The sequence below is a fragment of the Larus michahellis genome, chromosome 13 (genome assembly GCF_964199755.1).
Source record: "Larus michahellis chromosome 13, bLarMic1.1, whole genome shotgun sequence".
In the NCBI taxonomy this organism is placed as follows: domain Eukaryota; kingdom Metazoa; phylum Chordata; class Aves; order Charadriiformes; family Laridae; genus Larus; species Larus michahellis.
The window spans coordinates 14,945,730-15,067,479 of NC_133908.1; the positions used below are offsets into that span (position 1 = coordinate 14,945,730).

Below are 121,750 nucleotides of genomic sequence, written 5' to 3' on the forward strand. Positions count from 1 at the left end.
CCCACGACCAGCCTTCGCACTCGCTGATGTTGCCTAAGACCAAAGTGCCGGGGAAGCAATCCTCCTCTCCCCGATCACAGCGGGCACGGAGACTCAAGAGACAGCTAATGCCTGCAAACACCCTGACTTACTCCAAGGGGCTATTTCCTTGGCTGCACTTTTCCAGGATGTTTCTGGGTCACTTGCTACCGTATGAGGCATTACCTGGACTCGTGTGAGCTGTGTCACCCCTAATCAGTCTCACACTGTGGCAATAAATAGAGTCCAAGTGGAGACGGAATTTTTTTCCACCCCGAAGTCTGCGAGAGAAAGGGCTGCGGGAGCCGGAGATAGAGCATCACCTGCCCCTGGCTCCCACGCAGCTCCCAGCAACACGTGAAACTCCAGGCTGCAAGTTCACAACGCATATTAATCACGTAACAAAGAAGTCACTTGGGATGTTAGAAAATAAAAGCAAAGATGGAAAAAATAAACTGGAAGCGGGGTGCAGGTGAAAAAATCCCAAGGAAGGTGTAACAGGGACGTGTAATCGGGCTCTATCACACTGCCTCAACATCCAGTAGTGCCAGCCATCAAAACACCTTCATCTTTTCCTTTTAATTTGTTTTTTTATCCTGCAGCTGTACAGAGATGCAGGGGCTGGCTGGGATGTGAGCCCGCAGCCCCAGGCAGTGTAGCCCCAGCTCAAGTCGGCTCTGCTGGCCCCACAGTTTGCCATCAGGGCGTTTGGCACGCTCCGGCTCTGAACAGAGAGACCCGGGCTACCAGCGGGCTCCGGAGGTTTCCTCCGGCTCGCTCCTAGAGTTGCTGCTGGCACCGCTGCGTGGGCAGCCAGCTGCAGGTCTGGCTCCCCCAGATGTCATTGCTCCGGCACGGCTCTAAGAGGACTTCTTCATCCTCACGCCAAGATGTGCAGCATGTGCTCTCCTCTAGCACCTTTGCAATGAGCCACACTTGCCCCCCGTGCAGGCAGGTACCGCTGCGGGAGCAGGAGCAGAACCTGGCTCATTGCACGCCCAGGGGCCCATGAAATCCGGCTCTCCCGGCAAACCCTGTGAACCGTGCTCCTCTTCCCAGAGCTGCAGGAAACACATACTCTTTTCCTCCAAGTTCCCATGAAATCACAAAAATGTCGGGGGCCTGGAGGGGAGGAAGAACTGCCTTTCCAGGCCATTCACTGCCTCCCATGGAGGAGGTTTTTAAACAACTGTCCTGCCCATGTGTAATTTGCGGCACGGCAGCCATGGGACGGGTCCTTCCCGGGCTCTGTGGGGCCACCAGCGCTCACCCCATGGGGTGGCTGCGTTGGGGACCCCACGGTAAGTGCCAGGCACCTGTTTCTAATGGGAGGACCCCACGAAAGTCAGATGAACTCCCCCGCGCACACGAGACGAGCGCAGCTCGGGCAGGAGCAGGCACCCAGCGCACGCTTGCTGGGGTTTCTCCACGGCTTTCGCTGGCCAAAGCTCCATGACAAAAACTTCAAATCTGGAATTTTAACTCACAACAAACCCATGAAATCTCAGCTGCATTTCCATGAAAACACCCAGCCCCTTTTCTAGGGGCTCACGCTGCGGGATGCCGGTGCTTTGGTGCCAGCACCTCTGGTGGAGTCACAGAGTTGTGGCAACTGGTGCCAATGGGGAAACTGGTCTTACTGGGCAGTGAGGTCCCAGGGAGGGAGGTACAAGTGGCACAGCCCTTCCCCCTACTCAGGAGCCTTCCCAAGGGCCTTTTCTGGCCATATCACATGCATTCACACACGCATGTTGGTCCCTTTGTCCATAGAAGAATTATTTCTCATTCACACCAGCACAGAGGGGAACCATGAGGTGGGAAGCGCTCTCCATCCGCACAGCCCCTGTGGCAAACCCACTGCAGGAGACGGGCAGAGACCCTGCACCAGGGTGATGCCGCCCTGCAGATCATCCTCTTGCACTGAGAAGGAAGGATTTTGGCATGAAATCACAGAGTGCGAGACTGCACCGCAGATGGCCATGTAAATTAGGGAACAGAACCTCCAATAATTAATTTTCTTCCTCTAAAATCACTCTTCAGAAAAAGCAAAGTTTTAGTAACAAAAGAAAATATTAACCTATTTATTATATCTCAGGCCCCTTAGAAGTGCACGTGATGCGCATCTGGAGAACACCCAGAGAGTGGCAGTACCCGGTGGGATAGCAGGAGAGATCAAGGTCTCCAAGGTGATAAAATATGGGTTTGGTGGACTGACAATTCAGTGGATGAAGAACTGGCTTGATGGCTGCACCCAAAGAGCGGCTGTCAATGGGTCCCTGTCCAAGTGGAGGCCAGTGACAAGTGGAGTCCCTCAAGGATCAGTACTGGGACCAGTCTTATTTAACACCTTCGTCAGCGACATGGACAGTGGCATAGAGTGCACCCTCAGCAAGTTTGCCGACAACACCGAGCTGTGTGGGGCGGCTGACACGCTGGAGGGAACAGACGCCATCCAGAGGGACCTCGACAGGCTGGAGAGGTGGGCCCATGCCAACCTCATGAAGTTCAACAAGACCAAGTGCAAGGTCCTCCATCTGGGTCGGGGCAATCCCAAGCACCGATATAGGCTGGGCAGTGACTGGCTTGAGAGCAGCCCTGAAGAAAAGGACTTGGGGGTGCTGGTGGACGAGAGGCTCAACATGAGCCATCAGTGTGCACTTGCAGCCCAGAAAGCCAATCGTATCCTGGGCTGCATCAGGAGAAGCATGGCCAGCAGGTCGAGGGAGGTGATTCTCCCCCTCTACTCCACTCTGGTGAGGCCCCACCTGCATCCAATTCTGGAGCCCCTACTACAAGAAAGATATGGGCGTGCTGGAACGTGTCCAAAGGGCCACGAGGCTGATCAGAGGGCTGGAGCACCTCTCCTATGAGGACAGACTGAGGGAGTTGGGGTTGTTCAGTCTGGAGAAAAGAAGGCTCCGAGGAGACCTTGTACTGGCCTACCAGTATCTTAAGGGGGCCTACAAGAAAGCTGGTGAGAGACTTTTTAGGATGTCGGGTAATGGTAGGACTAGAGGGAATGGATTAAAACTAGAGATGGGTCGATTCAGACTGGACGTTAGGAAGAAGTTCTTCACCATGAGGGTGGTGAGACACCGGAACAGGTTGCCCAGAGAGGTGGTGGAAGCCCCATCCCTGGAAGTTTTTAAGGCCAGGCTGGATGGGGCTCTGAGCAGCCTCATCTAGTGGGGGGTGTCCCTGCCCATGGCAGGGGGGTTGGAACTAGATGATCCTTGAGGTCCCTTCCAACCCTGACAATTCTATGATTCTATGATTCTAAGGTGAGCTAACCAACAGCTTTTGAAAAGTTCCTGCTTTATTCAGGCTCTGAAGTGACAAAAGCCACCCTGCTTGCCGTTCCCAGCCTCGGGAAGCAGCAGAGCCATCACCCATCTCCAGAGAGCCGCAGCCCCCCTCACTGCTCCCCTCGCTGCCTGCCCGGCTCGCACCAGTCCCCCCGTGGGACACAGATGCATGGGATGCAGATCCATGGGCCCGATGGCCAGCACCAAATGGCCGTGCAAGCCTCGAGCTGCCAGCATAGGCACACAGTCTCATGGAGAGAGGTTTTTCCCATGCAAACGCCGGAAAAAAGAGCGGGTCTGTCCTTCAGGGTGGGCAGGACATGGCCCTGGGTGTGGAGCGCTCATTGGGCAGCAGCAGGAGAGCCCAGGCGTGCTCATCTCACCCATTTCAGAGTCGTTCCACTTTTTTATTTGTTATTTTCCCTAAGACAGCCACTGGGGCTTTAGCATGTCATCTCCAGCGGCGTCCTGGGAAGCGTTGGAGAGCGTGGCCCTGGGAGGAGGCAGCTCTGATCTAACCGGGAGTGACACGGCGGCTCGGGGTGCTCCTCTGCACCCACCCCCTTCTTCCGCGCTTCTGGATGTTTTATTCCTAATGCTGCAACGAGAAGGAAAGTTACAGCCTAACCCCGGCTCCCGTGGGCAGCGGCAGCCTGCAGGAGGAGGGTCTTTTGTTGCCGGAGCCCCCGGGACACGCAGCAGAAGAGCGGTAACCCCAAAGATAATTTCCTTATTCTGATCGGGGATCAATTGACCACTTGCTCCCGTTTGTTCCCCCCTGGGACTAGCGGCCTCCAGCTCTGAATGCAAAGCAGTCACTCCTTATTTCCAAATGCAAATGAGGTCTGTGAAAGGCCTTGCTTTGAAACCAGTATTATTCCCCAGGGTCCCGACCCTCCCCGCCATCCCTCACCCCAGCCTCTATCTCCGACTCTGCGCTCCGCCTTCCCAGAGTAACAAAGGTTACGGGAAATAAAAGCAGAGCGATTACCATCTGGGAATCATCAAGCGGGAGCCCAGAGGGGAAGGCGCAGGATGCGGGGAGCGGGCTGACCCCACAGCCCATCACCCCTGTGTGCCTCAGCCCAGCCGAACCCCAGGGGCTCGCAAGGGTGCAGGGACCCGGCCCTGGTGGCACCCGCGGGGGCACGGCACGGGAGACACTGAGCCGAGTAGCCTGCGCAGCACGGGCAAGACACCCTGCGTTGCATGTAGCAGGGCTGGAGGGAAGCGCATCCACTGCTTGCCTCCTTGCACCCCAATGCGGCGAACCTGCATGCCTGGAGCCGGGCACAGGGAGCCCGGGATGGCAGCGTACAGCCATGGCTACGGCAGGGCCAGAAAGTGCCCAGCAGCTCCATCTCGCCCCATCCGCATCGCACGACCCACTGCCAGCGTGGCTGCAGAGCTGGCAACTGACGGGCTGGCTTCCTCGGGTCACACTCCGCCGCCGGCCCCATCGCTGGGGGTCCCCTGGGCACGGTGGGGACGGGGCATGATGGGGACAGGGCTGGGGATGGTGGGGATGGGGGTGGGAATGGGGACGTCAACAGGGATGAGGGTGGGGATGGGGACAGTAGTGGGATGGGGATGGATGGGGATGGGGATGGGGATGGGGATGGGGATGGGGATGTCCCGCAGCTCCACCCTTCCCATGTCCCCTCGCAGACGGCTGTACCCCTGAATGGGGCAGCTGCTCCTCCCGCTCATCCATCAATTCCTGCTCTGTCCACTTCGGAGCCTGGAAATAAAACCTCCCTGTAAATCTCCACCGCAGCCGCTCTGTTTTGGTGGCGGAGGGCTGCGCATTCCTGAGTTTCAAGCCACAGCCACGTCTTCAAGAGCGGAGCCACAAGAGCTTTCTGATGGTTAATTGCTGGCACACTCTCACTGAAAACATGAAACACCCCCTGACAAGCCGTGTGATTTATTACTGCCCACTGCAAAACGGAACAAAATCAATTGGCTATTACCTCACTTAGCGAAGGCTTGTCACCGCCTGGGAGCAGGGTGTTAAAAATAAAAGCCAGGCACGGCCCCGGCAGCAAAACCCGGCGCTGGGGCCACTCCACCTGCTCCGCGGCAGATAACACCGGGGGTGCACCGCAGACAGGCTCCGCTTTTCCTCATCATTGCCGCGCTGGTGCAACACCAGCTCATTCCCGCTTTGCAGTTATTAATTATACAGATGTCACTGCGAGCGCCGCGTACAGTAAATTTCACAAGAGATGCAGCGCAATGACAGAATATTTGTTTATGACAGAACCGTATCATGTAATTAATCAAATTTATGTGACCCAGGCAGAGAGGACCCTCCGTGCTTGGGAAGCCACCCGGCGGTGGCCCTGGCACCAGTGGCTGGGAGCGGGGCCAGCCCGGCAGGGGCAGGTTGCTTTCACTGGCAGGTAGAAGATGGGCAGCGTGAGCGCCAGGGAAAGGGACCGTCCGCCTGCGTGTCTGCGCAAGGCGGCCGTGGTTTTCCTTGGCTGTCAGCGCGTCTCGGAGAAGACAACCTCGGTGTGTCCAGCGAAGGCTGCTGAACACCCACGCTGTGGCACTGCTGATGCAGCCCGCCTCCGCCTGGCATTTCCAACAAAAACCGGCGGCTTCCAAACACGCAGGGAAAACCCACACGTTGCCCTAGAAAACCTACCAGACGCAAAGCCACTCTAACAGAAATCCGCCTTTATTTCCCCACTGCCAGGTCTTTTCCTTAGCAGGAAAAGGGATTGAGTCAGAAATCCACCGCCGCAGAAGCAGCCGAGGTCGGGGAGCTCGGGGGACACTGGAGGGAGAGGTCACAAGCCGGAGCTGGCACCACCGGGGACGCTGCCGCCCGCTGCCGCCCGCTTGGCCATTGCAACCGGTGCTGGTGGCACCGGGCAGCCCCGGTGACGTCTTAATTACCGATGAGAGGCAGAGCCCCGGGAGGGGTGGCAGGGGCCCTGCTCCTGCAGACGTTTTTACAGTCATTTAGTGCAGGGTGGGTGTCAGGGGCCGCGTCCTGGGGTGTGTGGGCACAGACCATGGGGCGCTGGTGGCAGCGCAGGAGCTGGCCCTTAGCGGCTGAGGCACATTCGCAGGATATTTCACAAACTGAATGGTCCCTCTCTTTGCATTTCATCGCCTTTGTTTCATTCCCAAATCACTTACAGGCTCTTCCAGTCATAGCGGGGAGATGCTCCTCCCATGAAGCTCCGAACTGTGCAAAGCATAAAGAGGCTGCATTATTTATAGACTCCGGATAGATATTTCACACGCGGTCCGTCCCATTCCCAGCATTCCCTCCATTCACAGATCATTAAGTAGCACTTGCTGACATATAAGGCAATGCGAGTGGAGTGGTTAACTTTGAATATTGCCATCCAGCCCAGTGTTAAATGATATTCAGGAAGTAATTGTCCAAAGAGAGGGGACAGCTTTTGCCCTGCCAAATAAAGCTCAGCTCAGAGCACCCAGGAAAGCGCCCAGCCATAGGGTTGTCACCGGGGTGCCGGGCTGCGCGGCCTGAGTGCTGGCCCTCACTGCCTGGTCACCGCCGTGGTGCCTGGCGGGGACACAAAGGCCACCCAGGGTCCATTAGCATCGTTGTTGAGCCCCAAAGGGCTTTCCTCCCCACAGAGCTTGCCGCTGCGAATTCACCCTCCTTGGGGAACAAAAATCCTCCAAGACCTTCGGAGCAGCACAGCGCAGAGCAGCCTGTCCCAAAAACGGCAGCCTTAAGGACAAAAGCAGCCCCCGACTGGTTTAGTGTGGAGCCTGGCAGGGACAAGAAGGGGTCTCTGATGTGAGCTGTGTCCGGGGGTGTGCGTCATGGAGTGGCCTTTGATGGCCACTGAGGGTTTTGTGCCCTTGTGACTGCCCCAGCCCCAGCCTGGGTGCCCGGAGCAGCCAGTGGCTCCACTGCCGGCCCCAGACCCTGCTCCAGGCAGGCGGACACTCTCCCTGCCCAGAGCTCCCGGCCACCACGTTCCTGCCTGCAATAGAGGGAAAACCAGCGGGTGCGTCTGCCTCCGCCTCTGCGGGCAGTTCGGAGTAGCCGAGCAGAGACAATGGCAGGACGTGACTGTGGGGACATCTGTGTCTGATCCAGGAAATGTTTTGGCGTCAAAATAGAAGCAGTGGGTTGTTAAAAAGGAAAAAAAAAAAAAAAAAAAAAAAGGAAAAAAAAAAATGACGTGTGAGCGCGAAAAGATCTGGGACGCATTCACAGCCTGCAGCAGAAGACAAGGCTGAGATTTAGGTTCCCAGGTAGCCTGACACCCTGTTCCACTGACTGTGTCCCTGCCGGGAACCCGTCGCTGCGTGGGTGGCTCATGCCACCTCTCCAAGGGCTCGTCCCTTCGCCCGGGGGCTGCCCGGCAGGTGGAGGTAGAGCGGTGGCTCCTGCCACCCCGGTACGCAGCGTCGCAGTCTGGTGCGGCTCGGCAGGCACGCCAGGTTTGTGTCTCCCCTTCAGTCCCTGCCGCTGAAGCCTTGCCAGGGAGCGACACGGGGAGGGGTTGGTGTCTGCGGCAGAGCGTGGTGGGTGCCACCACCAGTGCAGCCCGGCCACATGGGCCTCCTGGGGCTGAGCAGCTTCACAGGGTGTTTCCTTTACCTTAAGCTTGGGGACCAAACACCACCCCACAGCCCCGTACCCCGCTCTCAGGCTCAGGTTTCCTCTGCTGAGGCCAATGCTGCTGGTGGGAGCAATGGTCCAGGTTGCACACACCAGCCGGTGAGCATGGGGAGTGAGGTGTTTTGCTGCTGCACGTGAGGTTTGCAGCAGCTTCGGCTCCGAGGAGAGCTGCAGCTTGTCCGGGTCCCAGCTCCGAGCCACCCCGCGTTGCAGCACTTCCATTTCAGTCCATAGCACGGTGCGCTGCAGCAAGGGGAGCCGCGGGGCCAGTGGAAAATGGGGCTCTGAGCTCATGCATCTTATTTTAGCTCCCCATCCTCTCTGGAAGCTATCTCAGGCATGTTTTGGGAATACAGCAGGTATTTTTATGAGTAGGATTTGCAAGGGTATTTTCATCTTAGACTTGGAGACAGCTGGGCCTGCTGCCAGGTTTAGGAAGCACAGAGGCAGAGGCAAGAAACATAAAACTAGCAAGAGGTAGGCTTCCTACTGGGGCTTATATTTAGCTGAGAGGAGCAGGAGCACTTGAAAATGTCCTGCTGGTGCTCCCTGTGCCAGACGGTCCCTCAGCCAGTTCATGGAGGCCAACCTTGACCCAAGCCAGGAAAAGCAAGGGGAACGTGTCCCGGCCAATGGCACTTGTCCGGCACAGCCCACCTGGCACCGCCGAGACCCCGGCTGCCCTTCGGATCAACTGACAGCGGTGCAGTGGGTGCGGTAGCCAGCCGGCCACTGCCTGCGGCTGGGAGAGAGCTGGGAAGCGCTGAGCTGCGCTCGCTGCACGCTGCCGTAGGTGAGGAAAGATGGGACGGGGGCACAGTCGGCAGGATCGGTGGGCTCACCTCCATGTCAGTGTTTCAGACACCATCCTGCCAAGCTGGCCAGCTCTGGCACCAAAGTGGCACCGTGCCGTTCGCCACGCATGGGCTGTCACTCTGAGCGAACCCTGCGGCTCATCCGCCCTGGGCAGGGGATGCTCATCGCGGCACCGGGCAGGGGCTGAGGGCGCAGTGAACTCCGCACTGACAGCCGGTGGTGGGAACCCTTCCAAGGGGTGTTTAGGTGAACCCCACGCTGCACACCAGCCTGGCTCTCCCCCCGGCACCACGGCCGAGCCACCAGCCCGGGCACAGCGCTGGCCCGGGAATGCTGCTGCGTGCTGGGGGGGAGCAGAGCGGGGGGTCTGAGCTATGGAGGGGCAGGTTCGGCTCTGCACCGCCCCCACCTCAGCAGAGTGTGGCCCCCAGGGCTGAACTAGCACATGATGTGCAGGGTCCCCATGGCCAGCGCGGTGTCCCCTGGGCACCGTGGGGTGGCAGGGCTGCCAGCCCGGTGGGGGACGACAGCTGATGGCCGAGCTGGAGGGTCCAGGGGCCGCACAGCCGGGGAAAAGCACGACCTTGCAGTGACACAGGGAGTGCCGTGCTGTGCCGTGCTGGGCCGTGGCCGCGGAACATGAGCCCAGCAGCTGCGCGGCGCTTGGCCAGGGGCCGAGGGGCACGGGCAGCCGGCGGCCAGCGCGCAGAGCTGCTGTGAGCCGCCCCGCGAAGACCCTCCCCAAGCAAGCATGGCCAGCTCGCTCCGAAAACAAAATGCCTTCCTGGGGAAAAAAAGAAAAAAAAAGAAGAAAAAAAAAAAAAAGAAAGAGACAGCTTCAACCAAGAAATAGCCACAGGCAGGTTTTGTTTTTAAAGCATTTTTATTTTGTTCGTTTTGAATTGAATTTTTATGTGATTTGTTTCACTGAAAATGGACACATTTTGAAATACCATGTGTTCCCTCCTCTCTGCCCAGGGGGAGGCTGGCTGCTGACCCGGAGCAGGGAGCTGGAGGGCTGCGCCGGCTGGGGGGGATGTGCCACAAGCTCTTCATTTTCCATAGTGGCGTTGTACCTTTCCCAAAGTGAAGACAGTCCTCAGAAAGGGGGAAACCTCAAGCGAAATACCCACCCCTCTCCTGTACCTGGTATCGATTTTATTGTACCCGGCAAAGAAGAGCGACAATAGCTGGGGGAGGCAGAGGAAGAAATACAAGATTTCCTTCCACCTTTTTTTTTTTTTTTTTTCCCCAAAAAACCCCTAAGTGTAATGTCATGCCCACATCCAACGCCACCCATCGCCCCCCGTGGGGGTCTTAGGGTAGCACTCACTGCTCCACCGTCCCGTGGCTGGATGGCACCGAGGGGATTTGGCCCATCCAACACAAGCACGCGGTGCTCCACCATCTTGGCGGCCACCCCCTGCACGTGAAATGGTGGCGGGCACAGCTGCACCCATCAGTGGCTGCCACCGCGCGCAGATCTACTGATTACATCTCAGTTGTCATGCCACTCAGTGAGAAGCGAAGCTAAATTAGAGCAACTAATTGCACCTCTCTTTGAAACAATCAGGATGACAAATCAGTGGTAATCTCTTCAGTTCTAGAGGGAAGCTATTGCGGCTCGCTTACAAGGATTAATCAGCTTTTCATCAGTGTTATTATACCAACGCTGCCTCAGGAGGAGCCCTGAGGCCACACTGGCTGGGCTCACACCACGGGGACACCAAGGCTTGCAGCCGCTGGTGGAGAAGGCAAGCACTGCCAGGTTGCTCCCTACCAGCCCTTCTCCACACCAGCAAGCTGCCATCTCACAGGCTGTCGCATCCTTTGCTCAGCGCGGTGGAGGTTCTGGGACATCTGGATGCCACACTGCACTGGAGAGGAGGACCAGGGCTGGGCTGCAGGAGCTCACACAGCTCTGTGCTCAGCGCAGGTGGCCCAGTTGAGATGGCCAACCCGGAGGGGACACCAGGCCAAGGAACGGCAAGTGGAGTATCACAAGAGGGGCACCAAGGCCACCCTGCTGCCGCTGGACCCACACTGACCAACTCTGTCAGCTCGGCCAAGGGCCTCGGAGGTGTGCACTGCCAGGACCTGGCTAGCAGAGGACTGGGATCAAGACAGCACCCTGGAGCTGGGGATGAGCTGGGCACAGCAGAGGGACAACGGGACGGCTGTGGCAAGAAGGAAACCAGCCCAGCCACAGGGTTTCTGTTACGGCAGGTGACCGCTTTGTTTCCCACAGTCATTGAAACTCTTTGTTAGATTTATGTGACCAAACGGGAAGCCTAGAGGCTCAAGTCTTGAGTGGACCCCTATCAGAATGACTCTCTAATACACAAAACCGTCTTATGTACTGCAGTGTCATGTTAGAGATCAGAGAGGGAGAAATAACTATACAGTATCTCACCCTTCTACATAACAAGTTGCAGGAGACGTGCTGGTACACTCTCCCCAGGGCATGGTGAAGGTTTACTTCCATGTGTCCCAGGGCTAGCACCACCAGCAGCACTGCTCTGGGTCCATCATTTGGGGCGGCTCCAGGGAAATCCCACACACCCTGTTGAGCTGGAGCTGTCAGCAAGCAGCGCTGGTGCCTTTCAACTCTTCACCACCTTCAGTCAACGGAAAAGCACTCAGCAGCTTCCCTCCTTGGCTGATGCTCAACGTCCAGAGGACACAGGCTGCTAGGGATGGAGGATCTAGGCTGGGTTCTCCACTGCTCCACGGCATGACTGTGCCCAAACACGCCACTTTCTGCTCAACAAAAGTTAAAAGAGCAGCTCTACAATCTCCCATGGGAATGGATTCATTAACTCCTGCACCTCCACTGCACTTTGTGGCAATCCCAGAGCACTTTGCATCCCATAGATGTTAAGGTGGCGGAGAGCTTTTACTGAAAATGCCCGAGACCTTGTGCTGCATCAAGTGGTGGTGCCCCTTGCCCAAGGCCCAGGAGGGAAGGACTCCTGAGGGAAGATAAGCAATTCACGCTACAACTCCGTGGACAAAACTAACGCACTTGCTTTTTGTGGACTCATTTTCTTGCTATAAGAGGCCTTCCTCTGGTTCACAAGGGTCCCTCTGCCTAGCCAAGCAGGAACTAGACACGTGAACATGGGATGCCTGAGGAGAAGAGGGGAAGGCCACGGTGCTGGCGCGAAAGCCCCTGGAGACAAATTCTTCCTCTTTCATCCACTCAGATCAACAGCCCTCGGAGCCCTGGCCGAGAGGGCTGAACCCTGCACATGGCTCTGCTGTGCCCTGGAAAAACTCCGCAGAGGGCACGTTGCATTTCAGTCCCCTGTTTCAGTTTACACAAGCACAGGTCACTCTGTTCCCTCCCCAGCACAGCCCCGCTCGCTCTGGCAAAGGGGTTGATGCAGGGCTGGGGAAAAGCCTCTGCCTGGCCCTTCTCGGGGAGTTGCACAGGGATGGATTTGCAGCACCTTCCTGCTGGACCTTGCCCGAGCAGGTATCTGTCTCTCAGACCCCAGCCCACTACTACCCTGGAAGCTGAGCAGGAGGGGGATGGAGCCCAGGGAGACCTTTGCTGCTGCTGTCCCAGCTGCACCCCCTCTGTGGCTGAGGAGAGGGTCCTTCCTGCAGGAAGGACTGGTGAGCATCTCCAGACGGAGCAGAGTCCTACGCTTCGCACCCTCACTCCAGAAAACACCTTTGGGAGGTAGTCTGTGAAACCAGCTGGCTGGTGGCGCTCAAGCTAAATGCCCTCCCAAAGTGGTACCAACCCCAGCATACTCCCACAAACCTATATACACCCCACCTCGCTCTCTCCACCAGCGTCACCATGGTGCACCTGCCTGTGGGCAAAGGCTGTTTGAAACTCGTGTCCGTCCTGCCTCCCGCTGGGAGCCTACCACATCTACCAGGCATGGGGCACGGTGCTCACTTAGGTGCAGGTCAGCGCCGCTGCCAGGGAGCCCGCCCAGTGCAGCAGCTCCGAGTGGGAAGATGCCCAGCCATGTAGTGGAAGGTGGTCCTTGGAGTCCAGGAGACAGTCGGTAACAAGGCCGGCATGGTGCTGCATGGAGGCACTGTCCGAGCGGGCATCTGTGTGGCTCAGGGACGAATCACCACCTGCAAGGGATGGAGAGCAGACGGGATTAGCACAACTTGGCCATGGTTAGAGAAGCCCAGCTCCCAGCAGCTCCATCTGGCTTCAGACCCCGTCCCTGCTTGGTCAGGAAAGGTCGACGTTACATGGTCCTGGATGGGGGCCAGCTGTAGCATCTTCTGTGGGAAAAATATCAGACTGCCGCCATTGCCAGGGGCCCGTGCTGGGATCCCAAGGTGTGCGTGCCAACGCACCAGCGCCCACAGCAGTGTAGTACAGCTCTCCTGTCGCAGTCTTGTGCACAACAGCTCTGTGCCAGCTCTGCTACGCTACAGCACTTGGATTGCACCATAAAAATGCAACGATACACTTGAGTTACATAAAGATCTAACTCTTGGAAGAGAAAGGGCTCTTGACGTTTCCCCATGGCAGGCTTTTCAGGGTACATTACGAATGCTAAAACCATGGATGGAAAGTGCACGGGAAGGCGAACAAGCCAGGCGTCAGGGCCCCCCAGAACAGTGAAACCAGAACTGCTGGGAAACCGACAGGGAAATGGAAATCTGCAGTACACACGTGCAACAAAAAGAACTCTCAAACATGTTTATATACTGTAAATGTACACTATATAGCATACATAATTATAATTTCACTTTCCCACTGACACGTGTGTGGGCACACACCAAGTATAACATGTACATAAAATGCTACAGAGAGATATATTTAAGTCATCTTCATGTGCACATACAGAAACCATCCAGGCAACAAATTTCTCCCAGTGAATTCAAAGCGCTGAACCAGGAGCTATCCTTAAAAACAGCAGAGCCCTCTTTAACTCATTGTCGCTCACACGAGGACAAGTACATCCAAATCCTTATTTTTTTTTTCCCTCTGAATACCAAACTCTCTCCTACCCGAGTTATTAGCATTTGCCTTTCTGCTGCTGGGGCCTTGATGCACACGGTTTACTCTGTGGCACATGAACCTGCCCACAAAAGACAGCGTGACAAAGAAGCCAGGTTACAAAGCTGTATCTGCTCTGCTCCAGATGGATTCTCTGCAGATCCCCGCTCGCAGCTTTACTCAGGCCAAGTCAATTAGAAACGTCTGAAAGTCAAAGCATCGTTCCCGCATGTGATCTCTGGAAGTTTCCCAGCGTATTCTGTAATCAGGGCGCGCAAACACAACCCTTCCCTCGTGCACGGCGGTTGTTGCCCATAACAAAGACGTTTCGGATCAAAGGAAAGGGTTAACCCCCATGCAGTCATCGCATTGAGTCTTGGAGGTCTGAGTGCTGCCAACTCCTGAAAAATGGCCACCAGGCAAGCTGCTGAGAATAATCAGAATAAGATTGGAAGGTGTCCACATCAATCAATCACTTGTTGACAGATGACTGGAAGCCCCCACTGTGACCGTGGACAGCTGACCAACCCTCGGCTTAAGCTGAAGTCTAACATTAGCCTGTTTGTTTCGTGTGGGTGGCTTCTGCGTTATGACCTTAATAGTCAATCAATCTTGCAATGAGTAGTCTGTCTGGCAGAAACATTAATTATCCATACTATTCACGCATTGAAAAGCTTTATCTTCAAAAACTCAGCATCACTTAGGGAGGAATAACAGAACCCCGAGCAAGAAAATAAGCCCAGCCCCAGGTTCCTAAGGGGGGTAACGGGACGGCAGGGACGAGCTCCTGGGGCCACTGCGGCCCTGACGGCAGCCCAGGATCGGGGGCACTCGGGGCAGGGCTTGGCTTTGCTTTTAATCCTGGTACCTATTCAGGCAGCGTAGAGGCTGCTGCTCTTGCACCAGCAACTGCTGGAATCGGTGCCAAGAGGAAGACGAGGAGGAGAGATATAAAAGGACAACAAACACACATCAATTAAACCTTGCAAGCTGTTAGTCACACTAGTTAATAAGTTCTTTCTATCTGTAAAGTGCTCTTAGTGACAAATCCTTTAACTGGCACTCAGAGCGTTATTATGGCTTTCAAGATGCCTCTGTCTTTCATGTGCAGCTTCTTGTACACATGTGAGTGCTCCCCGTTGCGCAGTCTGTTTACACTAGTTGTGAGAAGACATCATCAAAGCAAACTGAAAGCAACACTAAATGCTTGAGAAAAACAGAATTGATTCACTGCTGCCTGCTCTGAAATGGCCTTTCCGTTTGTTCAGAGGCAGCGGTCGCAGCAGACCGCAGCGGGGAGGGGATGGGGAGCCAGGCTGGCACAGCCAGTGTTTGGCCTCTCCGGGTCATTGCCACTGAAAGCACCCGGCTCCGCCGGCACCGGGCAGAGACCGCAGCCCCTTCCCGCCGGCTGCGACACAGCGGTCACGTCTCCAGCAACAAGGAGCAGAGAGACACCGATCTCCTTCTGCAGCCAGGGGTCCAGAGTGTCTGCGTTCTGCATCCGGGCGGTGGGAGCAGGAGCGATGCCCTGGGCCATCTCCCCAGGGAGCACTCCAGGGGTGCTGGGCACGACAGAATCCCACCTTCCTGCTGCCACCCTCTTCCACAGTGGCTCTCATTCCTGTTCATCGGCCTCCTGTCCTCCCCCATCATCGTGCACAGACGCATTCATCCTGGCCATCTCTGTGCCACAAAGGGACATGGAAGATGGTGCAGGCTTTGTTTCAAAGAGCCAAAACCAGACAGAGCTTCGAGCAAGGTGAAGGAAGGAGGAGGAGGAGGAGAGGCACCATGCTTTGGAGGGATGCTCCTGCCTCACTCATCACCCTGCAGCGGCCGGAGCAGCCAGACAGCCCTGTGCTCCAGCACAACTTCGGGGCAAAGGTCTCGGGAGCAGCACAGGATAGAGTCACCGAGCCAGCAGAGGACAGCACGCCTGCGCAAGGCTGCGGTAAAGGCTCTGCAAGGATGTCCCTTTCCCAAACTTCAAACCCCTCCCACTTCGGAGAGGACCCGTCTCTGCTGCCTCCCTGGCACAGGGCTGGTCTGGGCACAACACCGTGCTGTAACCTCCTGTAACCCAGCAGGAGTCCAAGCACTACAAAAACAACACCAAAGGCTAAAGATCTACCCGTTTGCCCAGATAGAGGGATATGGAGACCCTACTGCATGCATGCTCTTGCACTCAACAGCAAAGATGGCCCAGGTTCCACACCTTGGACTGGGTGCATTGTACACGGTGAACATCAGCCCCCCAGGGCAGGATGCAGAAGCCCCTTCAATACCATCTGGTCCTTGTTCAGGAGAGAAGCAACAAGAAGCTGGGGCCACCAACACCCTACGTAGCACAAAACCCAACCAACGTCCCTGGAGAGCAATATGGGATGTGCAACACCGGGTAGCTGCACTGGCACGGGGGAGGCTGGAGATCCAACCCCGACTGCCGTGCCCGGCGCCAGCGGACGCACAGGCAGAGCACAGGTCCATGGGGCGCCCTTACGGAAACCATCTTCTCTTTAGTCAAAGTCAAAGCAATTAGGCCCCTGTAATGTTAGATTAAAAAAGAGACAGCTAATCGGAGACCGTCCATAATCTTTCACACTCGGGCTGCCAAAGCAGGCCACAATTCAGCAGGCCTTGTCTGGACTGATTATATTTCCTGAAAAATGAACAGTAACTCTTGTGTAGAAGCAAGTTATGTTTCTGCAAACTCTCTTCCACCCAAATTAAAGTATTAATCACCTTAATAAACATTAACGTGGAATGGTCATTCATTAAATTCAGGAAAATACACGCCCTCAAAGCAATCATTTCACAATTTCAGTACCCAGCGCACTCACAGCTCGACACTTGTCCCCGAGCCGGTGGGTGCCCGATGCCCACCCCACACCCCTATGCCAAGAGCGACATGGCCAAGCCTGGGCAGGGACCCAGCAGCACTGCCTTCGCCACCATCATGTCAGTGCCATGGCATAACCTTCTAGGTATGCAAAGAGCACCATATGATCTGCCGGTATGGTCAAGGAAGCAAAAAAGCCACGGCTACAAAAGTAACAGCCCAGCCCGTGTGCGGCGGTGGAGATACCAGCCAGCTGCTCACTGGCTCTGCCGTGCCCCCGCTGCAGCCACCTCTTGTCCCAGACACCATGTGCAAAGAGGGGCCTAGAAAGTCAGTGTCCACCCCCGCCTTCAGACAGCACAGCTCGTGGTGTACAGCAAGGCGGCAAGAGAAAAGGATTAGATTGGATATCAGGAAAACTTTTGACACTGAAAGGGTTATCGAGCATTGGAACAGGCTGCCCAGGGAAGTGGCTGAGGCACCATCCCTGGAGGGATTTAAAAGACAGGTATGCACAGTGCTTAGGGACATGGGTTAGTGATGGGTTTTGGCAGAGTTAGGTTGATGGTTGGTTTGGACTCGATGATCTGAAAGGCCCTTCCAACCTGGGTGATTCTATGATTTTTAGTGCCGTAAGGCCCCCGCACCTCCAAAAGCCAGGGTTGCCAATGAGTCTCCACCAAACGCCCTCCACAGCTGTGTCACTGCTTTGCCATATCACCAACTACCCACTGACTTGGGGCAAACCCCCGGCATGCCCTGTGGTGCAAGGCATGCGCGCGCGGCACCCATCTCTGCTCCATATCGAGCAGCTGCTCCCAGAGCAGAGTCCCCACCAACATGAACGTGCAGCAAGAGCGGGGCTTGCTCCAGAAACCTCTGCCCGAGGACGAGCGATCTGCAGCACAGACCCGGGGCAGGACTCTGCCACGGCAACAAATGGAGCCCAGAGTCTCCCAAAGCACGGAGTGCTGCCAGAGGCTGGACTCTCATCTCGCCTCCGTTTGCTGAGCTGCACAACTCAGTGCCTTGCTCGACATGGCATCTACCCGCGCGGCTCCTGCGGTAGCGTGCCCCGGGATGGAGCGGGGCGGCAGCAGCGGCGTTTGGGAGGCCTCCGGGCTATCAGTTGCACAGGATAGCGTTAGATCCCCTGCCCCAGAAGGACCTCGGTGCAACCTGGCCTCCTCCGGCTGGCTCAGGGCTTCACGGCCGGTGTCAAGTGGCAACTTTCTGGATTCTGACCTTGTCGGAATTTGCTCCTGGGGGGGATACGCCAGTCCATAAAGTTCCCATTAGCGTAAAAGCAGATGTAAGCACTTTGTTGGCAGAGTTCAGCAGCAGGGAAGCCTGCAGTTGATCAGTTCTGCCTCGCTGGTCACTGCAGTCAACAGGAATTACTACAGAGGATTTCTGTGCCCCCTCTCCCAAAGCCCCCCCCTCTCCCGAAGCCCACCCCTCTCCAAAAAAGATTTAAAGAAACCAGCCAAGCTCAGGCACCGCTCCAATATAACGCAATAAATCGGCGCGATGCATGCCGAGGGGAGCAGGCCCCACCCAGGAAGAGCCAGCGGGAGAGCAGTGTGAATTTGTTTATTGTATGAGACACATCTAGCCATGGGGACTGGACGCCGCTCAACGCCAGCAGTGAGGGGCTCTGGGGCCTTCGTGCCGAGCGACTTGATGCAGGACCGAGGTGCGGGTGGGTGGCAGCTGGGACTGGCCTTTGCCAGTGTTCCCCCACCGGGACAGCAGACGCCTGGCACTCCCAGATCTTCCATAGACAGGGAGCGTCACCTTCCCCTTCCCACGGGCATGGAGGATGCGAGGGGATGGCCAGCTCCCTGCCAGGATGCCGGCCACCCCGTGGGGTCTGTGGGGCACAGAGCACAGCGGGAGGGAGAGGAAAAGGCAGCAGCAGGGTATGGTAGAGATGGCGCACTGCTGCTGTTGGCCGTCTGGGGCCCCGGTGCTTCCCACCGGAGGCGGAGCAGGATTGCCGGTACCCCGCGGCGCCGGGGCTCGCCACGCTCCCTCCTCAGCCCTTCTCCATTACGCCGCACTGAGAACCGGCACCACTGACCTGGTTTCAGTGAGTTTGCCTTCATGATTAACACTCTGTGGGCCCCTGCTCACTCTGTTATTCTCACCAAATTAAAGAGCAGTCCCGGATCCTCGTTAGATTTGCTCACATTTGAGCAGTGTCATGTGGTCAGTAGCCCATGGCAATACACTAAATTAAAGGCCTAATGCAGAATCCACCTACAAGCCTGACAACTAATGAATCGAGGGCTTCAGGCCCCAGAGGACCCGCGCGGGGATGAAGCCACTTCACACCGAGCCAGAGCAGAAGTACAGTCCCTGGGCTGTCATTCAGAAATAAAGAGTTGTTTAATTTTATTCACCGCAGGACACAGAAACAACAGCATCTCTGTAACTAACAGCTGGTTTGCCGGAGAGCCAGGCAGCGACGACCCCTCTCGGCACCGATCCCCGGAGCACGGCAGCTCCCGCCCGCGCACCGGAGGTGCCGACAAATAAACCCCTGCATGGTTTCAATTAACTATGTTTGAGTCCCCGGCATGGAAAAGCAGATTCTCTCGCCTACGGTCAAAATTGATACCTCCGCCCATCCCTCCAAACCAACACGGCCTGCTCCAGAGCACACAACTGGGCTCCACACAGTCCTTGCTCCATGACGGCACCCGCTGCTCCCCAAACGAAGGGTGCAAGGGAGCACAACTGCCCACAGCGCAGCACCCAGCCCTCGTCACTGCCCGCCAGCATCAGTCCACACCGATCTGGGCTACGTGTGAGAAAAACAGACCGCTGCTCCCACTTCAGGCTTTTAGACCCCTCTCCCCATCCTCCGGCAGCGGGCGGGCAGGCACTGGATGTAAACAGTGGGGCCAATGCAGCGGCCATCAATTTTGCTCTGAAGCATTTCAGGTTGGAGCTGGAGTCTGGAAAGGTTCAGCCTGTTGCATCAGACAGCTCAGCCCTGCAAAGGTCAGGGCTGTTTTGGTAAGGAAATGTTTGCCGAGACCTCCCCCTCCCCCAGATCCCTGCTCCCGCCTTCACACCCAGGCTCTGCTCCAGGCCCACAGCAATGGAGAACCTACAGCAGGACATTGCCCTTCGCAGGAACACCCGCGTGTCCCAAAGTCACCAACGCCGCAGCAGCAGCGCAGCACTCCCAAGGCACGGTGCGCAGAGGGGATCGTGACATTAGGGTTCGCAGTATTTTTTCAGTCTCTCTCACACCAAAGAGAGCAAGTTGTCCCTCTCCCAGTGAGCAGCCAAGCAAGCCCAGCGCAAAACCAGTGGTGAAGGACAAACTCCTGTTCCGAGCTGACCCTCAGCCACGGCTCCTGTGCTGGACCCGCTCCTCTGGATGGGGGACACCATGAGCAGTCACTGCGGGAAGCGGCTGCTTCCTAATTGCAGAGCAGTCTCTGATGGCCAAAGACACAGACATGGTTTTACAACAGCTCTTACTGAAGGTTCCTCACTGAAAAATGCAGCTATTTATATGACACTTATAAATGTGTGCACACAATGGACTCAGGAAAGCTTTGTGCCCGAATATTGTCAACACTCTGACAACATTTTTATTACACTAGCAAATAATTTGTTTTGTTGCTGCTTAATTGGGAATCGATACAGTGCCTATGTTTAATTACATTCCTTATTTCAGAATGGTTGGGATCAGTCAGCCTTTTTTTTCTCTCCCTACAGAGATTAGGGACTTCGTATCTCAGATTCAGAGAGCACAGAGACTGCCTATAGGAGAGAACAGCCGCCTTAACGAAATGGACGTCGTTAGCAGGATCATTATTAACTATAAACAACCCACATGAAGAAAGGTCAGAGGCACACTTACTCTTTCCCATCTGTAAACAACCAATTATTCAGCTCATCAAACAAAATAATGCACAAGTATTTACATACGCGTGGTGTTTGTGCACGCACGTGTGTGTGATCAGGTGCATCTGGCGTCGCCCGAGGAAGCCCCGTGTTGGGATATGATCTGGGCAGCGTAACCCAGCGCGGGAGTGGCAGGCGAGCCCCCTCCTCGGTGGCAGAGCCCCTGTCACCCAGGGGAGACGGCGTGCGCCCCGTGGGGCGGCTGGGCCAGGCACCGTGCCGGGGTGGTGCTTGCTGGCAGGCAGCAGCACCGCCGCTCTGCTGGGGCATAGGCACGCGTTGGAGCAGCATGCGGGTGGCAGGGATATAAATAACAATATCCTGCGCTGTCTCAGAGACAGCTGTGTGGTAACTCTTGCAATTACTTGCTTGTAAATGGCAACCTTTACATGTGCTTGACTCGTGACATCTTTACGTGCTCCATCTCCGGAGAGCTCCCGGTGCGGCTCGGCGGAGCTGCCTCCCACCACAGTGCTGCTGCTCCTGCTGCCCTACCACGGCCACCCCGGCCAGGGCGCGCAGCACTTGGGGGGTCCCACCTCCCTGCTCTGCAGTGGGGCCATGGCTCGGCGCCCACCCCTCGTCCCCCTTCTCCAGCCAGAAGCCCAGGCCGGCCCCGGGAGCGGTGATCTCTGGCCAGATGTGTGCTGCCCACTGCTACCATCCACCGCGTGTTTGAGGTGGGTGGGTGTACTCACGGACATAAACCTCCCTCCTCAACTCCAAAGCACAGGCAGACCTGTGGCACAAGGAGAAAGCAATGTATTCCCTGTCTGAAATGCCTCAGCGCATCCTTACAAAGAAGTGGCCATCTGCAAACCCGCCCCAGCAAGCACCGCGCTGCAGACGCAGGACACACATCTACAGCCTGTGGGGGACAGAAGAATGCTCCCCAGTGACCCTCCAAAATACCATAACTGGGGAGAGCTCTGCAGACGCGTGGGTCGGTCACACAGAGGGGCTGCGCAGCGCTGGGAGCAGCCAGCAGGAGCTGGGAAGGGAGAAGGCTGGAAAACCTGGCGATGGGCTGTATCATGGCCACCCCTCCCAGCCAGGCACGGGTGAAAGCCTCCCTTCTCCTCTCTGCTGCTGGCAATTAATTCATCCCCCGTACGTGAGGACGGCGGGGCAAGGAGGAGCACTTAAGGCTGAGACATGTTTATTTGATGCTGGTACACAGCCCGCCCGCCCCGCGTTTCTCCAGCTGGACAAAGCATGCCCACTTCTCTAAAGCAATTTTTTCATCCCTGATGTGAGCACTGCATTTTAGCATTAATTTTTTTTCCTAGACAGACTTCAATCTCATTAATTTTAAGACACTCTAAGCTCTCTTTAGCGGTCTCTAACATAATTCTCCTAACTTAAGAAACACTAGATAGAAGTAGCCAATCCCATTCATAATTGTATATATGGCCAGCAATTCAAATTCACTTCCCCTGATTTAATGTCCTATTTGTATTCTATCAATAAATGAAGTTCTCAGGACCATACTTAAATGGAAGCAGCACTATGCTCTGATAGCCAAAGCCAGCAAAAAAAAAAAAATATCATCACTAAACCAAAACGTCTTGTAGTATATGATTCCTTGACTTATTGTTCTCTCCTCTTCACTGCACTTGAATATTAAATGTTGTATTAATAGCTCACTCTTAATTATCCATGAGTAATGTACTACAACCAGAAAATTAATGGAGGGAAGCACCACAAAAATGGAAAAAAAATTCTCACTATCCCCGATACATTGTCAAACAGCTTGTGAGAGGAAGGGAGACACACACGCTGCCTTGAACACAGCCAGACAAAAGACCAGCGCTGGGAAGGGGTCCATCGCTGAACCCCTGTGATCGCAATTCCTCACCCCTCTGGGCGTGGCTCATCATGGGTAGGAGATTATGAGCAGGGGTATGATAACGATTGTATAAATCCGGGGGTGGCCTAGAGAGGGGGCGGAAGGAGAGCTGCTGCCTCTGTCCTGAAGCCCCGAATGGAAGAGATGATGAGTGAGACCAAAGTGAGAAATTCAAGACCGTTAAGGAAGGTTTTTCCATAAACACATAATTCAGCTCTGGACTTCACTGCTGCAGGAAGGTGTTGAGATCTGAACACGAAAAGACTGACAAAGGACTGGGTGATTTTATGGGTAATGGGGATTCTTAGAATTAAACATTACAGCTGACAAGAGTGGGAGGAGACGCTACATCCCTCATCTCATCACCACGGTTCAACGTGCTCTCCCAAAGCACACCCAAGAGGGAGGACTCCTCATCTCCACGGGGACGTCTTCCTCTCCCCGGGGCCAAGGGCCCAGCTCAGACCCCGAGCTCCGTGGGGGGCAGGACAGACCCACGGCACTCATCGGTTCCCAGGTTTTGTGGGGGTTCGCATCCCACAGACACAGGCCCATGGACTGGATAGGCCAGATGTGTTTTGACCTGGTGACGCAGCTCAGCGCTCACCCACCTAAATTCCAGCCTGGGTGCCTGGCTGCTATCAGCCTCCTGTCAACTCACCACATTTGGAAACTGAGCCTGTGAGGTGTCGCCACTGACTTACGCATACGGCACAGACCGTATATATCCCCAATCCAAGACCTGCTTGGAGTGTCTTTGTCTCCATAGGTCAAAACACGGCTGTCACATCAGCTGCGTGCCATGCAGGAGACAACACACCTATTCCTGTCCCACCACCAGCACAATCTCCATTCACTGGAGCATCTCGGGTCTGTGGAAGCAGAACCGAGTGTTCTAAATCACACTCTTGGCAATACCGCTGGCAGCGCCGGACACTGCCAGGACAGACAGAGAGCCACCAGACGGACAGACCGACCCACAAGCAGGAAGCCCACTTTATAAGTCAAACCAAGAGCCTGCTTTCTGAGCAGCAGCCTCCAGCTGGGCTGGGATGCAGCCTCAGGAGAGCAGATGACAATCAGCACTGAAGAGGAAACGGGCAATAACATTCCTTTAAGCCCATCGCTAGAAATATTGCTGTCGAGAGGGAAACGCTGCAGAAGTTGTTTGTACCCTAATGCGAAGCACCAGAATCAAAGCGCTAGTACCCTGATCAGCTCTGAACTTTGCAAAGCTAATTTGTTGAACTGTTCAGCCCAGGAAAGGGAATGAGTTACTTTGTCTCTTACTCACTGCAGGCATTAAAAAACTAACAGGTCATTACTAAGTTTTCTTTGCATTTTCTGCCTATTACAGTGTTATTTAATGACTCGGGGCTCTGCTCGGAGCTCAGCACTGTTGGTGCAAGGACCCTGCTGCCGACCAGCCCTGGCAGGGAGCAGGCAGCCCCAGGGAACCCCCCATCTGCTGCAGACCCTTTTGCTCTGAAACTGCCCGCGCTTGAGAGCCCGGTGCAGCACACACCACTCCAGGCTCCGTCCCCAGCATACTGTGCATGGGACAACCCAGCGCAGGCACTCCGGGACGTGCCACCCTGCATCCCGGCAGAGGGATGGCAGCAGACCGACCACCATGGCAGCACATTTCGCTTCAGCTGATGGGCACGTCGAGTTTTCTCCTGCCCGGAGTGCTGGCGCGGTAAGCCGTGCAATGGGGCCAGGCATCAACTCCTGGTGCAATGTGTGGGGAGGGCAGCGGAGCACAGAGGGGCAACCTGCCTCCACAGGGTCACCTCATGGCTTGGGAGACTTGCTCCTCCATGGTAGCCTCCGCAGACCATCGCCTGATGCCGGCGGTCCTCTGAGGACAGCACAGACTGAACGACTGTCATCGTGCACCCTGACACGGACCGTGCCACCCAGAGGGCTACGCTGTCGGATGTCCCCGGAAAGTGAAGCCATGACACAGCACCTCTGCCACCAAGCTGGGACGTCAGGGACGCTTCTGCGAGGCGGCCTGGGGCTGTGGCAGGCAGGGCCACCGCAGCATCCACCTCCGTGGGCACAGTCCCCGGGCTGCTCCAGAAGAGCAAAACGGTGAAGTGTCTAATTAAATATGTGCCTCCCATTGCCGGAGCCCTGCAGCAGCCATGAATTATGCAGCGGCTCACTTACATGTCAGCAGGATCACAATATTGATGAGTTATCCCGTGTGTAATCTGATAAAAACCAAGATAAACTCAGCAAAAATTGAGTGTAATATGATCCTTCCCTTTCAATAAACAATTTCCAGCCTGGCATTGGGAGCATCTCCGTGCTCCCCTCTCTCCCCGGGCTCTCTCCTCACCTCGGGCAGCCCAACCCAGCAGCTCCTCAATATGGCCTGACACCGGCACGGATAAGCAGCCAAGCTGGCGGCATTAACCTACAAGCTGCGAGACAGCACTGGGTGTCTGGGAAGCGCTACCTGGGGGATATTTCCGTGCCATATGGAATTAGAGGCTGGTGCTCTCCGCAGCGCCGGTGCATTCCACAAGGTCTGCGTTTTGGCATTTAGATTAATGCTGGAGACAGGGAGGAAGAAGTTGCCATGTCTCACGCTGACTCCCTCCTCTCCGTCTGAGCAAATGACGGATGGCAGAGTGCAACTCCCACTCGGAAATGCTTTCCAGCGCTCGCACAGACCCAGGTCCGACTCTGGCTCCCATGACAAGCCGACTGCTTTATAATCCTGGCCCAGATGCTTTGGGTACCCCGGGAATAGCCAGAGGCACAGGCTCCCACCCTCAGTCAAAATGCATCCCACAAGAAACACCATGAGGAGAGGGGAGATACTTGGTGTTTCTGGCCACGTCTGGTCACCAGGCCTGCGAGATGAGGACAGAGGACACTGCTCCTTGCCCCAGCACTTCCCCAGTGCGGCAGGGACTGGTGCTGCTCGTCCCGAACTTGACAAGACCTTCAGAGGGACCCGGAGCCCCCAGGGGAAGGCAGCACCCATCCACACAGCTGCTCCCTACGGCAGGGAGAGCCAAGCCCACCCCTCTTCTGGACAGAGCCAGAGCTGATCAGTGAGCGAAGTGACTGTCCTCACTTTGGGGACACGCATCAGACTCTCCTCCACACAGTCCCGATCACAGTGCCTTCATACCATCAGCTGCAGGCACACAACGAAGCAACCCCTTCATTAACAAGAAACAACCAACTGATGAAGTACGGACACAGAAGTTACACCGGCTGCCAGGTGTGCCACCTTCAGGAGGTGGCGTGGGAATGGAGGTGGCGAAGCAGGAGCCAGCAGCAAAGGGGACTCTGGAGCCTGCCAAGCCCACCAGGAGCTGGGAGCCCTGCACCTGCTCAAACCCCACCACCAACCCCAGTGCTGGGGGTACTTGCAGAAGAGGGGATCGTAAGTAGGCTCGTTTAACTTTCTCCTGAGGGACGTTCACTGCAGAGCACAAGAGCAAAGCTTCAAAAACGGACCTCCGCTATTTTTCTTTTAAAATAATAATTCAAAACATAACCTAGTGTTAAACAAAGAGAAAGACAGGAAAACAGAAAGACGGAGAAAGAGTCAAACTGGTGGGACAAGGGAAAGACAGGAGGAAGAGGACCTTCCCAAGAGAACCTAGGAACTGCAGAAGGAGAGCAGCAAACCTTAATGACTTTGATGAATGCAAAAGCCCCAGCATCTCAGCCAGCGCCCGGCCCCCAGCTCTGCCGCTCGTCTCTCCAGACCTCTCTCCAGCACATGGGAGGATATCAGCAGGATAAGCCCCTGGCTGGAATAACCCCCGACAGCGGGGGGGGGGTGACAAGACCACATGCCCAGCCAACCACAGGTGGTCCCTGGGCTCTTCACAGCCAGAAGCTCCTCTGGTTTAGCCCCAGTCGTTGCAAGAGGGGTCTGGATCCAGACAGGTCCTCCTTGCCCTGAAGGCTACTCCCCCCTTGTGCCCAGGAGGCATCGGGCTGTCCCAGTGGCCATGGAGAACTGCGGCGAGCCGGGGGGCTCAGCACCCTCACAGGGGTCTTCAGGCCCATTGATATGGGGAGGGACAGGAACGGTGCTGCCTGGAGACGCTTCGTTTCACAGATGTGCCTGTCTCTGTGCGCGAGAGAAACTTTCACAGTTTTACTGCTTTTCAAATATTTTAATGCAAGCCATTTGGTGTCAGATTTTTTAAAAATGGATACCAGCGTGAGCTACATGCGCATTAGCAAATGTCTCTATATTAGTATAAATACAAGAAGCAGAAAAGCACAGTCTGACTCCTAATCCATATGGTTATTCCAAATAGATTGCATGGTCTTAAACTTTGGCTTATTAGACTGGATCTTACATATGGAAAGAATTAAAATGCTGGATTTACAGTGCAGGCTAATCAGAACATGTTTAACTTACGATGCCCCAGCAGACCCAGAAGGTCAGACTCTCCCAGACACCTGGCGCGGAATCTGATTCTGCTCACACCAGTGTAAACCTCACAAATCCCCAGCGTTACGCGGGCTTTCCCGTGGCGTAAGCCGGGGCAGGATCCGACCTCCAGCACTCTAATACAAGCAAGCTGCAAAAAGGAAATACCTCATTTCCCACTGACTAGTCCATACAAGCTCCGAGACAATAGGGCCAAGTGTAGGCTGCCGGCAGCGCTCCCATATAGGAGGGCTGGCCAGCGTTTGGGCTGCTTTGCTGGGACTCTTGGTATCTGAAAAAGCCATCAGCCTGCCTGTTCCTTCACTTAGAATAAAAGGTCACTTCAGGGCTTTTAGGGTTTTCAGTTTGGTTTGTTGTTTTTTTGGGTTTTTTTCCCCAAACAAAAGAATTATCTTGATTTTTTTAAAATACTTTGCCCTGAGATCACAAAAGCTGTTAAAAGCAAGGCATGATATCACTGTTAATGAAGCCAGAACGCATGGGAAGGTGGATATATGTTATTTACTTCTGCTAATTTATTTCTGGACAAGGCTAGACTCATCTCAGGTGCTTTAATACACACATTTCCACCACCACAGATATCAGCACACTGAACTCCCTCACCGAAGAGTCTCTCTTGCAGCAGCCTGAGCCTCACCCTCTTTGTTTTTGCGTGGATTTATTTCCCTGATGTTGTTTCCATGTGAGTCAGTTGCCTTTTTATTACTCCTCGAACTACAACTTTCTCCAAAGTTGTTGAATTTCTGGACTTGGAGCGGTGACAAAAGAATCCACTGATTCACCCACTTTCACACTGCTCTGTCTGCTCTTGCTGTCTGACATCTCCCTGCAGGGATCATTTCATATGTTGTCTCCAGTTTGCCTGTTTTTCCAGTGTTGGGTTTTTTTCCCTACGAAAAGCTAAATTGTTTGATTACGAGCACATTTTTATCTAAAAGGCTCGGGGAGAAACACTCCGCTTTAGCTGCAAACTGGCTCTCTTCCAGAAGCTACCTTTGCTTCATCTTTTACATGTAAGGAAATTGTTTATTACCAGCTTGAACAAACAGGCGCGCTGCTAAAACGCTTCAGCAAGGCTGTCCTAAAACCGGGCAGGCTTCGTGATGAGGTATTAACAACTGATGGGGAAAAAAAAAAAAAATAAAAAAAAATCCATTTTAACAACCTGTCTGCACACACACATCACACAGGGGCTGAGAAAAAGCAGGGAAACTTTCAGTCCAACGGGTCACGGTTTTCAAATTCGGTACAAAAGCACGACGAAATTGGGCTTCAGAAGAGCCGCTCCGCTCGTATCAGCCGCGTCTCTGCCGCAGCGCTACAGAACTCGAGTTCTGAAGAGGAAAGAGAAATTAGAAAAGAGAAAGTTTTCACTAAGCACCTCTTACCCTGGCGCTCCGGAATCTGCACAAAGCTGCCAGGTCTGGGAGCGTTCGGCTCTGCCACATGGGGTTATTTTCATCATCCTACTAAAAAAAATAAGATGTGATTGCTAGTCCCTGGCGTTGCTTTGCTAAAGGAAAAAATGCAGGCTGTGTTCAGAAGTATCACTGTGGAGATCTGCTTAAAACTGTGTGTTTCTTTTCCTTACTTTGACCAATTTGATGCAAACCTGACCTGCCAGACCATCTGAAAAGAAGAGGAGAATTTGTTGAGAAAAGCACTTTCAGTGATGTCACCCGAGTTCACAGTTCACCTGTCCCGATGACACAGCTCCAGTCTCCGTGCATTCGGTGTCTAGTTTTAAATCGCCACACCTGACAGTTACAGAAAACACCTGGAAACTCCACGGGGCAAAGGGAAGCTCGGAGGCAGAGCCGCGGCTGGCAGAGCAGGGCTGACCATGACCTGCCCACGCTGCAGCCAGAAAACCGCACCAAAAACTGCACCAAAGCAGCTCCCACCCGAACGGCAGCAGGAACCACCCGGCTTCTCCCCGTAGGTCTCCAGGCTCAGGCGCAATCACCACGGAGAGCAGGAGCAGACCGTGCCTCAAGTTGCTGGAGATGCTTCATCTCAGAAGGGTGGCCAGTATGAACCAGTACGAATCCAGTGAAGGAGACGTGGACCAGCCCAGTCCCAAGGGTATGAGTCCTCCCGCACCCAAGCGCATCTCCAGCCCTCCCGGGTTCTCTGATCCACCCCTCTGCTGACCCAGACAATAAATCCCAACCCCACCACCAGCCCCAGGGCTGGTCCCACAGAGTGCCACACTCTGAGCTCAGCTCCATGTGCCGGAGACAATGCCGTCCACACGAGTCTGGCTTCCTTGGCTCCATCCTGCACCCGACATCGTTAATCAACAGCGCTCCCTTTCCTGGAGGGTCACTGGAGGCTGCGCAGAGGCGGGAGGGGAGAGGGTTTTAACAGCATAGCAGACCCCTTAATGATTACATCAAGTGGCGAGTCATTTATTAGTCTCCTTAACCGCCAGAAAACATCAGCTCTGAGACACTGGAGTGCAGCGTTTAGCATCTCCTCATCTCTCCAGTGTCAGGACACGCACAGCATGCCCAAGGGCAGCTGCATTGCACGCCCAGCCCACCCCATCCCCTCCCTGCTCCTCAGCCCCAGCGCAGGCCGGGGGCTACGGCTTGGGCTGGCAGAAAGCCGCGTGCTGGGCTGAGCATCTGCCGAGCACTTGCAATGAGGAGCAGAAGACAGCACCTCCGTGGAGCTGCACGGGGATGGCTCAGGTGGAGCAGGGCATCCTCCTGGGCAAGTCCTGAGAGCACAAATGAAACCCAGAATGGTTCCCCACGTGGTCCATACTGCCAACTACGATGGAGAAGCGCCCTGCCTTTGCTGAAACCATCATCAGATTTCACTGTCAAAAGATGCAGCGAAACTTGGAAAGGCCACAGGTGAATGATGATGCTCGAGCCATCCACTTCGGTACTGAAAGCATCTCAGCAAAAATACACATTAGGGAACCACCCTGCCCTAACTATGGCCTAACAGGCTATTCCTCTCTCCAGCCTCTCATTACTGAGGGCCAGAAGAAGATGAGGAGCATGTTCTCCTTTTGGTTTTTAAGGAAATTATTAAACTGGGATCAACTTATTTCATCTTTCCCACAAAAAAGTGCTCTGTCATCTCGTGCCCATTCACCTACTCAAAGACGAGATGACATCTCTGGCTAAAGGCCGACAGTTCTGCACCTCCTTGTCACTTTTAACAAGAAAATAATCCTGCAGAAACACTTGAAAAACAAATTGGTGTTGACACTCCTCATCTGCTAGGTACATTTTACGAAAGGAAAGAAATACTGCATTAGCGTTTGACCTCCTCACCTTTTTGACATTGGAAGAAAATAAAGAGAGAGAGAAAGAGACTCAGAAAAGCTGATGCTGGAGTAGCAAAATAATGAGAGGCGGCAGTGCCGCAAAGGCAGCAGCCCACCTGCGCTGCGGGGAGGCCAGGCAGGGCTGGAGCCAGCCCGCGCAGAGGGAAGCCGAGAGCGCGGAGGAGCCAGTGGGCACCTGGCAAGCCTTCACCAGTCTGCACCAGGGCACCGAGGGAGCTGCAAGGGGTGCGCAGGAGTTCCAGGGACCGGTGCAGACCCTCAGTCCCTACCTACCATCGGCAGGTCCTGGTTTGCACCCTGTAACTGGTGCTAGAGGCTGGACCCGACTCAGAAGAGCCAGAGAGTGAAAAATGACTGCCGGGAGGTACCCCTGCAGGAACAGCAGTTCTGGCAGCTCAGCAGCAAGCCTGGCACCCGCTCGGCTTGTTCAGAAAGAGCGGTTCATGACAAAATGAGCTTGTCCCACCAAGAGCTGCTTCTGCAGATGCGGGAACGAGGACTGGAGTCCCACCACTTAGAGAAGGATCACACAGGGCATCGCCAAAAAGCTTCTCAGTCCTGCAAAGCACTGGGGCTCTGCGCATGGGCTGCAGTCCCTCCACGGGAGCGAGTCCACGTCCTCCCACCGTGTCTCGTCTTTCCCCCACAGGAGGCCTGCTCCTGCTCCATCCTCACACCCTCGCTGTGCAACGCTGAGGGGCTACTTGCACCCGCAAGAGAAGGCTGCTCTGTCCTGCTCTAAACGCTGACGAACCACCCAGCACACTTCCAGCTTCTGATCTCTGCAGCCTGTGGGCAGGAGCAAGGGGGCTTCCTCGGCTCCCAGCGCTGCCAGCTGCTGCCTTCGGTCTGGGCATGGTGGATTTCACCGAATAAGTCACGCTAACCCCATCTCTCCCCCGAGCGGAGGTTACCAAGAAATAAAACTGAGCTTTGTCTTCTAAACAGCCAGACACTTTCTCCATGAACGTGCTACCAGCACAAGCAGGCTTGCCCGTCGGACACAACCCTCGGATGACTTTCCACGAACGCGGGCACCAGATGGTCTCACTGCTTCCCCAGTATGGCTGGGGACAGTTCTGCTGCTGCCTCCACAGGCACAAGTCCTTGCCTGTAGGAGGTGGGGGCACTCCGAGGAACTCGCAGAAATATTTTCCCACCGGTAGCTGTCGGCCTGAGCTAATGCAACATGACACATATCTCGCTATGAACAATGCGCTGACATTCAGAGCCTGCTCGCCATGTTCCAGACCGCGCCATTGTCACCGCAGTGTGATCGCAGGCAGGGGGATACATTTCCCCTCTGAGCTCGTTTCAAGCACCCCTTTGAGGTGCCGGCACCGTGGAAGACCTGGCATTCCCTCCGCGAGACAGCTTCGTAACAGGTAGCACGGTGCCTCTGGTAATGTCAGCGAGAAACGAGGGCAGGGAGCAAGGCAGCGCTGCCTGAACAAGGAGGCTCCTGCAAAGCCGCTCTCATTAGCGTCCAGGCACACCGGCGGCTTCACAGCCTTTAAGGACAGCCCCAGCCCATACCACATCTACCATTGTTCCTTTAAAAAGTGCTGCTAAACATGGAAGCAGGAATCAGCTGCTTGTGCCGACCATCCCCAGCTTAAAGACCTTCCGCCAACAACAAACAGCTCTGGTAGCTATCACTGCAACGCCTCCGGGAAGGCGGATGGGAAGTCCCCGGGATGGATCCCCTGCAGGCTGCAGGTGGGGAAAGGCAGGCAGCGCGACGGAGAGCACGGCTCGGGTGCTGAAACCCTGCCACCGCCCGTGCCCTGCTTACACAACAGCATTATACAACACGGCACTTCAGCAGATTGCGTAAGGACGGGACGGACACACCTCGAAACCCCGGCGCCGGCAGCGTGCTGGGACGGCAAACCCACCGCTGGTGGCCCGAAGGTGCGTTACCCACCGCGCTGCCTCCCCACTGACCCTCTCAGGCGGCTCCTGGGGCCGGGGGGGTCAGCCCAGCATGCCGGAATGCCAGCAGGCAAGAGAAGGAGCTCATCCACCGCGTGCCGGGAAGAGGCTGATTTAACGCCAAATCACAGGACCAGAGGAGCTACTGCTTGTTGGACAAAGAAAACGTTTAACTTCTAGAGAATTTAAAGTAATTTTTGTCAGAGACTGTCTGGAGGGACACGCAACGGCTTGATGCAATCTGCAAATTTCGGCTCGGTGACAAAGGCAGCGTCGTGGTCGCCATCAGTTCATAACTTCTACTCTGAGCTGCTGTGAGAAGGAAAAGCAGTGCAAGGTGCTGCCACGCAGCAGGTGTGAAGGTCTGGTCTCCTCTTCTACAAAATCCACCCAGTACATCTGTTGTGGTTTCAGTTGGGATAGAGTTAACTTTTTTACTAGCAGCTGGTATAGTGCTATGTTTTGGATTTGGGATGAGAAATACTTCTGATAGCACACTGGTGGTTTTAGTTGTTGCTGGGCAGTCAAGGCCTTTTCTGCTCCACATATCGCCCCGCCAGCGAGTAGGCTGGGAGGGCACAAGAAGTTGGGAGGGGATACAGTGAGGACAGCTGATCCCGACTGACCAACGGGATATTCCATGCCATATGGCACCATGCTTAAGTATAGAAAGCTGGGGGAAGAAGAAGGGAGGCGAGGATGTTCAGGGTGATGGCATTAGTCTTCCCAAGTAACCATCACTTGCAATGGAGCCCTGCTTTCCTGGAGGTGGCTGAACACCCGCCTTCCGATGGGAAGCAGCGAAAGAATTCCTTGTTTTGCTTTGCTTGCGTGTGCAGCTTTTGCTTTATTTATGAAACTGCCTTTATCCCAATCCACAAGTTTTCTCACTTTTACTTTTCCAATTCTCTTCCCAGTCTGGGGGAGTGAGCAAGCGGCTGCATGGTTCTAGTTGCCGGCTGGGGTTAAACCACAACATCCCAACGTGAAAAAAACCCAAGCATCTACCGCACCACGTGGCACACGGAGAAGGCTGCTGGGAAGGATGAGGTTTGAGTTTCTCCCCAGACGCTAAAGTTTCCATTTTCTGCACCCGAGCGAGATGCCTGCAGCCTGAGCAAGGATTTACGACAGGGTAGGCTTCGGAGTCCCTCTGCTTCTCAAGGAAGTATCAGGAAATAAAAGGGCAATTGCATTAGTCAGTCATCAGGAGTTCAGGGTTTCTGCTTGGTTTCAGATGACAGCAGGTAAAAAAATTGCTTAGCTGCCTGACTGCAGCCAGCATTATCCGCACAAGGCAGGACGGAGTCCCCTTTGCAATGTGCTACACACTCCGCACACGGTTCAATACCTGACCGGCCACACAGGAACACTACAGGAACATGCCTGTTCTCTGGTAACCACCAAACCAAGTTCAGGTAATTACGACAGGGCTCTCCCTCCCCCAGCAAGGCAGGGCAGGTCCTGGCACATACCAGTGCCTCACCCCATGCTCTGCTCCAGCAACTGTTGTCTGTGCAGGGGGTGGATGGAGCAAAACACAACACCTGAGAGGTGCGAGCATGCCCATGGAGGTCCTTCCCCGTCTCGTGGGCTGGCACGGGCACAGCTACCTCTCTACTGAAAACTCCCACTAAGGTGATATTTGCCTCTTTCACAGCTGCATCCCACCAGCGGCCCTCAAGCCTTCGCCCTCTCACCGACCAGTGAAGCCAGCCCCTCCTCTCCCTGGGCTCCTCAGTCCACGTTCTCAGCTGTGGCAGAAGCACCCATCAGCAAGGCCACCTACTTCTGAGTCCCACCCTACAGCCTGCTCATCAGGATGGCCATCCACATCTGTCAAGAATGCCTTTCAAGGTTACATTATCGTCAAATTTCATTACCAAATTCCATTTTCTCTTGCAACACAATTAACCAAATGCTATCCAGACCCAGGACTAATCCTTGAAAACCGCACTAACGCCCTCTCTTTGTCTTCTTTGTGCCACCCTCCGTACGGCTCTCGGGTGGTGACCATACAGCCAGTTTCACCCACAGTGCTGTCCCCACTAATTTGTTTCTTATCTCGGGCAACAACTCCTAGAAGGCCACTGCAAACTCTTTCAACAAAAGCTGAGGTAGCCAAATCGAGCTCCTACTAGCCTCTTATCCTCTCCTCCCCCCAGATACAAATTTTTATACTTGAAACTACTGAAGTTGGCTGAAAATAATGATAACTGACAGATGCTGGGTTAAATAGGCCACAGTCTTTCCCTCGGGCCTAATTTAGACCGGATATCAAAATGATATAAAATATCATTGCTTGCCTTCACTCCATCAGGACATCTGCAGACAGACCGATATTAACTCTTTCCTAGGAGGGTTTTGTTTGCGCTGTCACCTTGGAAGAAAAAACATGTGTTATCTGACCTCCTCCTGCCCCTAGAACCCAAGCTCCAAGGAAGCAAAGACACTGAAGTTCAAGCTCAACTTAGCGTCAGGTGTTGGGCAAGTCACACAGGCCTGAACCTTCACATGTATCTTGCCGTGATGCTGTCAAGATGAGATGTTCAGTGTATGTAGGGCTGTGTGCCAACAAATAGCCCACGGCAGGAAAAACAGACCTTGAGAAGAGCTTCAAAATGATAAAACATGAGGAAGAGGAAAATAGGGTATTTTACATCCTTTTCCAGACAGACGTTTTATCATTACACTTTTTTAAAGTATACATCTCCATCAGTGATTCCAGAGCTAACATGTCACCACACTTCAGCAGGAGTGGGCACCACTCCTGGGCAGCTACCACCTTGTGCTGCTCTATTTAAGCATTAACTCCAGTCCCGCGCCATGCACTGATTTCAAAACCACGCTGGATGTAAGCTGGTGCTGGACGTGGGGCAATCTGGTGGCCTGAAGAGAGAGCCCAGAGTTGCTCTTGTCCTTATCGGTGAAGAGCTGGTGCCCATATGTCTGGCGGGTTTCCTCTCAACTAACTAGAATTAGACATCTAAAAGCCGTCCTCAGAAATGGGTAAGTCACCTGCCTCTCTGGTTGGAGTCCACACAATTGGCTTTAACCAGCACCTGGTTTGAAGTTAATCAGGAAAAGGCCCCACCCATAACACCAAAATGCCAACGCCATTAACCCTCTTACTGCTGGTCTCAGACGGACTGGAGAAGCAAGAGAGCCATCACACAACAACCTACGGTCTACTCTGAGTAATGTCTCATCCAGGCACTCCTGTGAGGAAGGCCACCAGTGCCAGGTCACCCATCGCAGATGATCCTGTTATTATTTTCAGTGTGACTCCCCACACAGCAGGGGTTATTGTAACTTCTGAACTTAAGGAAAAGCTGTTTCATTGCACTAGTAAGTCCTCAATCTGGTTGCATGTATGACCTGCACAAGATGCTGCTGGAGCTTTAATTTATCAGCCTGCTGAGGGAGACACACCAGGGTAAAACCCAGCCAACGCAGCTCCACAGCTATGGGCAACTAATAGCAACTGTCCACTGGGTCGCCAACTGCCTTGCATGGATAAAAACTCCACTCATGGGCAGCGGCAAAGAGGTGCAAGCCCTCACCATCCTCAGGTAGCACCCACAGGATTTCTTTTGAAACATCGTACAAATCTGGTATCCACAGAATTCATCCCCTATCAGCTGCATGGAGGTGCTGGGCAGAGCTCTTAACAGAGGAGCAAAGACACCACTGAGATGCCATACACTTCTGGTTGGCTTTAAAGAGGATTAAGCGGCATGTACGTTCAGTGCAGGCACTATACGTGAGTAGGGATTACTGGTAGTGCAAAGATGCCATAGCGGAGAGCACAAGCAGGAAATCAGAAATGAAAAAGCCAATATAGTTCTGATGTTTCTAGGAGATCACCAGAGCTATTCCCTCCCATTTTTGTCTGGTGCATTATTTCTAATCAGAGAGGGATATTTTGAACAACAGCAGCAAAATCTTTAAAAAATCCTCTAAATCCGTTTCCTGAGCCCCAGAAAGCCCAGCCGAGAACGCATTGCCACATCCTAATGGCGCTTCTTGGGTGGCTGAGCCTGCGAGGCACGCATGGCAAGCCACGACGGCTCAGCTCTGCAGAGCCCTTTGTGCCTTGTCGCTCAGATGAGTCCGTCGTTCTGTGTTCGCACCACAGAAGGGCACGGGCTGGAGTTTCCCCCTTTCCACTGGAGCCTGGCCGAGGCTGCACACGGAGGTCTGCCTGCCGCCTGACCCCCATCTCATGTCAGGGTGGGGGCAAAGTGCTCGGCTGGGCTCCAGTCCAGCCCCACCAGCTCGCTCTGGGTACCCACTGCCTTCAGCCCAGTTGTTTATAACACCACCAAAACAGTCAGGATGAAAAAAAAAAAAAAAAAAAATAAAAATCTTAAATGCAAACAGCCGTGGGTATGGATGCAAGCAGCACCTCCATCGATACGTACCAGCACGGTGACAGCGGGGGAGTCGGACCTAACGCGCGGCCACACAGAGGCAGAGCAGCACGTGGCCGATCCGCGAGGCGCTCGCACGTGGGACGGGGCAGAGCGCACGGCGCAGCAGCAGCCTTTGACTTGGCGGCCTCGTGGCCTCAAACCGACAACCCACCCGCAGCATCGCGGCGCACAGCGCAACGGAATTTTCACTTCTGGACTTAAGGACACATGCAGCTCAGAACACTTACGACATGTAATTAGAGACTGTATTTTAATGAATATGCACAAGGGGGCAGAGTCAGAGTTGTGCACCTGAGGTTAAGTTTTGCATATTTTAACTTTTCAACACTTAGCAGGGCAGTCTTGCTTCATTAACTTAACCTTCTGCATCTTATTTCCTAGGAGGCCTGTTGGTTTTGTTTCTCTTAAAAGGAAAAAAACGTCACAGGAGAGTTTCCTTCTTTTCCATCAGGGGCTCAGGATAAGGCCCACCGGGCACCCCCGGCGCCCGCGCCCAGCCCTCTCCAGCACTCGCATCCTCGCCAGACCGCAGCCCGGACCACGACGGAGCTGCATGCAGCGTCCCCGCACGGCACCTGCCCCTGACAGAGGCAACAGTGCCATTCGTTAGCAAAATTGTCTGAAACGTCTAACTAGAAAGCCTCGTTTTCAATTGCTTATAAATTCGCCAAGGGTTAACTGATCAGACCCCAGTTTTTCATGGCAAATGCATCAGCCGGGGTGAATATATTGATTTGAAGATTTAATTCAGAACTACTCAGTTATTTCTGAGAAATATTTCTGAGGTAAACTCTCCATCTCTCCCACTCTCTTCACTTCACAGGGCAAAAGCATATTCCCGCGTTTTGAAAAAACGTTCAAGATCCAAGAGGACTAAGGATCCCTGGCAGGTTTAATATCAGCAATGGCCTTTTTCTGTCATCCCATGAAAAACTGCTCAAACTTGCCCACTCAGTCTTCCAAAAATTCTTTCCCCTTCCTTGCCAGCTCTCAGATTTTTACAGCTAGACTCCCTCGAGACCAAGCCCGCTTTGAGATGCCCAGAGGACAAGCAGGGCTCGCCCCGCGCTTGCGTCCTGAGCTGCTGGAAGCAAACGGAGCACCAGGGCCGCATCCTGATGCGCAGGGGCTGGGGAAACACGGAGCGGTGCCGGTACCCAGCGCCCTGGGGAGAGAGCCATCCTGCTGCCGGTGAGGGACACCAGTCAGCCCAGAATCGGCCACCACCAGGCAAACTGCCTGGCTGACCTTCACCATCTTGACCGCTTGCGAGCACGCGTTGATGACTTTCTCAATCAGTCCGCCCTGGGCTCGACTGACTGGGGAATCTGTGATATTGGCAGAGATGAAAAAATTATTTCTTCTAATTTTGGGCACGTTAAGCCATAAAACAGGGCAGGGCGTTGCCCCCTACAAACATAGCCATGGCATCAAATAAAATATTGGTAAAGATGGATGTAATATAAGGGGGGGGAGGGAAAAAAAAAAAGGAAAAAAAAAAAAAGAGAGCTTTGGCCTTGGATCGTTTTGAAAACAGGAGTTTGATTTACAAAAATATCGCTGTTAGATAGTTACTGCGCTAAACAACGTGCAGTAAAATGTAGCTCGAGTCAAAGTAGCGTCGTTACAGGCACCCCCCCTGCAGCTGGCTGCATGCTCGCCGTCCTCAGGGCTCTCCAAAGGCTCAGGGCTCCCGAGGTCTCAGTGAAACCCACAGAGCCGGCCAAGATGGACAAAACCACAGTCACTGCTTTAAAGTGAAACTGAATTCAAAGAAAATCAGTTCATCAGTTTTAAAGTTATAAATGTTAAACTCAGCAAGGGGACCATTTGTGCTCCCGTAGACTCATAAAACTGTATTACACGCTAAGCACTACGTTAGAAGGACATTATTTCTACATTTCAAATCCAGCGTTCAGAAGTTAGGAAATGCCAGAATTAGGACTGCCTCTGCAACCTGAATTTGACCTTCTTGTTTGTTTGGATTGCGACAGACTTAGGTCACACTGGTTTTCCTCCCAGAAGGCGGGTGCAGGCAGTGCCCTGGGTGCAGGAGCTGCTCCATGAACCAGCTGCAGATGCAGAGCGGTGGACGCTGCTGCTGTTAAAACCCGGCTTTACCTACTGGGGCTGGAAGGCGCGTGTATCGGAGGAAAAAAATATGGCGGTTTAGTTAAGGGAAGCCTATGTACCTTCCCGGAGCACTACTCACTGTACTCACCACTGGTGGGTCTTGTGCGTGGTGCTACCCAGGCGCTAAGGCCAGGTTTCTGAGAGCCCCATGGGGCTGGAGAGCAAGGGACACCCCAAGGGCAGTGGGAAGGGGGGATGCAACAGGCTGGCACCACCCAGGGAAGCGGCTCGTAGCCTGCAGGACTTGCCTGGGAGGCAGAGCGCGACGGCCCCGCAGAGCCAGCAGCTCTCGCCAGCCCCCCAGAAGCTCTGCCCCGGGCTGGACGAGCCCCGCTGCGCGTCTGACCCACTTTGCAGAGCTGCAGGAAGGCGCAGGGCACGGGCCGAGCCCGCCAGCGGGCAGCACGCACGCCCGAGCGGCTGCACTCATGCGCTGATGAATTGCACACTTAAGTGGACACCGAACAAGGCCGACCTGTCAGCGTGTCAGCACGGGGACTCCTAATCCGAGTCTGTGTCAGGGACGGCCAACGGCCTAAATATAATTGCAGGGAGGCACATGCTCATGATCTGGCAGCAGAGATGCTGCTACTGATCTGACATGACGGAGCAGGGGAAGGCGGCGGCGGCAGCCCCCGGCGTTGGGCACCACATTCCCCGACCTGCCGCGCGGAGAGGAGCCCCACAGCCGGCGGAGCTGCCCCCTCCGTCCGCCAGCCCCATGCCAGCCTGCAGCCCCCCACCGCCGGCAGCCAGGGGACGGGTCACAGCCCAGCAGAGCCCAGGCCCTTGCTATAATTAAGCTCGCTCTCTTTCAGAGGGCAGGGAAACCAGGGATGCCACTGAAAAGGGATTGCCTCAGCCCGTGGGCAGCCAAGCAGTATTTATACCTATTTTAAAGCAACAGCAGGGTGTGCAGTACCCGCCGCTCTGCCAGACGGAGCTCAAGGCCGCCCATGCGGAGATGTCATGTTAAAGAGCCAAAGTGTGTCAGAGCCCCCAACAGCAGCTACGGTGTCTTTCCTTGCATCATTAATAATTACGCTTTGAGATTTGGAGAAGAAGATCACACAGCTGTTTACTGGCATTGCTGAGCGATTGCACCTTGCCCCCATGAGCGTAAAACGTACAAGACCAGGATCACCTCCACTCTCACAGCCAAATGCAGCCTCCCCCGAGACATTGTGTGGGAAACACCACTCGGGGCCAGCTGCAATGGGAGGGAGAGGCAAGAGAGCAGAGAGCAGTGCCCCAGGTTGTCCTGACTCATGCAGATGGTCGCCAAGATTCCTAACGTCCACAAGCAGGAACATGGTTTACCTTCTTATCCTCCAAATGAGAAAACCAGTTTTCTGGAAGCGGTATTAACTGCAGGCAATTATTATGATGGGAAGTGTGGGGAACAGGGCGCTCGCCCCGCTCCCCAGCCTCGCATGGCGGGGCTGAAGGACAAACACGAAGCTGATGATGAGACACTCCGCAGTCCTGAAGGGCACTGTCACCGAGCACCTTCCCAGCAGGAGAGCTTGGGGCCGGGATTTGTGCCTCCTACCTGGCGAGGCAGGGGCTCAGGCTGCACTAAAGCGCAAGGAATAAATCTCTGCTGCAAAATGAAGCACTGCGCATTGCACAGCGGGATGTGCCACTGAGCTGACACATCACCACCAGCTCTCAGACAGCACGTCCATATGGCAGGCCGGCAGCGGGCATGTTCTTTCACTTACATTTCCCTAAAGTTTTGATATTATACCAGGAACTGCAAAAATGCAGTTTAATGCCTAGGCTGATCATGTAGCAGGATCGCGGCAAGAGGGTTTTCCCCAACAGCAGTACAAGCAGCGATGAGAGACAGCGTTAGCCGTTAACCAGGTTCTACTAGGCTCAATCCAGAGGGAGATGTCTGAGCAAAACCTCCTGCCTTGCTCCAGGCCAAGCAACGAGGGGCACCCACGCGTACCCCCGCCCTGCCCCATACACACCTTGCACGCTCCCAGCAAAAACAAACACAAGCCCGTTAGCGAAGCCACGAGGAAGGTGGCTGGCTGTGTGAATGGCTGCTCCTCCCTCTCCACCACCAAGAGCCAGGGGTGCGGGCAGCCAGCACAGGCTGCGCAGCACGAGGATGCTCCCGCGGACGCCAAGGGACAGATCCCCCAGTGTCCAGAGGGGCAGACCCAGAGCGTGGGGCACAGAGGGCAGGCTCGGGGGCAGCCCTTCTGCAGGACATATGCCCACCGTCAGCCGGGTGCATCTCACCTCCGTGCTCGGCACGGCTCCCTTGCTGCCCCCTTCCACCCAGCCCAAGGCAGGCAGCCCCGTCCCTGGCTCCAGCCACATTCCGGTGAGACTGAGGAGCCATCTCATCCCCCGAGCTGAGTGGTCTCTCCTCTGTGAGTAGACAGAAGAAGGCAACAAACTATTTCATTTTTACTATTTGTATTTGACCTTTTTATATTGTTTGCTTTTTCCAGCATAATCTCTTAAGAACACGACTCCAATGATTTATAACAAAAGAATATCTCTATAGTGGGTGCCTTGCAAGACCTCTCTCCTGCTGCTTTAGAGTGATTTACTTTTGGATTAGCCTCTGATAGAGAAGGGCTCGGCTGACGATTTGCCCTCGTATATCAAAAGGGAAATCCTTAAGACATCACTATAAAACAGCAGGAAAGAGCACCTGCCTGACTCATAAACTTATATGATGTGGTTTAGTCAGATAGGCCATCTGCTTCCCTTACATACCCATATGTCCTTCGCTGTTCCCTGCTACCTCACTGTTAACTTCAGTGATTTTCCTCTTCACTTCTGCAAAGCTAAAATAAAGAGAAATGAATCGAATGATAAACTTTCATGCAGATGGGAACAAGTGAAGTGGCCACTGTCTCTGCCTTCTAGTTAACACAATAAATAACGACGGTGAAGTTGAGGAAACACACGTCTTCTCTTAATTAGATCCACATTATAAACTTAATGTGCCAAATCCTGCCCTAGCTTACACCCACATAGTTCAGCCAACCCAGGTGAAGAGAGAACAGACCCATTCTTTAAACATACCCTTGCCAAACCCTGCCTGTTCACAGCAGGAGCAGGGTACGTCCCTTCGCACGGCTGCGCTCCTGCGCTGGAGCCTCTGCCCCATAGCCGATGGAAGGTTTTCCAGCTGGGGTTTGCCTCAACCACGGCACATCCCAACACTTAGGGAAAAAAATACAAGAAACTGGACCTAGGAGATTGCTCCTTTCCCCAGGACGGGATAACACCGATAACACCCTCCTGCCTTGTGATGACCCATTTAGGGATTGACTGAGCCAAACCATGTATCAACCAGTAACCACGAAAGGACTTTTGCCCCATGAACCTCGCCTGTTTCCCTTTTGAATCCATTTCTGCTTTGGCTTCTACAACAATCTATAACCATTAACTTCAGTAACACAGTTAAACACCATGACGTAAAAGGTACTTCAGTTTCAAAACTGCTGGCTAACTTCATGACGTACCCCTAGCTCTTGCACTATAAGAGAGCAATTAATTGTTTTCTAACCACCCTTTGCCTTCCACACAGGACTCTACATGGCTGGCAGCACCCCCAGGACCAACGCAACGCTCCTCTCCCAGCTGGACAGGCCTGCTCTTCTGGCCTTCCTGGCACAGAAGCTATTTCATGCCACCTTCATCCTCCTCTCACCCTCTTCAGAGATTTATTCTGCTTTTTTGCAAGACGGGGCTTGACTAGAACAGCACTCACTAGATTTAAAGTGCACATGCACAATCACTGCAGTTTCTTAAAAGTGTAGTTACTTCTGTCTGGTTGTCTATCCTTTTTGGCCATGCATGGCTGTCAAACACTACGGTTCCCTCACGCCTCTCGGGAGGAGACAACCAACAGATCCTGACCCCAGCCACCATCCCAGAGATGCCAGCATCCTTCCCCAGTCCTCGCTGGTCACTCACGAGTTAGACCAGCCTGGGGCTGAGAAAGGCACTGGTGGAGCAGGACAGGACCTCCAAGACTTCCCCGTGACCAGCACTGGGGTCCACAGGCCTCTGGGGGAGAGGAAGCCTTGAAAAGCACAGAGGAATCTGAAGAAACACCACACGGCTTCGATGGCCAGCCCCACACAATGACGCAGAAGTTTATAGAAGGGCTGGAAGTGATCGGTGCTGGTGCGTGCTGCTGGGCTGACTCATCCTGCACCCTGTGCAATAATTTCAAATGATAAATGCATTGGAAGCGACCATCATCTCCTGACAGATAATGCGTGGCCAGCGAAAGAGGCAGCGTTCCCCAAGCAGGCTGCCTGCTCTGCCTGGCCCCTTGCCGAGGCGGGACCTCAGCTTTTCAGCCTGGGTCTCTGGAGGGTCTGGTAGTGGAGCATCTGCAAACGGCTCCGGGAAGTTGAAAGTACCCTCCATGGAGGCAGCGGGAGCCGCTGGCGAGCCCAGGGCAGGGCGCTCGTTCTGGGAGGAGAGCACGGAGCATGTCTGCATCCACCCAGCCTTGGCAGGGCTCGGCAGGCTGCTGCGGCTCTGGGGGAAGGGGGCTCACGCAGACCGCCTCCGGGGGCATGGAGAAATCAACCCCTCCACGGCTCAGTGGGGATGAAAAGCCTCCTGTTATTTACGTTCCTTTTTAATGTTCGTCTTGCTTTTTAATTTCCCAAAACCAAGACTCTGGGAGTTCGTTTTTCCCCCCTCTGCAATAGGGTAAAGCAAGCGGAGGTTTTTCCGGCTCTCTGGAGAGCTGCCTATAGCCTACCACAGAGTGGATAAAAACCTGCATAAAAAGACCACCCAAGGGACTGGGAAAAGTGGTCCCCACAGGGAAAGAAAGAGGCATTTTGTTTAGAAAGGCTGAAGCGCAGACAATTACCCGAAGCAGAAAAACAACGGCATGAAGTTTCCTGCTCAGCGTTCCCCTCCGAGAGCCCAGACCAGGAGCGCTGGCCGGCACCGCGCTGTGCCACGGGCGACGGAGCCACCGGCACCGGAGTGGGTACCAGGGAGTGCATGTGTGTGTACGTGCACATGTGTGCACATCAGCATGTGTCCTTACGGAAGAACAGGGAGCATCTCAGGCACGGGAAACACTTCCCTGCCCGAACGCTTTACACCACTTCCCCCCTCAGAGACCCTAAATTATTGCTCATTAACACCGCTGAGCAAACGACCCCAGCCAAGCAGCTGATCTCTAAAGACACCCAGCTATTTCACCACCCAGAGCAAGCCTACCCGCAACGTGTCCTCCCCGCACACACCCGGCAACAATGATCTTGCACAACCCTGAGGGCAACAGCCCTCCTGGGCACCGTGTGCCTCCCGGCACTGCTGCCGGGCTGGCCGGCCGGTGACACGGCTGCGGTGAGCGCCCGGCGGTGCTGGCCGCAGGGACAGCGGGAACGGGCAGGGCGAGCCGCGGGAACGGAGCTCTCCCACCCCACTCCCCACCAGCCTCCAAGGACATCCTGGAATTCAAAGAAATTAAAAGTGGAAAAGGCACCGCATTAACCTCCTTAATTTTTCATTTCTGACACAGATTGTTTTCTCCTCATTTCAAAGAATTTCAAGTTAATGTCTGGAGGGCAGAAAAAAATCCATTTCCCAATACGCCTGCTGCAGCTTTTTCACCAATCGACTGCCCTTCCTGGTACAATCACTGGGGCATTGATTTTTTTTTTTTTTGCTAGAGCATCATCCGAAAATCTATCAATGCAAACAGCATCTTTGAAAAAAATACCAGCAAGCCAAGCCAAGCTGCTTTCTCCATCCTTTAACCCCAGTGCTGCAGAAAACCCTCTGCCCAGTACCTGTTCTGCAGCGTTTATCTCGGCACGGCAGCACGGCCAGGACCAGAGGCAGACCCATGGAGCGCAGGTTGGCAGCAGCCTGTGGTCCATGTCTCCTCCTCAGTGGGGATGGCGCCTGGGGAAAGATGTCCCACCAGGAGTGGTGGGCGAGGGAGACATGCCGGGGCCCTCAGCAAGGCTTGTCCACCCTCCTAACTGTGAGGGGCAGCACCAAAGGATGGTATTTGGGGAAGGGCAATGCAGGCAGCCCCCAGCTCGCTGCCTGCCTGCAGACACCCCGAGGGACAGACTCAGCCATCACCCCAGGGCCACAGCCTGGTCCCGGGGCTGCCACCTGCGATGCTGGGCTCACCTTGAGACCGAGTGCCTGCAGCCACCCTCCCCGGGGAGGGAGAGCTTCGTCCTCCACCTCACTTTGGGGAAGCGGCAGCAGCGCGAACGGGCAGCGGGCAGGCAGGAGGCTTTTCTGCCCCTGCGCGGCACACGCTGCCCAGGGTTACATGCACAATAGAGACTGGTTCTGGTGAGCCTGGCGATGACTGCCTCCTATTACTATGCTAAATAAACACTTCACTCAACAGTCTTGGCACTTATTAAGCACCTGGGAGAGAGACTGCCTCGTGTTGTCCAAAACACTCTTAATTACTGTTTAATCAAGATCTCTTCCCCTCTAGAAAAAAAAAAAAAGAGGCAGCTAAACATTTGCATGTATTTTCCACTGCAATCACATTACACATCTCTGTGACAAGCATATTTTTGGCAGTGCTTAGGAAGAAGGCACTGCCTGTGCAGGAGCATCGCAGCACAGCGTGCTAATCCAAATAGCCTTAGGTCTCCCCTTCTTTAGGTAAGGAAAGGAACCAGGAGGATTTCCTGGCACATGGACTAATGCTATCAAATGCTTCTTTTATTTGTTGTCGACACATATATAACAGTTGAAGAATCACTAAATAACCTTGTAATATCTTGATTTATGGATTAGTCTTCCATACGAAGAGCACATGGTAAGGACAACATGCATTCAGTTCCACGCTGTATCTCTGCTGGTACAGGAGCGTTTGATTCCTGCTATTAAGCACCCGCAAATCCCAGGCAGCACAGGGCTGAGCTGCAGCGCCGCTCAGATGGGATGCCCAATCCCCCGCCATCCGAGTGGGTGAATGCACAAAACACTGCGTGGGCGTTCAGGCACAAATCTTCTCCCTTTTTGTAAACCAGCTCCTGGAGCTGGATTTTCTCTGAGCAACTCCTGCGCGCAGCTTCACAAGTGTGCCCAGCAATTTGCAGCTGCGTTTCTGGAGGCCAAAGGCCCGAGTCCTCCGCGGTGCGGAGCAGGCAGAGCACAGAACCTCTGTCCTGACCTCCCCGGCCAGCACACGGCTTGGGCTTGGAGTGCGAGGACCCACACGGCAGAACCTCCCTTTTCCTCCAGTTTACATCCAGCCCAGCTCAGCTCTTCCCTAAGATAAAGGGGATTTGTCTCAATTGATTTAACTGGCAGTCACAGTGCTCAGACAGCTCCGGCAAAAATGCATTTACAGCTGAGTAGCGTGAGGGAGAGAAGCTTTGAAACAGCATCGCTACACCGCTTTGTACCGAGGGCCAGGTCCCAAATGGGCCAGACAGGGCTCAGCCCGGGTTGCGCCACCACCGTCTCCGTCACAGCTAGAAATGCATCAAGCAGCGCTAGTCTGAAAGCTCAGAAAAGCAGATGCAGCAGGAACGTGTCCAGGGCGCGTGCTCCCTCCTGGCAGAGCCGCCGGTGGCATCCCATGTTCTACACCTGACACGTTATGGTGACTAAGTGACAATTACCCGGGAATCGCTGCAGGTGATAGATTATCAATGGCATATGACTTTGCATTTTAACAGCTGCTAATCTTCCTGCTAAACCCGGAGTATCAGGTTAAATCACCTAATGTGATCTTTTGAGCAAGGTAAAGCAAAGTTCTGTGTTGATAGCAATTTAAACATAGTTGCTGGTAAAATCATTCAAAGAAACCCGGCTGCAATATTCGTCCACGCTTTGTGCAAAGGGGACATCTGTACTGGAAAGCGGACAAGCTGGCTCCCCAGTACCTTTTACGCTGTGGCTTCATTCGAAGATCAAAAGCTCTTCATAATGACAGGCTTTGAGTGTCTAAGGCAATAGTTTTCAGAGGCACTAAACTAAACTAAAACTAAACTAAAGGCAATAGTTTTCAGAGAAGCTGGGCACAGGGGTTTGTTTCTCTAGGATATGTAAGACATAGGTATAATGATCTCAGAGTACAGGTTGAACATGGATTCATTTACCCATTATTATGAACTAATTTCTTCCATTTCTCCTCCCCACCCATGGTAAAAGGGCCATCCTAACACAGACAACAGGCACATCCATGCTCGTGTGACAGCTATCCGACCAGGAGCTGCATGGCTGAACCTAACAGCAGACTTCGGCTCCGAAGTAGTATTCAGATACAAACTGAGCCCGTGTAAGTCCTCGTATGCAAACCAAACTAGTGTAAGATTATCTCTGTTCTCAACCCGTTTACTAAATAGGTCTCGTGGTGAGCATGTGCTGACTCTTGATCTAGGGAACGCATCCAAGGAAAACAGCTGCCAGAGGCTTCACTGCGAATGAACGCTGTGTGCTAAAGGAGTCCCTCGCCCGACACGGAGCTGGAGAGCTGGATAGGTGGTTTAAGAGGGGACAGATGAAAAGCCAAAGCCCACTCCCTCCTGTGCCATCTCTGAAGGAAGCCACGCGGCCACAAAGAACAGGGGCAGCAGTTTGCGGTAAACCCCAACCTAGAATGGTCCTCTGCAGTTTGCACGAACTCCCGCTGTCCCTGAGAAGCCCCCTCAGCCCAGCCACACACGCCTGCCGTGCACTAACGCCGGCCACGTGCCCTGCGCTAGCCGTGCGGTACCGTCCCTGCCCCGCCATCACCTTCCCAGCCTCAGCTCGGAGGAAGGATGGATCCCTCCCCCTCCACCAGCAGCCAGTCCGACCGATAACCCCTCCAGCCCCTGGGGACCAGAGCTGCGACCACCCCCTGAGCATCCTCCGACCTGGCCGCAGCCCGAGGACTCACCATGCCCTCTCTGCAGGGGCACTGCACTAACAAACCGACTGATTAAAAACCTCGGAAGGGCTTAAAATTACCTTTCCTGGGGAACGGGAACAATTTGAAAAACAACACAGCCTTAAATGTTTCTTTCATAAACAGGGAGCAGAGCCAAGGTATTGGCGTGCTGGGAGGCAGGGAAAGCAACCCAGGGAAGGGGCTGATGCCCTGCCCCTCTCAGGCCCCACCTGATGCTCTCCACTGCTGCGCTGTGAAGCTCTGTCACCACGGGCACAAACACGCCGTGAGAAATGGGCCGGCTGCTGCTCTGCTATTTAAATAAGACATATTTCACGTGTTTCCAGTTGTGAAATTAGCATCTGACTTCATTGATTTCTCCCTCCCTCACCCTCCAAAAATCCATTTTCTCCAAGATTTTGAGAACCTACAGCGAGGAAGACGGAAAACAGTTTGGGGTACGCAAAAGAAAAGCCAGCAAGTACATCTGGATAACTTTTAAAGTTAATTACTCATTTTCATATCCTCCTTCCGTTCTTCTGGCTGGGAGCACCAGACACCATGCAAACAGCCTTTCTTGGAGGATTTTCTTGGCACGCCAGGGTACCAAGGGCCTTCAGAGGAAGCTCTGAAAGCATTCAGACCTGGGCTGCGATACCCTTGCATCTCATCAACACGCGTGTCCCAGTCGAAAGCCAAAGTCTAGTGTAGAAGACGTACATACATTTCCCGCTGAACCCACAAGAGGATTACTCCAGGCCTGTTTAGTGAAGTCCCAGCACAATAGTGTTGTAAGGCCCTTAATCACGCTGTGCTTCAGCAGCATTCCTTGGCCCAGAAGAGCACACCAGCAGTATGAGACATGAACGCTGGCCAAGCTTTGTTTCCATGTTCCTGTCTCCTGAGTCCATGAGGAACATCTGGTTGCCTTCCTTCCACTGCAGAGGGTGGGCATGGGTGGGTCTCCTCTGACAGCAGCAAGGCCACAGCTAGCAGCACACCCCGAGCAGCCTATTGATCAACAGAAGATGAGGCAAGACGAAGGACGTGCTTGGAGAGGTGCCTGCGAGACTTTTGCCATGCTGGCAGCAGAAGCGAGGGACACAGAAATTAGGATCTGCATGAATGTCAGCACCACAAAGAAAACCAGGATAATGCGAGATAAAAGACATTTGACCATGGCCTGCAGAGAAAGTGGCCACCCGTTTCCTCATCTCCACAGACTAAAGCAGGAACCACGGCATTTCGCTGCAAGACGCTTCCTGGTCCCTGCCAGGACACGAGCATCTGCTCAGAGGGGCTTTAACCACATCAGAGGGTCGGCCGCAGGGAGGCACTTGGGCTTACAGCTGATTTGAATGGGAAGGCAGGACCATACACCCCGCAGTCTGTGCTTGGTCTTAGAAGGGTTCAGGAGGTCTCTTCCACCGAAGTTTCACAAAAAAACTGCCTGTGCGAAGCAGAGACCCTGTTCCTGAGGGACATTCCGACCAAGGCTGACAAGGACACCCCTCTTTCACCCAGGAACACAGCAGCGGCCAGGGCACCCCCTGCTTCGAGGGGGCTTCAGCTCCAGTTTTGTTCCCCCTCTTTGGGGGGTTAGGTAGGTGCTCCCTAGGACAGACAGACAGCAAGGGCACGCGCGCTTCGGTGCCTCTGGGGGGCGGGGGAAAAAAAAAAAAAAAAGAAAAGACTTCTAGCAAATAAAAGATCTTGATCCTGGGTTGTTCGACAAATAATTCCTATAAAGTAACGCCATACAGTCAGCTTGTCTGATTTGAAAGCCAAGGCATAATTCAGAGAGAGGTTTGAGGGCTGCGAGATCTTGGTGGGAGCCACCAGCTCCCAAAGGGATTTCAGACACACGCCTGCCTGAGTCTTCTGCTGAGGAACTCGGGTGGTTCCCTTAACACGCTGGCTTTCGCGTGCCACATCTGCAGGGGCCCATGACTGCAGAGCCGCTGGGACAGGCTATGTGAATGCAAAAGCCCGTCCATGAGGTGTGCCGCGCTCGGGGCAGAGATCTCGCCCGCTGGCGCAGGGTGGGGATGGAGGGGCACTGCCTTGGCATGCCTCTCCACCGACGTGACGGAGCAGTCTGTCCTGGGTCCTCAGGGGCAAGGCCCCTGCCAGCAAGTGACACGCTGGCTGCAGGCTCAGCAGCTCCATGCAGCTGAGAGTCCAGCACAGAGGGAAGCCTGGATTAGCTCCTGGCACTGTAGGAAGTGCGATAATAGCAGAAGCAGAGCAGCAGGCAGCAATTGTGGAGCCTGAGCAAAATCCCTTGTTTTCACTGGCTAGTTCTGGTTTCATGTTTCTGATCTTTTAAACATCAGGCACTCCCCGAGCCGAGCCCAGCCAACAGCTCCCTAACACAGCACTCCACTCTGCCAGCAGCCTGACCTGTGCCAATAGGTTTCCTGCAAACTGCCAGCTCCAGGCTGGAGACGGAGCTCTAGCCCCACTGTGTAGGGACTGGAGCATCCCTCCATGGCAGGAGCAGCTGGGCTCAGCTCCCTGGAGGAAAGCAGCACCATCCCACTCTCCTCCTTTGCCTGCCAACAGGCAAAGCTACTTTTCCCAGCCTATCTCTGCAAGCGAACCCTCAAGTATCCCAGACCAAGGCAGCCAAGGTATGGGGAGCACTCTGCAACGGCGAGACACAAGACCAGTATAAACCAGTGCCAGCCACGGGCATTAACACGCACTCTGCTTTCAGCCCAGCCACTTAACCACATTGTTTTCTCCTGGCTGTTAAGGCAGCCACTAACAGAGACCTGCCTGTCTCCCCTTCCGAAGGAGGAAGGGAGAAGGGAGCTTGTGGAAAATAAAGATCACCCTCTACAGCCTGGGAAAAGCTGGGTGTTACGAGACCGCAGAAATGACGAGAGGTCGTGTGGGCAGGTGAAGGGTTAACAGGTGGAAGTCAATGCCCCTCTACCAGGCAGCCAATATTTCTATCAATAAATTATGCATCAGCATCTAGTAATAATGACCTAGCAGCCAGAGCTATTTAAAACAAACCAATCAATGGTATTAACGTAATCCCCAGGAGAAAACAAGACACCAGGCACAGAGCTGGGACAGGAGCAGATCAGGCCAAGGAGAAAGGGACCTTTGGCTGGGAGAGCAGTCGGCCGCGGGGGAAGGAGAGGTCCCCGTGCTGAAAGGCCAGGCAGGGGCTGCGGCCGGGCCAAGAGCACAGAATAGAAACCACCTCCCAGGTCCCTGCACCGCAGCCACCGCGGCCTCGGGAAGGGCTGGCACCGAGGCCACCAGCCTGGCTGGCATGTGTGGCAGCTGCTGCGGCTCGGCTTGATCTCCCAGGCCAGAGCCTCCCCGAGCACGGAGATGAACGGCTACTGCACAGCGCTGGCTGCTGCCCAAGGGTCTGGGCCACCCTGTGTCCCAGGCATCCCAGTACGTCAGCCACCAAGGCTTGGCCCCTTCGCAAGGACACAGAGCTCCCCTCAACACTGAGGCTGCACCCTACGCTCCTCATCTTATTTCTCTTCTTGCAGAACAGACAAGGGGCATCTCTGGTCCTCATCTGCGAGAAGAGATGCTGATAAACAGCAGCCTGCGTCCTGCAGACGCTGGCTCGTGCAGCGACGCATGCCAACTGGTGGGCAAAGGACAGCAAGGCACAGACCCCCCCGTGAGCAGGCAGGGGCTGGCTGAGCACAGCTCCCAGCGCTGCTGCCAGCACCACGCTGCCCACCCGGGACTGGCCCTGCACAGAGGGATCAGACACCGCAGTGATGGTGGGGGGTCCCAAGAGAGGGAGGGACACCCACGGCTCCAACCAGCCACAGCAGAGCACAGGGGCAGAGCCACGATCACCCCACCGCAGCCAGGGGCTTGCCCTCGCCTGTCACTGCACCCCATCCAGGCACAGGTCAGTGCTAAGAGGCAACGTGGCAGGGGGACAAAGGTGGCAGGGGGACAAAGGTGGCAGGGGGACAAAGGTGGCAGGGGGACAAAGGTGGCAGGGGGACAAAGGTGGCAGGGGGACAAAGGTGGCAGAGCTGGGGAGGACAGATCCAGAGCCTCCCCAACATCCCTCAGGGTGCCACAAGGCAAGAAGAGGAATCGCCATTTGCTCAGATCTGCACACACATCCCTGACATTTACTGCTGAACGCTGAAAATTGTATTTTTTGCTTTCACAGTATAAGTAAAAGCATTCTTGGCAGTTATTTGTTTTATCCTTTTCAGTAACTGGCACAGATCTTTCACCTCATCTGAAGGGCAGATAAGCATCACAGGGGATTCCTTTAAACAGCTGAAAGAATCCTTAGATAAGACCAGCACACAGGATCGCTTCCCATTGCCTTGCATCAGCACCGAACCCTATCCCGAGAGCGCATCCCACCCAGGGCCGCCGAGCGGTGCGGAGAGGATAGGCATCATCGCTGCTAACGACAGGCTGTGCTGCCTGGAGATAAGGCAAGGAGCTCGCTTGTAAACACGGAGAAGGAGGGATCTAGAAATTGATATTCCAGGATCCTGACCTATAATTCAAACCTATAATTCAAATTGGGGAGATTACATTAGTTTGCACCATTTTCTTCAGTTCTTGAAAGCTGCCAAATCTTTTGCCCTAACTGCTCAGCAAGAGGACAGCTGGGCACTGAGTCTCCTTGCTGCTTATCTATAATGAGCATCTTTACCAGCGATCTGAAGCAGAATGGTTTGGTTTTGCTGTTGTCGCACTTTTGAATACACCCAGCTCATGAATGCAAGAACATCCTGAAGGATTTGCCAACAGCATCAAGGCAGATGAAACGCCATCCATCCCGCTTGGGACAGCACCATCACTGGCTGGAGGTAAGTCCCAGACCACTGGCCTGAGACATCCAGGCACAAAGCTAATTCAGAGGGACACGGCAGGGCCAGGGCGCTGGGTATCTCCGTTTCTTCTGGTGCTCGTAACTGGCTGTGAAGTCCTTGAAGCAGTTCTGGCAGAACTTTGCTTTGAACAATAGGTTCCTTTTCCCCTGGCATAATTAAACTGCCAAGTAACCCTACAATAGCAAGACAAGGAGCACAGACGTACAGTCCTGTACAATCAGCACGTGCAGCTCAGTGTCCAGAACACGGCACATACCAACAAGTGGTTTGCAGCCGAGCTCCCCACCGCACGCGGTGTTTGCAAGCAGCAGGTCTGACGGGGCCGTGACACAGAGTGACGGGCAGCAGAACCTGCTGGAGACCCTGCTGCCAGCCCCTCAGCCTGGGGCAGGCTGGGATTGCCCTCCGGAGCAGACAGACAACTTCCATCTCGCTCCTTAATAGTGCGGCACGTCCCCCTTTGCCTGCGACGTGCACCTCTTCCCCCTCTGGTCCCAAAGGACACCCTGCCTGAGTGCACAGAGCACCCCTCATGCCAAGGGGCTCTGTGCAGGGCGGAGGCCACAGCCCGCCCACGACAGGTGAGATGTATTTAATCCTGCTCGCCATGCAGAGACACCAGAACCCGGGGGGACAATGGGGTGAAGGAGCCGTCACACCTCAGCAGCCCCCACCGCCTCCTCTGCTCGCCCCCGCCCTCGCTGTGGCCGGGCCCTGGGAGCACGGCACCCGCGCACGAACACAGGGGCTCGCCAGCCCATGCATATGACACACTTCATGGGCATTCTCCATATTAATAAATGGGGAAAGAAGGAACCATAAATCTATGAACTGCCAATTTGCACAGGACTAGCTCTTTTACTGGCTACGCACTAGCACCTTTTACAGCCCATTAATTACTTTCTCTAATAAAGTTTGACAAAATGATAACTTGCCCATGAAAAGTGTTGTAATAAATACATTTTCTCTAACTTTAGACCATTCTTGCATGTCTGGCTCATAAACCCCTCCCACGGTTCAGTAACTTAGGGCCTACCTGTACTTTCCAGCCAAGGCGGGGGCCCCGGGGTGATGCCCCTGTGCATGCCAGCCAGCACAGCAGCACCAATGCCATGAGCGGCAAGAGGGGTTCCTCCTGCAAACCAGGCAGGAGCCAGCGCTGGTCTGGTGAACACAGCCTCCACCAGCCTGGGCTGCGCGGTGGAGAGGGCTTCCCATGCTTCACGTGCGCTTCCACGGCACACTGGAGCCCCCGCTTGCCTGGCGGGTCCTAGGCACCCCATAAAACCTTGTGCCCAAGGCACCCCCCCCCATTATTTCCCACTTCTCAGGTCACAGAGAAAACGCCTCTCAGCTCAACGCCCAGCCGTACCCACGGCAGGGTTAACCAGCTGCGCCCACAGCAGCGCCAGCTCTGAGCTGAAGAGGGTCAGGGTCTCCAGAAGCCTGGAGTGCCATCACCGCCTCCAAGAGACCGCCGGGTGCTTGGCTCCCGCACCCGTGCAGCACCTGCGCTGCTTCTACACGCTCCCTCTCCTTCCACTTCAGAGACCAGGCACCGAGAGGCACCACATTTCCCGGCCCAACGCTCGCGGCTTGGCGTGCCCACAGTATTTCTTTATTTACATAAAGCCACAATTGAGCTCAGCAGAGAATACAATGGCCAAAGCCGGTCTTTCCTAATACAGAAACAGGAATCAATAGGTATGTTTTAGCCTTTTAATAATTCTGACTTAGAATTCCGAATCTGTATTATGATTCAGAGGAGCACTAGGAGACACAACTCATCTCTTGACGCAGAAATTCAGCTCTCTTGTCTTATGAAGTCAGCCCTGTGAATCTGAGCACTGGAGACCGGCTCCAGAGCGAATGGTGCGCGCAGCCGGGCATCCCTGCAGCCAGAGACGAGGCACATCCACCCTCCGCCCGCCTTTCACCCTCACCCGAGGCCGACCAGCCACCAGCACCGCTCTCACCAACCCCCAGCACTCATCTGCTCGCTCTCGGCCGGACACAGAGCTCGCAGAGCCACCACCACCTCTGCAGAGGAGCAGAGCCAGTGCAGCAATTTCTGTGGGCTCATGCCACACTGGCCCAGCACGCCCTGGCACGTGCCCACCCTGCCCGCCGGCCGCACGTACGCTGCGCGGGCTGTGCTGCGCCCCAGGCAGCCAGAGGCTTCTTTCCCTGTTTAATTAGTTGAGTGACTCTGCTCTGCCCAATAAAATCATCACCCCCCTCAGCAGTGCCATGCCGTGGAAATTTATGATCATAATTTAGAGGCTGAATTACCACTGTCAGTACCTGTGCCATATGAATTACTCAGTCATATTAAATTCAACTGTTGATTTTGCAGGGTTATATGAAGCGGGAACACTTAGAGCCAATGAAATAATGGAGGAGAAAGAATTATGGTCAGGGAAGTTACATTAGCTGTTCAAAGCATCCTGTGCAGAGCCCACCTGCCCGGCCCCGGCCGAGGGTGTCTGCCCACAGCCACACGCTGTGCCAGCAGCGCAGGGGCTCCCCCGGGACCCCCCCGAGCGGTGCTGGGACCTGCAGCTGGTCCTCCCCCTCTCCAGCCTCCCAGCTGGCAGCAGACCCCGCAGCCAGGGTCCTGGCCGTGCACAGCTCCACTGCCAGAGGATCAGAAGCAGGATCCGTCCTTAACAAAGAGTTAAGGAACCCCATGGGAGGCCTGCATTGGCATGAAGTCCTTCCTTTTTTGAAAACAGCGTTCCCCAGGGCCCATGCTATTATAAGACTTTTATGTCCATATATACACAGAATTTGCCAGTCTGTAAAGCCCCAGCACGGTCCTCTCTGCACAAGCGACTCGAAACACAACGTGATGATCCAAATTCAGCACTGACCTTACTTCCATGGGCAGACACCTTAGAAGAATCGCTCAGCCACTGGTCTACCCTACAAAATCAGATCAATGAACTTGAATTCCTGCCACTCTAGTCACACTTGGTCCAAAACTTCACACCCGAGCAGCCCGCTCTGACAGTACAGCTTGACTTGCGTAGAGAAGGCTCACAACCTGGAGCCTTGCAGTGCCACAAACTGGAATTTAGTATTAGACACAAACTAAAACCCTTTGACCTGAAAGCCTAAACAGGAAGCAAGCTGATTTTGGAGTGATGACTTTAACAGTACGTCCAGTTAGGGGTAGGCAGGATTTCTAATGCACAGGCAAGAGAAGCGATGTGCATTTGTATATGAAGTAAGTATTGAGCAGCTACTGCAGAAAAAAGGTCCATCGACAAAAAAAAAGGGAGCATAAATGTTCTCACTTATCTCCACTCACAGGCTGCTGAAGCTCTAACTCGTAACGATGGAGAATGAGGATATGTTTTCTCTCTTATACACAGGCATGCTTAATTTACAATTTACTTGGGTAGCGCTGCAGAGGAAAGAAGCTGAGCCAATTGCCGCAGAGAAAACGCAGCATCGGAGATCCCGCGTACCGAAGGCTTGGCATTTTGTCCAGTCTCTCCCAGGCAGTTACGCAGCCCAGGTCCCCAGCACTGTCCTTACCATTCCTGGCATGCCAGAGGTTCAGACGCTCCTCTCCCACCCCACCGCATGCACTTGCTGACCCCGTGTCGAGGCACAGAAACTGCCCCGCACAGCAACCCGGCAATTCCCAGCGTGGCACGCTCACCCCCTGCCCCGCGGTCCCCCAAGGAAAGGTGTGGGATCTCAAATCTTTGTATTTCTAGGACAAAAGGCATGCACCTTCCGAGGACCACTGCAGCAGGAGCTCCCTGACCCACACAGAGGACCTGCTCTTCCACTCCCAGGCATGGCCCCGAGCCTGGGACGCTTCATTGTAACCCTGAGGGTCTTGGTATCGGCGAAATAGTTTCCTTGGGGAAAGTAAAATCATACAGGAGCCTTCTCCCTGGGACTGCAAATTATATTTGTTACAAAGCTTCATTTTATACAGACCTCCTAATGTCCATCCAAGACCTCTAATCATGGAAAAAAGTGCATATAAAAATTCACATGCACGATTTCGATCAAGTGCAGTTATCTGTATAGATGGTCCTTTTTTTGCCAAGATCATGTCAGAAACTACACAAATCATCACAATTTACACTCTCCTCCTCTTTAGTATAAGGCAGACTCCGCCAAATCAAGGGCTAATATATCACATTATTTCTAGTAATCCAAGGGCTGCCTCCTGCCACATGCTTTATGAAATACCTATGTCTTTGATTCATTGTATTCCTGCCTCACCTTGTGGGTAGAAAAGCTTTTCTCCTTTCTTGTACAACTTCCAGTTTAACACACTATGTACTGTGGTGCTTGGCCAACACCAGCCCTCTGCCCTTCAAGCCAGGATTAACCCCTCCCGTGCTAATATACGACCACGTGTATTGTGGAAAGAGCTTGCCAAGGATTTTTTTTTTTTTCTGTTTAGAAAATAAATAGGTTTTTCCTCCTTCCAGGGGAGAGCACAAACGCATTTTCCCCACTGCCTCAGCTGATGCAATCAATTATGCATTTGAGGAAACTGCGGAGGCAAGCACAGCAGGAGGGTGTCCCATCACCACCGTGTCTCCTCTGCTGCCACAGCTTGTCCGCAGCAGCCCTACCCCACCCGGCACCTCTCTTTTTGCCTAGTAAGAGCGTACGAACCTCAGGACAGAAATCCCTTCTGGCCATACAACACTGAGCACGGTAACAGCAACTGTCAACAGAAACTTAATTTTTTTATAAACCTTCTTCTCTGGTTTAGACATAGGCAGCCAACGAAGTTGTCTCCATGAACCCAAAGAAAAACACCAAGCCAGAACAACTTCCAGAGAGTCACACTGAAAAGCAAGAATTAAATCCAACCAACCTAAGCACCCAAATCCCCACTCTGGAAACTGTACAAACAGTCCCCAAGTCCCCCAGCGACACTGGGCAGAGTGCAAATAGCGGCATGGGCACAGACCACGGTGGCAAACTGAGCAAATTGCTGCTAGACACCCCGCTTCTGCGCACTCACCAGCCCCGTCTCCTGGGGAAGAGGATGGACAGCAGAGGGGAACCTCAGTCACTCAGCAAGTGAGCCCCAGGCCTCCCAGTCACAGGCAGGATGGTCACACCTGAAAGCATTTGGGAACAGGATTTACCAGCTCATTGGCTGCCATCAGCAGGGCCTGCAGACTCAGCCATGCCTTGTGACAGAGACAACTTAGTATTCCAGCTGTGCATCTCAGCACCGCACAGTAGATCGAATACGCATTGGTAAATACTGCTTTTGGTGCAAGAGTCTACAGAGAAGTCATCAAGAGGAAAGGCAAATGTGCACAGCAAACAGTAAGTGCACTGGAGAACACAGCTGCAATACAAAGCATGTCCTTTCCCTTCTGACGCCAGCTCCAGGATGACTAATTCTGTGCAAGGATGCCAGTGAAGACCTTAGACGCCCTTCTTCCACAACTCTGAAACTGAAATAAAAGTAGGAGACAGACTGTCTGTCTTGCAAATCTGATACCCACACACCCAGGTGCTCCTGTACCTCTCCCCCGCCCCCAAACAGTCCTGTCACTGCTCTTCACACTAACTCAGCGTTTGCCCACCTCCAGTACAAGCACTCATCAGCTCTCATGAAGCCCCACTCACCATCCGCTGCCACACTCCCAGGCTGGGAACAGCCTCCCCTGTGCCCCACGTGTTCACAACAGCAGCAGATCCGAGTTCCTTGCCCAGACAGACTGGTCCTTCCCCAGGTTGCCGCTTAATGCCCAGCTTTTGGAGTAAAAATCCAGGGCCAGTGGGGGACAGATGCTGAGATCGGTTCCTGGCCAGATATTTTGCTCACTGTGTGTATTTGTCCAAGTTACCAACAGCAGCCTAAAGCTCTGTGCATGGGGAATAAGATCTAGAAGAACATCAGGGAGAGACACCAAAACGTAGACCAGCGATGCCTTCTAAGGAAGAGCAGGGCTTCTGAAATCAACCTAGATGGAAAGCATCCTCAGGTGCTGGCAAGCTCCCACCCCTCCACCAGCTATGCTCACAGCTCCTAGAGATTTGCTGCCAAGAGCCCACATCAGGCTTGTGTCAGCTTAAGCTTTGCCAGTCTGGCTTTCACAAGGTCTCACTGGCCCTTGCGAAGACTTGGCCACATGGAGTTATCAGACCAGGCTGCCTCATCTGCTGCCAAAACCAACAAGAACTGTTGCTTTTCCATATTTGGATTTCAGATGTCCCAGTACCTGGGAAGATCCCAATCACACAGGTTCCTTGGTGTCTCCTGGTTCCCTGTGGACTCATCACACCTGTGCTCAGCACCTGGGGTAGCCCAGAGGGTGGTCCCTGGCTGCGACCACTGCTGCACAGCACACCCGCTCCCACCACCTGCGCTGAAAGCATCTGCTTGCAGGGCCCTACCCAGCCACAACCTCAGACTATCATCCTTTTGTGCCAGAGGAGTTCCTGTGAGTCTACAAAGGGGCCATTTTACATTTTACATATCAATAACAAAGTACGTGACAATGCAAATGGCAGGAAAAGAGACAGAAGGGATGCGAAGGCTGAGCATCACCCAGCACACAAGGGAGGCTATGGCCAAATCCCAGGTTGCTGAGAAATGGATCTCTCACCTCCAGAACTTGGACCAGCCTTCAGGCAGCCTTCCTGCCCGGAGAGGGCAAAGGCGGCTTCCCCTCCAAGAGGGGCGAGGGCTCCTAGGTAAGAGGAGCGTGGAGAAGAGAGTCTCAGAGGACTTTCTGCCCATCAGCGGAGAGAGGCCCTTCCCGCTGAAGAGCACACGCCACCTCATCTTCCCCCATCCCCAGTTCACCGGTGCCGGGGCACTGCCCCACACGCACCCCTCCCGGCTGCGCCCTGCCCACCACAAACCCCCTGCCCCATCCATGCTGGGGCTGGAGCTCAGCCCCTCGCCTGCCACCCACACACCTCCCTGCGCCCCGCCGAGATGTGCTGGCCATCCGCGGGCAGGCACCGGGACACCCCGTGCCCCTCCACCTTGCCAAGGCTGAAACCACTCCCCACCCTGATCCCCTTTCAGCCTTCCAGCCCCTCTTCCTCCACGGATCGGATTGCAAACGGGGCTCTCGCACTAGCAGGTGAAGAACAGACAGCACGCTTAGTATGGTTATTTCCTCAGGAAAAAACACGGCTGAAAAACCCTCAGCAGTTTCCAAGCCTCTTCAGCAGCCCCCCAGCAGGACCCTCCTTGCTGTTACTTCAAGGACAGGAGCCAGGCCTGAGCCCAGCCACAAAGAACCAGCTTTCTCACCTCCCGCTCTTTTACAGATGTCTCAGGTCCCTTTCAGCTAAAAGTCTTTAAATGCAAGTTCCTCTCTGGTCTTTTTAAAAGGGCTGTAGCCCCTCACCTAACAGCTTGCCAGCAAGCTTTTTCCTTGCGCTTTTTGATCTAAATGCACCTCTTCCCGGCCGCGGCCATGCAGCACCCCAGGGAGCAGGGGTGGCTGCTCTCACGCGGAGCCCAACGTGAAGGCACTCTGGGGCTGGGAGAGCGCACGACGGATACACTTTGTCCACTTAGTCTTTATCAAGGGCATAATTTCAGGTGTTTTTGCAGATTAGAAAAAAGGGGATTTTATTTTACAGGAAGCAAGTCCAGGGCCAAAATCGTCCCTTGCATCTCATGTCCAGTAGCAGGGTCTCCTCTGTTCATTATACTCTTCAGCGTAACTTCTGCTCTGCAGCTCCTTTAATCACATGAGATATGGGAACAGAAAACTGTCATTGTTCCTCGGCCATGAACAATGCCATTTGTGGAGCCATGAGAAAGCGCAAGATGGATATAAAAAAGGCGGGCTCTTGTTTCCCCATAATCTCTTCTACAAACTGACAAAAGAGGGTTTTGTATAGAGAAAATTGTCACATACAGAAACAAAACAAAAATAGAGCATGCGAGCTGGGACCACTTTTATCTGGAGAGGCACCACAGGGAGATATGCCAAATGTGATTCATTTTAACAAGTTTAGCCCTTGAGAGACAAGAGCGGAGCCCCCGGTTAAGAATGAGGAGGTTAGGCAGGAGGGTCGGGGGCGAACACGGCCTGGCACAGCCAGGGAGGGTAAGTGACCCTGAAGACTGCTTCCTCCCTTATTACAGGGGCAAGGAGCTCGGGCATGGGGCGGGCATGCAGAAAAAGCAGACTGGGGAGGGGTGGGGATGGGTCTTTTTTACTGTTGTTAATTTTGTCAGGTTAGCCTGTGCATTGACTCGTTTACAGTGGAGTAATTAAAGTATATGAACAGATACAGAGGTTCTCGCTCTCCCATCCATAACGGGCGGCTAGCAACGATTAACCACATAACCCTTTGGGGAGGCTCTTCCCCTACACCGGCACCTGAGCAAACACCCCAGAGCTGCTGAGCAGCTGTTCGCAAAGCACCGAGAGGCTTTGGTAAAATATCATACACGCGCTCACATGTGCTTGGGACCGGCCCTCCCGCTCCCCAGGCTCTGCAGGTAGCAGAAAGACTCCGATCAATACAACCGCGAGACCCTTTGAATGAAATCAATGCAGCTGAACAAGCGTATAAGTCCTGGTGTCATCACATTATTTATTCCCCAAAGTCCCCATCCCGCTTCAGTCAGAGGAAGCACTCGAGTACATTCCCTCCCTTTGCTCTGCAGCAGGCAAATAAATCAGAGGCTCAGGTTCTGCTTCCCGATCTACGAGGGCATTACAAACTGCTGGCACCACGCACCCTGCTAAGCGCCACCGATTCGGGACGAGCAGAGGTAACAGGGACGGTGGCACCGGGGCTGTCACCCAGAGAAGGTGAGGCCAGCACACTCGTGCAAGCGGCTCTGTGCCTGCGCTCCTCGCAGGTTCTCCTCCTCCAGCTCTTCACTGCCTCCCCGGGACGTCCCTCTGTTCACTGCCTCCTTTCAAGCCATTGTTAGTCTATTAAGTGCTTTTTAAGAGATGGAATTTGTGCCCCAGGAGAATGAGCTGCAGAGAAAGAGCTCCACAGTCCTGGTGGCCTCGCAGCACCAGCCAAATGTCACATCCAGGCCCAGCAGGCAGTGGCATGGAAGCGACCAGGGCTGTCCCCCGCCGTGCCTCCAAAGAATGGGTGAGAGATGGGCACAGCCCCACCGCGGCGCTGCCCGCCCTCCGTGGAGGAGCCGCAGTCGAGCTGCAGCACCAATAAAACCGTGGGGCACGACAGGAGATGGCCATGGGGCCAGGCGGATGAGCCACCTCCAGAGCAGGAGGGAGAGCCGTGGAGGTACAGCATGGCCAGCCCTGGCCCAGCCCTTGAGCCAGCAGGAGCCGAGCAGGGCTCAGGCAGCTCCAGACCTCCGCCTGCTCTCCTGGCCACCAGCAAGGGCCACGTGCAGGGAGATGCCTCCCCCAGGCTCACAGGCCCACAAAGCCCACCAAGAGCAGCCGCCAGGTGTGTTCTTCCCTCCCGTCACCCGCAATGGCACAGCTCACGCCAGGAAGGGACCGACAGGGCTCCTCGGTGTGACCATCTCCCCTCCACACCAGCCCTGGCCTGAGCACAGCGCCCGCGGGGCCCCCAGCCGGGTGCCGCAGGGCTGTGGGAGCGGAGGAGAACCTTCCAGAGCAGCGGCTCCACCATCACAGACAGGGAGCTCAAACGCTCCCACCCTGGAGACGCTGTAGGTGCCCAGAAACACCTGCGGGGTCCTCCCTTGCTCTGCTTTCACATATGGTAAAATGTAGTTTAAGTGACTCATGATATATTTGTTTTTTTCCAGGTCCAACAATGCTGGGGAGCTGATCCTCAACAACAGTGGGCTGTGCAGTAATTCGTAAGCAGACCGTCATCTGAAGGCCCTTCCACCAGCAAAGCAGCAGCTCAGGGCTCACCGGAGGCATTTTGAAGTGTGTCGTTGGGCTGGGGATGCAGGAGAGCTGGGCATGCACTGCCGTCCCCAAGCCCGCCTTGGCCAGCAGCCCTGCTCCCCTCTGCAGCCTGCAACCCCGAGGACAGGGAAAGCAACCACCTCCCCAGCGCATCATCACAGCCCTCCGCTTCTCCCATGTCACCTCGGACCTTCCTCGTTCACCCTCCTGGCATCAGCACCCCCAGACCTCAGACGGAGGGAAGGTCTCCTGGAAATTCCCACTCGCTGCCAAGGATCATCATCAGCACAAGAAATTGTCCACAACTTGCCCAACATGAATAACCATGTGTTCCGCATACTTCCACGTGGGTTTTAAACTCATTGCCTGAAGGCTCTGAAGGTGACTCACGTCTCAAAGCCTCCTGTACTGGCAGTCTCTCACACACGCTGCACACACGTTTGCTTTTTTCAGGTTAATCCGTATTCCCACCTATGAACAAGTGACAAGAGCCTCGCTTGCCACCTTCACCCGATCGAGTCAGCCAAATCCCCAGTCAAAAGCCACGTCACAAATTAGGTTATTTAGGATTCCTAACCAACGCTATTAACTAAATCCCTAACACTGTTAATTATGTTTCCTATCACCAATTTACAAAGCAACTCTATTGATCTTGCCCCTACTCTGCAAATTACAAAGAAATGACCAGAATTAAAAACCAAACATCCAGGAGGGAGATTTCCCCCCCAGCAGAGAGGAGGCCTGGCTGGGTCCTCACAAGGAAAGCACAAAGACAGGCTGGTCTGGAGGCACTGGCTCCCATGGAGGCTGTCCCGCCGGCCACCCTGCGGAACTGCGACACGAAGCCAAGAGGGAGGCTACAAAACCAAGTCAGGGCCAGCCAAGGAAATAATTTCAAATCAAGGGACCAATGAGAAAAAAACACAGCAACTATACCCGCTCCATCAAGGCACCAGCCACATTCTCACGGCCACCAGCCGCCACCGAAACCCAGCCGAGCCACCGGTCCATCTCACCTCAGCACTGCACTCTCTTGCCATAAATCCCCCTGGAAGAAAGTCTGCATGTTGCCGTTTTTTATTTGGGCAACGAAGTGGAGGTCTGAGGGGCAATATATTTTTTTAGTTGTGGTTATAGCTTGGAATTAATGATCTTCCCACAAGCACGAAGCTAACCTGGGGTAGAAGGAACACTTTCCATTATCTTACTGAGAAAAATGCCACAGAAAACATCATTTTAAGCACACAGCACAGGCAGGTAACCTGGGAATACCAGGGAAATTATAATTAGTTGTTCAGAGAAGTGCAAAAGTTCAATTTGAAACCGAGGGGAAGTTTCCTCATTCCTCAACTGGGCAAATCCCCACTGCAGTCCCCTGTGACCCTCTGGGAACGCAGCCACAGCGGCCGCATGGCCAAGGTCAGCACTGCCCTTGCTCCGCTTCGTGACAGCCACAGCTCCACGGGGCTGAGGATCCGCGAGCACCCGGCTCTCACCGATGCCTGCCAGGAGCTGAGGTCAGCCCTAAAACCTAACACTCATTTTCATGTCATTTGCTCTGGTAGGAAAAGGCGTTCTTTGTGATTAGCTCTATCAAACCCTGTGCACATCGATCTCATTACAGCCAGAAAGCTCATTTAGACCTTCAACAACAAGGGGAAATGAACGGTGATTCCGAGCACAGCCCACCAGCAGACCACAAATCCTCTTACTCTGAGGATACAGTTCATATTACATCCAAGCAAGAAATCTATCAAGTCACTTTAATTAATTCCCCTCCTCCAAAACGCTTGTGTGTGCATTGGAAAGGTCACACCCTCCTGCCAGGTAGCCCTGTCTGTCCCCCAGCACCTCCAGCTCACACCCTGGAAGCCACCCGGCCACAGACACGGCAGCGAAGGGCAGTGAGGGTCCCCGGAGCTGCACCACCGGTCCAGTGCAGCAAAGGTGGCTAATGGTGGCCCAGATGCATTAGGCAAAGCACCGCCAGCAGGTCAAAGGAGGGCGAGCGCTGCCACGCGTCTCACACCAGGTGCCCGACCAGCAGCTGCTGGCCACAGGGTGATGGGGCACATGGCCACGCTCCCACCATGGTCTCTCCCTGCCTTGGCCACAGGGACCACTTCAGGCAGGTGAAGACTAAAGCGAGGGAGGGGCTCTCCCACGCGTCTTACGCTGGGGATGGCTGCAGGAACGTGCCAGGGCAGAGCACATTGCACTGAAGAGCACCTATGGAGGATCGCTCCTCCCTTTACTAGGCTGTACAGAATTTTTCCGGTATTTCTTCCACAATTTTATTTTATTTTTTTAATATTTCCCCATCCACTTACAGCTGCAGGTAACAAAGCCTGCAACATACCACCCAGGACCACTCACCCAGACTTGGGAAAGATGAGCCCAACCAGAACAGGGGCAAAGCAACTAGGATTGACAAAGCACTGCAGAACCAACCCCAGGAGAGATGCTAGCACTGCCCAGCCTCAAAAATGAGTGTGTTTGGACGCTTCACTGACAGTACAGAAAAAGAAAACCACTGGGAAAGAGAAGCCTTATGGAAACTGAAGGGATGGAAACTGTCATGGGAACACAGAGGGAGGAGCAGGCCAGGAATAAACCCAGGCTAGAGATCAGCAGGAAGCTTCTAGCAACTGGAATGAGAATGTTCCAGAACAGAATGTCATTTTTGCCCCTTCTTTCCACATAGACTTCGTGCAGTGTCGGCGGAAACTGCAGACCCACGGCAGCACACGCTGGACCTGTGTGCCTAAGGACCCTCTGAACCTGCTCATACCCCTTCGTTAGCACATTTATCTTACGGGCATCCACTAGACGCCATACTCTAAGAAGACAGATTAGGCAGACAGAAACACCTGTGATTTCACAAAGGAGAATTTACACCATAAATCTGTCTGTCCGGACATACAGGCTGTGTTCAGAACCATAACATCCAAACAAATTCCCAAGTGTCTCAAATTGATATCAACTGATCCCAAAAGGCTGACAGACAGGGGGCTACAGGAGGAAGCCCAGGAGATGTTTTGCCAGATTTTAGAAACAAAACTTTCCTAAATATCATGAATCATGAAAAAATCCTTGCGGCTGCTAACACACTGGCAAAGCAGAAAGATTACGGCACCCACTACGCTGCTGCCCTGCACACTCAGCCAGTTGGGTTTTCATTACAAATACATTCAGCATCTCATTACTGTCCATCACGAGGGCTCCAACGCCAAGACCGGCTTCACTTAAGCAGTGTGAGCCTTGCACTGCGCTTCCTAATGCGGCTGGATTAATGGGAAAAACATCTTAGGGAACATCCTCACCAAACAGAGGAAAACAGTAACATCCTCTGACAGTTCTTAGGCAGCAAGGCACAGATCCCTAAAGGGAGAGAAGTTCAAAGAATCTCAAGACCTGATGGGGCAGGGACCTCGTGAAAGACTGTTCGTGACATGCCTTCCTCTCTGCAAAAGGATCTCACAGCTTGAGCTGCAGGAACGGGAGGTGCATTTCCACTCTGCAGACATGATTTCACATGAAAAGAAGATGGTACAATGTCAAACTCTCAGCACTGCGGAGCGAGAACAAAAGTAAGGTGGAAAAAATACAAGTGTAAAATACAAACACAAGAACTAAATCACAGTAATCCAGTATGCTAGAAATTTTTAAGAAAAGAAACCTCTGTTAGCTGAAGGACAAATATTTACTGTCATTAGGAAAAGCATTCAAAATACAGACGACAGAGACAGACTGCTATCATTATGTTACAAACTACCTTTACGTTACGCTTTCTCAGAGCCATGAAAAGGACTTCGGGGGCTCAAGTCAGCTGTGTTAACCAAAAAAGATTCAATTTTTAAAGCTGTTGTCTTGCTTCACCGGGCACCTTCTCATAAAACATGAAAAGAAATAATTAACTGTTAAAGCGGAGGGTCTGGAGCCAGAGCTTCCAGCTGCCAGGCTTCTGGAAAGGCGTATCAGTAAATGTCTTGGATTGCAATGGTTATTGGCGACAAGGTGCATCAAACTCGCCCCTTACTGCTTCATTAGTGGCGAGAACAGCGGGAGTGGAGGGGCAGAAGATTTGCTCCACTCCTCATTGCCTTTCCCGTGACGTTTGCGGGACAGTCTGGCCCTGATACAAGACACTCGTGTCCCGTTCTGGAAAACATCCAGCTCCTTTTCCTGAAGGCACTTTGCAGCTCAGAAGCAGTCCCTCTCTCCATACCTGCATTGTCCTGCTTTCCAAATGGAAAATTCCTGGTTCAAAACAGGCCTGTTGGAAGACCAGTTATCTTCTGTGCAGCATACAGAGATGCCTTTAGATCGAAAGGTCACGGCCGATCACCTAGAAAGCCACTAGCTCTTTGCAACTTGAAAGTTTGGAACAAGCCACCCCTATACCGTATATGACAGAAAAATCCTGTCCATGAGGTAAAACCCCGCAGCTTTCTGCTCCTTCCTAACAGTGCACAAGCTCAACCTCAAACAAATTGTCTGTTTTGCCCTTTTGGCCTTTCTAAGAGGTTGGTCTAAAAGGCTAAGTTAGGCTTTAGCCCAAAAAGTTTAGTTTCATAAAGGAACAGCAATGGGAGCTCCTGCTGTGGTGCACGGGAAGAGAGGAACAAAAGGGTATAATTTCAAATTTTTCCTGTGAGGCTACAGCTTGTGAGGACGGTGTTACAGAAACTGGATGCTTGCAGAGCTTATATGATAATTGACATCATACCTGGCATTAAGATAAGAAGCAGAATGCATAGCCCATTGGGAGTGCTCCTCCAAGGCATGTCCCATTAAGTGCAATAAACAATACAATTACTCAATACTCATACCTCAGAGGGGAAAAAAAGCCATTCACACAATTAATAAACGTTAAGAGCTGCCATTATCACTTTCCGCAACACAGGGCCCCCAAATTTACAGGACGAAAACTTGTGCCAACACATCAAGAACAAGGCAAATACATGCAACAGTGCTTAACTTCCATGAACCCTGGCCATCTTCCAGGTGAGGTGGCTTCTCCGAATGCTGCTCCGTGACCATAGGCCAGTCACTAATGCAGGGACCACTCACCAGAGCCACCTAGGAGCCAGCTGTTGCCTTGATGTGCATGAGCGAAACCTAGGCAGGACTGCACAACACCGCTCACCTCGGGCGGTTTGCGTAGAGGCGCCGGAGGGCTGATGAGGACAGCCCTGGTGGCAGCTGTCCCCAGGCGCGAGGATTACTGCATCCACAGTGGGACGCAGCATGTACCTGAGCCAGCCCGGGCACGGCGTGAGCCTGGACCGCAGGGCTGGGTGCCCTGTTATCCCCCTCAGATACCGTCAGCATTCCTAAGACTAATTTCTGTGGAGAACTTCAGCCTGTGTGTGTAAACAGAAATAAAAGCAAGCAGTGAGAGGATTTCACACCAAACTGTCTGCCTACCGTCCGGTTAACCTACGCACGCCATAAGCTTAGCCCTAACTGTTAGACACAGCTCACTCTAAATAATTAGACTCGCCAAACCTGCAGGAAAAAGCTGTGGTGGGAGCAGCTACCAGCCAATGCAAAGGAAAAAAAAAAAGCATCTTTATTCTACTGGCTCTCACAATACAGCCGAGGCCCTTTATGGTAACTTCCATGGCGTTAGTGGATTTGGCAGGATCTAGTTACACAGCCCTTTCCCCCTTGTGCAGTGAACCAGAACCTTTCCACTGAATTCATCAGACTCCCTCCCAGGTGTCCCGCTCCGGGAAGGAACAAATTCCCACCTCTGCGGGAGGAGAGGTGCTGTGCCTGATCGCACACTGGGTGACAATCCGACTGGGTGCTGTGTGTACCCTCACAGCTTGCCCAACGTCAGCAAGAACTGCCCCAGGGAAACGAGAACCTGCAGCTCCAAATGTACACGCAGGGCGCCACAGCTCCTGAAACAGGAAAACATTGTAAAATGAAAATCTGTTTCCCCGCTTTGCCTTCTCCAAAACTTAACGAATGGTATTCTAAGTATTATCCTTTATGATGGAAGAACCAGGCATTAAGATGGCAAGTGATGGACAGGCAGCCTCTGCAGGCAGAGTGTAATGGCACACAGCAAGGCTGCTGCACAGAAAAGCCATTTAGGTGAGTCACTGCAGACTTTCGTATGCCGTTTCCTTAGATGAACGTGCAGCCTTTAGCTGTGTGCCTCCCACATTCTTCCCAGATAAGTTTCCTCTGCACTCTTTGGACCTTCTTATCAGCCACATGATCCACCAGGTCTTACTTGCAGGATGTGAGCCAGACTCCTGCTGATTCCCTTCTCGGCGAAGGCATGACCCTGCCTGAGGGATGCAAAGCAGAACGGTCAGCCACGCAGGGTGGGAGCGCACCAAATCTGCACCAAGGGTGGCAGCTCCGAAGGTACATTTCCATAGCTTGCATTTCCATAGCGTCACACTGGCAAAGAAAGGAGAGCGCTAGGGAAAGGCTGGCTCGGCAAGGTTGAGAAGAAGGCTTTCCTCTACCAGCCTTTCAGATACAGAGGTCGCGGGCTCGCAAGGGTCAGCAACCCCTCTTAATATTCACCAAAGTAGCAACAACAAAGGCAAGCTGGGGAAAGGGAAGCGTTCCTGCGGAGTCCCATCTTCACTCTGGATACCACTCTACAATGAAGTTATTTCAAACCGCCCATAGGTTAAGCTACGGCTTTCATCCCAATAGCAAAGTCCCCGCTGAGCTCTGCCTGCAAAGGCACATCAAGCCGAGACACTCAGATGACATCTAACCTCACCCAGCTCGCTGCAGCAGCCACCTTTCTCAGCCAGGCTGGTAATTTAGATAACAGAAGAGAGTGTGTCAAATGCATAACATTTAATAAGACCAGAAGAAGGTCAACAGCCCCGTCTGAGCAGCACTTTAAAAGCTCCCATCTGATATAAATGTTATCTTGGACATCAGCACTGCTCGGTAAATAAAAAGACAAGTTCCACCTTCCAAAGCAAATTACGTGAATGCTGCTTGGCCTTGATGATGATTCCTAGGAGGCAACTCTCTCATTATTTCCCCTTCGTACACCTGGGCATTAACCAGAAAGCCAAGGTCACTTATTGCTTTCTCATTCAAACAATCTGGATTATGTCTCCCTGAAATCATTACCGCGTTGTGACAGCAGCTGGGAAGCCCAGCGAAAGATCTTCCCTCTGCCGTTGCGCAGCTGCCAGGAGTGCGCCTGGGATGCGAGCAGCAGAGCGGCCCGGCCACGGCCACGAGCAGCGCGTTGGGACACAGTGGCAAACACAGCAGCTGACTGTCCCACCAGAATGAGCGAATTCTCTCTCTTAGATTTGGTGCTTGCGTGATGTCCGAAATTCTTCCAGGTCTTGACACCATGTAACACCCGCACTTTAAAGCCAACCAAAGCTTTAAAGTCAACAAACCTGCAGAGAACTGGCACGCAGGAGTATTCCCTTCCCAAACCATGTTTCTCTAGAACCAAAGAGGTGGCTGTCACTGAAACAGGTCACCTACCTTTTTTCTTTCCGTGGGTTTCCATCGCACATCGAGCACTGGAGAGAGGGACGTGGCCAGCATTGCCCCCACCCATGTCAGACCCAATGGAGAGCGGTGGAGGGGGCAGTGCTCCTGCCCCCGCACCCTCTGTGCCACCACACACCATGTCACCCACTTGGGCACTGCGTCAGCAGCGAGCACTTCACATCCCCCTCGTGCCTTGCTGAGGCAGGCAGAGCCGTGAGAGCACATGAGGAGTTAAGCTTTCTCTTACAAAATGTGTAAAGATGTGGTCTGCACACTTGGTGAGCTGCAGCGTTTGTGGGCCAAAACATTTTGCTGCATATTTCTGAAATTATTTGTCAGAAAAGAACGTCAGTGACATAGAAAATCAGTTGCAGATGTAACCTTTTCAAGCATCAATAATAACTTAAGACATTTGAAACTAAATCTTAACTCACAAGTGACTACATCACACGGGGTAGTTTCTGAGGCAAGGGCTAGCAGATCAGATGCAGAACTGTAACGGATCCCAGCAATGGTGCCCCCCTCCAGCTCTCCCACTTAGCAAAGAACAATTAAATTCCTGCATTTGCCAAAGCTGCTTCCCTTCCTGGGACCTTTTTTCCTGATTCCCAGGCTGCTCCTGGACCCAGCGGGCACTCTGGGGTGGGAAAAGAGGCTTCCAGACCAGGTGCAATAGCCAAGTCCCCCAGCGCGCCGAGATGAGGATGGCCAGAGCGCTTTCTCTGAGGTGTAGCGCAAAGGCAAAGGCACTTTGCAAGAAAGACTCGTGTTTTATCACTTCATCATTCACCCCCCCACTGCCACAGCGGCCAGTCCACACCCCAAACTCCTTGGGCTATGAAAGAATTGCTTCGTCAGCCACACAAAGGATGAGGACCCTCGCTAGAATGCACGGATGTGCGCGCTGCAGCGGTGCTACAGACGACGAAGGACGTCTGTGTTTCAGTACAGGCAGCGGCATCCTCTGTTCTGCGCACTCGTGGCACGGGCACATCTGCAGCTCGAAGTCGGATGGAACCGTCACTTCTACGGCTCTCCTGACACGGCCAGATAGCCAGTGCTGCCACCACACTGATATTCCCATAATGAATATCACCACTGTGTTCTCAGAGGCACATGCTTAAGGAATTTAACTACTTTAATACAATGGGCTCAAATTGCCAAGAATGTTTGTGCATCAGTGTGAAATCAGAAATTCGGGGAGGGGGTGCTTTATCTGTCAAAGGCCAACATCAGGGGGCTGACAGAGCAGACAGTGGGAAGCTGGATTGCATTTGATACGCATCAGCCCATCAAACACAAACAGCCTTTAAAGTGCTGAAAGGCCGAGCCAGCCCCGTTACGGGCTGGAATGGCCCCTCCGGGCTCCGACCGGGAACGCTCCCTGCGAGCCGAGCTGGGTTGGTGGGTCTCCTGGCCCGATCTTTGCACCATAAATCACAGAAAAAGGGATACTTCTTAACAGCTCAAATTAAGATAAAATGCCTTCATTGTCAGGCCGGCAGCTACCTGTGCTGTCCCCTGTGTTATTTCCAAGCTCCCAGGCCCCAGCCGTGGAGGGCACGGGATGCCCTGCCCGGGGATGCTCCAGCCATGTGGATGGCAGACCTGCTGCACCCAGGCTGGCCTCCTGCCCAGCTGGGCCAGCAACTGGGCCAGTTACCGTCAGTTAATGACTGTTCAACAACAGCTGTCTCAGGATGGAGAGCAACAACACCCCAGTCCACCCCGTGGGCCGTCGGTCCATGAGGGAGGCCAACCCCAAACCAAGATCCTGCCGAGATGAGCAGACATCAGCCAAGCGTGGCCTGGGCAGGGGGTGGCAGCCCTTGCAGCCGTCCCCAGCACAGGCAGCTCCTGTGGCCATCACCCACAGCCGGCTCGGGGGGCTCGCCAGTCCTGGGGCCGGCTGGGGACCAGCGAGCGCGCTCCCGCTGCCTCCCAGCCATCCCTCTGCAGTCCTGCTGGAGGGTTACCAGTGCCTGAAAAGAGCTGAACTTCAATTATTCCAGGGGAAAAAAAAAAACCACAACAACACAAAACCCTTGCCTTCAGATTAATCCCCAGACCTCCACCCTGAAAAGATCCTTTCTGCAGCCCCCCCGCTGCTGAGCTCGGCCCCGGCACCTGGGCCCTGGCCCTGCAGCACAGACCGCCCTCGGGGCTTCTCCAAGGGGCTCCGCAGCAGAGGGGAATAAATAACGTAGCCCCAACATGTAAAAAATAGGCTTTTCTTACAAAGCAAAATCTCAGATGATAAGTGAAGGAAAAGGAAGCAGGGGGGGAACACGCCTGAGCGACCCCTCCTAACCACCTCCAGCCCGGCACAGCGTCACTCAGCCGAGCAGGGTGCACGGCAAATAATACCGGCTCTGCCGTCGCCCCCGCCCCGGCACCGAGACCCCACGCACCAGGGAATGCAGGGGAACAGATGGATTTTCCATGGGAAGGAGCTGCGACTGCTCCTTCCAGTCAAACATGTCAGCCCCGCGGAGCCATGTGTGCAAAGCATTAAACCCGCTCCCTTTGCTAGGACAGCAGCGCTGGGAGAGGGTTTTTTGGGATATTCAGAAGGAAGTGCCCCGTGGCCTGGCACAAGGCAGCGATTCACAGTCACCCAAAGCTGGAGGCCAAGCTCACCGTTTCTGTGTACACAAACAACCAGGTTTTTCCTCTTCCAGGTGCTTCTCATCAATGAGACGGAGCAATGGTAAAATATTAAATTGCATGGAAGCAGCAGTAATCTCTCAACACAATGGGCTGCCTTCACTAGGGCTTGTAAGCGAGAGCCTTGATAAGGTGTATCACGCTTACAAGGCAAACACGTTTCGGAGGTTATTCACACGCGGCACAAGCTGCTGGGGTTATTTCAGGCCGAAAGCCATGCAGAGCGTTGTGCTAGACACGGGGAGATCTCAGAGCTGAGGGTATCAGCCGTTAATTAGGGAAACTGGCAACTCCTAATCTCCCCACATCAAGAATAAGGAACCTTGAGGGTCCACGAATTGAGATCGTTTGATTTAATTACAAATATAACACACATCTCTCTATCTTTATTAACCTTGGAAATTTGAATAGTTTAAAATAGCCTGAAAAGCAGCCCCTGCTGCATTTGCTCACAGAGCTGCTGGGAGAGAAGGCCTCGGCAGACGTGGTATTTGCTCATAAGGGATTTCAGCCTTAAATCACCAACCGTTTGCCCAATATCACGGCAGAGCAGGCGAGGAGCACAGCACAAAGCCTGGCACACGCAGGGGCACGGGCACTGCTGCTGCAATCCAAATCCAGCATCTCTCAGCCCCACCATGACACAGAAGGAGCCAAGATCTCCTCAACCCAAAATGCTCACACCCCGCCATGGCCTTGGCACCCCGCTGGTCCTCCCCACGACCAGGCTGCCTTCTCTGGAGCTGCAGGAATGGCACTCGTACATGTGGGCTTGCCACGAGCTGCAGGAAAGGGTAACTCATTCCTTGCTCTTCCCTCCGGAGGTTCAACCACATATATGCATGATGTTCCCTTGCATTTACGAGAGGAGATGCAATGCCGATGGGGTCAGGAGCACAGTCAGGTCTGGAACACCTTCAGTTCCTCTGAAAGAGAGGAACTACTTTCCATGGGAATTAAGAAAATGTTTTGGTTAGCAGCAACGGGAAATAATTTGATGTTATATATCACAGGTAAATGAAATTGCACACAAAAAAGCAGCACCAGAAGGCAGCAAGGTCTGCAAGGTCAGAAGGTTGCCAGGGCTGATGCTACCCGCAGCCTCCAGCTGGAGGAACGTTGTCTCCAGCAGGACACGCGAGCGGCATGGGAACGGCAGGAGCGGTGCACGCCAGAGCACAGCTGGTTCTGTATGCAGGTGTGCCGGGGTCCCATGCAGAATACCTGGTTTTATTCCCGAAGGACAGGATTCACTTGACTTGGGCGTGAGCTGCTTGGAGTCCCCCACCGGGCGCGTTGCCTCGCAGGGAGCTGGGCAGCCTCGTGCAACGGCAGCCTGAGAAAGGCACAGCGTTATTACTGGCAGGCAGCAGGAACCTGAGACAAACTCATGATTTTTCTGGGTTTGATCCCAAAACACATTTCTTTGGGCTGACTGACACTCCGAATTGCTTGGCAGACCACGACTTGGGAGCACAAGCCACAGAATTCAGACCACTTAAAAATGTAAATATTCTAAGAAACAACCCAGAAGACCTTCCTAGCATGGGAGGGAGGCATTTTTGGGGATAGGTCTCTACAAAAGCAAAATATTTCCTGAGAAGGCTTTCCACATGGAAACACGAAGAACAAATAAGTTTTCAAAGACTACGACATTGCCAGAGGTGCAACTCGCACCGAGGCCATAGCGGATGTGTCTCTCCAACCCAGTATCCTGCAGAGTGCGGCGCAGCTGGCCGGGATGCTGGGATGCCGGGGTGCCATACGCTCTCAGGGTGCCTTTGAGGCACAGGAGATGCAGAGAGGGGCACGGTGGGCACAGGGGGTGTGGGGCTGGACTGTGTGCTGGGCCTGACACCTCACCTCATGCCCCATGGCGATGTCTGAGAAGGAGCGCAGCTTTTTCTGTAAAAATGCTTTGGATACATGAATACTAGGAAGAGCACTCAAGCAAAAGGGTAATCCCAGTGCAGGAACAAATGGACATATGCCTTCCCAAGCGCTGCTAGGCGGGGAGCAGGATTGCCGGCAGCAGCGAGGAGGGGACCTGAGTGTCGTGCAGCAGGAGCAGGGCCACCAGGCTGGCCCGCCGCGTTGCGCTGGCGGGTGACACCAAGGCCTGTGCGGGCAGAAGGCGACGGAGGGAGTGGTGGGCCCCGCCAGCCCTTCTCCGCCACCGGCACCCTCACAACCCGGGTCTGCCGGAGGGCGAACGGCCCGTTGTGAACCAGAGCGGCGCACGGATGCGAAGCGGCAGGGAGGGACGCAGCGGTGCCGGGCCATGCCCCGGTGCCACGCGCAGGTGACGGCAGGAGTCCCGCACGTGTTCACACCTCCGAGCGTCCCCGCACGCCGCATAATAACCGCGCTGGGCATGTCCAGCTTTGTTGTTTTAGCCATACTGTAGAGACGCCTATTTACTTGGGAATCATATGTTTTCTGCCCTGGTCCTCACTGTATTCAGAACAGTTACTTAGCTTCAATAAGCCCCTTGTTAAAGCCTTTTCCCTTCTGTAATCTCATCAAACTAACCAAAAGGAGTTTGTTCTGAAATAGAGTCCCATTTTGTAACCTGGCTTCCTATAGGAGATCTCCCCATGCGCACTCGGCCCCTCCGCCACAAAAGGGGTCTGCTTGTCCTAGCGCGCTAACAAAACACTGCCGTCTGTTTGGGTTAGCCAGCAGGGGGTTAATGAAAAGCCCGGCCCTGGGGACTCCCACCTTATCTGCAATCATGAATTTATTGAAGAATGTGTTAATGTGCTGGATTTTATTCATCAGGGGTCAGGGCTTTTCAAATTCTTCCTCCCAGCTCCCCCTCTTTCCATCCCTCCCCAGCAAGCTCACAATGCTGTTTAAACAAAGGACTCCCAACACAAAGAGCAAATTTACACAGTAAAGTTTTCTTGCAAGCCCAGAGCAGAGTCTGGAAGAATTCCAGCTTTATAAAGAGAAAAGGGGGTGGGGGGAAGAAAGGGGGAAGGGAGAGAGGGGCATTTTGCAGAGGATAAAAGGAAATTGAGAAAAGTTCCCACCTCCTGAAGCTCAGCACTGAATATTCTCTGCCAGTTAACCCCGATGCATTACAAACCCTCCAGGACGTTTCAGCTGGACATCAGCCTTCATAACACCAAACTTTTCAGCCTCCTTCGAGAAGGAGCCTGAAATTAAATGTTTTAACATCAAATTTAGGGTGACGTTTCAACAGCTTCTTTGTCTGTGGATTAATAACATTAGCCCCGAAAAGGGCACAGCAAACATTACCTGGGGCTCGTGGTTTTTTCCGTGTGCCAGTCTCCCAGGTGGTGATATAAGCAAGATATAACAGGAGATAATGAAGCTAAGCGATGGCTCACGGGCCTTGCGGTGACTACGTGTCCAAAGCCAAGTGAGAACGGGAAGGAGCCTCTGTTCCCACCTCCTGCATCCCACCCGGGCACCACGCACCATCCCAGGACCGGAGGCCATCGAGGTCCCGCAAGGAGCTTCCCTGGACGCCCACCCTCCTGGGCTCGTCACATCCACAAACCCACCGCTGTCTACAAGTGCTAGGAAAAAGGTGGTGTAATTCCAACGCAGCCTGTGCGGCCGATGGGCTCTTTTCCCCTTCCATCATTTCAAACATTATCCGCCCTCGGCAGATGGGGATAAAAGGTTGTTTGGTTGGTTGCTTTTATTTTTTATAACCAAAAGGTTAAGACCCCCCCACTGGTCTGTCAATTTTAGTTGCGCTGGTCAGAGCTCTGGGAATTAGAGAACAGGGAGCAATCCTGCACTAATTAACCAAAGATGACCTAAATGATTTTCTTCAGGTCTTGTCACCTCCACTTTCTGCACTATCATTAATAAGCTCTGGCAATGTCTCAGAAAGGAGGGCTCAGAACAGACGTCACCTCTACGTCTACCTCTGCCCAGCAGGCACAGCGCTACCAAGTTCACCTGAGCAAAGAGTTTTCAGGCATTTTACAAGAAAAATATACGCGATGTTATTGGCCATAAAACTAAAAAAGCTAAAACTGCAGGGGAGACGACAAACTCTGGTCACCAGACAGGGAAGTAACTGCTTCAGGCGTGTAGCTTCGAGACTTGGAAATACTCAATTCGTATTAAGAGAACCATCACAATTCCATTTTCTAACAAGTTTCTGAGCCAGAAGGATGTCATTGACCCAAATTTCCATTCCTCTGTTTATTTACTTTGGTTTGCAGGGAAAGCGATGCCTTCTGCCATACCCTCATAAAATCAGCAGCGCTCTGGAAGCAGCTAGCGCAGACAACCACCTGGAAAGAGGGGGTTTCACTGGCTCTGGCAGTCACACGCAGAAGCCCACAAACACAAACGCCTTCTAACGCCTAACGGCCAAACCCATCCGAGAGCCGTGCCACATGCTCTGCCCCGCTGAAAAGCTGAATTTGAGCTGCCCAAACTGCAGCATGACTACTCCTGTCCCCAGCTTTCGGCAGGGGCCGGGCAGATCTCGGCACACGGGATCCAGCTGCGCCGCCGATGGATCCCTGAGTGCTGCACATAGAATACATATTTATAGGGTCTCCTCCGTGACAGGAATGCCAAAGCCTCGTGCAGAAAGTAACTCAAAGGACATAATTAAATCAGTTAAATGGCTTGGGAAAAGAGACACGGCTACGGCCAGATTTCAACTCTCGGCACAGTCTCAGGGCACAGGGAACAACGATTAGGAGAGCAAGAACTATAAAAGCTCTCTGACCAACTACTTGCTTTTCTTTAGTTAATAAACTATAATCCCTGCTTAACACTGACACAGACCAGGAACGAGCCTCTGAGCACAGAGCTCCGGGCACGAAGGCAAGTGTCGGGGGTAAGCAAACACCGTGCCAGCATCACCAGAGGTCACCAACGTTACCAGAGGACAAGTAAAGCCGGCACAAAGAGCAGGAAATCAAAGATCAATCAGTTTATTTCATCTGTTAACGTGATGCACAGCCAACAGCGAGCCCCTGCTGGCTTTTCGGGGCCAGGAGCTGGGAGAGGGGCATCGCTGGAGCAGGAGGGGCAGCTCCGGCTGCTGCCGGCAGCAAAAGGAGCCTTTGCACACAGGAACAGCCACCGCGCACCGGAGGAGCCGCATGAATCCAACTGTTAACAGAGCTCCTGGCAGGTTTTACTGGAATAACTGGGGCAAAGAGAGGAGCAGCGCTCGGGGAGCCGCCCCACGGCGCGGCTCTCACCGCCACGGCCATGCTGCAGGAACATCCAACCCCTCCAGACAAAGCTCCAGAGCCACAGGTGACAAGAGGAGAAAGAGAAATGCTGCAAAAGCGAGAGGGCACACCGAGGCCGCCCAGAGAATCCCAAGACAGAGTTTGGGCAAAGTGACTGAGACTGAACCCGCAGCTGAGAGGGTCCCGACGGTCTCAACGTAGGGGGTCACCATCACGTCTCTTCCCAACCGGGAGGGCTGGAGAGGGGTCGGGAGCCACCATGAGAGTGAGGAACACCAGCAGCTCCCTGCCACCAAACCGGGCACAGGTCCCCCGGGGGAACTGGCGGCTGCTCGGGGAGAGGGGAAGGTCTCAACCTCTGTGGTTTCCACTGCGAAGAAAGAACTGCACAGCTGCCGGGAATGCTGCTTGTATTTCTCTCTCAGGGTGAAAAAGAAGTCCAAACTTAAAAAACACGAATACTGAAAAAGTAATTTCTATAATTTCAATGGTTTTGAGCTCAAAGTTGGCAAAAAACATGCACGCTACTTACACAGCAAGGAGCAAAAAGCTGTGAAAACAGATATACTTCTCAGAAGGGTTGCACGCAGAAAAAAAAGTAAGCAAGTTACTTATTTTTAAATCTAGAGATACAAAGTATCTAACATATAATTACCATATTTAATGTTTCAAAACCAAAATAGCTTTTTATAGCCACCCTCAACAGATTTCTGTCTGCTACTTCTATACCCAGCCACCATGAGGAGAGGTGGGCTCACATCGTTAAAGCAGATTGCGCTCCTCTTCCATACATTTTTTTGTCCCTGCAAGAATATTAAAAGCATGGTTTGAAAATTAAGCAAAGCTTTCTCCCTCAACAGACTTGAAATGGCCCTCAGAACAGTTTCATTTTTCCATTTGTGCTTTCAATGTTACAAAAAAACGTAGAGGGATCGGGTGGAATACAATGTCTTGGTACTTCGTTTGTGTGCTGGTGCATTATGGATGAGTTACTGGATCCCTAACTGGGCATACAGCGCTGCTGCTGGGAGGCGGGCACAGCTCACCACCTGCCTGGGAGACGCAGCGGCTCGGCCCGGCCCGTTGCCCCCGGGAAGCGCGGGGCTGCGCTGCGAGCGCTCCACAGCATCCCGCGCATCCCGCTCCCCGGGGTCCCGCTCCCCGGCGCCCGCCCAACTCAGGGAGAAAACGACGCCAGGCTGAGCGCCCCTTCCGTGTTTCCTGCGAGCGCAGAAGATATGAAAGGTTGTTTCTTCAGTTCAAAAACGACATGTTTGAACGTTGCCTGGGCTATTGCGCTTTTTGGGGTTTTTTGCCTTGTAAAATACCCTACGACATTTCTCCTAAAGTTCTCCTTGGAGAACTCGCAGGAATGGGAAAGGATTAAGAGTTTGAAATTTGAATAACAGAGATGAAGGATTTTTTAAGAATCTTTGTAAGACCTCTAGCCTGTTTACCTTTTATTCACAGATTTCAGCTGAAAAATCTCGCCAGAAGACGTGCTGCGGAAGATCCAGCACTCCGGCTTACAGCAAGGCCAGGAGGAACCTCCTCTGGTACCAGGGATCCTCCGCAGCCAGGGAGGAGCCTCCTCGAAACTCAGCTGCTCCCGGGAGGGTCTGTCCTTCCTCATCGAGCCCCGTTCAGTACAGCAGCCGGGGAAGCCGTTTTTTAGGGAGGATTTCCCCAGAAAACTGACAAAATTTGTCCTGATCATCACAAGGCTCAGGGTTTTACCTGTACGTGAAGAGCAACCCCTCGCTTCTTCACACCTTAGGGGGAAAAGGGACTTAGCACAAAAATTAACAAACATGTGATGAAATATACAATAGCCACCATTAACATCATATTTATTGTTATTTAGTTGCTCAGTAAAACATATACAGATATGTACAATATGCATGAATACAGAAGACTGCACTTTACATATTTAAAAAAAAAAGAAAGAAAAATAACACTCAATTTCATGAGCTATTGTCACAGTCTTCCAACCAAGCATTTAAGAAATGAATTTAACAAGAATCAAAAAAAAAAAAAAAAAAAAAGAAAAAAAAGAAAAAAAGATTACAGGATTGCCTAACACACAGCAGAGTCAAGTTTTCATATTTTACATGTGCAATAACATTTTTCAGAAGAGTTTGCTATGCAGTACGGATTACCAGTGTTTTGAATTTTTTTTTTTTCTTTTCCATTAACCAAATTTAGTACAAAGAAATAACATCCTTTTGCTTAAGGCTGTTTTAAAGCTGTAATATTCTTGGGTAGTGAATAGTGATAAAGTTATAACTGCTGGAAATCACAGCCTGCAGTTTCATCAGTCAGAATCTATGAGCGGATGGACTCAAACCAACAATTTTAATAGAGAATTTCTAAGACAAAATTAGACTATTTCCTCCATTAGCCTTAAGCAATAAAGGAGAAACAATTCTATAAAAATGGGTTATGCTCTTATACACCATCCATTGAACAGCTGTGAATCTAGTAGTTGAGAAAACCTTACACTGCAGCTTAACAAAAAGAATCAAAATTTACCAGTTTTGTTTCTTCTGTCTGCCTTTCCCCTCCCCGCCCCCCCCCGCCCTCCCAGCAGCGCCGCGTTCCGCTGCCCTGGGCTCACCTCACCCTCTCCCTCCTTCCCACAGGTGCGACCAGTTTGCCTTACTGGTGGTGCCTGGAAGCCTCAGCCCGATTCCTGGTCTGGGAAGGGCAGGCAGCCTCGGAACGACCCCGAGACGTGCGGTATCTGGAGCCGCTCCCTCCATGACCCAGATGACACAACTCTGACGCTCATCCCCTTCCACCCTGACCACACCATGACATCCTTACCTCGTTGATAAAAGTCACCGTAACTAAACAAAAATGAGCCTAACCCCTCTCTCACTGAATAACCGAGCTAGAATAGCAGCGAACTAGTAACCCTAGGGAAAAAATGATGTGGAGAAAATTTGCAAGTCTTTTAATAAATACGGCCTATTCTTTTTTTTTTTTTGGCAAAGAGATATTTTATCCCTCCTCCCAACTTAAATGCAAGAGAGATTTTGCTCCGTTTGCTACTACATTTTACCTTCAAGACTAAGTGCAGAGGTTCTTCTAACAAATACCAAAGGAGTCAGGAGGTCAGTGATGCCCAGGCTCCCCCGTGCCCAGGCAGCGGGGGCTGCGCGGGAGACCCCAAACTGCCGGGCAAGGCAGGGAGAAGGCTCCAAAAGCCGCATTTTAGCTGTCCTTCACAACATATAGCAAAGTTTGTGCACATCTCAATGGCACGTTTACCACAGATCTTTGACTTCTTGGTACAACTTCTTCCCCCCTGTCTGGAAGCCCTGTAGGACAAGCAGGCGCGAGATTAAGTTATTCTGGGTTTACGCAGTCATTTGGGGAAAATTTGCTCATAAATGTCACTCTCTGTCGCCCCGGCTCATCCTCTGAAGGAAGCACGCCTGGAGCCGCGCGGCTCAGCAAGGAGCAGAGGCCGGATCTCGGGTACCGCTCAGCTCTGCCGCCCACGGGGCTTTGGCCCGGCTCGAGCCGACGCCGGCTGTGCCTCAGCTTCCCCTTCCACGGAAGAGCGCAACTTACCTCTTGCACAACTGGCTTTTTCCTACAGCTCTCCAACACAACTGGGTTGGAAGTATTATTGTTCACAAAATTAAATCTTTTCAATTCTTACCACATGGGGCTACGCTGGTAGTTTAGATACGTTAAAAAAAATAATTTAAAAAATCAGTGCATTCAATGTCAAATTAATGGAGAAAATTAGTAAAATGAAACTACTGCAGGCAACACAAGCTTCGTGACAAAGCTCTAGCCTTCTGCATCTGCTGTCAGTACCAAGTACACCAGGTTATGAGCATGAAGCTTGTCCTGGTCAGTCATATGTACCGTTTCTGTTCTGATCTTTGGCAAAAAGCAAAGAAACCATAAAAGCGCAGGTCGGCCCTGGCGCTGCTAACTGCTGCCCCGGGGAGAGCTTGCATCGGCTCCTTTTGCTCGGTTGATAATGTCACTTAATTTAAGCAAGATCAAATGGATAGGAGGTTAGCAAAAGGATCGCATGTGACCATATTACTCAGCAAGACTACATGGACAATAAGGCCCAGAAGACGGTCAACTGCTGATTTTAACTCCTCACTACCTAAAAATCCTGTCCTCCCACTGCATCCACCTCACGAGCCCAGCGATGTGGGAGCAGACCCAGCGGTGCCACAGCTCCCACACTCCCACGCTCGGCAGCTGAAAACACACGATCCCGGCTCCAGTACAGCCCGTCCCCCTCATTTCATAGGATTTAAAACTGCTGGGGTTCCATTGGTTTTTGAGGAATTGCTTCCACTTTGTATTTCTATGAGCAAGTGACAAAGCCAGTCCCCAGTGGACTCCAGGAGAGAAGAACCCGCTGCAGAGAGCAAACCAGAAGAAAAAGGGCGGTGAGACCAACTGAGTCACTGCCTTTCTACTTTAAGGAGGATTTCTCTTTAAAAGCCATCTGAAATGTTTGGTGCAGCATTCACCGAGAGGTCTCTTCCCGGTAGTGCAGGGTGTGCATCCCTGACCTCAGGAAGCCTGAAAAACCTGTTCTCTTGAATGCAGCAGGAAAAACTAAAAACAAAGAAGTAAGCCATCGGCTGCACTCCTGCACTCCGGTGCAGGAATGCCATCAGACCATGAACTCTTTCTAAATTTTCAGCTGCAAGTGCTGGAACGCGGTATCATGTGTCTAGGCATGTGTTTGGCTGGGGTTACTCCAAGCCCCACCAGGCTGGAAGTGGTGGGAGCTGCAGAGGGAACCCACCACGGCAGCCCCGGCCCCGCTCCAGAGCCCCCAAGCACTTTGCTAGACAGGATTAAAAGTTAAACACGTATTTGGGTGAACCGGGACTTCAGAAATCACAGGCAAAGAGGCATCTTCCAGAGTGAGGGCTGAAAATTATTACTCTACCAGGAGGTATTTTACTGGGGACAGTGATATTTCATTGCAGGGACAGGGGAGGGCTCGGAGCTTTCGGCAGCGCACACACCTACAAAGGTACGAAACATCCCATCTTTTTTGTTTCAAACCAAGAAGGCGTGAAGCAGCTCCACAGCCAATTGCTCCAGGATGGGCAAAAATCCTCATCCTCGTGGCAGCTCCAACTTCAACACAAAGTAAAACAATATTGAAAAATCACGTTTCAAAGCTCCCAAATTTATCCAAAGTCAAGTCACTGACCAGACCGGTAAGAGGAAATCAATCCATGCATGGTTAATAAGAGCACATTCAACTAACATTTCCAAACACTGCGAGTCTCTCTGAAGCCACATATGACCGAGAGAGAGGATTTCAGACCATCCCGCGCCATTGGCATTTTAGGCAGAATTCCCTCTCCATTGGTGTCTACCGAGAACATTACTTCAAAATAATTAAAGGCCCAGCACAATCATCGAAGATAAAACACAAAGCAGTCTTCAAACTCCATCCCTTGAGGAGGGACACATTTTGTGAATTCATGACAGAAGTAATAAATAACCCTAGAGAGGCCGACCTTTATTTCACAGCTAAAACCTAAATCTCCAGTGATGTTATTAAGCTTCGGGGAGCAGAGGAAAGCGAGCCGGGCTGCGCAGGGCGGGGGGGATGGCTCGCACTCCCTCTACACAGAGGACACACAAATAATGGACATTTACGTAAAACCACAGGAGTGTCGGATCATCACGTCAGTCGTGTTTTTATCTGGTTTGCTTCCAACTTTCTTCTCGAATGAGTATTATCTATCACGAGCAGGAAAGTATGGTTTTCCTTTTATTGTGTGCATCTAAGTAACGCTGTTCTTCAACGCATGGCAAAAACGGGGCCTCAAATGAGTTTGGGGGGGGGGGGAGGCCTAACGGGGGGTCTCCCTACCTGGCAGATTAGGAAACGCTGACCGTGGGCATACAGCCCCCCGCACTCCCCTGCTCGGGCCGTCCCCTGACCGCCGCCACTGCACCAGGACGGCTGCATGCACAGGACGCTGCGTCCTGCTTCGATCAACAGCATCTTCCTTCAGCTAAAAATGGGTGAAAAACGGGCAGGGTGCGGCAGTGCCACCAGGCAGGGCTTTGGGGACACTGGCCACAGCGGGCGATGGACCCAGCCCCGCTGGGGGTGCCAGCTCTTGCAGCGGGACACCTCGGGACAGCCCAGGCTGGAGGCGCACAGTGGCTCCGGGGGATTTTTTTCCTCCAGCAGTTATAAAGTGGGATTGGCAGGAGCATCACCAGGACCAGGAGGCTGTGGCCTCGCTGGGGAGCACCCCCTGCTCCTCCTCGCAAGCCGAGAGGGAGCCCGGGCATTCGGTGGAGGACATAACGACTCTTAATAATAAAGTAAACTTCCTGTTCGACTTATTTAGAAAAACATCTCTTCTATACCTTCCCCGGCTGTGTCTGAACCAGCCTGTTCCTGACAGAGCTCCGTCTCTGGGCTTCAGCAGGGTAAATACAGGAACGAGCGTCCTCGCCTCGCAGAGGGAGGCAGAGAGCAACCGAGGCTGAACGTTATTAGCAACAGAACATCATTTTCTCCAGAAAGGGCAGGCTCGTTGCCTGAATATTCAATAGAGCATTAACTGTTTGGTTTGTATGTGACTGGCAAAAGCTGGGTGTCAATATAATATATAATATAATGATGACCATTTCACTTTAACCGGCGTTTATTCCTGAACTGCTGTTCTTCAGGATCACCATCGTAATAAGCACTGAACAAAGCAAAACAAAGAAAAAAAAAAAAAAAAAAAGAAAAACAAAGCAAATGAGGAAGAAGAGGAGGAGGAGGATCTTTGTCTTATTATGACATACGTGACTTGGACATACGCTGAGATGAAAAAGGAAAAGGCCTCATCTATAAATGTATGCCAAGGTTACAGAATAATGGGAAAAAGTGGTCTAGCAGGAAAATCTTAAGCAAAAGTGTGCTAACTGCAGAAGGGTTAACACTGGTAACATACTGTGGCAGAAGATTAAAAAAAAGTTGAGGTTTACTTTAAATTAACCCTTTCCAGTCCATATGCCACTAAGCAGGTACCAACCTAGAAAAATAGTCCACCTAGCAGTAGCGGCCCTTTGAAATTAAAAAGAGAAAAAAAATAATTTCTTTTGTTCAAGTCAGGGCGGCCACAAAAGTCCCAAATCTGTTGGAGATGTCCGAATGCAGGGACCTCCACGTCGGCACCGCAGTCCGGCCCTTCGCCTCGCCCACGTCGTCCGTGCAGTGGACCGAGAGGCACTGCAGGTGGCTGCCGGTCTGCGCCGTGGCCGAGGTCTTGCTCGGGGGAAGGTCGTGGGCTGGAAAGGGGTCACAGAGAGAGCGTTAGGAGAACCGCGCGATGCAACCCCATCGCGCTCACGCAACGACCGATGGCAGGCAGGGAGCAGAGATGGCCCCGTGGCCCCGCATCCGCCTCTGCCCCGCCAGCCCGTGCCCCGGCTCCTGCACCCGCACTGTCCCCCAGCTCGGGGACGTGGCGTCGCCGCCACTGGTACAGCTCCCTCATCCCACCCCACAGCAAGCTTCTCCGGCTGATTTTTCACCGTGCCAGAAAGACATCAAAAATATTCTCTTTCACATGCACTTGTTTTAATAAAGTAAACCAGCAATAGGTCTGTACGCAGGGGATGTGTACCCAACTGATTATGAGTATCCTGGATTGCAGCACAATTGGGAATTTTCACCCCCCAGTATTTGAAATCAATACTGACACCTCCCCAAGCAAGAAACCAGCCCCAAACCCTCCGTGTCTTCCAGGTCATTCCCATCATCGGCCTCGCACGGGTACAGGGCTCCCTGATCGCCTCTTTTAATGGAATACCATGATAACGTTTTTCTTCCAATTCCTCCATTTTAGGAATTTACATTATCTTTAGCCACTACTAGTTTCTGTTAACCACAGAAATTAAAGAGTTTAACTTAAACATCCTACACAACGTCCCAGGCCTTTTTCCTTTGGATTTCACAGTTAATACGAAGAGCAGCTAGAATCGTTCCTTCCAAAGTATACTACTACGTACTCATGACTCATTCTCACTGGTACTCCTTTATTTTCCCTTGCTTCCATTCTTAGTACTTTCAGGCAACCTCCTCTGTCGCAAATATATTTTTCTCATCTTCAAAATTTGCCTTGGTGCACATGCCTTCTCCCTGCCCAGTGCATCCAGAACATCTTTCCTTTACCACCTTCTTCCTTGCTGAAATCAATCAATTCTGTAGTTCTTCTCTGCTGCTCATAGTCAAATCACCAAAAAAAAAGCTCAAAGACAAAATCCCCCAAACTTCATCCCTCGCCTTGCAACTCCTCACGTCCCCAAAGTCCCTGCACGGGGTCCTTCTTGCACCCCTCTGAAACACAAGGCAGCGGCTGTGTCCCCCGCCGGCTGGGGCTGGGCAGCCCGGTGGCCGGCGCAGGCTGGGGCTGGTTCCCCTCTCCCCAGGGGGAGCCGGCCCACCAGCCCGGGAACTCGGAAAACCCCCTCGGAGCTAACGCACCCCCGGGAACCCCGCTCCTTCTGCCGAGCTGATGCAAACAGCCGCCTCAGCCCTGGAAGGAAGGCTTTTTTGTGAGATAAAAATGGTGAGTAAATAGAGGAACGGCACAAAGCACAACAGAAAAACAGCCAAGAGCATCTCGAGAGGCAGCCTGCGTTTCCCCTCACCCACCATTTCGCTCCTGTTCACCCAGCACGCAAACGGTAAGAGCGGACCCGCCACAGGGACCGTGATTTCTCTGCTGCACCCTTGAGAGCTCCCATCGCGCAGGGCTGAGGGTGATGCTGGAGCGTGCCAAATAATGCCAGAAAATGGCTGTGAATGTTTAACCTCCTTAAGACCTTTCTTCACCTCATCTTTCCTATGTTCCACAAAGCCGAGCAGTGCGGGTTTATCACACTTCATGGAGCAAGTTGCATTTGTTTCACTCAACCAGCCGCTACACCAGATACAAAACGGGAACTGAACAGCTTGTTACACGATCACGGTGAGATTAAAAAATAATCTTAAAGTAATCTGGAAGTTCCTGATTTAAGCTGGAAAATTATTTCAATGCTTGATTATAGGACGTCAGAGATGCTCATATTCAAAAGCGTATCACAACACCACATAGAGAAACTAATTAGAACCCGGGGATGCGATGCTGTAAATGACGGGAGAAGGAGCGCAGCGCGGTGCTGCTGCCTGCTCAGCCATGCGCTGCTTTAGCGCAACCATGTGCAAAATCAACACAAAGCTCCGTTCCACGCCTCAGCCCCGCACAGCCACGCTCCAGGACTGCATTTCTGCAGGACACCCTCACCCCCTGCTCGAACAAAGAATCCAACATCCGCAGGTCAAAGACGCTCACCTTCTCTGAACTCCAAGGTGGATTACAGTCCCCTGTAACTGGCACTGGGTTTTTTTAGTCAGGTTTTGATAAATAAGCAGTGCCAAGGAGCAGAGCTGAAGCACCGAGCGGAGTTCGCTGTGTAATACCCAAACGCAGAGTTTCAGTGGCATTAGCACCCTTTGCCTTTGCTCCAGTGCCGGGAACTCTTACTCTTCCCCCCTGCTACCCTTGAGCAGCATCACCCCCCCAGACCCTCCACACTCCGCAGCCGCCTCTGAAGAACTACAAGCGTTTTCACCTCCCCGGGGGAGCGTTTCCACCTCGGCCCTGAGCAGGAGGGACCCGTGGGTGCTGCGGAGCTGGTGGAGGGGCAGCGCTCTGTGGGCACGGCAGCCCTGCGCACAGCCAGCAGCTGCGGGGGCGCGGACCAGCGAGTCCCCCGCTGACACGATAGTGCCACTTCAGGAAAATCATAGGGGGAAAAAAAAAAGACTCCCTAAATAAATGCTATTTTATGAAGTGTTCAATTTAAACTTACTATCCTGGATGTAAATATAATAGCTTTTTATTTATAAAATGTTTAGAACTCAAATGGGATCACAGAGAATTGAGAAAGGGAAATGGTCTTTTAATGTGTATTTGTTCACATCCCTTACACTGCTCACACTACCCGATATTTTTATTCTTAGGTCTCTCTGACTGTACAGGACATGCTGGTCTCGGTACAGGAAAAGCCAGTGCCTTGAGATTAGTCTGTGTGACAGCAGCTTTCTTCCTCTACCGCAGAGAAAGAGGAAAGAGTCCCGGTGCTGAGCTGCTGCCACGAGGGGCCCGGGGATCTCGGTGGCGTTTCTGCAAGGAGCATTCACTGCCGGGCTCCATCAGCCCCGCCTCTGGGCTGAGGACACAGGGACACCCACGGAAGCGGCAGGGACCGCACGTTCCCAGAGCAGGACCCAGATCAGGGCCGGAGCTCACCGCGCCGCGCTGGCAGCGATGGCTGCACTCACACCCAGCAGGGATCGGGTCCTCGGCCAACGACTCAGTGAGGAACTTCGTATGCCAGAAGCATCTAAAGAATAAACTAGGCTTATTTACTTGTAAATCAGTAAATAATTTCTAAAACATTTCCTGTGGATAAAATTCGTAAGCAAACTACTGATAAAGGAATCAATGCAACATCTGTCCTGCAGTGATGAGCAGGATTTGAGGAAACCCCAAGCGAAGGAGGTGAGCAGGACCCGATCCTAAGTTTGCGAAGTAATACTGATTGCCACCGTCCACACGATGCCTAACTCAACACCACTGTGGGAGCTCAAGCTCTCGTGGTCTCCTGTTAAAGAGCACAGAAAATGATGCATTTGAATCCGAAACAGAACGAGGATGAGAGCGTGCAGTAAGGCATGCATTGGCACAAGTGTGCTCGAAGCCAACCCGTAGGGAAATATTCAGTGCAATTTACTTTTTTCCTGTATTTCTACCTTGACAAAGCTATGATGTTTTTCTGAAAAAAAAAAACCAAAAAACCCTTTGTATTAAAAAATTAGTTGCAGTGATCCACCTGATGAGAATTACGTTCTTAAGCAGGAGATACTGCCTGATGCTTGTCCAAAACGCTAATACTCTCCCAGCAGACGTGTTTCGCCAGCCTTCCTCGCTGTCTCTCTGCCTCCTTCAAACCAGCACCCGCCTTCTGCAGCGCAGGCAGTCCTGAGAGGTGGTGTCAGTAGAGACTGATGGGACGCAGCAGGTTAAAATTAGTCAGGTAATGCAAGATGGTGTCATCACGTCACTGCCTCGCAGTTGCCAAGTTTCAGATAAATCACTGTCAGTCATGAAGTACACCTAATTGAAGGCAAGGAATTTTCAAACAAATTATGTTGAAATTGCACAACTGCCTTCTATTAGCGACTACTGCAAGAAAGTTGTATTATTAATAAAAGCAATACCCTTGTAATAAGAGCCATCCTCCACACGCAGGATCTCGAGATGGTCTGGGTGGAGACTTCCTCTCCAAACCAAAGGACGTGACACGACAGAACCTGGGTCAGCTGCAAGTAAAACTACCCGGTTCGCAGGATAGTGTGTGCCCCTTGGAAACGGCAAATGCCGAAGTAAAGATAAGTGATAAAACGCCCTATGTAAGCGCACAACGTGTTCACGTGGAAGGCATGAAACTCAAAGCAATAAAGTGACCAAAGACCAAAAGGAGTTTGGAAACGGCTCAAGCGTAACAATATCCTCACCCCAAAAAGCTCTGCAGAAGCCAGCTACTGTACGGATCAAGCTTAAATTTTTAGCACTGGAAACTATTTCTTCCTTTTACCTTGATTATAATGGTCCATCCGACCATTTTCCTGTCCAGAGCAGCAACCCATACCCAGTATTTCAGGGGAAGATAAAGGCGAGGAAAGCCCACCACTGCCTGTCCCAGCCAACTGCGCAAAATTGCTCACAGCAGAGAAAATTCCTGCAATAATCACTGAATGCCCTGGAAGTTAACACGAGCTTTGATTAATATTATTAGCTCAGCTTGCACACAGGCACTTCCAAGAGCCAGCCATAACATCTGGAAGAGCTGGGTGGCTACAGCGAAGAAATATTTGCAAACATTCATTGGAACATGAAAGTGAATGAAGTCCGGCCATTTTCACAGCTCTTACATGCTTGTGTTCAGCCAATATTCCAGCAAGTTTGTTTATTGCAGTTTAAGCTGTGTGTTTTAGGTAAATATTTTGAGCTATTCCCTGAATAGTTTGGTAACATTCATCAGTTATAACAACATACAAAAGCAACTGTAAGAATTGTTATCAAGCAGTCGGGACAAAAACGCCGGGCTGCTCTCCCGTACAGAGGCAGATGCACGCACAGACAGCTTCACATCCCAAAAGACTACAAAAACTTTCCTTTTTCAAAAAATAATATTAAAGTTCGCTTTTAGCCAAAAGCTCCACGTTAAGCTTTTGAACAGGCTTTACCCACACAAACGTATTTCAATTGTGAAGACCCAAACAAGCGACGAGAGAAACGCGGGGCCCGTGGAAGACTCCCCCAGCCCCTCTCCCGTGCCCCGTACCCGCTGCTCTGACCGGGCACATTTAGGGACCTGCTCTTCCGTTCTGCTCTACTTTGCAAAGGCACACACGCCCTCAGAAAATGAAAGGCTGCTGTTCGTTTGTGTACCCAGCCCGAGCGGCAGCAGGGTGACTAAGGCAGGAGCCTGGCCAGCCCTCGGCAGCCCGCAGCGGGGACACTGGGAGGAGACCGGGAGTTCAGTTCTGCTCCACCAAAAAATTCAACGCACACGCTACAGACCGCTTTTTCACATCAGCCCAGGAAAAACACATTTCTCTCCAGAGAGATTAGATCCTGACACCCTCCTCAATCCCTAACACATCATATATACACACTTTCATTCCCTCCAGCTTCCTTCTCACTCCTCCTTTTTCCTTATCCCACATTAAGCTGCTCTGTAAAGCCTCTTCTCTCATGTAGCATCTCCTTATGCGTTTTTTAAAAATAAACATGTTCTCTTAACTGTGACGACCCCACCAAGCACTATGCAAACCCAGATGTGCCCCTATTTTTAGGTAAACTAATCCCATTAAAAAGGAGTTCACCTGCAATGCTAGCACGCCTTACATGCATCGTCTCGTGAGAGAGGAGATGAATTGGGGGAGGGATGGTGTGTAGTCAAGGCAACCGTGGATGCTACACAGAGGCACTGGGAGTTTATGCTGCTCTTCAGGTGCCTCTCATGCCATTCCTCACATTTTTGCCAAAACCACCGCCAACAAAAGGAACGGGAGGCAGGGACAAGCAGGAACGAGAGGCAGGGACAAGCAGGAGTGAGGGTGCAGCCACAGTCTGGCAGGGGTCTGGTTGGGAATGGGTTCCACTCCACATTTCAGCGTTCCTTCGAGATTGAAGTGACAAACAGGAGGCAAAGATCCCTGGAACGGCTCCTTGCCCCAGGGCTCGTCCCTTACACTTCTTCACCGGCTCTGACAAAGCTCCAGCCGCCCGCGCTGCCCAGGGTCCGGCCGCCCCGCACAGCGTGGCCCCGCCGCCGCCGCCCTCGATGGCCAGCCGAGCGTGAAGCCCCTGGATTGCTACTGATCTTGTTAAGGCTAGATCAGAGGATTTGGCCAAAACCACTATATTCCCTGGTCAGAGATCAGTTTCCCCTCTACCATCTGATAACCACTCTTAAAGGATGCGTTAATAAGCTTCTGTTCACTCTGCGCCCGTTAAGCAGAGGCCAAGCTACCATAAGAGGGAATAGATTTGAGTAATGATCTCTTATGAGGCAGCAAACCTACATATAGTGTTTAAAATTATTCCCTTAGGACAAGATGTTTTTCACCAAATCTCCCACATGACAGTTTGACATATTGGTTCAGGCACATAGCTCTGCATTTGTACACACTACAGAATCATCTTTTTCAGTTTTCAAGAAAAATAAGGTCTGAAAACATTTCATGTTTCCCTGCACACCGGACCTAGTCTCCACAGATTAATTTACTCCTAGAATTGTATTTTTAAACACAACTAGCTCATTTGTGTTGATAAACAAATGAGCCATTTCCTCCCTCACCGAGGCACCGCTGACAAAATCCCAGACAAAGGCATTTTCTTGACCCAGCAGTACAAGTAAGCAAACCTTTCGCATTTGTTTATAAACACAAACATGGTACCTGCCACCTGCTTTCTCCCTAAAACTGGCACCACTTTCAGTTTTCTTCACCTCTGGCAACCCGCACCCCGCTTCGGGGTGGATCTGTCTCTTCTCCTTTAGTGCCCCGGGGCGAAGGCTGCCGCTGGCTTTGGGCTGGGCAGCACCAGGCACTCTGCTGGTGCTCAGTGAAAAGCCCCATCTGCTCCATGACTGAGGCCGCCTTCTTACTCCGATTTTACGTCAATTATTGTGTGTAACAACTCATGCATTTTTTAAAGCCTATAAAATGCTTAAAGATGCTACCCGCCTCAATATGAACAAAATTAAAGGAAAAGTCAGAAGCATCTGTGGTTATGAAGTGCTGGCACCAAGGACTCCTAATGACGAGCACAGCCGAAACGGGGACCGGGCGATTCTCCTCTTTGCTGACCAGGAGCGCTGTGCAGGGATACCCCAACTCCGGGGTATCAGCCACATCTCACTCATTAACATTTCAAGAAGTCATTTGGCTTGGTCAGCCCATAGGTTTATCGCCGAGACCCATCCAGCTGAGCTGTACCGTGAAAGCCTTTCTCACAAAGGAGGGAAGGTTCTTCAGTTGAAAGCGTGCGCACAGCACTGAGCACTGTCCCACACCGCTAATATATCCCGCGAGCCAGGATTAAAGCTGTATACAGACAAGACACCACTCACCGGAAGGCAGAGCAAGGCAGGGCCATCCCCGCTCGCTCGGGCTGGGAACTCGGCATGTTTACCCTTAAGGTTGAGTGGTGCCCACCAGTCCCTCAGCCCATCAGGTCTGGCAACGTCCCCTGATCCTCAAAGCCTCTTCCTGCACAGACAGCATGATTAATTGGAGGTGCCTGCGACTCTGAAGGGAGCGTGTATCAGCCCATGCTGCAAAGATGTTTATTTTGCTTTCAGTGGTCTCAGAGCTGGCATGGAGCTCCATCGGCACTCGCTGCTCGCACAGAATTTAGATAACAAGAGACACAGAGTGCTTGCTGCGAATACATATTTTTCTTTTTCCTCCCTTGACCTCTTTTCATGCTCCTGTTTTCACCAGGAGCAATGGAAGGACGCGTGTGCCACGACAGGGAGGCTGCCCAAACCCACGGCAGCGTTAAGGGTTTGTTGTTACGGCTGTAGGGCTACAGTCAGACCGCAGTGTCCTACCCTACAGCTCCAGCAGCAAGCGGGGGCGGATATCACTTGAGGACAAACTCAGACTGTTAGCCACATGCCCGTGTCTGAAGAAACTGGTGAAAACACCGTTAAGTAGGAAAAATGCTAACCCTATCAGTGGAAAAGGCGGCTGTCATCTCACACATAGCATGACCTTGAAGATGCAGAATGAACGATGTGTGGATGAGGAGAAAGACATTGCTATTTTAAAAAACATGTTCCCTCCACCCTGCCGGGAGGAGACGACAAAGGGGGAACCCACAGCTCCCCACTTTGCTGCCCACTGCCCAGCAGGAGAGCAACTCACGTCCGTGGTTTTACAGGAAAGCGTGAAACTGCCTACACCTATTTATTTCTCTGGAAGCTACTGTTAAATTACTGCTTTCCAACTCTATGACTCTCTGAGAAGAAACATAAGCCCTGTGTCTGGTGGGGAATCCAGAAGCTCCATACCTTGGGACAGCATCCACTCCTGTGCCCTGCTACAGCCACGGGGACAACGGACTGTTTTTAACTCACATCCTTCCTCTCTTTTGGCTCCCTCCAGTTCCTCTTTTCAGTTTAACACATTAACTCTCAGGCTGGCTTTACTGCAAAATACGCAAACCGCAGAGGGGAGTTCTGCCTGCCCCCCTTGCGAAGAGGCTGATGTTGGGGTTTTGGTTCTCACATAATACAAGACCATTCTTGCAAACCAGGTCCCATCACAACGACAGCGCTGCAGTGCTGCTTTCTGCTAGTCTGGTCCTGCCTTCTCCCGCGTAGAGACACCATGGCTCGTGTGTAACAGCCCCTGAAACCTGAGCTACTGATGGCTAAACTTTCAACCATGGTCTAAGCCAACCCAACCCAACCATACAGCTCTGAACCGCCGGTCAGGCTCCCCCCAGTGCCACCACCACCCACCATGCTCTCCTAAGCTCTGCACGGCATGAGAAGCTACAACCCTGCCCAAGTGAGGAAAAACAGCTTTAAAAATCAAACCAAACCAACTGCCATCAACAGTCAAACCACTTCTGGATGCTTCCAACAGAAAACAAACAGGAGTCCAGCAACTACAACCCATCCCAGCACTGCCAACTGAGCATTCCTCATGCTCATACGCTGCCATCTCGGACCAGTGAATCCTCTGGGAGCTCTGAGGGTTTTTCTGGGGCCTGTCCTCACCCTGCAAAACAACCCAAGTTCTTCTTCTGCTCATCTCAGAAAGGAGTTAACTGTCTAAATCCTGCCTGCCGGCTCCATCAGATTTACACCCGGACCCAGTGTTGGGACAAACAGCTTCTCCTAACCCTCCCTCCAAAGGACTGCAGAGGTCTCAGCCATGTCCCTACCTCTGCAACCAGCACGTAACGCGAAAAGGAGAACTCCACAGTAGGAGTGAATATTGGCTGACTGATTCCATGTTTTCTCTGCTGTTGGCATACATCATTCACTTGCACTAACTAAACGCTTTGAGCCTGTTTTCACCGATGGTAACAACCCACACATCCGTGATGAGTAAGGAAATGCTGGGCTTTGCACCCAATACTTTCAAATTTATTTCATACGCACGCAAATGATCACATGGCAGCTTTACGCACAACTCCAGCCCATGCGAAATCCATCTCTCGACAGCCAGAATGCACGAGCAAATAGAAGGTTTTTCATAAAATCCAAAGTGGAATTTTCTGCCCGCACGGAAGTCATATGAAATTGTTCAATCTGCCCTCATTTAACTAAAACCAGTTCTTGGACACTGTCTAGTATTATTTCAGGACAGGCCAAAATTGAAAAAAGATGCTACTTAAATGTTCTGCATTAAATTGCCACCTTGACATTTAACAAGGAGCTAAGCCCATTAACGAGTAACTAATGCCCTCCACATCCCCGCTGGCCTCACAGACCTGCCCTTTCCCACAGATACCGCACAAGTGGCCACCACTGGCCCATGCTCCCAAAAGCTCGCCGTCAGCCTCCAACGGCGTCAGACCGCTTTCAGACAGTGTCCTGGGCTACCAGGTTCATCGATTGGAACCTTTTAACACATGTTAAATACTGAAAAATGGCTCGAGCTGGCCGGAGCTTGGCTCTGCCTCTGCCACCACTTGACTCTTTGCCAGGGGATGGTGCCCAAAAGAGCAATATTTACTTCACCCGTCAATTCACTCTCTAACCCGTCAGATCATTTTAGTAAGTTTTGCTGCCGCTCTTTTCTTCTTGAGGACACACGGGTCAAAAGTACCAGTATCACCCTCAGCCTAATGCGAGTTTCAATGCACAGAGCAGAGCAGGCCTCCAAAAATAGCATGAAAATGCCCACTCACACTGGCAAGGGAAGTGGGTGTATTAATGGAGTTTGTAAAGGCAATGAATAGATGGTGATTATGCACAGAGCGCAACAGAGGAGGAAACAAATTCCAGCTTTCTCTCGTCAGATTTGTGCAAGAGCTTCTACATAATTGCTGGGGAAAAAATAGAAATGACAACAATAAGTAGGATATTTAAGCCCTGCATATTATACATGGAAATCTCTATTTTCCTTAAATGAAGTGAAAACAGAACGAAAGAAGAAGATTCTCCTCAAAGAACTTTGTTTGCGGTCGCTTAGTCTCAGGATGCAAATTAAATGAGTACTTGTTAGCTAAGTGTAAAAAAGGGAATTTGTCTCTGAAATATTATCAGTCTCTTGTGAGGCAAAGACTTGGATACAGCTGGCCAAAGACTTTTATGTGTTTAGTCGCCTTGTTCCCAAAGAAATCAACAGGAGCCATGTCCTCATCTCCCCAAGCCAGATCTGCGTCACAGTGTCAGGGTTGGGGACGGAGGGTCCCCCGGCCGCCCATCCCGCTGTCCCTCCCGCCTCCTCCCCAGCTCTGCCTGCAGCTCCTGGAGGTGCCTCTGCCCGATCTATAACTCACAATTACGAGAGACCGTAATACAAAACTGCCACAGGCAAAGTCAATCTCTCCCAGGGGCCTCACACATCTGAGGCTCTTGCACACCAAGAAATGGCGATCGTGTGCATTAGCGCTCTGGGTTAAACCACACGAGTTCAAGGATATTCGTGAAAATACAACTGGAGTTTACCAAAGGCTAACCGTACGTGAGAAGAGACAGCATTCAGGATCTTTATCTCTTTTATCCCATTTATTTATAGCATTACCTCGAAATACATCCCATTCCTCTTTAGGATGCCTCCAACTGCAGTTTGGTGTCTCGGAAGTAGCGGCTTGTATGAGGGGGCCTTGGGAAACAGCCTCCCTGAAATCAAAAGGAGCTCAAATAATTTCACCGCTCATGGAGTAAGAGAAAAGCGAGAGCAGAGACCCCAGAACAAAGCTGGGTCTCACCAAGGCACCTGCAGAGCCGCAGCTCAGAGATGGACACCCTTCGGCCCGCTCTGTGCCGAGGAACACAAAAGGCAGAGCCGTGACGTTCCAGAAACGATGGTTTTCAAATCACGGTTTGCAAGTCCTTAGTAATTCAGGGACAATCTCTAAACAGTCTATGAAAAGTAACTTAAGCAGAATTGTCAGGAAGCCTGAGTTTGTTAAAGGGTCAAAATCTCTGCTGGAAAACACTGACTAGTTCGCAAATCAGACTAATATCTGATGCTATCAACCCAAAATGCACCTTCTGGGTAAATTCTTGCTAAGTCTTCTCTGCTATAGAAAAATCCCAAATTCTGGTATACCCCATATTTTGGCTACAGAAAGAGATGGAAATGCTGTTGCCATATAATAGATTTGGCACATGGAGAAACATCCCATAAAGCAGCAGAAAGGTGTGGCGATTCAGCTGGGGGTCAGAAATCTGATGGAGAACCAGGGTTTGTTTGAACAGCATGTTTTAAAATTAAATCTATCTGAAAGAAAAGCAAAATAATCATCAGATAGAAGACATATACAACCATGGGAAGGAGGAATGGCAGCAAGGGAGATTCACCTTAAAAAAAAAAAACCACACAAAGAAACCTGGCTTTCTTAGGTACGTCTGTAAGTGCCACTATTAGGATAAGAAAAATATAAGCTCATCTTTTTCTTCCAATTGTCACATCACTGTGGAGAGTCTTCACGAAATTCTCAGAATAGCAACGAATCAGGAGCAAACAGCTGTTCAAGCAAGAAAGTCACGGGCAGACAGACTTTCACTGCTTCGATGAAAAATTAACTCTAAAAGTTTCACAGGCCAGTAAATCAACACAATGGGCCAGCACAACGCAGGACGGACAGTCTCATCTTCAAACCCAAAGCTAAAATATGGGCCTGTGTTCCCTTTCTAGCTATGTGCTCACGTGATTTATGACCCACAACAATTTCAATATCCCTGGAAAATGAAAAAAAAACGGCAGACAATTAGCTTGCCCTGCTACGCTGGCAGTTGGGTGGGCTCTGCCCTACGGCACTCGGGGAGGGGACGCCCAGAAGGGACCACTTGCCCTGGCGAGGGCAGGGGAGCAGCAGGGAGAGGGCACGGGGCTGAGCAGTGCTGCAGACGGGAGCAGAGCATGTCCCTGGGGACCTCACTGCGGAGGGGACTGTGCATAGAGTAACCCACGAGAGACTGGAGTTCATTCCTGCCCCATGTGCAACTACAGCTGTGTGTGGACCTGCTGGAGCGGGGCCAGAGGAGGCCCCGGAGATGCTGGGAGGGCTGGAGCCCCTCTGCTATGGGCACAGGCTGAGAGAGCTGGGGGGGTTCAGCCTGGAGAAGAGAAGGCTCCGGGGAGACCTTCCAGCCCCTTCCAATCCCTAAAGGGGCTCCAGGAAAGCTGGGGAGGGACTCTGGAGCAGGGAGGGGAGCCACAGGACGAGGGGGGAATGGTTTTAAACTGAAAGAGGGGAGATTTAGGTTAGGTATCAGGGCGAAATTTTTCACTCTGAGGGCGGTGAGCCCCTGGCCCAGGTCACCCAGAGAAGCTGTGGCTGCCCCATCCCTGGAGGGGTTCAAGGCCAGGTTGGACGGGGCTTGGAGCAACCTGGGCTGGTGGGAGGTGTCCCTGCCCAGGGCAGGGGGTGGCACTGGGTGGCCTTTAAGGTCCCTTCCAACCCAAACCATTTGTGATTGTATACAGCTGTTTGTGACAACTGCTCTTAACCTGGTCTAGATTCGGTCAGTGCAGAAGCACAGAGTGTCCCACTAGAAGGGCAGGTCTCTTTGATCACCTGGCTCTGCAGAGACAGCTCTCCAGAGACAGCGATGCTCTCTCTGCCACACCACTTTCCATGAGCCAAGTTAATGGGGAGCGGTGGAGGAAGGTGAGTTTAAAGCGAATGCAGTGTGCACGTAGCACTAAGCAATGCCCAGAGAAAGCAGGGAGTTCCTCACCTTCCCCAGCCCTGGTCCCACGGGACACAGCACGAGGGGTGACAGCACACTCATCCCCCTGCCCTGATGGACTGTCAATGCGGCAGGGCCCTTCGGAGGGGAACATTGGTGCAAATGGCCTCATCCTTCTTGACACAGACGACACCATTCCTTAACTCACGTGAGTTACAAAGCAGTTACGTAGCACAGAACAGTGTTGAGGGGTGAGCAATCAGGCAACAGCTAATCAACCTTCCCATGCACGTGGTCTGCAAGACCCTTAAGCTTATGGACACGTCCATAAAACCAGAAACAAAGCAGCGAGACTGAGACCCCTTTGTGAAATGACTTTGTTTGCAAACACAACCCTGGCACTCATAGGGGCGACTGTCACCTTGTGCCCCCCACCCATCCTAGCCCTGAAAAGAGACCTGTTAGCTCAATGCGTACAGTTCCACACAAACACCTCACTACCAAACTAAAGCCAAATGCGAAGAAGCCACCATGCAACAGGGCAAGGCCTGTCCTGTAATCACCACCTGCAACTGTCCCAAGCAGGGCACTGTTCGAACACTGAGCTCTGTCAAACCAGGCAAGACTCGGCTCCTCAGCGCCCGCTTCACTGCCCTGACACAAATGCAAAGAAGGCACCAAACAAACAAAATCCTCCACCCCAGGCTGAATCATCCCTTTCATTCGCACAGGCGGGGCCAGATGCAGGTAGGACAGCTTGAGTCATACAACCAAAACGCTCACTGGACCCCGGCTACCACGTCGGCATCAGCCAGGGCTGCTGTGTGTGCAAACCACCGCACCACACGCATCTTCAGCCTGTGAGACACTGAGTCAACTGGCCCAAGATCAAAACTTGTTATTCTGAAGGCAAGGGCATTCACACTGGTCTTTAGGTGTCTTCTGAGCGGCAAATCCCAAGTCACGCTCAAAAACGCGTCTCCAAACGGCAGCATCGCACCTTTTGGGGGTGAACGCTTTGTTTACTGGAAAACGCATTGAGAAATACAGGTATCCACGAGAGGATTGCAACAAATCATGCTGTCCTCCATCCACAGAGGTTTGGATCCATGCAGCCTCATCCTCCAGCTGCACAGCTGCCAAGGCAGATGAAATATTGGGCCTGCTGGGCTTAGATAAGAGGGTGAGTGAAACAACAACGGCAGCACCCATCACCATCGGGACCGCAAGGGCATATTCATGAACAGAGACTAAACTCGGTCTTAATGTACCCACCTTGCCTCCAGTCCTCCAGGTCTTCTTGAGCAGAAGGCAGCTGCGCTGAAAGAGTTAATCTCGCCTGGAACAAACATGTCTCCGGTTTCTCAGAAAGTCAAAGGCTGCAGCAGAGCTGGGCTGCCTGCTCCCTGCCTGCCCTGCCTGCAGCCTGACCCCTGACATTTCCACTCTGCTTCTCCCTGGCATGGAAAACTTAACTGTACACAAACAAACAGGTTAGGAGGACAGATAAATGGAATATGGAGGAGGAGAAAGGGAAGATTTCTCAGATTTCTTGTAATAGCCCTGATTAAATAATAGCAGCCACCACCAGACGTGGGTGAGGGGCTGGCGTTTATCAGTAAACCCTGAAGTCTACAGCGAGACATCTCTGTTTAATTAATCCTGAAAGGGTCCCTTCCCCCTTCTACTTCCCAGGGAGGTTTTCAGGATCCGCAAGTTTAAAGATACAGCGAGTCCTTTTTAGCTCTTTTCCTTACACACGGGCAGAAAGAGCCCATTTAAAACCACAGCCGGCATTTACAAACTCTACGGCAAAGACTTCCATCCCGTGAAGCCACGCAGGCAAACCCCACTGAGAGGGTATCTTTGATTTGGTCGTACTTAACCCTCTGAAGCAATATACCCATCCAGTAATGCAGTTTTACAACAACCTGCTGGCAGCGTGCACACACATAATCGTAACCAGATAGGAGGCTGCAGTTTTTACCTGGGCTTGGGGTCTCCTGCCATTCTTACAGAAAACCCATTTTCCAAGGAATAAAGCTGTTCAGTGCCTAATGCGGTTCTACTGACCCCCAATTTCATCCAACTTTCCCATTACTCTGGTGGCATCAACATCATTCAGTGATGGAAGAGATTGCAGATACACATGGAGCAAGACAATTGCAAGCACTTTTGCCCCTGGGCTTTCACTTGGCTTAAGAGGACCTTCCACGGCACCTTCCATTTCAGAAGGTCCCCTTGCCCTTTGATCCAAGGTGAACATCATACTAGTGCAGAGCACCACAATTTAAGCCATCAACCATGAATAGCCACAAAGTTGGCACATCTCTCCACACCAATCCCACCCTCCAGAGCAGTGGGAGAGGAGCTCTGTTTCCAGGGCACCTCCATCCCACCACTGCGCTTGGAAAACCACAACATGCCAATGAGCACCTATCACAGCAGTGACAGAAACTCTTGTCCCTGGAAAATGGGCAGACCACTGGTACACGTTGTATAAACCAGAAAACGGCTTCTAATGGGAGTGGCCTCAGTAAGCGCTTGCCAAGGCTCAAAGGAGAGCAGGGCAGGGAGGGTCTGGCAGCAGAGTGCTCAGTCCCCGAGGTCAGGCAGCCACCTTAAAAATAGGCAAACCAACCAACCACCCAGCCATCTGACCAACCTCCAACCACCCAGCCAACCAACTGAACAACCTCCAACCACCCACCCACCCACCTGACCAACCTCCCTCCAACCACCCACTCAACCAACTGAACGACCTTCAACCACCCAACTGACCAACTCCACCCAACTGACCAACCCACTCAACCAACTGACCGACCTCCACCCCGCTGGAAGGGTGTGCTGGCCCCCTCAGCTCCCACACAGCCACCTCCTCGCCCAGGAGCCGGGCAGGAGCAGGGATGCTGAGCAGCAGAGCCAGTCGACACAACGGCATCACTAACACAGCACTGGACTACTCATTTTTACAAATGATTTTTAGTTTTCACATATAGTTTTTAAACGCTGGCCATGAGACTTCACCGTCTCTTCTCTTCCTTTTCCTCAGTAACCATAAAAATGAGTGTTAATGCTTATTTAATCACTTATCTCCTGCCATTTTCTTTTCCAACATTTCTTTTCTAAAGCTTTCCCAGCTTTAGAGAATAGCAACACACAAAATGGAAAAATCTAGCTTTTTCACGCTCTTTTTTTGGTAAAAGAATAAGCATTATTTAATTTTCTAAACCCCCCTTTCCATTATCTTTTTTTTTGCCCCAAAACTTGTCTAAAGCTGAGTAAACTGGTGGTAGAATTACAGAAATTTATTCTTTTTGTGTGGTGCAAATTGCAAAAACAGCGAACGAAAGAGTGGAAGGAAATCTCTGAAATAATAATTTCTGGTGCAATCAAAAGCAAAAAGAAGAGGAGGGGAAAAAGGCAAATTTTGAAAGTCTAAGTTCAAATTGTAAGAGAAAGCTATATTTGACATCAGATTTATAAAATTCCCAGGAAAATAAAAAGTCAAAACCAGTTATTTTCTTGAAGATCTATATTCTTAAATACCTGTTTTCAACATAGTCTCTTTTTTAAAAGAAGTACTGGGATGGGGGATGAACTGTGATGAACCGAAAAATGTCTCTGTCTACCAAAAAAAATAATTCATTATGCAATGACAAGAGACAATCCAGTATATAATCAAAGACAGAATCCTGACATGTTCAAAGAGAAAATTATTGTAACAGCAGTGACTTTGAAGATGAGAAGGGTTTTTTTTTTGACGGAAACAATGGCCATCAAGATTTTTACTGTAGCAACCGATGCTTAAATGTACAACTTAGTATGCAGCGTGCCTGCCAGGTACGCTAAGCACCAACAGCCAAAAAAAACATAAATTAAAAAATAAAATAGTGACGCATAAGAAATTCATACCTAGAGTGGAATCAAGCGGCACTCATTGAAAGATTAACCATTCACACGCTCCTGGTGACAGGCACCCTTGTCCCAGGGCACGAAACAGCCAAGGCAGAAGTCTGAGGGCAGCCCAGTTTGGCTAGTTGTATTGCCTTTTCCTTCCCAGACACCAAGTTTTAAATTTCCTAACAATAAGAAGATGTCTGCACAAGACCTAGACCCCAGGTTTAGGAGTATCTTTCCACCCAAAGAGCAGGGGGAGAGCCAGTTCTGCTCGGTGACGTCTCCCACCCGGCAGGTGACAGTGGAGACCCCTGTGCCCGCCCGCGGCTTTGCCCTGCGGGGCCTCGCCATTCGTCGGGGTGGCAGAGCACTGCTGAGCTGTAATAAAATCGAGCGCTCGGTGTGACGCTACACACGGCACCGCACATCCTCCAGTACCACAACTCAGAAAGCAGACGAACTATTCAGAAATGTTTGCCTTCCAGAGTCGCTTTCAGCAATCATTTTTGTGGGCTTTTTTTTAATTTCCTTTCACAAAAAAACTGAAGAACCAACGTCCCATTAAGACAAAACTTGCAAGTTGCAAAGAACGACACCGGTATATTTAAATTTTCAACATTTCCTTCCAGGGAATTGCATATTTGGCTATAAAGTCGTGATTTGCAATCTTCGCTGAACTACCGTGATTCACAAAAAGTGAATCACAAAAGGGAAATTTTGTGACTGAATAAATAGTTATTATGTAACCCATCTAACGAGGAGTATAGTATTTTTCTCTTCCCTGATTGTGAGACTATCGGAAGACGACTGTAAGTAGTCAAAGCCTCCCTGACTATAAATACCCCTTTCAAAACCAGAATTTGGATTAGGCCCGGTGTTAGTTGGGAGTAAGAGTCGGGAAGAAACCAAAGGGACGCCAAGTCTCTCAAGTAAGGTATCGGCCCGAGGGGAAAGTCACAAATGATCGCTCTTTGCTGAGGGAGCCCAAGAACACATTTTGAATAAAGAATCGCAGAACTTTGTGATCCCATTTCCAGTAATTTGCAAATCGGTGGGGAGAGGGAATCTACTGAAGCCTTGTTTTTTGTTCGGTTGGTTCATTGCAAATGCTGTTGAGGAAACAGGGACCGGGCAGAACGCGACCCGGCGTGTGCCCTGGCACGAGGCTGCTGGGCCACCTGCCGAGGACTGTCCTTGCCCCGGAGCACACAGAGCTCCTGCCTATGGAGCCTGAAAAAAGACAAGTGGTTTTGAATGGATCTCTGCTGTCCTCTCAAAAGGAAAAAGGCTGTCGGAACACAAGCTGCCTCTGCCCCAGCCTGAACCTCCCTGTCCTGCCCACCAGCTTCGCCTTGTCTGGGCACTAAATCACCCCGGTGACCACTGCCTAAGCTGATTTTCAAGAGTATTTACTCAGCAGCTCCTCCCCAACCTTCCAAACAAACTAACAGATGTGGACTGTCACAAACGCCGTCTCCTCCTGTACCCAACCCTGCTCACGTTAAGGCAGCAGCAACACAATACTTCCCGGGCTGCGGTTACGCAGTGGGGCAGGAGCAGACCCTTTGAAGACAGGCTGAGAAGCCATGTCTGGGTGAAAAAAAAAAAAGCCATTAAAACCCCAGTGCAGAACACCTGCAATAGGCCAGCTAGATTTGGGGTTCAACTAAGGTATCCAAAAAATACACTTTCAGACAGAATTACAGAGACAAGTTCCAGAGCGCTGTGACGGGCATCACAGCTGCTTTGACAAAGCAAGGCCTTACGTTTTTCCTGCATTTCCCATTTAGGGGGATAACCCAAGCACAGAGTCCCTGGAAGAGTAGTTTATCACAAAAATGATGCAAAAGGCTGCTCGGTGCTGGTGCCATAGGAGATTTTTATTTTGAACAGTGAAACTTGAGTTGTATCAACTCCTGTCCATGTCTCCACTGTTACAAGCATTGCTTACACGTGGGAACCATTTTACTAATACTATGAAAAGACCAAACAATTTATTTAGTAAAAGCATTTTCTTTCCCCACTGCAACTCAGCAGTGAATAGCTGCTTAAAGCAGGAATCTTTCCACTAGCCCTATTCCTACAGTAGAGTTTTGTTCTCACCTTTATATTAAAACCCTTTTATTAAAAAGGAAACTGTTAAAAAGCCTGAATATACATTTTGGTTTTCTGTTGCCTGGGACTGGCTGTTTATGACTATGACACTTGCTGGCGAGGACGGGCTGCGATAACCCCCGTACGCTCGCCTGGCTCATGAAGGACCAGCACCGCTGCTCGCTGCTGCCGGAGCCGCTCCGGCTCCGCAGGGAGAGGCTGCCAGGAGGAAGGAAAAACACCTCGGCTCTTGCACACACCACGGAATGACCTGCGGCCACACGGAGCCAGTGATGGCCACCACCGGGGCCTGTTGGAGGTGTCCTCTGGCACACCAAGGCTTCCAAGGGCCCTCTCCGCTTCGGTTCCACTACCACCACAGAGGATTCCTCCTCCTTTTTTTCATTAGGCATTGATTTACTTTCTAGAGAGAAGGCACATATTAAAAAGAATGCCGGTGTGTTTTTGCACGCGGCTGCGCGGTGCCGCCAGGTGCCACCTGACACCAGGGGCCACGCAGGCCAAGGCCACGACGGGCTCGGCCGTTCTCCCTTTTGGGAGTATTTCTGGCAAAAATGACCTGGTAAGTGACATACTCCTGTCTCCATTGCGTGGTGGCCGCTGGCCGAGTAGCAGAGCCAGTGAGAGCACAGCTGGCGTGCACACCACATACCATCGGAAGCCCAGACGTGAAGGCACACGGACAAGAAGCGCACCCTGCGAAGGGACGGAGAGCCAAACTGTGACACTGACCCTCGAACCCGACATCTATTTTCCATAAAGTACCCAGATAGCCCACAGTAGTCATTCCAGTGAGATTTAACTAAAGGGAGGGAAGCACCGAGGATGAAGACAGATCAATTTTGCTTTAAAATTTTAAATGAAACTCTCCTGTTTTGGAAAGAATTTCATTAAGGTGAAAATATAATAGAGAAGTACCCATTTAGGAAGAATGTGCTATTAATTCTTAGCAGTGTATGTGGAAGGGAAAATTGCATTTTTATCTAAATGGTTTTTTCTGCATAACCCATTTACAGTGTTCTTTTACAGCTCCGTAATGGGAACTTTTCACATTTCTATTTGGGCCAGAGCACTGTGGAAGGCAGGAGCGGCCTTCAGGAGCATTTCCAATATAACCCCTTAAAACAGATTCCAAGAGAAGCTCCACAAAAAGGAGGAGAAAGGCAAGTACAGCACATCTTAAAAGATGGTAGGAAAAGGAAAGGGAAAAAAAGGTCCATCTCAACAACGTAAGCCAAATTTTTGAGGGGGAGAGGAAAGAGGATGTGTTTTAGGGTTTTTGTTTTTTTCCTAAGGGACAAGAAAAGGCTTGGTCTTCCTCCTCTTCTTCCTTGGGTGAAGGAGAAACAGCTCCTCTTCAGCGTAGTACACATTCCCAAACGCAAGCCAGGACCAAAATGGTGCAGCATTAGCACTTTGAAAAACTGCACAGGGATAGTCTCAGCTATAACAGTTACTGTTACATACAATGAAAAAAAATGTAGGCTATGAAAAACTATTTTTATCATCATAAACAAAAGTTCATTTCTCACTACAAATAGTTTTGTACCATGTGAAACTGAATATAATCTAAACAATAATTTCAAACAATTGACACTACGATCCAAGCTTGCCTGATATATTGCCATCAGGCAACAAGAATAAAGTCAAGTAAGAGCCAAAGCAGAGTCGGAACTCACTGAACCACATCTTACCAGGTTTGCTTAATCTAGTACAATAAAGGCAAAGAAATTCAAAATTTTATCATCGAATATCTCAAGCTCAAGTAAACACAAACCAAAAGAGTATACCGGTCTTCTGTTTAACAAACGTTATCAACTGATTCTCCAAATCACGTAGCAGGGCTCACAAAAGAAGTTAAAGCTGTATATTTTCCAAGCATTGTTCATTTTACATTCTTCACCTCATTCTTTTTTTTTTTTTTTTCCCCCCGTGTTGGCTTTTATTAGCTTACTTCTGAAAATTAGTATGACAAAAAAATTTATCTTTCAAAACAGATGTATAACAGTGCAGCAGTCATGGAAATACAATTGGACAAAGAATAGTTTTTATTCCCTTTACCTAGCCCTACTCCTCACTGCAAAGCAGTAATTACAGGAATCTACTTCTGTTTTAAGCTTTACAGTAAGCTCTTTCCAAATTTAAGGCCAGCAACCAACCCTTCATTATGCTTAATAGGTAGACATAAAAATGTAATTGTATCACAATCTCTCCAAGTGCATGTTTCTCCAGCTCCTGAAGCTCACACAAGCTCCTGAAGCTGATGCAAGGGAGAGATTTTTAATCCATTCTTTTCTGTAACCGAACTATTTCAGCACCGTTGGCACAAGCCACTCTAGAAAAAAACTACGCAAAATACAGGAGGATTTAGGTAATTATTTGGAGTAGAACTTCATTGCTTCATTAAAAACCCCACATTTCCAAAGCGGCGTGTGTCAGCCCCTGGCAGCCGGACCCCTCCACCACACCAGCACCGGGCCTTCAGCCGCAGGCTGGGGAGAGCCTGGACCACGGCAACAGGAGCCCGGGGCACCTGGGAGCCCCACGGGAGCCCAGGGCCCCCAGGAGCCCTGTGGGGGGCCCCAGGAGCCCTGTGGGAACCAGCAGCAAATCCTTTTCTCCAGTCCCCATAAGCACCTCAGCTAAAGTAAGTAAAATCAGGACACAGTATATTAACTTGACTCACCTACGAGACAAATCACTTTGTCATGTAACATACACTACTACTTTGCATGCACAAAGTTTAAATACTTTTAAGATAAACCAAATAACCGAGGCTATCCCCGAGCTCCCTGTAGCTTTCCCTGCGACAACTGCCCCCGTCCCCCAGCAGAGTTTTAGAGCCACCTCAGTCCCTACCCATTTTGCAGACAGCTACAACAAATTAACAGACAATGGTATGAAACTTCCCATTGATTGCAAATAATAATTTTAAAAAACAAACAAACAACAAAAAAAACAGAATGAAAAAACCTTTTGCTGTTCTCTCTTTTTTTGGTGATCTGCCTATCTGAAAATAGCTAGTATGAGATTTTAATTATACTTGAAATCGAGTCCTATTTTTTCCTCTGCCTCTAGAACGACAGCGTGGTAAAGAGAGCACAGGGAGTTGGGATGCTAGCTGTTTCTCCCAGCATAAAAAGAACAGCATGTGCCTATATTTAGAGGTAGAGAAGGGAACTACAGCATCCAGAAAAAAAAAAAAAAAATCATACTGATTTTATCTTCAAAAAAGCACTTGTGTTTTTGGTTTGTTTAAATCAAGAATGTGTTGCAAGTGTTTGACCCTAAATCCAGCAACAATAAAATCTGTTCCATCATAAAATACCAGCTGCTTTGCACTTTGAATGATAATACTATTTTTAAAGTGTTTCAGAATTATTGTCTCATAGATTGTGGTAATTTTTATTACGATTACTGGGGAATTCTTTTTTTTTTTTTTTTTTAGAATACAATAGGCACATTTATTATTTTCCTGCTTATAAAACTGGATTTGGGATGAAATTTAGGCTACTCTTCAGACCAGGCAAAAAAAGTTTCTCAGTGTAACAGTTTGGCACTAATAAGAATTAACAAAACAAACGAGACAGATCAAAAATACCTGTAATATTAGATGCAAAAAGTCATCTGACTGTGCTGCATGTCTAGAGGGACACCCTGTTTCTAGCAATATTACACCAGGACAACTCCCAGTTTAAGTCACAGCAGAGTGCTGGGATGGAGCGAATAGCTCAAATCTCGGGGTCAGGTCCTGGGCGGGGGGGGATGATCCTCCTTCTCCCCTCGCCCGGAGAAGAGGAGAGGGGAGGGCAAGCCCACCCATGGCGGCGCTTCCATCCCCAGGCGTCTGGAGGAGGTGAAAACCCACCTCGCATCAAACTACTTCCACACCATTTCGCTTTCTTTTCCTGTCACTCAGGCCCGAGAAATTCATTTAGAAATTCACTCACGCGCTGGATCAGAAGTGCCATAACTGGGGTGGGGTTTTTTGTTTGTTTGTTTGTCTTTCATTATTTTTCCAGGAGAGGAGAAATGCTGCAGCAGGGAGAGCGGTACGACCACACTGTCCCCACCAGAGGAAGAAGTAATCGATGCAAAAATGAGATTACCAAGTGGGACAAGACACTCTCAGCTCTTCATTCCCACTGCCTACACGTTTCCGAACCACCGTAGCTGGACCACGGCTCCATCCCCGGCACCGTTTGGTCCCAGCGCACCAGCCTTTGTTGGGTACACCCAAGTGTCCAGACTTGTCCCCAGGGTCCTGGGTACCCAAGTGTCCAGACTTTGTCCCCAGGGTCCCTGCCAGCGCTGGACCCCACCGTGTGCCCCACCAGCATCCTCTGTCAAATCCCTGGCGGAACCATGGCAGTTCAGCCATGGGGACGCTGGTTTCCGTGGCCGAACGACGTCCCCGGCCGAACCAGTGTCCCCCATGGCCAAACGACATCTGTTTTGTGTCATTGGAGTGTAAATGTATAGCAGGAACATCTCCCAGGTTTCTAAAGCACCGTGTCAATGTACAATGTGCAATAATATATGATCTTAAAATAATAAAGAGAGTGGGACCTGACTCTGGACTCCACCGCGATGTAAATCAAACGTAAACCGAAGTATCCATAAGCGCAATGGTAATGACTTGAGCGACTGTGCCATCTAGCCAGGAGATGGGAACACTCGCGCAGACGCTCCCCTCTCCGCCTATTTTCACCCGGCAGAACAATCGGAGCATCACCTCCAGCAGTGGATGGGAGGGAACGCTCGGTCCTGGTCCCCCGGGGAGCCGGCCCTGCTTGCAATGCATTCGCATCTGTGTCTCTTAGACATCCTTCATCTCCCGCATCCTCTGCTTCCCGCGACTGCTCTTGCCCACGACAAAAAGGCTTTAAAATTAGTCATTCCAGAGGAAAGCTATACCCACCCTCCCCCCGCCACCAAAAAAAATTAGATGTTTCTAGAAAAGAGATCCTAAAATTCCAACCCAATAATAACCCCAGTCCAGCCTTCATTTCCTATGTTAATACATCAATTTACACCTTTCTAGCAAAACAGTTTCAGGCTACATCTAAAAAAAAAAAAAAAAAAAGAAAAAGAAAAAGTCATGCCTTTTCTTAAACTGCATTTTAAGAGAAGATTAAGAGGAGGAAGGAAGGATATGACTGTTTCCAGGGTTTTTTAGTGTATTTGCTTCACACAGCGAATTAATATTCTCAATTTTAAATCATGAGTATATTCTTAATTAGGGTATGAAATGTTTTAAAATTTTCTTCACTTTACAAACGGCTGCTTTTTCAATTAACTGTGCTTCCTCAGCCTCAGGATGATCTTTCTATTAGCAATACAAATGCTTTCTAATATTTTGTGAATACTAATTCACAAAATTAATTAAATGCAGACTTAACTCTGAAAACATATATTTTACCACAAAAAAAAAAAACCCACCCCACTGTCTCCCAACTGCGGACTGATTACAGGCTTTTCTGTGAGTATCGAGTCCTAAAGGCCCAGCAGCGGTCAGAAGTGAACGTAAGAGAGTTAAAAAGAAAAAAAGGCAGTGACTTAGTTTCCTTATCTCACTTTTTAAATGCTCTGAGCAGAGGGAGAAAAGAAAAAAAAAAAAAAGAAGAAGAAAAAAAGATAAACATCCAAAAGTTCAAGCAAACTGGGCATCAGAGCGCGGCTGCAGCGCCGTCCCCAGCACAGCGCTCTGCGGGAGAGAACCAGCGTAGCTCTTGCAGCTCACACTCCTGGTGTTTGTGTTTAGATTCAAATAAAATGTATTTATTTTAATGAAAAAAAAAAAAAAATCTATCAAAGCTGCACTTAAACACAACCAGATTTCTGCTTACCAAGCCCAAAAAAGGCTTCTTTAGACAAATCTTAAAGGCTAATAAAAATTTAGATGGCGCAGTGTCACGCGCTGCATTTTTTACGTTAAAATACTAAACAGACACAAATAGATTTCCTAAAATTGAAAACAAACAGACGTAAATTGCACAACTAATGCCTCCCAGCAGAAGTTAAACATGCAGATGAGAAACGGTTCACTCTCAGGAGCTTCCCCTGCCTGATACAGATGTGCATCTTGGGGAGCGAAACCGTAAGAGGTGATAAAACGCTTACTGTCTAACAGGGGCAAGACAAAACTTGGAAAAACTTTCTTTAAAAATGGCCAGCTCGGATCAGAGGCGGTCCTGTGGGGAAGAGACGCGCTCTAGGTTGGAAGCCCGGAACGCATGGCTCCTGAACACACACACGCTCTTGGGATAACCTTTGTGCTGTTACAAAAACCAACTCAAGTACAGGGAAGAGGACTACTAGAAAAGCAGTAACCACAATATTTTTTGCACCAGTATATAGATAAAAAGTGCAACATCTTACAACTTATTCCATCAACCGCATATACATGCTTTTGTCGTTTGCCAGGAGATGAGCAGAAGGTGAAGATGGAGCAGAGAGGGCGCTGGGGGGGAGAGGCGAAGAAGGGGTGCTGAGGAGGGGAGTAGCACAGCAGCAGCATCTAAGGTGTTCTCTTTGAAGTATTAAGCAAGTCAGCTTGTAAAAATTAATGGATTAGACCTCCAGCTGTTCAATTCTCAGCGTTAAATTTAAAAGGTATTTGACTTTGGAACATTGGCACATAATCCATAAAATACATTTAAATTTGTAAAAAAATAAATTATTTTTTTTTGATTAAAAAAGGTCACTAATAATTCGTAATGTTTTAACTGCACCAACATAAAAGTGTTTTGCAAAGGAAAAGCAGCCAACTACAAATATCAGTATTTTTCCATCAGCTAGTCACATTATCACGATGTGCACACTGGGTCTATCTACAGACTAAAAAAAATTCAGATTTACATTTTAAAAGTTGAAAAATCTAACCGAGCTCAGGAAAGTCAGGGCGGACCTTGAATTTCCTGGCAGATTCCACAGCTTCACCTCTTTAATTTCCGCAGGGTTCCCTGCCCCGTGTCCCTTACCCAAGAACTGATGCTGAGGAAGCGCACAAGCAAGCCACGTTCTAAATGTCTCCCATTAACGGAAGCTCTCTCTTTTAAAAATGCCCCTCAAATAATTGAAACAAGATTAATTCGGTATTAAAAAATAATAATATATATATATATATATCTTGCAAACTATATAAAATATATATATCCTGCAAACTATAAAGATGTATTTACAGGTGCAAACTTTGTTCTTTTCAAGGGCTTAGATTTTTCAACGGAAAAGCCGGAATAGTGAGCAGAGAGCCGGCTGCTGGCTGGAGCAGCGGCTGCGATGGACAGGCAGGTGCCCGGCGCGCGTCCTCCGTCCCTTCTGCATAGGAAACCCTCCAGCCCGAAACACGTTAAGGACCATCTATTTTCTGCTGGTGACAAAACAGGGAAAGACCCCAGTGACCACAATTTGAGTGGTCTCTTTTGATAGTCTCAGTGCTCAGCGTGCTCTAGGCATTACGTAATTAAACTGGTTTTGATATTTCGGTAAATTTGCCATTAAAAAAGCACGTGTGTTAGGCCACCTGAAGATTCATTTCAGAGCTGGCTTTACACTTTCTGTGGATACTCTACTCACACTTGTATTTAATAGAAATACACAAGAAACCACAGACTAAAAGTGTACAGTAATTTGTCTAGTACTAAAATTTTATATGGCCACATAAAGACATTTTGCTGTACCCAAACCTCTCCCTGGTACAGAACACCGCAGAAGCTGGGAGCCAGCTGTTACAAATAAAAGCAGCCTATATACTTTTAGGTTAGACTTTTGTTTAATGCCTTATCCTTTGCTCTGTACAAGTAACAACAAACTCTATCTGTAGGTACTGCTGATTAATAACTTTTTTGAGCAAAAAATTATTTGCAGTTTTATGGCAGAGCATTCCACTAGGTCATTGGTAAAAAAACAGGTATTGCACATTAAAAACTAAGAGCAGACATGGTGTAATACATCACAGAACAGAATAAATCCATGCTCTCATCTCGGCTCATATATAAATATTAAGTCTAATTCATTCCCTTTTACATCGTACGTAAAGATCTGAAGCACATTCACACACCACTTTCAAGAAATACATCCCCCAAAGTCTGTCTCGTGCACTCTCCCACCCCAAGCCTGTACAAAACATCCCAGTTAAAGCTGACCTCACAGCTAAACGTGCCGTTATAAAATAACCGACTTCGGTAAAAGAAAGCATCCTGACGCAAACCAAATTTGTGATTTGCACTGATTCAAATACACCTAAACTGTCCACTAAAATGGGCAGAACAGATAAATCTGAAGAGCAAAAATGAATAAGCAGACAGATAAATAGATGGATGTAAAGGCAAGCAGAGTGGTCACGGTAGTTACTGAAATGCCAATAAATTCACGCACTTTCTGCATTAAATATCTCATTGCATTCCAGCAGCAATAGCAAATAATATCGAAAACTCTGCCCCTTGCTAATATTTGCCATAAAGGTCTACAAACAGACTGCTGCAGACTGTTTATAAAACAAAGGAAAACATTTCTAAACAGGACCGTTTTCTGGTAGAAAATATGAAAAATCACAGTCGGTCAAAGTAAACAATAGAGTATTACTGTCATTCACGTGAAGCCAAGCCAAGCAGGGGCAACCTCTCGATTATTTTTTTTTTAACAGGTCAGAAGAGTTTAAAAGATCATATTAAACCCAAACCTAACACACACTGAACTCTCTCCTACGATATGCAACGGGAGTATCCATTCCTCATAAATCTGCACCCTGATCCAGATCATTTGTTAAAGACGTGTATTTCATATCTTTGGAGTACATCACGTAACTTCTTGGCAAAGGTAACAGCGTTGGGTTTTTTTTTTTTTCTGTAACTGTTAAAATTCTTTGCATAAGTTTAAACAGCCCTTTCAAGCAAACAAAGCAGCATCGGGAATCACAGATCCATCGCTGAGAAGTGCGCGGAGCTTCGGCCATGAACTCATTTCCAACAACCCCTACTACGGTACAAACCCGTTCCAAATCACACATTGCTTTCAGTGATATTTAAGTGCTCGAAATATCCCACAAGAGCTCTGACGAACTCGCTCTCACTAAACAAACCTAGTCCCTTGGTAAAGCCTCTAAAAGAATTTAGCAGCGTTTAAAATAAAAGCACGCAGCGGAACGCACTAGGAAGAGAAAGAAAACAAAGGCTCCTAGCTGCATCTGGACCAAATCTGACCTTTGTTGATATATTTGGTAGTAATTTACAGACGTTACATATTGCTTCGTCAAGAGTTCTGGCCTGCTGGCTCATTCAAATGATAGGTTCGGTGTTAGGATGAAATATTAACAAAAACTCAGAGATGAAAACTAACTGTGCTGCGCTGCACGTGCCCATCGGCTCGGACAGACGAGCCCAGCGGCCACCAAGAAAAGGAATATATTCCCATTTTTTCCAAGCAACACCTGCACGGTTCTAAGTTACCTATTGATATCTTCACCTGACATCTGCAGCATGGAACCTTCAAAATTTCAATTAAAAAGCAAAAACAAAAGCCCACCAGAACTTAATTACTGGGTTTCTAGAGAATACTAATCAACATTTCACTGAAGGGGAAATTGTTCTGGTTCAGTCAGACCAGGCAAAGCAAAAACCCATTAAACCAGCCCTGGGTTTTTAAGTGAATTTGAGATGGTTATTCTTTGTTAGCTGGAGCTGCGGCGTTGGAAGTCAACACAACCCCTCTAGACTCTCTTATTTTATCTCACTCCCAGCTCAAGCTGCACGGCAGAGGAAAACACGACATTCTCGAATGCATTTTTTGAGGGAAAAAAACCAAACTATCACCCACTTCACATAAAGCAGGTTAGTACAAGAAACAACGTATCGGAGAAAACTCCTTACGGAAAATTGCATTTCAGTGAAAAGCAGCGTCCAGCCAGCATTAATAATGCTAAATTCAGAAACAAAATGTGAGCACATGCAGAGAACTCGCTAAGGCTCTCACTAAACGATGTAGGTGTGTACGTGTTACACGGGCACCTCCAGCACAGGTGTCTGAAATAACGTTATCTGCTCCCATCTGCCTTTAAAACTCACAGCTCCGATTGCTAGATATTAGCAAATCATTTTAACGCCATTACGAGAAAAGAAAGAGATGAGCTATAAGGAATCTGCCCAGCCATTAAAACAACTCAAACAAGTTGTTTCCCCCAGTAATCTGGGCATTAAGGGAGTATTTGAACAGTTCCCGGTTTTGCTGGATTTCGGGGCGCTCGTCCATCCCAAAGCTGCCCCTCCATGGCCGGCAGCGAAGCCGGAGCCTCCGGTCCCCGGCACTGGCTCGGGGCTGCGGGAGCAGAGCAGCGGGAACCCCGCACTCCGCCGAGGGGGGACCTGCCGCCGCCGTCCCTCCCGCCACCCTGCCCGGCGCGGGCTGCGGCCGTGCCACAATGGGAATAAATCACCCAGCGCCTTCCCTCCCGTCACGGCAGGTGTAATTAAGCAGCCCACCAACAATGCCCATGTGCGGGTGAGGGAACTTGGGTCTAACGACTGAGCTCGCTCCTCATAATAATATTCCGCGTTACTAGGAAATGGTGCGCGCTCCCCCCCGCGCAGCGCTCAGCACGTTTAGGAACTGCTCGAAATTTGGAGGAGTGCTGGCTGAAGCCTGCGCGCTCACCCTGCACGCGTACACCAGGGAACTGCCGCGACAAATACCACGGATGCAAAATCCCAGTCGGCTAAAAAGGTTTAAAATCTCCATCACTGGATAAATAAAGCCTTTCCTTAAACACAGTTTCAAACGCTCGGGGGTACGGCAGTGTAAATAAAGTTAAATTATTCCTACTAACCGAGGAGAACAGCCTGTTTTGTCTCACCTATTGTATCTTTATCACTTCCAACAACAGTTAAAGTAAATTCTCCGCTGGTCTATATGGATTTCCTCATCCGAAGAACCAGCCCATTCAAATCCTTCAAGTGACTAAAGTGTGAAACAAAATGAGTGCCTCTATGCATTGTTGTAAAACTGGTTTGCTATTTTATGTTAAGCCTCTGAAACGCTAAAACATATCCTTATATAGGAACACTGATTAAATGGTTTTCCTTCCAAGTGATGAACTGTTTTAACAGCAACATTGTGGTTATCGCGACCAGAAAGCAATTACTTATTTCACTAGATGTTACTAAGAATAGCGGTGATCAAAATGAACGTAGGAGTGCTGTTAAAGATGTTCAAGAAAGCATCGCTCCATATGACACATATACACAAAATATACATAATTTTAAGCCAAATTACACTTTTAACAAATGTGCTGTTCAGGATTAAATCACTGCTCAGGATTTATTTTTTTTTTTTAATCCGCAAAATTAAGATCCATGGAACAAGTTACTCTCTCAAAATCTGTTTCTAAATACAGCCCGGCGTGTAGATCTGCGTATCTGTATGCGCGTGTGAGAGTGCACACATTCGGGGGGGTGCGTGTGTGTGTGTGTGTGCTGTGAGAGAACGTATATATGTGTTCGAGTCTGCCAAGGTAGAAGTGACAGGAACTGTGATTTGTGCTAACTAGCTATTGATCCAGTCAGATCTAGATGTTGTGTACAAGAAACAATAAAAGAGAAGGGGCCAGGAAGGATGCTGTGTGCAACTCCATTTAAAAATGGAAAAGAAGGGCCCCAAACAAACCAATTTATGTCCTTGCCTGGGTGAAGCATGGAGAATGCTGATGGGCTTCCTAGAGTCTGCTGTGCATGCTAAACACTCCCGCCTGAAATGAGAGTCTCCTGCGCTGGGCATTAAACATGAACAAAGAGACAAACCGTGGGGGCTAGGATTCACGCTTCAGAAAGCCAAAGCTGGAAAGCCAACCAGAACCGGGGGTAGGAAATTGCCCGGTTTTCCAACCAGCTCCCTTTTGGTTTTCCCAACACCTTTCTTAGCGAAATTACCAAACGCGAGGGACTGCAAAAAGTCAGTCTGTACAACCAGATGTAACAAAAACAATTTCGAACTACACTAGCAGTACCAAAACATCAACTTTCCTAGGCACGAATAATGAGTTTATATTGCATAAATTACGCACGTGTACTTATAGCACATCAAAAAATTGCCTGCGTGCATTCATACAGCAGATACACGCACGTGCATCTATTGTAATATTCACACACACGGTCAGGCGGCTTGGAAAATATGGCTTTGATAAGATAAAATAGAAACCAATTGAATCTATAATCATCTTTATCTTAAACAGCTTTTATAATAGAGAGCTTTCCATTAATTTTTTTTTCCCCTGAGCTTGGGGAATTATGATGCCCTCTGGACACAGGGAAGGATCAAAAATGACAACTAATGGCGAAATTAAACATCTGTCAACTAAGCAAGTTTTACACCAACAGATCCAGAGCCTTATTTTAAATTGCCTTTCTATTCAAGAAAAAAAATAAATGTTAAGAGCCTTTCCGTGCAGTGTCACACTGCTAAGTAGGCTCTTAATGCAAGCAGGGAAATACCTGGAATCGGAGGGACAGCACCACTAACAAATTTGTGTATTTACAGTTTAGGAAGATCTCTCTAACGGTTTGGGGGAAAGGGCTGGAAGGCTCGGCTGGCATGTGGCTCTGCGGGAGCCCCCTCCTCGGCACCCCATCCCCAGCGGGGCTCTGCGGGAGCCCCCTCCTCGGCACCCCACGCCTGCAGCCCCCCTCTGCGGTACCCCAGGCCCGGGAGCACGGCCGGGGCTCCGCCGGGAGCCCCTCTGCTCAGCACCCCTGGGAGCCCTGCGCCAGCCCACACTGCTACAGCCCTCGGCAGCTGCTCCCCAGGAGGCACGATGGGGACAGGGCTGGTGGCAGAGACCACCACAGGGACAGCCGTCACCCGGGGCCAGCCACGCCGCAGGCGCTTCATCCTTGCCACCGGCCACCCTGGCAGGGCCAGCAGGCATCCCACCCCGGCACCCACAGCAGTCCCTGCCAGGAGTGGAGTGGATCTGGGGCCAGCATGTACCCAGCATCCCGGGGCCAAAGCCCTGCCACCTCCCCTTCCCCGGGCAGCCCATCATCCCCCCATGGGTCAACACCCGCACGGGACAACTGATACCTTCTTTGCTGGGGTTCGTGGGCTTGGGCTTCTCCCAGGGCACCATGGGCTTGTCCTCCTCCTGCCCCTCCATCAGGGCCTTCTCACCGGGCAGGTACCAGGTGGAGTTGTGCTCCGCCATCAGGGAGTCCAGGTCGATGGTGCTCATGGCACCCTTGACGCCCTCTGAGCAGCAGCTGCCCAGGTCACTGTCCCCGTTCTGCCCCGTGCACTCCCCCTTCTTGCTCTTCAGCCCCAAGGGCTGGTCTTCCGAGATGCTGAACTGCTGCCGCTGGAGCTGGATCTGCGCCTGCAGGATCTCCAGGGGGTGGATCTCGTCCTGGGCCGAGGTGCTCGTGGGGGTCCGCACCTGCTCCATGCCCGGCGTGCCGGGGTGGGCGCCCGCCGTGGTGCTGAGCCCGTAGCTGTCGGGGGTCGAGGTAGACGTACTGAGGAGGCCGAGGGCCAGGGGCTTCTGTCCATTGAGAAGTGCGTGCTCCCCGCGGGGCAGCTTGGGTGAGCCGCCCAGCAGCGGGCTGCGGGTGGGCTTGGAGGCGGCGTTGTCGGAGCTGGAGGACACCTCGTCCTCATTGCCATAGCTGGTGCTGACCTCGTCGGGAAAGTCCACGTGCGGGGAGCTGCCGTCCGACTTGGTCACGCTCTGGATGCCGCTGTCCAGGGAGGACATCAGGTCAGGCTGCTCCCCCAGCAGCAGCTCGCCACCCTTGCCCCAGGAGGGCGAGGTCAGGGGCTTGTCGTGGGGGGTGCCCCCGCCCCGCTCCGTGCCCGCACTCCCCGGTGGGCCCCCCGCCGCCGCCGGCACCGCCGGCTGCCCTGGGCTGACACCAGCCCCGCTGCCCTCCGCGGCCGAGAACTTCTCGAAGAAGGTGCCGGGGCTGACGTGCCCGCTGTCCCGTTTCCGGCGGCCCCGCCCCCGCCCGCCGCCCGCCTTCCCCTCACCGCCGGCCGCCGGCTCCAGCGCGTAGCCGGGCGAGAGGCTGCTCTCGGCGGGCAGCAGCGGGGCAGTGCCCGCTGCCTTGCCCGCGCCACCCCCGCCCGCCGGCGGCCCCGCCGGGAAATAGTCTGGGGCGGCAGGCGGCGGCGGGTCAGGCTCGGCCTGGCTGAGCTTGCGCTTGGCCTCAGCCGGGCTCTTCTTGTTGAAGGTGACGTTGAGGTTGGGGGCGCCCAGGCTGGCGATCATGTTCTGGCAGGCGGTGGAGAGGGCGGCCAGGCAGCTCTGCCCGAAGACGTTGTCCTTGCTGGCCGGCTTGCTGAAGGAGCCCAACGAGAGGGCGCCCAGCTTGCTGGCGGTGGGCCGTGGTGGCGGCGGTGGGGGGAACTCGGGTGGGGGTGGCGGGTAGGCACCCGGCGAGGCGCTGAGGGCAGGCGCGGCCCCATGGGCTGCCGGCTGTCGTGCCGCTGCCGCGAAGGGGAAGCCGGGCTGGGCGGCAAAGTCGGCAGGGCCGCGGCGCTCGGCAGGGGCACTGGGCATCGCCACGCCGCCGCCCGGCGACTGCAGCTGCGAGAGGCCGCCCATGGCGGGCGCGAAGGGCGGGTGGACACCGGGTGAGGACAAGGCCTGCGCCGGCCCATCGCCCGCCATTCGCAGTGGCTCCTGCAGCCCCAGGCCGCCGGCACCCGGCCGGAAGAGCACGGCGGCGCCGCCCGGCTGCAGGCCCAGCTCATGGGGGGCAGCCTCAGCCGGCAGCCCTGGAGCCGCCATGCGCCGCGGCAGCAGCTCCCCGGGCGGCGGCGGCCCCGCAAACCAGGCGCTGTCGGGGGCCATGTGCGGCGCTGGCGGGTCGAAGCTGCGGCCGCCGCTGCCGGCCTCCCGCTCGAAGGCGGGCGGGGGCAGGCCACCGGGCGGGCCCACCTCACCGTGGTGCCCCAGCTGCTGCAGGCTGGGCGGCCGCAGGCGCTGCTGGCTGCGTGAGGCCATCTGCTTCATCACCAGGGCCGCGTTCTGGCGCTGGGCCAGCGCCGGGTGCTCGGGGCCGCCATGCGGCAGCGGCCCCCCGAAGGCTTCGGGTGCCGGCGGGGTGAACTCGCCCGGCAGGCCGGGGTAGGCCGTCGGGGAGAGGTGGCTCTCCATGGCGGGGCCGTGCATGCCGCTGCCCCAGGAGGCGCAGCGCTCGACGCCGGGGTTGCCGGGGAAGTCGAACCGCGGCCTTTTGGCGACGCTCACGTAGGGGGCATCGAAGTGCTGCAGTCTTTGATTTGGTGGCTGTTGCGGAGGAGGGTGCTGCATATTAAACACGGGGTCGGTGTAGGGATGCATATTCCTGTTCTCCAGTCTGTGAATAGGGTATTCAAACTGTGCATGCTGGTTCTGCATTATGGGCCCATTGTCCTGCAGGTTGGGGTTGGGAGCGTTGGCTTCTGTTTGCTGTTGCCTAGGGATGGCTGGCGGGCAGGAGTTCTGTCTGGCCAGCAAGCCCGGCGGCTGCTGCGGCGGCTGCGGTGGCGGCGGCTGCTGCTGCTGCATCAGCGGGTGCCTGGCGCTGGCCCCCGGCTCCAGGCTGGCCGACATCTTCCGCGCCCCCCCGAAGCGCTCGAAGAAGACGCCGTGCTGCTGCGGCGGGTGCGCCTTGGCCACGGCCATGCCCGGTGCCCGGGGCAGGGCGGGCGCCCCCGCGAAGCTGCCGCCCGCCGGCACCTGCCGCCCGCCGCCGTAGTGCGGCAGCTGCCCCTCGGGCTCCGACGGGGAGAAGACGGGCAGCTCGAAGTGGCCGGCGGGGCCGTCGCCGGGGTAATTGTATTCCAGCGAGTCCACGCCGCCCTGCGCGGGGAGCCGCCGCTGCTCCAGGCCGTGGGGCTCGGAGGAGCCGGCCGCCGGCAGCCCGTGGAAGGAGGCGGCGCGGTTGGGGGACTGGTCGAGGGGCAGGCAGGGCGCCGGCACGGCGTGGCTGGAGGCGCCGGCGCTGTGGTGCTGGAAGTCGGGCAGGTTCCCGGGGCGCTGCTGCCCGAAGCCCTCGCCGCCCTGGCTCTCGGCCATGTGCTCGTAGCCGTCGGCGAACGCCGTCTGCCCGCCCAGCGCGCCGCTGTAGCCCAGGAGCCGGCCGCCGTGCACGCAGGAGGCGCCGGGGTCGGGCCCGAAGTTGCCGCCGAAGTGCGGGGGGTGCTGGTGGGGGTGGTGGGCGCCGCCGTGGCCGCCGTGCGGCTGCTGCCCGCCGAAGAAGCCGTGCACCGGCGGCTGCATGCCGCCGCCGTGCAGCTCGGCGGGGCCGCGGCCCGGGAAGCCGTACGCGTCCCCGGCCAGGCTCATGTTCATGCCCAGGAGGGGCGGCTCGCCCAGCGCGCCCAGGGCCGGGTCCACCGCCGCCGCCGCCGGGCCGCCGCCGGGGAAGGCCGGCGCCTTGAAGTGCGCGCTCATGCTCAGTCCGGGCTGGCCGAAGCCCCGCTCCGCCTGCCCGCCGCTCCGGCTGCTGCTCTGCGGCTCGAACTGCTCCAGCCCGAACATCCTGCGCGGCGGCTCCTCAGAAGGGCATGGCCGCTCCGCTCCGCCGTCCCGCTCCCCGCCGCTCCGGCCGCCCCGCTTACATCCTGCCGCGCCGCCGCACCGCCGGCACCGGCCGCCCGCCCGCGCTCACCCCGGCGGCTCTCCGCCCGCTGCCGCCCGGCGCCGGCCGCGCTGCGCTGCCCGAGAGCCGACGGGGCGGCGCGCCGCCGCTCATAGGCTCCGGCGCTCGGGAGCTGCGCGCCGCATCGCCGGCCCGCCGTGCGCTGCCCGCGGCTCGCAGGGCTCCGGCAGCGGCGGCGGGGCCGGTGCGGGCGGCGGGGCCGGCGCTGCGTGCGGGCGCTGGGAGGGCTGCGCCGCGCTCCCCTGCGCGCTCCCTCGCTCTCACCCGGCGCTGGCGGAGCAGCAACAAGTTTTGCATTTCAGCGATGAATTTCAGCCATCGGGGCTGCGCCAATGAGCGCCGCGCCGCCCGGGGCGGGGCTCGCCGTTAAGGTGGCTCCGCCGCGCCGCCCGGCCCCGCCTGCCCCGCTCCGCTCGCACCGGCCCGTCGCGGGCCGCTCCCCGCGGCACCGCTGCTCCCGGAGCCGCGCGGAGCTCCGGGGGCACCGGGGCCGGAACCGACGCGGCGCGGCCGGTCCCGTACTCCCGGCCCGGCAGCGGCGGGGTGGGAGAAGGAGCGGCTCGGCGGCCCCGCCGTCCCGGCAGCGCAGGCGAACCCCGAGCCGGTCCCCGAGCGACGCGCCCCGTCGGGGCCCCCCGGAGCCGCGCAGGGGAACCGGGCGGGCCAGCGCCCCGCTTGCGCCCAGGCGCTACAGCCGGAGCGGGGATGTCAGAGCCCGGCCTCCGCGGAGGGACAAGCATCCGTCAGGTCCGGGGGGGGGGGGGTGGATTAAGAGCCGCCGTCAGGATAAGGTACTTCAGGTGTCCACGGCTCGCACGTGTCAATAGTTTAAAAAAAAAACAAAAATGAAAATTACTCCCACCAAAAAAAAAAAAAAAAAAAAAGAGATCTATAAATAAGCGGCCGAGAAGTATTTGTATATGGCAGGAGAGTTTTAAAGGGATTTTTTTCTGCAGGATCAGGATGCCGCGCTGTGATTAAATATTGATTTTGTGTAATTAGTTTTCATGTGAACTATCCTCCTTGCTGATGGCTTGGAGATTTCAGAACTAGAGAAGAAATGGAATTGGACATGGAAATTATTACTTAGCAAAG

At 52.3% G+C, this 121,750-nt stretch overlaps 1 protein-coding gene across 4 annotated transcripts; it reads right to left on the reverse strand.

The window, feature by feature from the left end:
- Positions 1-9,634: 9,634 nt before the first annotated feature.
- MN1 (MN1 proto-oncogene, transcriptional regulator) lies at positions 9,635-120,673 on the reverse strand. Of its 4 annotated transcripts, none has more exons than XM_074606064.1 (3): positions 117,096-120,673; positions 12,674-12,861; positions 10,010-11,520 (listed from the first exon to the last, which is right to left on the reverse strand). In XM_074606064.1, the coding sequence occupies exons 1-2, from the start codon at positions 120,532-120,534 to the stop codon at positions 12,674-12,676; spliced, it is 3,627 nt and encodes a 1,208-aa protein (XP_074462165.1). In that variant the 5' UTR covers positions 120,535-120,673; the 3' UTR covers positions 10,010-11,520. The 4 variants fall into 4 exon arrangements, with proteins under 4 accessions (XP_074462163.1, XP_074462165.1, XP_074462167.1 ...); XM_074606066.1 differs by adding an exon at positions 73,576-73,687 and having other exon boundaries at positions 10,010-12,861; XM_074606062.1 differs by having other exon boundaries at positions 9,635-12,861.
- Positions 120,674-121,750: the final 1,077 nt, after the last annotated feature.

What these genes read in the sequence shown, in the direction of transcription:
- MN1 (XM_074606062.1), bottom strand. Translation starts at nt 120,534, where the DNA reads ATGTTCGGGCTGGAGCAGTTCGAGCCGCAGAGCAGCAGCCGGAGCGGC. An exon ending in CACGAACCCCAGCAAAGAAG is followed by an intron (nt 12,862 to 117,095) that starts GTATCAGTTGTC and finishes CATCCCTTGCAG; the next exon opens with GTGGTGATTCGTCCCTGAGC.